At 37.4% G+C, this 144179-nt stretch overlaps 1 protein-coding gene across 1 annotated transcript; it reads left to right on the forward strand.

The window, feature by feature from the left end:
- The first annotated feature begins 24225 nt into the window (after window positions 1-24225).
- On the forward strand, window positions 24226-84926 carry LGSN (lengsin, lens protein with glutamine synthetase domain). The gene is made up of 8 exons (XM_027694468.1): window positions 24226-24481; window positions 27204-27317; window positions 52229-52327; window positions 62456-62524; window positions 68196-68255; window positions 69261-70248; window positions 79941-80119; window positions 82271-84926. Exons 4-8 carry the CDS (start codon window positions 62495-62497, stop codon window positions 83468-83470), a joined length of 2457 nt encoding a protein of 818 aa, XP_027550269.1. The 5' UTR covers window positions 24226-24481; window positions 27204-27317; window positions 52229-52327; window positions 62456-62494; the 3' UTR covers window positions 83471-84926.
- Window positions 84927-144179: the final 59253 nt, after the last annotated feature.

Consider the following 144179-nt stretch of genomic DNA (forward strand, 5'->3'; position numbering starts at 1 on the left):
AAGAAGGATTTTTCATGACTGAAGAAGTGGTGATCTTTTACAGGCACATGCTGAAATTGTCACTTGGCAGGTTTAACATTCATAATTGGCCCTTAGGCAACATATAATCCAAATTGATGATATTTAAATATTACAGAAGTAATTATAAAAACCAATAGCTTTAGAAAATATTTGCACAATATTGCTCACAAGTAAGTTTTCTGTTGTTAGGCTCTTTTACAACATCTGCTAATTTATTCCTATTGAAGTAAGTTAAGACTATACATTAGGGAAGCTGGACCTTTCCGATTTCATTTAAGTTAGATTTTCTCTGAACACTTTTTGGAACAGTCCAATGCTCTGACATTCTGGATGTATCACAGAGTTTATCTCAGAAAGCTGTTCGAGCTGACAGCCTGGAAGTATTTTCTCCAGATGTGCTAGAGGCCATAGGGACAATAAACAGGGTCTTTGGTGCTGATAGTGCTTTCCGTATTTGCTATGATTTTTTAGGAAATTTTTGAATAAAGATTCTATACAGCTGCTGTTAAAATACTGCAATATTTTTTTGTGTTACTGTTTTTCAACAATGCTACCCATGAAGACTGATAAACTGGTACTCTTAGTAGTAATATCAGACACTTTAATGGCAATTACAGGAACATACAGCAATTGCAAGGACTCATAGCTTTTCCTTTTTGAAAAGTTTTTTTGGATGAGTGTGAATTTTTTTTTCTAAAATGAAATCCACAGATTTTATTGCCTTGTACTATTAGTGCTGCAGCCAAAACTAAACAGTAATCTCTTTGCTCAGTCTGTTCAGATTACTGCAGCTATCACTCACTTACTGCCTGTTCAGCATCCTCTTCACACTGCTCCTGATTTTTTTCCCTGTGTTGCTAGGCAGGAATGTTCATTGATTTTTCTGTGTTTTTTTTTTTGTTGTTGTTGTTTTGTTTTGTGCAGCAAAATAACAATTTATTGAGATAGGAAAACTTTGCATGTCCACTTGTATAACTCACTATATTTTTTTTGTCAGCTGATATGCTGTACTGTCACTAGACTCAAAGTTTATCTTGTCATTTACTGGTGGAATTCCATTATTGTTAAAAATCATTGCCTTTCATCTTATTTATGAGATTTGAATTAAAAATTGAAAAATAGACACTAAAGTTGGTAATAGAAGCTCTACCACAGTTCTATTCCATGCTCAAATATGACCTTAAATTAAATGACAAAATTATTATACAAGAAGGAAATTTAGAACATAACATAGAAGGTCTAAATTATTATATTTTCCTGGAAGGCATACACCTTTTGTCCTTTTTTGTTTCTTTGATTAGTGAACATTTCTCTTTTGTATAGTACTGTAGTATTTATTAATATAATAAATAATAAGCCCACACGACCCAGTTGGTTGAGGGTTCAAACAACCAAATCTGTTTATTGGAAGCAAACAGCAGCTTTTATATGCACTTTAAAACAACACGTGATTCTCTTAACCAATCACCATGTGGTACCCCAATGCCCATGTGTGCAGGAGTACATTTAGGGCTTTGTCTCCCAGGATGCCCCTTCCAGCATCCCTAAAACATGCCCCCTACATAGTACTGTAATTGTCAGTGTGTTAGGAAAGAGATACCTGTATTCAATTTAACAGGAAAAACAAATCACTCGGAAGCCAAAATATGTGTAATCTCACAAACACAGGGAGTTTAACTAGTATTAGTCTAAATGGAGAAAATCACATATATTTAAAAATCAAGATGGAAGCTGTAAGCTAATACAAGGAAAAGATTAGTAATTCTGTACGTGTCCTAAAGAAAATGTAGTGTCTTTTCTATTTGGACTTCAACAAGAAAGCATCTGAGAAGTGTTGGCCTCCTTTGGATCCCTAATTTCTCTTGCCTTTTACTTGAGTAAACTGGTCCAGCAAAACAAAAATATGCTAAGTCTTTGTTATAAAAAAGGACTTTTGTTGGTCTTACAGCATAGACTGTGTCAGGCCACCAACAAACGTACTTTTTGCAATATAAGTGACATTCAAATGGTATTCTAGGTCTTCAGCTATTTTGCTTTCGGTCTGCCACATGAACTCTGTACCAGCCTTTGTTATGTGTGTAATTAAGTTGCGTTTTCCCAGAGTATTACTTTGGTCAGCAGTCAGAATGTTGTCCAAAATAATACATACCAAATTAATGGTATGGCCCTGAATCCCACTGAGAATGTGATTGAATACATTGCCATATGCTTGCACAAATTTCTTTATGCAGAACACTCTCCTTTGTACCACTAGAGCCATGCACCTTTTTAAATTCTTCAAACTAATATTACTGAACCTAACCATCAACCCCAAAACCAGAGGGTGTAATATTCCTGCACTTCACATACGTGTATGTTCTCTCAGCAGTGCAAACTGTAGGCATATGCATTTCAGCAATAATCTTGTTCTCTGAAACTATTACTTCAACATATTTCTGATACTGCATGGGTAACTTTTTTTAATAATGAGAGTTAGCATCTCCTCACCAAGAGGAGTGGGACAGATTTGTTTCTACATCTGTTCAGATGCAAAATTCTGGAGCCTCTGCAACTGTTCCCTCTCTGTCTAAATGTTCCCATTGTAGAATTCCACGATTCCTGTACACTACTGTGTACTTGGGGATAGAGTAACAATTCCAGCAGTTTCCATGGCTGTCCAGTTTGTCGTGAAAATATTATGGTAGTAATTTCTTTGATTTTCAGCATCTTCTCACATTCCAGTATTGTCCAAAAGGCATGAAACATCACATGGGTGTCTCCATCATAACATAAACACTTAGAATTGGGGCAGCATGTTTAATTTGTCTGTGATGCAAGTGAAGCTATAGGGGCCAGAAGTACCCCAGGTGTATGTGGTAGCAAGCTAAAATAACTACTGCCCTTCGAGTCATAAAGGAAAAGTAATCTCACTGCTTTCTTCCTAGAGACACACCACTCAGAAGGGCAATATGTAAACTGGGAAATACCATCAGAGCCATTGGAGTAAGCAAGTGCACCCGTGTGTATTCAGTATGTACTTGGTTTATGGAATTGTAGATAATCGGTGATAGTTTGGTTTAAGGTTGCCTGAGTAGAAATGAAAATACTGTCTTGTGACACACCCATGGTGGATAATTGTGCGTAGTGAAACTCATGTCCTTGAAGCTGACCTTTGGAAGGGAGGGAAAAGGAGCAGAAAGATATGGAGCTAAGTGCTTAGTCTTACTGAATAGGTCACAACAAGTATTTCAGTCTAACAATATTTGCAATGACAGAAAAAAGTAAAGTAGCTCTCCAAGATGTCCATAGAGCTACTATTTCCTGCAGACTATCTGTCAGATACAGAAAGATTTCAGTATAACAAAAGAAACTTGATGCAAAGCCCTCCTATTTATTAGAAGAAAATTCTTAGGATACAGACAAGATAATTGAAAAACTGATGATAATTTTTTTCTGCAGGAATTTAAGATTATTGAGGAAGCTTAGAAGCAGACTCTCATATTTTCTTTACATAAAGTATAATTTTTAAAGAAACCAGATTCCAGAATTTACTGATGTCTTTTTTGTAGCTTGTAATTTTATTAGAAATCCCAGTATTTAAATAAAGTCCATTGTAGAAAACCTAATAAAATTCTGAGGTACATTTCAAGATCTAATTTAATCATTTGCATGCAAGCAAGAAGCAGTCTGGAGACATTTTTAAATGTCTAGGCAATGAACTCTGCAGACACCATTCCTAAGGATTAAGACTACAAACTTTAGAGACAACCTCTGGAAACAAGCACAATATGCTGCTCAGTGGATGCTCTGCTGTCTTTATTGTTAGGCTCATAAGACAGCTCTGATCCATACATTTTCTGAAGCCTCTAATCTTGTTAGTGACTTAGTAAGCCTGGACTTGAACAGAAGCTTTCATAACCAAGGATTGCTTGTACAAGATAAAGGCTACTAGCCTTTCTCCAATTTGAATAAAATACATTTTAAGGTAATGCAGGAATCCTTACTTTTTTTCAAGGGTACCATTGTGAATACAACTGGCCATAAATACTTTTCCACTGCTCATATTTTGGGGCTTTTTACTATACTGTTTTCCAGTTTTTAACTATCCTTATTTAGGGAAGAGAAAAATGCTATTTTAGTCTTCTTTCAGAAAATAACCTGAGGTCTTTTGTTAGATTTTACTCTGTTTTATTCAGGCACATTCTCACATATGAAATCAATTTCGGAAACAAATATGACTTCATCTGTGATCAAAGAGCTGAACGAAAGGTAAATTTTGCCTTTGGAAGTTGCCCTCTAGTTTAAAAGATTACTTTTCAAAAGCATCTAGATTATCTCAGAGCATAAGTCAAGGCAATAGTCACTTGGGGATGCCCAGCTTTAGACAGTTCCATCATGAGGGAATTCACACTCTTAATTAGATGTTACAGATTCCTGTTCAAAACATGAGAAAGACTAGGAGACTAAAAACAGAATCAGTAGGAGTCAGCACGGCTCACATAGCAGACAAAAACCGTAGAGGAATAAAACTTAAATTAACTCAGACAACTCTTGGGGAATTAAGCTGACTTTCTTTAGTCAGGATGCAATCAAAAGGAAGGAAGAAAATAGGCAGACATGGGGGTTATTGAACATAACCATGACATTAATATTTTTTAAAAAGAGAAACATTGTAAAAACATACTATGGTTTCTAAGAAAAAAATCACTAAAATGCTGAATAATTACAAAAAAGGAAGAGGTATCATCATAGCCAAGTAAGTGACTCCTCCAGTCAATTCATAAATACATTTCAGCATGTGAACATCATCAGGATAATACTGCTTGAAACAAGTTAATGTTTTAAATTATCTCCTTATCCATCATAGTCATGAAAAGAAAAAAGAACGTTTCTAAATATTCCTACTTACAATTTTCTTGTTCACACACTGCTTCACTCAAATCCATCAATTCTCCAGAAACTAAATCAGCACGCATTCTTCATTATTATAATTATGAGTCATCTTAACTGCTTTTGTGTACTGTTTTCTCTACTTGCAGCACAAGTTATTTATTTTTAAGATTTTCGCTTCCCTTGTTTGACAACCCTTCCTTCTGCCTTTTCTCTGCTGGCATTATAGGGACCAACGATATAGTTTTCTTCATCTTATATGCCACAAGACTGCATATTTAGTTTTTATTTATTCCTGTGATCTCAATCCTGCATCTTGTGCATCAAGCTACTTCAGTCTTCTTTTAGAACATTCTTTGAGGATTGCAGTTTTCAACCTCAGAAGCAAAGTTGAAAATTTATTACTCTATTTTCCCCTGCTGAATGTTCAAGAATGCAGTTTTACTTTTAGTCTTGGGGATCAGTTGGCTTTCCTCTCCCTTATACTCTATATTTCCCTTATTTTGTCTTTATCAAGATCCCCTGACCTGAGCCGTCAGTTTCTTATGTTTTGTCTTCTGCCATGTTATTATGTGGTAAAAAATAGTGTAAAATGTCTTCAAAATAACTGTCATTGCTTTAAGAGACTGAATTACAAGGAAACTCGTTAATCTAAAGCTGCATTATATAAGATATAATGTAAAACAGGAAACAAAATGATAAACACAGAATGCCCCAATCAAAGGTGAATTTATGAACTGGTATTCACACAAAATGAGACATTTAACTCAAGCTAAATCAGAATAATTTCCGTTCAAGTGGAAAAAGAGACACCTAACTGACATGGTTTGTTAGTTCTAACATGGCTTCACACCATGTAGAAACCGACTGTAGTAGGATACATCACACTTAGCTTTTGCCACCATGAGTTAGGTGTCCAATGTGAGATAGTGGTCTAGGCGTCCTTTATAATTCAGAAAGAGAGAGAGAGAAAGTCCTTCCAGAGGGTGATAAATCCAGTTTTGAAATAAGTGTTAAAGATGGGATAAACGGCTTTTCAGCAGTATTTCTTATGACTGCAGAGAAAGAATGAACAATTAGAATAAGCACCTATATTTCAAACTGGTCACATCAGGTAACGTGAACCTTGCCAATCTAGAGTGACACGGACTCTCCTTACCAGTGGCTCTGGTATATCACTCATCTGAAAAAATTATCCCATCGGTATCTAAAACCATGCTAGGTGTCCAGCTTAGGTCTGAACAGTATCTGTTCCCATACTCTGTCTGATGTTTTGAGTTGTCCTACATACCAAGTAGACCTTAATCCCCTGGGTTGTGAAAACCAATAGAATTGCAGCAAAATCAAGTATTACTATTGATCAATATATTCATCCAGTTGAAACAAGGCATCTACTATTCCACAAGACATTGTTTTCTACCTTTCATCTGCAAGATTTCAATATATTCCCTTAACTCTTCACCCTGAAGTTGAACAGTGATACTGTATTTAGGGTGTCAAGTTAAAATCACAGGTGAAGTACTTGCAAGCCCTAAGAACATATGTTCATATGTCAAATTATGCAGTGGAATCTAAATTTCTTGTATTTTAAATGAACTTGTAATCTTCAAGTTGTGGGAGAAATTTCTGCTTTTTCTAAGGTTAAACCCAGTCTAATCCCTTCTGAAGGACAGAAGATAACACAAAAACTGATCCTAGCTAATAAGCTCAGCAAGTCACCTAGCCCGTTTTCCTGTCCCAAAGAGTTACAAATCAGTACATGCCACTCCTCACAGTTGCTTTTCTAATCTGCCCTGACTGTGCTCCAATATTTGGGATGCTACAATCTCTTAGAGATCTGGTTTAGTTCTTTGTTATCCTTACCTTGAGAACACTTAGAAACCATGAAGAACAGAATCCATCATAATTTCATTTTTAGAGCATTAAAAGGTGCGTTTGAAAATAAGGGCCTCACATGGTTTTCAAATACAACCATGTCCCAGTGTTGGCCAAATACTGCAGGGTCAGGGCACCTGTTAGGACTGCAAGACCTTAAATTTAATTTAATTTAGAATTACTTTTAAGACCTTCTGTCTTCTGAGATTTGAGTCTGCATCTCTCAGAAGATTCCCTTAATCCTCAGATTGTACCACATCTTCAGGATATAATGAGTGACTATTGCCTCTCTAACAAAATATAAAAACCTTGGCTGAAACACATGTGCTGTACCTATTAAAGTGTCTACCTTCTTATTTTTTGGCCTCTGACTCACTGTTTATTTGTCTTTTATATTCATAATGAAATAGTATCACTGGTGGTCCAGCGTGGTCCAGGATAGAGCAGTGATTAAAGAAGCAGGATTTTAGGTTAGGTCTATTTGTTTGTGGATAAAGATTTAAACAGAGGTCTCAAACATTCCAGGAAAGTGCATTAACAACTAGTAATTTATTTTGTATTGCAGCATTTGAAAGGACAAGGAGGTCTAATATATTATGCTGGATTCTGCTGAAGTAACAGTGTAAGGAAGACTTTGCTAATGCCCTGCTTCCTGCTGGTAGCAGTTAGCCATCTGTTTAAAAACAGAGACTACTACATTAAGTGACTTGGTTTTCAGTAAATATTCCACTAACTTACAAAGGCTAAAACTGATCTTTTAAAATATATTTACCAATATAGTTAAATATTTTAAATATGAGTTCAATAAGTGTTTAGACAGTACTCTCAGGCACGTGGTGTGACTCTTGGTAATAGTCCTGTGTAGGGCTGGGAGTTAGGCTTGATGATCCTTGTGGGTCCCTCCGACCTTGGCATATTTTATGATTCTGTGATTCTGTGAAATAAACAATTTTTTTCTCTAGTTTGCATTTCATTTTAAATGTACTACATTTTTTTTCCAGGTCTGTTTTCATTTTTGCACTTACTGTTTTGAGGTCTGGGATATCTGCTTCAGCCCTGTGTTCTTCTGTGTATTTTGTGATGATTTTGCATTGCTAATAATGGGGCTATTTATGAAAGTAAGCCAGATATTGTAGATAGGAAAAAAAACCAATAGCAATAATTTTCTTTTAGTCCTAGGTATGGATGACATGGTCCCCCCAAACCAAATCTTTTTAATTTGGGTTTTCTCACTCAGAGGAAGCACAGTGGAAGGAACCTAATACTTCAAAGCACTTCAGACGCACCTTTGGGCTTTTTATGGAGCAACTAATGGACCATCTACGTAAATAATTGCTGGAGTTCTATAGGTGTATGTTTCTTCTGAAATTAAGCAAACTCAGTTCCTTCAGTCTTTTGCTCCAGAGAATATATTTTGCCTCTTACCCTGACTCCTTTCTTGAAGCCCAGTAGCCAATTCAAGCACCTATCCATGTCTGTAGGAGTAGAAATTCTACTTTATATTTAGCATCTGCAGTGCTGTTGTTTATGCATCTCATTATGACTTATTTTTTCACAGTGGTAAGACAGCCACTGGTTCACTTTGGCTTATAAACCACAGTGACTGGCAGGTTCTGTTTTGAAGAAATTTTGCAAAGTCATCTTGAAGTTGTACTTTTGGTAAACCCAAAACAGAATAATACTTTGCACTTCTCTTCTTTTTAAAATTTTTTTATTGCATTGATCTATTCTCCAATTTGTTCTAATTCTAATTCTGCCATTTAATCTTCTTGTGTACCCTCCAAAGCCTAATATTAAGTACAATTGTAATAAATTGCTCTTTTATTTGCTAATCTAATGTACTGATTCACATTATTGAGTAGCACCAGGTATAAAGAAAATTTCTATGTTCTGTACTCAATCATCCCTCCTTTTGGACAATGAACTATTAATTTTAATTTTTTAAAAAGATACTTAATAGTTAAAATGTTTTCCCAAGTGCTTTTGCACCCATCTTCCTTTAGTTTCATCAAGATATTTTTATTTGATTGCTTGTAATAAAGTCTCATGCAAGTATCAAAAACTTTTTGTAAATTAATACATATGATCTTTTCCACTTCTAATCCACAAGGCCTATTGCCTGGTTTAGAAGGAGATGAAATTGGTTTAATGCCAGGTATTCCCTACAAAACTTTTAGGCTGTCCTTTAAAGACCTTCAAATGATCTGCTTGTTTATTGCAGTACTTTTCTGAGAATTGCAGTTGGCTGACTGGTTTGTAAGTTCTTAATTCCCTCCATACCCCCTTTTAAAAGGTGTTAGAATTCTTTCTGGAACCTTATTTACCACCTACAATTAGCATGAGAATTAGGAAATTTTCCAGAAAACAGAAAACTTGGATTTGAGACTGAAGACAAATTTTAAACCTAAGACATTCCCTTCCTTAGCAATGTGTTAACCTTGAGACAGTTCTGCAGAAACTATTTTATTGCATCTTGAAGGAAAGGAATAAATCTAGGTCCTGCCTCCTCTCAAGAAAGAATTCATGACTCTGGACCACAGGGAGGCAGGAATGCCTGTCTGGCATGTTGTCTGGCATGATATGTAACATTTCTGGAGGGGATGGATTTCAGACATGTCACTATCCTAGGATTTTTTATTACCTGGGCAGCAGGGTATCACATTTCTGTGTTGTCATTCTAAGCCACTTACATTCTGCTATGTGCTATATATGTCATATGGATGCCAAATCCTCGATTTGGAAAGATACTTCTGGGGCCAACTGTTTGAATATTTCTGTTTGTTCTCTTGTCAGATATTCTTGGAATAGAGGATGCAATGTGATTTTAGGCTAAGGGTTTCCAGCTGAAAATACGAGAGGCAGGGAGGGCACAAGAGCAAACTATTAGAAAAACAGGTGCTATTCAGTCTTGGGAGCAGAACTGATAGACACTATGCTGAGCTTTCTGAGGGAAGAACTGTCTGACTATTGGCTTACTGGATTTTTGCTGGGTTAATAGCATCTTTGTAAAACATAAAAGTCAAGGAGTACATGTGCAGGGCACTTCCCTTGCAAGGGGAAACATATGTCTTTAGAAGCTCCCAACACTCCCAATATGCTGTTTGGCAGAAGTTCAGCAATTTTCTATTAGGATTTTTAAGATTATTGCTCAAATTGTACAAATTGCTCTTTGTCCCACAGATCTTGACCAGATAAAGTCTAGTTTGACAGTGCCTTTCCTCAGGCAGGCCAAACGACATGGTCTGTGGGCCAGCGCCTGTAGCTGGCTGGTCCTCTTTGTACTACTGCTGCCATTGGGGGTATTGGGTACCTCCTAATAGTTATAGTGACATTAGGTACTCCTTTGCCCTCATCCCACCAAACTTTCACTTCCCACCTTTGTGCCAGGCAGAAATGTTGCCTGAAGAAATATGAAGGAGTGGTAGTGCAGAAAAAAAATAAGAAAAATTATTTTTAATCTCAACTGCTCTTTTGATCAACCTACCATTACTGGATGCCAATTTAATGTTGTTTTATGAATCATTTGCACAAAATCCTGAAGAAGAGGAAAAGGACATGGTTCATTTATAAAGCACACAGGACACACAAGTGCTTTGGCTCTGGTCATTGCAGCAGTACAAACAGTAATTAGACCCCAGCAAAAAGACAGATTGTTTCCCACTACTGGTTCCTTTCAACTTGTTTGCGGCCTGTTTTTGCACAGAGCACCACAGCTATTTATAAACTGCAAGTAGGAGCTGAGAATAGGAAGAGCTTTGTGTTCATGGGATGACAGTGTCAGGAGAGCAATACTATAGCTAAATTGGGATGGCCTTTACAGAGTCCTATTTTTATGATTGTAATACTACTGGTATTCTGGGGACTGAAATCTCACAGATATGGGCTCAGCTTCATGTAATTTATCTCTTCTTATATATAAAAATAAAAAAGTCATGTTAAAAAGCTGCCGCTTTTTTTTTTATTTGAGTAAGGCAAAGATGAGTAAATTTTTTTGGCCTCTAATTTTAGCTATATTAAATTAATCAGGCCAGAAAATACAGTTAGGGGTGTGGGTGAGACAGGTAGATGCATCAAGGGAAAAAACATGTCTTCCAAAAACCATGCAATGGTAGAAAATTCAGAATAGTCCTAGCAAGTCTACCTGTGCCTGCAAATGAGCATCTTGGACATTATTTTTCTGTTTCTCCTTTGTTTTGTTCTAGATTAAAAGAAGACAATGCACAAGGGAGTGGGGAACCTAAAATTTCCAGTCTGTCTGGCTCTTTTTAAAGGGAGATATCATTCCAAAACTTTGGATACACTGGGATAAAATACTGTAGAAATACCAACTAGAAGCAGCTTGACTTAGCATCAGTTTGAGGTCCTACCAAAATATTAGATTCTATTACTAGAACAGGCAACTGCAATCCAGTGCACCACCTGCTTTTGCTAAATAGATGTTACAGAACCATATACTAAAAGACATACTTTTAAGTTTTCTAAAGAAATAGTTTGAATCTGTCAAAACTCTTATTCAAATTTGGCAAGATACTTGCTTCTCATTTCAACATAGCAACAAAATAACAGTACAACATGTCTGATTCTCTTCTTAAAATTATGGAAAAGGAGTTTGCAGTTTTCATTTGCAATCTTTTTGAACTGGAATTAAAATTAATGCATTATGCTCTGTTCATGGTGAAAATAAATTTCAAACCTACTATTTGTACTCATTCAACACAATTATCTTCAGAGGCAATGATGAGTGAGTCAGCACCAGAGTAATTACTGGTTTTAACTCTTCGTGATTGTGACTAGGAAAGTATAGCTCAGATTAGGATAGATTCTCAATTTCTACAAAATGCCATTTAAGAATAATGTAACTTATACAGCACTTGTAAAATATAAATCAAGTGCAGACAACTCCCAGTTAATAATTGCCCATTGCCTTTTGTCACTGTCTAGTGAGTTGGAGATCTGAGATGAGAAACGCAAAGAGAAATACTCAATTTAGCTGTCCAGATTGTCAAAAAAAATAATTGGAAATGTAGAACAAAGACCTGAAGACAAAGGAAAAGCGAGTAAATTTCCTTTTTGATATATGTGAGGATTAAGTAAACTTGTACTCATAAAATTACAAAACAAAAATCAATGGTGTTACAATCTGGTAATTGCAAGTAAGTTATACAAATTTACAAATGTTGATATTCACAGAGAGCTGGTTTTGTTCCAGTAAGTATTTAAAGAAATATTTTTATTTGTTAATATTTTTAATTTGTCATTAATAGTGGAAAGTGCTAGATTAACTAGAAAGTTAGCAAACTTTCATATTGAAATTTTTTTAAATCATTGTGGTTGTACGAGAAGAAACAACTGTTTGTGTGTGTAAAAATGCCTTGTTGAAACTGACTATCTTTCTTCTGTGATAAAAGGAAATCAAGTCCCTTATTTAACATTCTGAAACTACAAATACAGAAAGTATTCTAAAAGCTGAGCAATTTTTTTTGCATGTAGCTCTTTACCTGCTTAAAAGCTAATGTAGGTCAGCAATCTGCAACAAAGACTTCCTAAACCTTTGTTAGTGGCTGGAAAAGCCCAGAATTCACCTATAGCTGTTCTTTTAACCCTATGTCCATAATCAAATGCAAGTCTTACTACTGACCTTCAGGGGCACTGAAGTGAAGTGCTGACAGCTTATGAACTTCTTGCCCAAGTTAGCTTAAGCATTGCTTTCATGTGCCAGTGCTTGCACATGTGTTATATTTCTCTTCCTTACTCCTAAGTAAGGTCTCTATGCTTCTGGATAAGGCTGAATCATTTGTATTTTGAGAGAAAAAAATACTGACATATTTTAAGACCAGCATAATTTTAATAAATTGTTGAGTAACTGAAAGAGTAGACTAGCAATGTTATGTCCCTGAACTAATTTTGAAGACTCAAAGGAGACTTCGTGTAGTGAAGGTTTTCTCTTGTGGTCAGAGCTTAGTGAGACAGGACCTTAGTATTTCAGTTAGTAAGATGTAAATAGAAAATTATTATAAAAAAAAGAGAAGAATGGGGCAGCAACCTCTTAGGAAATCTGTTTCTGAAGTTTGCGTTAGAACCAGATCCTACAAGTATTTGTTAGTCCATGAGCTGAGTTGGTCCAGTGCTCTTTCCAATAATTTTCACTTTACCTTACTGTTAGTTCTGTACTACGTTTAGTTACCTTCTCATTAATTAAAGTCATAAGATAGTAGCTATTTGGAGTTGCAAACATTATTACTTGATGGAATCACAATCATTATCTGATTCAGATATCAAATAGAAAAATGTACAGGAGGAACAGATTTTGGATAATATTCTGACAAAATGAAACAGTTTGTATCTCTGGAGGAAGGTTTGTATAGACAGATGAGAAATAAGATCAAGTCAGGTCTGCAACAGCACATCTAGCTGGTTGGTCTTTACAGGGAATTTATAGAGAATGATGCTGATGGCATGGTTCTGCTATTTTTTAATATATTTTTAAAGCTCCTTTTATCTTTTGGAAGTTCTGATGAAGCACTTAGAAGGAGACAAGACAGAACACTTTTTTTTATGATGCTGGTAATGTTGGATTCAAACTCTTTTCTAACTATAATACAGATTGGTCTCTATGTATTTTGCAGGAAAGCTTACAACATTGCCATTACTGATATAACATGGGAACCACAATGCAGCACACTGCATTTAACTGAATTCAGTTAACTGAATTTTAACATCTCTTAAGTTTAGGCTGTAATGTTTAAAAGGTGTTCTTTTATTGTGATGTTGTATTTGGTCCCTAGCAACTTGCTATGTCTAATTAATGCTTACACATGTATTTGAATGCTATCATAACACTCAAAATTTATATGACCTTCATTATGGATAAATTTGCAGCAGGAAAACAAATCTGTTGAAAAAAACCCATCATTTTTGTCTTGGAAAAGTTCCAGGAAATAAAACAAGTTCAGTCTGTATCTTGTTCATACTCCCTTGCTTAGAATAATTTTTTTTGCACATGGGACTCTGTTTCTATCTGGCATTTCGGAACATTTCTAACATGCAGGATTCATCAGAAGTTTTATGTTCTCTTTATATTTGTGATCTGTAAAGTTACTAAAATATAATGGTATTCCAGGCTTAACTTTGATATATTGCACCAAAAATTGCAGTTATTTTTTGTATAATTTTCTCCTGCATGTTTTTAGTTTGTCTCTAATTTAACGCTGAGATAAAGGACTTCTGCTTTGTAAAATTGATTTGCTATGATGAACTTCTCCTGCTGCTATTTTAATCTTTGTTGATCTGGATTTATAGTGATTTTGTATAACCTGTTTTTGGTTTTTTTTTCATTAGGATTTAAATGATTGTTTCAACTATATCCCTGAGGGTTTTTTTTTTGTGTGTAGTTTTCATCCTCAGGATTATTTCTGGTTTACATTAGTTGTGTTGCTGTTTTCTTGGTGACCTACTTGGCTGTCACATTGTCCAGACAGTCTTTTTGGCTATGTTCTTTTTAATAGACTGTTTCTAGAAATCTGCTTGCTTGAACAGCATACAAATAAAACAACAGTTCAGGTCATCTTTCTGGGAATGTGCAGAATTTACCACAGCATCTGTTATTTTGGTGTCTTTCTATGTTGGCTTTAGCCATGATATTGAAGTGAATGTATGGTTTTCTTTTCTATCAACTCTAAGCTATTGAATACTACAATTTCCAGTTTATTCAAATTCTAATTAAAACATCAAGGTGTCACTTTCCTTGGACATTATTTATGTACATATGGCACTTTATTACAAAGCAAATCTATTCCTTTATTAATTGAGAGCCCCTCCTGTAAAAGTAAGCCATTGACAAAACAAAGTTGAAAATATATTCCTGATGACCCCATTAATATCCTAGATTTAACCTCAAGGACATTTTTATATGACCGTCTTTAGCTGGCAACAGTTAAAAATCTTATAAAGTGTATGGACATGAAGTGATGCTAAAACAAACTGGGCAGAAAAATGTCCCTTATAGGTGAAACAGGGCAAGAAATGATAAATTGTTATCTGTTCTGCTGTTCATTTTTGTGATTTCGTAATCTGTAGGCAAAAATCTGGGAGTGAATCCTTTGTCCATTAGTGTATTGATAATTTATTTTTCCTTATGGTCAGCAACTGAAAGATTAAGACCCTTGTGCTCAGGTAGTACAACTACACAGCAGTGAGCAAGTTGCAAAACAGTGAGGGACATTGTCTCTTCAGTGATTCTTCAGCTCACTCAAGGGTTGCAAACATGCAAGGCAGGTCATACAGTGAGAAAAGACCGTAAATGCAAACTACTGTCAGTAGTGATTAATAACAATTACAAGGAGAGACGATTGTGGTAGATAGAAATAAGTCCTTTTCTATTCAGTCTGTAGAATTTACCATTAACTACAGACTTAAAGTACTTCTGCAGCAAATTCACTGCTTTAAAGACTACAGACATATGCACAAACATAAAAATGTAAGGTTGAGGAACCAAGCACTAAAAGGTTTGTGAGTTCCAGAATGAACATATGACATAGAAGCACATATTTAAAATATGTATAATTCATTACAGCTGACAGTGCGCACTATTGAAAGTCTTTTCTGAATCATTGCCTTTCTCACAGATTTTGCTATGAGACGTATCACTTGCATCTGGAATCACCACAAAAATTCGTTGATTTATTACTCTATGCCATGTGAAACAATGGAATATTTTATCCCTGTCCGATTTGTAGGAAGGTGAAGTATGGAGAGGTTAAGGTCAAAGGGATCCCTTAATTTCATATATCTAACTGAGAAGACTGAGGCCTCATTTTTCAAATAAGGTAGTATTTTTAGTAAGCTGTATGTCTAGAGCAGAGATTCCTCTGACAACTGTTACAGTCTGAGAACTTAATACTTCTAAAAACAGATTATGTGGTTGCAGTTTTCACTTTTTGTCCCAAGCAGAGCAGCTAGGACAGCCAGGAAAGGGAAAAAAATTCCTAAACTCATGTATGAGCTCAGTCATCCACTTTATGGAAATGGTGCAGAAACAGGTTACTCATCACTGTAAAGCTTTAATGTGTTAAGTGAGTACAGAATTTCTAAGGATTTTGATTGTCTTTCATGGGCCTCTCAGGGTATGTGTAAGTGGCATTTTAAAGCTTTAAAATGTGGCCATATAAGATGGTATTTCCCAGGGACAATGGCAGGTTCATCTTTAAAACATCTGTATCTTGCTCAAGTTCAAAACTGTGGCCCAAAGTAAGAAGTGGAAGATAGGGGAAGAGTGAGATGGGTATAAAATATCGCTGAGAAAAGATCTCAAATTTTTTTTAATATGTAGAAAACAACCTATTTTACTTATTCTATTCTATATTTCCTTATTCTATTCCTTATTCTATAAATAACCAAAGTGTTATTGCTAATGTTTTCTAAAAGTTTCCAGGCTCAGCCAGATTTCCAGTATGGAAACTGCCATCTTAAACAGCTGTTGTTGGGCATATTTAAAATAACTGATGCAACTTTTACTGGAAAGTATTGGCTATGGTTATCTCAGCCACCTACCCTTCCAGTAATTCTAAGGGCCTCATTTTGCTCTAAATTACACCAGTACAAGACCAAAATATTTTCATTTTTTGTAAAAGAAGTAACATCAGTGTAAAAGTGATATAAAATTATAAAAATAATATCATATAAGAAAAAGTTTTTATAATTTATTTAGATAAGAAACACATGGTGCCTAATATAAATGTAGTGAATGCTGAACACATAAAAATGAGGTAATAAAGTATAGCTTTTTTGCCTCATTAAGTATTTAACAAATATTTTTAAGTCCTGTTGCTTTTCCAGACACATTCTGGCAGTTTTTTTAGGAGAAAGCCTAGTTTGTTTTCCAACTTGTTTTCAGTTATCAGCATCCTGACAATCAGAAGTCTCAGATAAGCAATTTAATTTACATCAAGTCTTTTTTATTTTCCAAAATGAGATCAATACCTCAGGTAAAGCACATGGAGAAGTGCCTATATATCTTCTAGAATGATCATCAGGTCAGGTCAGGGCATGGCTAGGCTTCGCGAACGAAGATTTGGGAAGGGCTCTACCCACGTTTGTTACAAGCGTGCTGGTGACTAAAAAGGCCAATACGAGATGAAATCTTATGACAAAGGATGAGAGATCTCTTGCACTTTTATTGTGTAGATCACGAGTTATTTCACTGACATAGAAGAAAATACCTAGTTTTAAAACTGGAGCAAATCAGAGAAGTGAAATAATTTTAATGAAGTTACATGGAATGAACACTGTTAGACAGTTTCTATTTGTATTTGCAACTGTATGTCAGATAAGAAGATAATATTTAAGTGTATGTCAAAAAGAAAAAAGAACAGTCATGAGTTTGAACTCAAAAAAACATAAGAATTATGATAAACTAAGCATATCTTTCCTCTTTCTTTTTGCCTTTTGCACACTAAAGAAGCTAATTATCTATTTGTGTCTTCTCTCTATAGTGAAAATTCCATTGTCCAGAAAAATCTATTTTGATGAAAAGTTTTAGTCAGAAATCTGACTTTTGCCTTACTTCTACTGTAGCAAGCACGACAATGTCTTACCAAGACTAGGATAACTCTTATTTTTTTGTTGCCTTTATTTTCTCACTAAACCAAAAAGTAAAAGTCTCAGATGGCATGTTGGACTTTGTATGTATCTGGAGCTAAGTTGCATCTTTCATAGAATCACAGAATAATAGAATATGCTGAGTTGTAAGGGACCCATAAGGATCATCGAGTCCAACCCTTAGCCCCCAAGAGTCACACCATACACTGAGGTGGCTTTTCTTCAGAGCAGAGGTGTCTTACTTTTTCTATAATCTTTCTTTTAATTGTGACTTATTAGTTTCTCACAGAAAAATCCAGTATCTTTTCTTTGCTAATAACATTATTAGTCCACTTCAAGTCTCATGCAATAATTATATGTATTATTTTAAAATCCTGTTACTTTAACAATAGGAAAAGTGCACAGAAAATATATGATATTCTATTCCTGTGAAATTATTCATTTCAGGAACTGGTAAAAATCTTAGGCATATGGTGAAATGCTTGGCTTTGCAGGTATTACTGTCAGGTAATTTGTCAAGGCTTCTGTGAACTGTGCACTGAGACTTGGGTGGAGCATGCTTCTTTTTATGAAGGAATATATAAATATAAGAAGCCTTAGCTCCCCTTCTGCCTCACCCATATATATTCTTCTGAAAATGGTTAATGTTTTGAAATAGCATAGTCACTTCATGAAATAATGTTGGTAGAATATTGAGAAGTGATACACGCTACTGTATGGCTGGGCTGGTTTTGGCTGGGATAGGGCTAAGTTTCTCCACAGTAGCTAAAATGGGGCTGTGTTTGGGATTTGTGCTGAAAACAGTGCTGATAAAACGTTAGTGTTTTACTCTACTGCTGAGCAGGAATTCCACAGCATCAAGACCTTTTCTGCTTTTCATCCCACCCCACCAGCAAGAAGGCTGGGGATGTACAAAGAGTTGGGAGGGGACACAGCTGGGACAGCTGATCCCAACTGACCTAAGGGATGTTCCAGACCATATGACGTCATGTTCAGTATATAAAGTGGAGGGAAGGAGGAGAAAGGGGAGAATATTCAGATTGAGAGTGTTTGTCTTCCCAAGTCACCATTACATGTGATGAAGCCCTGCTTTCCTGGGGATTGCTGAACACCTGCCCATGGGAAGTGGTGAGTGAATTCCTTGTTTTGCTTTGTTTGCATGTGTGGCTTTTGCTTTACCTGATGAATTGTCTTTATCTCAAACCATGGGTTTCCTCGGGTTTAGTCTTCTGATTCTCTCTCCCATCCCACTGGTGGGGGAGTGAGCGAGCATCTATGTAGGGCTAAGTTGTTGGCTGGGGTTAAACCACTACACTATCTATCCTGAATTCACTTCAAGTGTCCCAGAATGCAGACACATCCTGACAGAGATTTTAAAAAAAGCAAATTTTCTTTAATTTCTGGAGCTGATAAAGTGGATCAAACAAATAACCGTGTTAAAATACTCATCTGTTTTTCCTTGGTTTATTTTTAATTTATGTCAGCTTCTCAATCTGATTTATCCTTGGCCACACAAAATAATGAAGGAACAGAACAATGCAGGTAGCACACAAGCAGAAGTGAACAGCTGAGATGGAAAGAAATAGTTTAAACTATTGTGGGACGAACTGTTGTGAAATTCTCTTTAGATGGGTGACCTGTCATCCTTGAGGTTCTTGTCTTTTCCTGTTGAGTAGGGAATGAGATCTTGACTTAGGTGTTCAGCCTGATTAGGCTCAAAAAGATTAGTAACACTAATAAGTTAGTTACACTGTTGCAGGACAGGACTTACTTTTCTACATAATTACAAAAACTACTTTCATTAAAGTAGAAAGATGTTGAAATATCCAGGTTTGCCATAGGTGGAATATTTCTCAGATGCATCCATTTTCACAAATCTTCAGCAGATTTTAATATTATGATGGATCTCTGGCAGGGTTCTCTAATTACTACTAGTAATCATACTTGATTTCTTGAAATTTAAAGAGTTGTTTCAACCTGCCCATCCTTCCACATGTGCATATGTTTATGTATAGTGTACATCTAACCACATGTTTTGATACATATTCTGAACTGTATAACTTTTTTTGTGAACTACATAAACTAAGGTAGTGAAATACTGTATGATTTTCTGTCATCAATTTCTAAAAATGTATGAATGTGTTCAATTTTTTAAAAGTTGTTCCTTGTATCTTCAGAGTGCTTTATTTCTTAAATATGACTACAAAGAGTGAAGAAATAGTGTAAGTTAATTTGATCTTTTTTTATAGAAGAAAAGAAAAAGCAGAGCTAAGAGATAAGGTTGTGAAGACATGACTGGGGAAAGAGGACAGGAAGAAGAAAGGGAGAGTAATGAGAAATTTTAGTCTTTTAAGGCATTGAGTAAAAATAAAGATCTAGGCTAGGTTACAAGAAGAAAAAAATGAGAGGAAGTTAATATCATCTGTCCTGAACTCATTATGTCAGTCAGAGATAGGAAATACCACCTTCAGAAATCTGAGTACTGTTGATCCAGTGACTTGTCAATCACAGGAGGATTTCAGTACACTGATTCCAAAGCCTTATTTGCACCACTATAGGAGTTACTGAGTGAAGTTTAGAGAAACAGGAGGCTTGCTTGGGAATTTTGGGAGGGAGTTAAATGAGATAAAAAATAGAATGAGCAAAATGGAAAAGATAAACTAAATAGAGTAAAATAAGAGAACAAAAGGAAGTGAAAGAGAATCTTGCTGTAAAGTCTTTCCTATTTTAACACAGACTGTCATGTTTACTATTTTCCTGGAACAAATCTTTGTCCAAAGTGATCAGTTTATGCCCATGGATAACAAGTGCTGGATGCTCTAATGCTTCTTTAGATAATGAAAAATGATTGTGATACCTGGCAGTCAGGCTCTATGAGTAGCTGTATGTGAATATTTCATGGTATGACTTGCTTGACCTACCTTACTCCTAGTTTGGAGCATTAGAGTGAGCAATAGACAAACATTTTCAAGCTTGAATGCTCACTTAACTCCTAAAACTAAAATTAAACCTGAAATAAATAATCAGGGGCAGTCCATGTTGGTGGAGCCAACACTTCTAAGCAACTTCTTTCAAACAAGGTGCTTCTTTCACTGTGTGCATGGTTTCTGAGAATTTACGCTTGAAAATATTGGCTTCATTCCTCAGAATATTTCTGTGCCATCTGTAAGTTTTCCACCCCCTATTTTTCATTGTCCATCTGTTTAAACTTAGCATTTTCTCATAGGTCCTGAACACAGTGTGTTACCCTAGAAAGCTATATGAACAACTGTTTATCTGCTGGTCTCAGAGCCTTGAAATTTTTCAGGCATGCATTTTCCCCAAAATCCCTGCAAGGTGGGGAGATAACAGTTCTCTCCATTATCTGAGTCACTAACGTCTAAGACCAAAAGATGCTTAATGAAAAAGTCTTCACTCAAGTAGTACCAACTTCTTCAACTTTGCAGAGACATAATCCTGCAATTTATGTATTGTGTGAACTTCTGCCACTGCCCTGCTTCTGCCACCTTACACTGGATGCCACTGCATTTCTTGGGGACCTACACTAAAAACTAAAATCTCCTGCAGGATTGCCAAACCAGACATCTTGTTAGTTATCTTTTCTTAGGGGACCAATTTAGAAGATGCTCTCATACCGTTTCCAATGAATGATATGAAGAGTTTTCAATCTATGTGGTAGTGGATATATTTGTTCTTTCCAAAAAAGCAATGTTGTTTTTTTTTTCACTCATGGGAGGCAAAAAAATATATATTCAGATTTTCATTCTAATATATAAGAATCTGGAGCACTCTTCCCCTTTTATGTGAGAACACCTTAATCAACAAAATATGGGTTAGGGTAAGGAGAGAAAAATACACACTGAAACAGTTTCAGTTTTATGAAGTAATTATTTATTTGTACAGAGAGAAAAGATAACAGAGCAGTTTTAAACTGGGATATAAAAGAGTCAGACATGTTTCAAGTTTAGTATATCTTATATTTTATAACAACTTTGAAAAGTAAGCCTTTGAGCTTGGCAAAATGGAGCAAGACACTAAAATCAATTTATAGAGGATAAAATCTACAATTTAAAAAAAAAAAATCACATATTTCAAGAATCAGGGACTGGAGCATCTTCTTACAAGGACAGGCTGAAGGATTTGAGCCTGTTCAGCTTCAAGAAAAGATGACTGAAAGGGGATCTCCTCAGTGTCTACGAGTATCTGAAGGGAGGGTGTCAAGAGGATGGAGCCAGGCTCTTCTCAGTGATACCAAGCAACAGGACAAGAGGAGATGGGCAGAAACTGATGCACAGGAAGTTCCAGCTGAATATGAGGAACAACTTCTTCTCTGTGCAGGTGACTGAGCACTGGGACAGATTGGCCAGAAAGGTTGTGGAGACTCACTGGAGATATTCAAGAACCACCTGGACAGAACCTTGTGCAATTTGCTCTGGGATGATCCTGCTTGAGCAGGGAGATGGACCAGATGATTCACTGTGGTCCCTTCCAATCTTATCCATTCTGTGATTCTGTGATTTTGACTTCATTCGAAAATCAACTGGTGATTAAGACGAGTAAAACCTGAATTCTATGACATTCTGGACTATATGATGAACACCATGCACAAAGAAACACAAAAATGAAAGTTAAGGTACCACACAAGTCTAAACAGTCAGCAAAAAATAGCTAATGAAGTCCTAAAGTCTTGATTTCTACTTGTACTCCTGCAACTGTATGGTCATGATGAGCTTACAAGCAAGAATAGCATGAAAAAAAGAGAGATTTAATCTCATTCTTTGGAAACTGAGAGTATTTAGTTCAGCACTGAAAATATCATCAGCCAAATGCAGAGAGCATTTACTTTATCATTAGATATGAATGTTGCTATGTGACTAAACAAGAGATTTCAGATATCATTGTTGTCAAGACTTTCAAGAACAAGAGTTTACTCTCACTATAAAAAGTAAAATGCAATCTGATCTGTTTCAATGGAAATATCTAAACATTTTTCCATACCCCCTTATCTCTGAAAAATGGAAAATTTATGTGAGCTAAACAGTAAATAATTGCTCCAAGTATACTGAATTTCACATTACATAATCTGTCCCTTGTTAAACTTTCAGGAAACATTAACCCAGAATGCATTAACCGTCTTGCACTAAGTATAAATAACACCAAACAACTAGAGCAGTTATGAATATGCCAATTTTTAGCAGTTCTACTATACAAAATGAAACATGAATTCAAGAAATATATAATTTAAGCATGAATTAAATTTAATGCTGTTATTTGAACAAAGTCAGAAAAAATACAAATTGGTCACATTAAACATGTCTATAATGAAAAATAGAGCGACTTAAATAAAAAACCATTGCAGAAATATGATTTAGAAGCACATACAAAGAAAGACAGATGGCATCTAGAGCAAGATGTATGCAAGACAGTGATACTGGGCTAGACATTAAGACCCTTCAATTTGATATTTTTTATATTTAGATGCATACAGACATGCCTATGGCCGCATTATAGTTGATGGAAATCTAATCAACATAGTTGGAGTCAAAAGAGCAATTTAGCTCACCTTAGAGCAGACATTAAAGCTATGATCTTATTAGCAAATATAACAGCTTCACAGTTTAGGTACCTATAACACTTAAATTTAGGTTTTTAATGTAATGGTGCAGTCACATCCTTTTTCTCCTCAACTTTATGGGAAATTTATGGAGAAAAACTTACTGTGAGAACTTAGAGAAAATTATTTAAAAAACCCTGATTTCAGTCAACCCTAGATTTTCACTCACTCATACCCACTTACAAGCACAGAGATGTGTTTGTCTGAGTGGTCTGGCTAGGATCATCTGTGTGGTATGACAATGGAAAAGGGTATGGTTGTTGATTCCTCCCTGTGTCTCTTGCCTTCCTACTCACTGGTGATAACAAATGGGTTTTTGGACTGCTGTTCAATACCATTTGGAAATCAAACATTATTTCAGGGTGATTCTTCTGTTTCAGAATTTAATTTCCCTTTTCATGAATCTTAGACAATGGGTTACCCATTGTATATATTTCCTCGTTTGAGGTACTTTTAAGGTTACAATCTGCTTTCCTATGAGGATAAGAGGAACAGGAGCGATATATACAACATGGTGTTACCTTTGTTGCCATCCTTCTCTTATCAGACCACAGGTCCTCTGATCTTGACAAAACCACATTCCTCAGTGTTTGCCAGTTTAGTTGCTGTCAGTTTTGTCCTTTGCCATCAACACAAACCATTCTTTTAGCTCTTGCTTTATTGTTTCTTATGGAATCATAGAATAGTTTGGGTTGGAAGAGACCTTTAAAGGCCATATAGTCCAATCCCCCTGCAATGAGCAGGGACATCTTTAACTAGGTCAGGTTTCTCAGACCCCTATCCAGGGATGGGGAAGTGTTCAGGGGCAGTCTGAGCTCTGCATTGCCCACCTTTCTGAGCAATGCGGTTTGATAATCAACACACAGTTTGTTAGTCAGTGAAAAAGCTCGGAAGTTGTTGTTTTAAAATAGATATGAAAGCAAAAACTCTTTCTCATATTATACTTTTCAATAAGTCGTGACAAAAATTAATCTTGTATTCTATTAGCACATGACAGTCTTTATTTTCTGTCTGGTGAAATTTAGATATGAATTTATAAAACTTACTGGTTTGAGAACATAGGGTTTGTTTGATTTTAGACGTAGTTATGAAATCTAATGATAAAGCAGTTATGCTATATTGTGCAGAGCCAGATTACCTGGTAGAGCAGATTAGGACCTATTCAACATGTACTTGCAAGGTCAGGTCATGAATGGTGACTGCCTGCATTGGAAAAATCAATTATGATGATTTTGTGCTAGTTTACCTTGTGTACTTCATGTGATCTTTGTTGTCTTGTGTCTAGGTCTATCCCAGTCAAAACCAACACATTAATCTTCCCTTTACTTTCCACAAATCTGCCATATCCAGCACTTCTCTGTATCTTTTTTGCTTTAGAGCTCAGCTACTGCCCCAGGAGGCAGCAGCACTAGAAGCTGAGTCTGCCAATGTAGCCACTGCTTCTATTTGACTTCCCACCTGGGCTGAAGTGAGAACATAAACACTGCACTGGAAGGACTTTTGCAGGTGAGTACTGATGTGTCCCCAGCCTCTGAATCACTGCTGAGCTCACTGGGACACTTACAGCGAGGAAATTGTGCAGTCCAGGCTGACTGGCTGGTTGGGACCTCACCATCTCTGTTGGTTCCATCCTCCTTCCACTCAATTTCTGAGTTTTTAAAGAGAAATGTGGACGTTAGCAGACAGTTACGCTGTAATGACTGTGAATGGATGCAGAAGTTTAAAATGGTGACAGTGACATTCCCATGTATCACATGCTAAGGAGAAATGAGTGACTGCTAGCAGTTCTTTACTTGAGCCTAGGTCCTGGAGAATTGGTTTCATTTCCTGCTATACTCTGCTGTGAGCTCAGGAGAGTCTTTCTCCTTGATATTCTGTAGTACTTAAGACCATGGTCAACCCTAGCACAGCAAGGGAGGCAAGTGATCTGTTTCAGGCAAGGATATGAAAACACCTATTTGCTTAATCCAACAGAAGACTGGATTAATATGTCTAGTAGCATATCAAGAACGTGGTTCTGCAGGGACAGACAAGCAGCCAGGCAAGAAATATTATCATGTGTGTGTCACTGGAAAAGCAAAGTTTTGCAAAATGTGCATACCATGAGATGATTTGTAATACATTTTTGTCTGCTTGATATCCTTCTGCAAGGAGGGAGGTATTTTTCCCTGGAGATTAACTGAATCTGCTTGGGGAGAGAAATTTACAGAGGTGATAGGATAGGTCAAGTGGAAGAGAGTGATGATTTGTTTGAAAAAGCTTGGTGCCTCCACATGAAGGAAAGACTGCATTTAGTTTGTGAAATCAGTCCTTGAGTGGCTGTAATGTGAAAGGGGCATAGATATATGGGATATATATGAGCTTTGCGCAAACAGGCCACAGCTCCAGAGATGAAATGGAGCCGGGGGTAGGATTCTGGTCTGGACTTCATTGCTACAACCTCAGAACTATATTTCTAGAAGCAGAATAGGATTTAAGTCCAACCTATAAGATGTCTTGCTTTGCAGAACACCCAGAGCCTGGTTGTGTGCCCATAAAATGGATAACAGTTAGAATGCAACTCCTCTTGGAGGAGGAACAACAGTACTTCCCACCTGGCCTAGCTGTAGAGCTCCCTATGGACACTGAAGCTAATTTTCCTTGGTTTCTGCTGTAGCAAATAGCCTTACACAGTAGGGGATGCTTGTGCACCCTTCAGAAAAGCCATTAACAGATCCAGAAACAATGTCATTATCCCCAGAAAGGATGAAACCATCGTCACATAATTTGAAAGATTTCATAGGGTTTCCTGCAGACCTTTAAAATGCACTTTCTTTCCTGAAGTCCCTCAGGTATCTGTAGTGATCCTTCAGAGAAGGAGTGAGGCAAACAGCTAAAGTCAGTAATAGCTTCAAACATTCATTTAATCCTCCTTTGCACTCAGGATATCAGACTTAAGAGCACTGGGTTACTATTCTGAATATATCTTTAATATCTCACAGGGGATGCAGATAAAAGGCATCAGCAGAAGTGTAAACTTCCATTAGACCAAGACTATATCTCAGAGCTTATGCTATTCAGTTATCAGGGAACAGCTGCAATTTGCCTAATCCAGTTGTGCATCAGCTAAGAACTTGTTTAGAGGAAGGTGTTCTGAATGAGGTACCAGTATTTGAAAGACACCAACGTGCAGCTGTATCTTTCTGTATTTACTATATTCTCAGAATGTATTGTTACATTTGTCAGAATGCATTTATTAGCAGTTTATCAGAATGTATAGTGTAGACCTGCCTTGTCAGTGAAGTATTTCATGTCTCATAAGTTCTAATAAGATGTGTTGCCAACAGGCTGTGATTGCAAACAACTCAGTGTGAATAACCTAACAGGAAAAAAATGGGAGGAAAGGGGCTGGGAAACAGGGTTGAAAAGAGTTTGAATCAGCAATTATCACATGGCAGAGACAATAAAGCGTAACCAAATAATAAGCAGAAATATTTCTATGGTATTTACAGGATTAAATGGTTTATGTTTGTGCCTCTGAAGGAAGGTATAGAAGGCACATCAGAATAGAAATACAAAACTGGCGAACAAGCTTGTTTCAGACCAATGGGGAAGGTTCGAGGCAGCAGCATGATGGAATGTGACATGTTCATACCCTTAGACAGAGAATGAGAAATAGAATATAAACATATTATTTCATATTTTATAGATCTATCTGCATAGCAAAAATTTGCAGAACAGAATTGACCCCTTTTGCAGATGTGCTTCAGTTCTAAGTCACAAGTAAAAGTAAAACCAGAAAATAAGTGCATTAAGAAAATATGATCAAAATGTTTAGGTGTATGCTGGTCTTGCAATTTTGTGCAAAGTCAGCAGTTATCTCCTGAGAGGGCAGAAACGGATAGCTGGAGTGAAAACCTCTTACCAGATTTCAGCTAAATCTGTTCTTTTCTGTTCGAGTGCAGTATTGTTCAGTGGTATTTGAGTGCATCTACGTCTCAGAAATCCATCAATGTGCAAACACTACAAATGATGAACTTAGCACTGAAAGAGCAAATGAAAACACTATTTTCTCTCATTTGTTTGCTTTTGTTGTGAGAAAGCTGTAACTTAAAAAGAATTAATTTATAATCTGTCTGACTGTGTAGCAGGCATATTAAATTTAAATATAATTAGGTTAGAATTTGCCCTGCTGAATTGGTAAATATAGTAATTTATAGACAATTAGCTTCTTGCTGATATCTTTCAGATGCTGATCACCATGAAGTGTTATCCCTGTGCCATGTCTGTGCAAGCAGTTCCTGCCATCCTCCCACTGCTGCCTATTCTTCTGGACCTCAGATTTCATAGCCTCATTTCAGCAGTAAGTTGTTGACAAATTTACAACTTTCTGGTGCCTGAATTAAAATGATACTGTGTGGTAATCTGACTAAACCAAACTGGCAGAAAGCATAATCATATCTCAGACCATCTACAATTTAGCAGCTATCTAAGATTGTCTCTTCCCCATATATTTAGCAACTAAAACTTATCAAACTATGAGTAAACAGCCTTATTTGTTCTGTTCTCATGGAACCTTGTAGTTATGGATTTGTCAGTATTCTAACCATTTAAGCTTCATCTATGTCCTTTTATGTCAGGGATATAAAGTCCCATGCATGTCTGTATCTAGTTTATCATCTGTGGTGTCTGATCCTGTAGTGATTGCTTCTGTAGAGCACAATACGCCTGAGAGTCCACATGTCCTGCATTCTGCCTGGCTTCTAAGGAACACTCTTTAACACTGATGAAAACTAAGTATATTCCACAAAATAATTATTACAGTGTTTAAATTCCTCATAGTAGTCAAGGAAGAAGAACCTGAGTGGTATTGTCTCTTCTGAACTAATCAGGAGTTTTCAATAAATCCTCCTCTATGTTAAGGAGGCATTGTATAAACTGAAGCATTAGTAATAAAGATATGAAAGAATCTCTGCTTCTGTTTTTTTTTCCTTTTCCTGCCTATACCATCACGTGTCCTTGGCTATTCAACAGCACAATGCCTCCTTATCTATTAGGAAAACACATGTTAAATGAAGAGGCAAAACTCCAGTTCAGCTTCACCACTGAAAGTAATGAAGTCCTGTAACATGGGCTCCATTGATACTCTCTACACTAATACCTGTCTTATCACTTGCTATGTTCTAAATTGGAGCTCTTCCATGGATTCTGAAAGGAGAAATAGTCTGAAATTTTCATTCCCTAGACTACTTAAAATTAGACAAGGGCCCCGGTCTTGAAAACTGTTAGGAGCAGGGATTAATCCTGAATAGTATCAATAATGTTTGGAAAATTACTCTCCAGTTTCATTACGAAGGGTTTACAGAAGCATATCATAAGATCTTGCACACAATAATTGGTTGTCAGTGCAAGCATTGTGATGTATCCCAAACAATGTGCCTTTCTAATGAAGAGGGCTGAACTAAGGGGCTTTTTATTTGGAGTTTCATTTGTGAGTATGGTTTTAGGATGCAATCATCTAATCTCTGAGAATCAGACTGACCCCATCATACAAATCAGCCATCAAGTAACAAAAGCTTCTACTCATTGCCAGAGTTGGGGCAGCATCAAACCAGTAATTTCATCACTAGCTTGCAACCACTGTTCAACTACTGATAAAAAGTCCAACCATGACTTTTGTTTTAAAATATGCTCACTTTAGAATAGGAGTAAAGTTCATACTTCCAAAAAAAACCCCAAAAAAACCCCCAAAACCAAAAAACAGTTGAATTCTTGTGTCAAAGTGTAAGAACAACTTTGATAGATCTGTCTAAGTCACTGATCTGTCTCTGACAATGGCTACTAGTAGATATTTTGGGAAAGACAAGCACAGAATTATTTTTTCCCATGGTTATAGCATTATAAATTTTAGCAATCTGAGGCTTTGGGACTTTCAGAATGGAGATCTTGCATTTATTCCTCTATTAATTTTGTCTAATTGCTTTTTGAACCCATTTATACTTTCGGCATCTACAATGTCCTACAGCAGAGTGCTACAGTTTTATTATGTGTCACATGAAAAGATACTTCCTTTTATTTGTTCTAAACTGGCTGCCTTGTAATTTCACTGTGTTGCACCTTGTCCTTATGTTATGGGAAAGCGTATTCACCCTCTCTATGGTTTTCATAGTTTCTGTATACTTCTCTTCAATTTCCCAGTATTTTTTTTCCATACTGAAGAATCTTAGTTTGTTTAATTCCAAATCTCCAATTATACCTATTTTCTGATTTTACTGTGTCTCTTTGGGGTAGAATCACAGTACCTTATTTCCATTTCATTCTTTACTGTTTTCATAATAGTTCTGGCTAATCTATTTGCTGCTTTGATCACTTCTTAAAATTGAAAATATTTCTTCAGAGAACTTTCCGTAAGACCTACCTTCCTCGTGGTCATTTGAAATTTAGTATTTAAAAGTTTGTAAGTTTGTCACCTTATGGTTTATTCTCCTTCACAATGATAGATATGAATTTACTTTCATGAATGATAAATTTAATTTGCCCCTCTATCATTCAGATATTCTATATCATAAGACCATTCTGCAACTTGTCCTTATCATTTCCAGTGCTGACTCTTGTAATTCATCTTGTACCATTTGGAGACTTTTTTTTCCTCACTATTTACCTCTTAATCAGATAATTTAAGACTATGTTTAGTATCATGTGTCTAAATGCAGATATCTGAGGGATTCTGCTGGTGCCTTCCTTCTGTGAGAAAAATCTACCATTTGTTTCTAGTATTACTTGATTAGCAACTTTGATCAGTTGCTAATCCATGAAAGGAATTTCCTTCTTCCTCTCTTGACGCCGAGCTCTTTTAAAAGAGCCTTTGTGACAGAGTCTTTTCAAAAGGTTCTTGAAAATCTAAATTCATTGAGGAGATTAAGTAATAATTCCTTAAGATAATTATCATTCATGATAATAGAAATAATTTATAGTTCTAGATCAGGGAGTAGAATTCAGCCATGCTTACACTGCTGAAAAGTCCAGACTTGACACCTGCCAGTCTCTAATCTATCATGAAGAAAAGCTCAAGGAAGTAGCAGAAAGCTGTTTTTTGAGTAACTCCAAGCAATGTTTTCAGTTGGTCACCTTTCTGTGGTTCAGTGGGCTAAGCAACCATGTAGGTGATTGACATGGGAGGATGAAAAATGGGAGCTATGTTTTTTAAAGTCATGATTCAGATGGCTAGTGTCTAGAGATTTATAGTAACTACCAATTTAGAGGACTTGCATATCACTGTAACCAGAGGTAATCTCAGTATGAATTTCACTGCAAATCTTCAGTAATATGTCTTGATTATGAAGACAGAAGTAGTTTCCTAGGATTGAATAGCTTCATGGAAGATTCAATAGCTCTATAAAGGTCTCAGCAAACTTATGGGAAGCTGGGCTGAATGAGATTCTGATGAATCTCTTCCCATTGTCTTGGACACCAAAACTACAGTTTTTATATTTTATATTCTTGTCTCCACAAGATGTTGTGTTTACCCAACAGAGATATTTCTTCTCCTGCAGACCCCTTTTGGTCTCTTTTATTTCTCTTTAACCTTATAGGCTAGACATACTAGTATACATTGATAACAGTGATCCATTTGGGATTGTGGGATAACAGAGAAGCAGAGATGTCACAAAATGTGAATGTATATGGTATTAACTGCAGGAAATAGTTACCAATTTTATCTTGCCTTCACTGTGTGAAGTCAAGGAAAATCTAAATTTAATCAGAGAGGCAGATGCAATTTTGCCAAACCTTCCAGTATTTTTCTTTGCCATTTTACTGGCTGATAGCCATTCCTAATTGGAAATAAGACAGAATTTAATCTCTGAGCAGTAGACAAAATTTGCTATGACCCATCTTTGTTGTGGAAACTGAATTATCTTTGTCTAGGAAAAGATGCCAGAATATTGCACATGACGTCTGTCAAATATCAGCTGGTTATAAGAAGAAATTTTTATGCTTGGGTGAAAAATACCAAACTCAAGGAAGGTTTAGATGGGGAATGGGAATTGGAGATTGATCCATAAGAAATTACATCTTAGAAGTACAAAGCAGTTTTAAATATCCATAACTGGCATTTTCTTAAAGTCTGCTAAAATATACACAAATATATATAATATATGTACATAAATAAAAAAGGAGAATTTCAAGGGGCTGAAATTCAATATGATTTATAGAAGACAATATGTGGTAAAACCGTACTGCTTCTTAAGCTACCATTCAACATAAAAGAAACATTAACAAGTCTAGATGTTTTTTCTTCATTGACTCTATCGAACCTCTGGAGCCTCACAATGGTTGTGTTTCACCTCTTGGACTTCAGTTATGCACCTAAACTTGGACATACGTGATTCAAAGTCACTACGCAAGATAGAAATTCATTACAGGAATAGAGTGGAATTGTTGACTTCAACACTGATTTTTTAGATTAGAAAAATAAAATAAAAATTCATGAGGCACATTTGTTAGCTTTTTCCTCAGATAAGGACTTGCTGACAGAGTAATATCCTTGTTAAATAAGGTCTCTGACAAAATGTAGTCTGTTCCTGTTGCTAGAGTAATACTAATTTATCCAAACATATTTAAGGTTCCTATATTTTGCAAATAATGCCAAAAAATAATATGTAAGCTAAACTGCTCTCTTTGATGCAGCATCCAGTATTTTTCTAGGCACTGTGTTTGGCAACCAAAAAATTACCACTTAGAAATCCTACCAGTTTGTTGTTCAACCAGTATTTGGAGCAATTCCCAATTTTGCCTTATTCCCTTAACAGCCTTGGCCAATAAGCACAGAATCCTACTTTTTCTATCAGTATAGATGAGAATGTGTAGAGGTTGCAGTCATGAGGTATTGTTTCAGCTGTCTGGTTGGAAGACATACGTATGAACAGTATAGTGAAGGGAAAGACTAAATTACATACTCTCAATAAAACTTTAATCATAATTCAATCTAAAATTTATTAAACTTTCAAAATTCGCAAGTTTTTTGATTTAGCAATCTATAGTCCTTTACATATATGTGAAGAGCAATACAAACAGAGGAAAAATATAGATTCCATGTTATTAAACACTGCATGTACATCTGGCTCTTCCTGAAATGAGAGTAAAGAAAGAAGAAGAAGGAAAACGTAAGTAAGATGATGAAGAAACACTAGGAAATGACATGATTTGCTGAAAGCTTCATGGTATGTCAGGCACAGATTCTTGAGCTCATATGTAGAATCCCACATTTAGAAAACCAGCTGAACCTCCTATTAGAAGCAATTATTGTTCTACCTTGCAGCTGTACCTTGTATTATTATTTGCATGAGGATTATGAAGAAGGGCTATTTGTTTGAGAAAAGCTAGACCAAGCTATAATCAACTCAGTTTAATTTCTTGACTTTCAATGCAGTTTCTGAAAGGATTAGCTGACATAAAAGAACTCAGCCATGATTGAAACAAGCCATGTTCATTTAAGAAAGGCTTAAGTCACTAGCCATGCACCATGGCTTGTTTGCTTCTCCTTTACCACAGGCTGCCTTGCACAATTTTTGGAGAGGCAGCAAATAGGTGTGTATATTGCATTCAGAACCAACTAGGGAAAAAATGTATGCTTGATTCATACCAGGAAACAACTTTGGAGACCAGTAAGTAATCACATATATTTTTCCCCAGAAAAGCATACACAATTCCAGAAGTTTATACAGTGGAATGTTTTCTAACCCAATTACATGCTCAAACAGCTCAACAGTTCAGTCTGCAATAATTTGGATCTAAAACTGAGTCACTTTTGTCCTTGTACTTGTTACTGGTGTTCTGGAGAATATAAACTGACTTTAGGGATACCTGGTTTCTGCAATGTCATCTGGCATCCATGATTTTGCTGGCCTGGACTCTGTAGTACTACTCCTTTGGCCTACTTATATTTATTTCTGGGACTGGTATTCAGTCCCAAGATTTAAACTGTACTTTATCTTCCTCCTGCCTAAAGTAAATATAATAGAGCCTAAGGTATTAAGGGTCAAAAAACCCTTGCTTTTGCCTGGGATTTTTCCCCTGCTGTGAGAGGCAGTGCAGTAAGCTCCCTGACCTTCAGTTGGGTACAGCTGCTATGGATGGATCAGACCAACTAAGCATGTGGATGATGTGGGGCATAAGGCCAACACATACAGGAGTACAAAAACATAAAGTAAGTAGAGGTCTCAACAAAAATAGTCAGAATGGCTTTATTTCAGATTTTATGGTATTTATTATTATTATTACCTTTCCAGTTATTGTAGGGCTGATGCTATACTATGTCTAAACGATGTGCAAATCCCAGAAAAGCGTAATTCCTACCTGTTCTGCTGCAGTCTGCTTTCAGCCCAGTGGGGATAAGCAACAAGTCATTCTCCTCATGCCCTTTTTGGAAATAAAGCATTTGGACTTCAGCTGGGGAAAATCTGATGTTCTATTTTATACTTGTACAGCACCCACAAAGTAGAGCTTAACTGACACACCTATAAGAAATAAATTGTAATGGTTTAATACATGGCAAGATAAGAAATTATGTCCAGTGTTGATCCATATATCTGGTACTAAGACTAATAATCCTTTAGGAGATTTTCAGAATAGATAAAAGAAATGTAACATCAGTAAAACTTTCTACTGTCAGACCTGTAAGAAACATTTTTGATACCACTGATACTGGTATAACCCTTGGACTGAAATGTTTTTTCTTGTAGGAAAGCTGTAATAAAGAAAGACTTGTGATAAATATTGCTGCTGCTTCATGGTGAGATGTGTCAGGGCCCTGAGAGCACCAACTGGAGCCCCAGGGCTCCCTGTCTTTCATTTCTCTGCTGAAGCCTGAGCTGTGGTGTTGGCGTGCCTGTCTCTTGGATGGACCTTAGACCTCTGCTGCAGGTGGCTGGTCTTCTGGATGGATCCCTCAGATGTCTATCTGAGCCTATCTCCTTCACTCCCAACTGAGCACCCTGGATGGACCCTGAACCTGGTACATCTCTTGCTGTGTCTGTGTCTGTTGGGGAACCCTGCTGCCAGCTCCCATGGGGCTGCGTCCTACTGATGGGATGCTACCTACGTTGGGATCACCCTTGGCTCCCAGTTCACTTTTCTGTGTTGGCTGCCTCTCAATAAACCTGAGCATAGGTTTTGTCTCTGTTTGTAGTTAGAACTGGTAATTTGAAGGGCAAATTTTTGCCAGAATTGCAAAATAAAACCGCAGCCTTGAAGAGATGATAGTTTTCTGATAGTTAAAAAAAGAAGCATAATTTATTCACAGAAAGCTTAAGTGCCACTTTTTATTGACTAATTGTTTGCTTTGCATAACCTAATACTGTCATGTTGAAACATTAGATGAAAAAAGAAGATATTTCTATCTGAAAGGAAATAGTAATAGAAATAGTAATAAAATGTGTCAAGTAGTGTTTCTTGCAGAGTTCAGTATAGGCTGTCCAGGGATGTGGCTATGGCAGAAGCATTTATGAACAACTCAATATTCAGGTCTGGACAATGAGGAAAGCTGCTCTAAAGTAATTTCTTTGACCATAAGAACGAGTGGTGTTTCTTTAGCACATTGTTTTGCTTTTTGCAATCTGTTTCTGCATCAGTAACGCTGGCTGCTTTGTTCTGCCATAAATCCTGAAATGCACTGTGCCTGATGTTGTCATGTGTGTGTGTGCAGGTGACTTAGAAAATGATACCCCAAATTTTCACCATTTAATTCCTGGAAAGGAAGCTCATTGTACCACGTACTGTTGTATGAATATGACCACGTGTGCTCCTATTTGCTTTAATAAAACAAAAAAAATATTTAGAAAGCTTACAGGAAAGGGAGATGATTGTTTAGCAAAAAAACTGGTTTTTTTTACTGACCTCAGAAAGGTACTCAAAACACATTCTGATACAAATCTTTTGCCTTCAGAAGACAGACTCTTTGGATGAGGAACATAAACTACATGAAAGGAATCAATCAGGCTATGGGAAAACATCCCTTCTGAATCTACCTGTCTCAGCTGAAGCCATTAATGGCCTTAAACGTGACTTGGCTGCCAGAATGCTTGTGCTCTCAATTTCTAACTTATTTTCAGGCAAGATTGACAAGATGGTCAGTTACAAAGGTGAACCGACCCAAATACCTTTGCCTGAAGTCAGTTGGGGATTGCTCACAGGTTTCACCAGTGGCCTCCTACAGACAGACAGATGACTAACCTGGGACTGCCAATATTTTCACTCATCTAACAAAAGTTTACCACTGCCTAATTTTTTAGATTTGTAATGCTACCTTTTCATTTTTGTGTACTTTGTGACCTAAGCTACAATATGTTTGTTTCAGACGTGGTACAAATGTAGTGGAAATCAAATGTACTTTCCCTGTTTTAGCTTTTCAGTGTTAGTGAGCACTAACAAATTAGGTGGTGATGAGTAATCTCTGCTTTCAGAATCTCAGAACTGAAAACAGTTCTGAATTTACAGCTTAACAGATGTGTCAAACAGAAAATAAGCTACATCAAAGTGGAATATTAAACAATAATTATCTTGCAATTTGATTTAAATAAATTTCAACTGCCAATTGCTCATCCTCCAGATTTCTCAATATCACATCTGCGTTAAAATGTATGAGGCTGTCTCCTAATTTAGGATGGCTATATTGAGAGAACAGGCATTATTTTATCTCCTTTTTCCTTATGTTTATATGAATACTTGATATGTATAAATACATATCAGATGCTTTTATGTACAAAAGTGGACTATTTGCTTGTCTCTGTTGTGTGTCAGTCACGTTTATAAAGAATAAAGTATCAGGTCAGATATCAAATCTTCTATACATTTCACTGAAATACCAGTGAAAATTTAATCTATCACCTGCTGGAGGGTAGGAAGGCTCTACAGAGGGATCTGCATAGGCTGGATTGATGAACTGAGGTCAACAGTACGAGGTTCATTAAGACCAAGTGCTGGGTCCTGCACTTTTGGTCACAACAACCCCAGACAGTGCTACGGGCTGGGGGCAGAGTGGATGGGTAACTGCCCAGCAGAAAAGGACCTGAGTGTGCTGGTCAGCAGCAGCTGAACACAAGCCAGCAGTGTGTGTGGGTGGCCAAGAAGGCCAATGGCATCCTGAGCTGTATAAGAAATAGTGTGGCCAGCAGGAACAGGGAAGTGACTGTCCCTCTGTACTCAGCACTGGTGAGTCTACACCTCAAATCCTGTCTCTGGTTCTGGGCCCCTCACTTCAAGGAAGACATTGAGGTGCTGGGGTGTGTCCAGAGAAAGGCAACAGAGCTGGTGAAGGGCCTGTAGCACAAATCTTCTGAGAAGCCTCTGTGGAAGCTGGGGTTGTTTAGCCTGGAGAAAAGAAAGTTCAGGGGAGACCTTATCACTCCCTACAACTACCTGAAAGGAGGTTGTAGCCATTTGGGGGTCATCCTCTTCTCCCAGGCAACTAGTGACAAGGCAAGAGAAAATGGCCTCAAGGTATGCCAGGAGAAGTTCAAGTAGGACATTAGGAAGAATGTCTTTGCTGAGGGTGTTTAATCATTGGAATGAGAGGTGGGCACCATCCCTGGGTGTATTCAAGAAATGACTGGACATGGCAATTAGGGCTATGGCTTAGCTGACATGGTGGTGTTTGATCAAAGGTTGTATTAATGATCTTGGAGGTCTTTGATCCTACGATTTTAAGATTCTATGATCTCTTAAAAATTCTTCCTTCAGCTAAGTTACATTAACACTTTATGTTGACAGAAACTATCATACAACAATTTAGTGTGCAGTCTTACAGATATCAAAGATGGCATGTGCTACCATGAGTAGATAACATTTGTAATGATGCAGTAGTATTATTTTTAGTGACTATAGAAGTTCAGAATCCACTATCCACCCTTCCCCCACCATGTTACCACATATCTTCAGGCGCACTGCTCACCTGCGACATTACATACAGGGTTGCCCCGCTCTCCCTCCCACCAGTCGGAGGACCCCCACGGCCCGCTCAACACCATTCCCCTCTCCTCCCCCCTCCTCCCCTTCCCCCCGCCAAACCTGGAACGGCAAACCTCTGTGTGCTCCAAAGGACTGTGCCCCTCTTCCACGGGGGCACAGTACCTGCCGGCAAGGCTCCCCTCTCTCTCCTTTCTCCTGCCGTGGCCAGGGTGGGGGCCAACCACAGCCGTGCCCGGGGGCCAAACTGAATGCTGTCTCCACACAATCCTAAACATCCACTGGTCAGATTATGTGACCAATACATCTGTTCTTGAACAGGCAGCAATCACAAGTATTGAGACCATGTTGCTGAGAACACAGCTGCGTTGGGCAGGGCACATCTCAAGGATGAAAGATCATCGCCTCCCTAAGATCCTGCTTTATGGTGAACTTGCCACCGGCTGCTGCAAGAGAGGAGCCCCGAAGAGAAGATACAAGGACTTCCTGAAACAACATCTCAGCCATGGTAATATTGATCTACATAACTGGTCTACTCTGGCCTCCAGTCGGGAGGTCTGGAGACACACCATCTATAACGCTGCTGATGCCTTTGAGAACGCACGCAGGATCACTCTTGAGGAGAAAAGACAACGCAGAAAGAATCGTGTCTTGACGATACCACCTAAGGAGTCCTTCTGCTGTGCCTTTTGCAATTGGATGTGTCTATCTCGTATTGGCCTTTTTAGCCACCAACGTGCTTGCAACAAACGTGGGTAGAGCCCTTCCCAAATCTTCGTTTGCGAAGCCTAGCCATGATAGAAGTTCAAAATGAATTACACAGAGAAAAAGAAATTCAGAAAGTTAGCTAAATGCAGTGAATTCGCATAAGGGTCTATTTGGACTCCGTTTTGGGTTTGTTTGTCATTTCACATAGAAAGAAAAGTTCTTTTTAGAGCTAAGTAAGTCAGATGGCACATCCTACAAGATACCATTCACATTCCTGCCAGTCAGCAACCTACACAAATTAAGCCTCAAAAAATAAGCTATAGAACTCCAATCAATCAACAAAGACCAATTTTCCCTATTGTCTGATTTAGAATTGATTGGTGTTCTAGAATATTTTGCAATGGTCAGAAAAGACCACTCTTGATTTGTCGCCACATCTTACTATTTCTAAATATCTTAGGTGGGAGGTTTTTACTTTGCCACTGTAGCAGGCCTGTCACTGAGGAGCGAAGTTCTGGCAATTTTCCATTGTGTTTGTTCTGTGAGCCAGAGCTGCTTTTGACCTCTGAAGGAAAGGTAGAGGTTTCCTAAGATTCAAAAAAGTATTTTCAGGAAGATGGACACTGAGTTCATGGCTGAAACTCTGACATAGAGGGACTCAATGCAGGCACATACATCTCCTGGCAGTTTCCCAGCCCTGAGTTTCCTTTGAAGGAATAGCTGCCTTTGTTCAATAACCTGGGAATTAGTGTACTTGCCCAAGAAATGCAGGACCTTGGCCATCACCCTTGTTCTGGGAGATGCTGAAACCACATCTTCCTTGTCTCAGAGTCTGGGGAAGCATCAGGCTGCTCCATAATCAACAGTGTAGATGAAGCTGGACCACTGTGCCAAAAAGACTGCAAAAAGTCTTGGAACCAGGAAGAGAAAAACTCATGTGAAATGAGGAAATATATATTCCCAATACTGTTTGTACTTTTAATCCCATGTCTTTTAAATGGGTATTGCAGAGCTCAGATCAGGAACCAGGATAACACTGTCTCAAAAAGGCTGTAGACAGATGTGCCCTCTTGTTTGCCCTCTCTGGCTAGTGCACACTGTAAGGCCCCAAATGTGGACAAACTTGGTATAGATAAGCTCTAAGGGTCCTGTTCAAGTCCAGCAGCAACAAAATTGCTTTCAGGTGAGGGAATCTCAGCAGCATGAGAGATCGCTTCTGGTCTAGTCACATTTAGCCTCCAAATCCAAACCATAGGTAGGATGGAATCAATTTGGCCATCAAGACTCTAGTCTGCTTGAATTTGTCCATGAAATGTTGCATTTCACAAACTATGTGTAATAGTGTTGGACTTCATTGAAGCCCATGGGGAAAATGTTGTGAAAACAGATGTTAATAAAGTAGTTTATTACAGATAGGGGCCTATTAAATGAAGGATATTAAGTGGTGAAATAAATTATTAAGAAAAACAGACAATTGCAGGCATTGTCTTGGGGAGAAATCTGTTTTATGCTCAGCCACAAGCTCAGCAACGGTGAAATATGATCCATTTAATGCAGTTTGAAATGTAAAAGCACTCATACTTGATCACATTGTATTAACATTATGCTCCGACATTGTGTTCAAAAATAAATATTGCAGAGCTGTACAAGAAACACATACACAACCTTTTATCCTCTGGGAAAATTCACCACCTCTTTGTTTAAAGAACTGATTTTATTGCCTCAGAAAATTCTTCTAAAGCTAGTCACAGTTGTATTAATGTTGTATTTGTCCTCATTACCAAGCTAAGAGGTGCTCCTCCTTAGCATTCAGAATCAACTCCAACGCTTCAGTGAATAGATAATAATGAAGAGAAAATGGGAGATAGATAGTTTATATATGAAGAGATTAATAGCAGTCACTGGGGAATCTGAACCAAGAATCAGTCTTTAAAAACTTAACAGGTGATAATGACATAAAGAAGTCAAAGCCAGCTTTAAATAAAAATTTTGTAGATTCCTATGAGCATCTCCAGGTTCTAAGGTGCAGGAGCCCTTGCATTTTAAATCCAGTTCTGCATCTTTTACAGTGCAGACACAGTCTAATTTAGCAACCTTCAGGTTAATGCAGTCAAAACCCTCTTGGAATCAACATTTAAATTATTTCTTTTTGGTTTGGACCTTTTTGTTTGTTTGTTTGTCAAACAGAAATGAGGTTTATACAACTGCATGTGCTGAGGTAATTCTGCACGTATGGTGATTTTCTGAATCCCCCCTAATAACTGGAAAGTTCTGTCTGATTTCTACTACGTTTAGCAAAGTGGTAGAGATTTCAAAAATAATTAAGCTCCAGGATTTATGCAAATAAATGAACAATTAGATGAGAGGAATTCTGTTAATTAAAGCCTGCAGTAGAAATGTATAGTCTATTAGAATGTGCATGAAAAAGAAGCCTGGAGCCTGGAATGAAAAACTTCATTTGGGCAACACAGTTTGTGAAAAGCAGTTGCATGGGCCCATGTCTGGCCAAAGTCAATCAAGTATAAGGCACAGATTTATAAGGAAACTAAGCTTTATCAGCTTTAATGTTCAGAATATAATTGTTTTACTTAATAAATAATTTATTCCTTCATTTTCTTAGTCTGAGGTACTTCTGCCTTTGGCTGGGTTTGTGAACAGAAATGTAGCAATACTGTGAGAAAGGCCAAGGCATTTCTGAGCCAGTCTAAAGCAGAAAGTCTGGGCAGTCATGTGTAAATAAATTTGTGATGAGATTTACAGGCTAGCTACTAAATCAAATGGGTTTTGATAATATGCATCCATTATAGTGTGTCTTGTTCCAGTCTTTCTTCGGGTTGTTTTCAGATGGCTGTCACCCTAGCATAAGATCTATTGATTCTAATTATCTAGTCTAAGACTTTTCTCTTTCTATGATTCATCATTTACAATGAAAGCCCCCATGGCTGGGGCTTCAACCACTTTGTTCCTTCTTTACATCTCTGATTGAGGAAAAACCTTTTCCTGATTGCTAAATCAGAATCTCTACTAACTGTGCAACTATGTGTGAAGGTGCAAGGACACTGTACAGATGTGCATATACATTTAGGTTTCATGAAACAAAATCTATTAAATTATTGAGTTATTTCAAAATTCTTTAGTCCAAGGAAGTCAACATCACTGAAGCCCTGCCAAGAGATTGATCAAAGTGTAGTTTATGATTGTGCCAGTATTGCAAATGTACGACTGAGTCAAACAATTTTTTTCTCCATTCTTGGTTTTTCTAAAATGCACAGTAAATCAAATTTAATGTTTCTAGCAAGCAAATGGTATCCTAAGTAGCTACCTTTTAAGCTTAAGAATATTTGCAGTGGGATTTCCTAAAGAGCTTCATAGAAAAAAAGGCTCCTTGTTTGAAGGTAAATTCAGCTTTTGGTTAAGACTGATCAAAATAGTTTATACAGATTTTCATAAGCTTTTTGCTCACACTGTGTATTATTTGGCTTAGCGATCACAGCTGAAAAGCATGATTTTAATAAAGAAGTTGAATAAGCAGATTAAAGTAAGTCACAGGGCCTGCCTCATTTCAATGGTAAACAAAGTAAACTACTTTAATTAAGGCAAGATAGGTAATATATACAGCTTGTGTATTATCATTACTTCATTTACTTATTTCTTTATATTCATGTTTAAAGTAGCTAGCATATCACAGATGATAAGAAAGATTACTTTTTAATTACCAGCTGAGCTCCTTGATATATTTCTACAATTTCTTCTGACGAAGTAAGTACAGCTGTTGCTGTAAACTCTAATTCTAATCAACATCCCTCTAACACTCAAGAATCAATAATTTGTTTACAAGACCTTACAGGGAATGACTGAGCGAATCACTTTGATTATACCATTTGTGCAAGGGCAAATCCATGCTCCTGTGAATGCCTATACTAACTACAGATTGATTTTATTGACTCAACTATTTAGTATTAGGTGAAAAAAGTGGTAGGAAAGAAACTGGTAATACTGGTATCTCAGATGATGTGTGCAGTGAGACACATAAATGTAGGGTGTAATAGTTTCCCAGGCTTGGAATTAGGAGGGAATTTTGCTCACGGCATAGTGGCCATGGACTGCCAAGGATTTTGGAGATTTTCTGGCTTTGTTAAAATCTTGCATGTGTATTTACACATTCACGTTCCTGCAAGAGCTGAATGGAAGGTGCTGGTTACCCTGGTTTCTCTTTGACCCTCCTGCTGTAGCCTCCAGGATGCTGTTTTCTCTGAGCTGCCTTTGCTAATTGGAAATCTCCAGCACATGAAAGATGACATGTGGGAGAGCATTAGTTGTGGGCATATGATTACTTGGAACTTTGGTATTAATCAGCAAGCAATCATACATACCAACTGAACACCAATGTCACCTTTCTGGGGAAGGGACAGTGAATCTCACTGGGCACTTTGTATGTAAAGGAACTCTACTGCTTTTTTTTGCAGCAATTAAAGCTCTGTGGTATTTCCCTAATGAAGGGCTTTAAAACATGTGACCCTTGGCCAAAGGTCTGGTTGTGTCACTAATGCTACAGCCTGAAATATTTGAAAATGAGCAACCATGCCCCATCCCTGGAAGTGCTCAAGGCCAGGTTGGATGGGTCTTTGAGTAACCTGGTCCAGCGAAAGGTTCCCATGGCAGGAGTCATGGAATTAGATGATCCTTAAGGCCTCTTCTAATCCAAAATATTCTGCGATTCTATGATTCTATCACCTAGAGTTCTCCAAGTCTTGAGGTGGAGCAAACAGGTTCCAGTAAAGTAAGGTCTATTAAATTGCATCTCGTCATTACAACAACATTTGTGCAGAGACAGTGTTGTATTGTAACACATTAATTTTTATTTATTTTTTTAAAGTGTTTTTCCAGATGAATGACTAATCTCAGAAACCCAAGGGCCGCCGAGGATGCAGGTATCCATGGTTACCTTCGTTGCCTAGCAACACCTCCTTACGCTGCTGAGCGTGCTCCTGCTCCTGCCTGCCGATCTACACAGCGCAGCTCCATACAGACGCCACCTCAGGCCAGCTACCTTGACATAGGAGAAGTTGTTTTGGGGTTATCCTGCAGACTAGATTAGAATTAGAGTTGATGTTTTTATAAGGAAAAAAAAAAAAGAGGGAAGGGGCCAAACTCTGGTCTCTCATACAGCAACATAAACTCAGTTGTGGTTTCAGGCAGGATCTGAGTCAGTGTGTTGATGTAAATCCTCAGTTGTGCTGTAAGACACAACTTTGCACAAAAGTTCATTTGGGACAAGATTTAAGGGTGTCAATTTGTTTCTCTCTCAGACACAGACCAAGTACTAACAAATAAGAGTTTGGTTCCTTTACTGGGTGAAATGAAGCATTGCTTCATTTAGAAAAAAGTAGTACCCATTTATGTCATTTCAGAAACAGAAGATGCATTTATTTGATAAATAAGATTTAAAAATACACTTACAAATAGGCTAAGAGTCAGATTCTCCTTATTATGTCAAGTTAGGCTGAGTTAATTGCAAATTAAGAACAATAAATTTTACTGGATTGGTTATGAAGGTCTTCTCAAATACTGCTGCTTTATGCATGCCATGACTCACCAGCATCCAGTCCTGGTATACTGAGATCTGTGGTTGATGTCACAGCCTTGGGCTCTGCTTTTCAGAGCATATTCTCAGAATGATGACTTGCAAGTACTTTTCACGAGAGCACTCAGGATGGTATTTGTGGTCTAGCTAGATTGCTTACAGGAACAAGAGAACAAATTTTTTATGTAAATCAGGCACTTCTGGAGCAATCTTGTCTGTAAATAGGGATGCCCTTGTCTTCCTCCTCAGCCTTTCACCCTGCAGCACTCAACTGCCTTGCTATAGAAACAGACAAAAGAAGATAATTTCTGTGTTTACAGTCCTGAATTGGCCTGTCCAAGCAGTGTCCTGCTGAACAAGAGTCCCTTCAGGAGGTTTCTTTCTGAGATATTGATCTGTTTCCTGCCTTGGGTACCTACAGGGATGCAGTCCAATTAATGTGCTTTTGCAGTAAATCCTTGAAAGCACTATTGTTCTCTGATTAATTCTTGCTCATGACTTCCCTGTGGTTAGTGCCACAGAAGGTGTCTCTTACACTAGATCTTCTGAAGCAATAAACTCAGTCATCTGTAGTGCTAGATCATTAACTTTGTCCCAGGTTTAGGCTGAATAAGCTCAGACTCCTCCCAGCAGTTCTTGGACACTACTTGGGAGTTAGTACAGAACCGACGCTGTTCCTTCTAGGCAGTTTGAAAGCAGTCTACCATGCTTTGGAGAGAAAGAGTGATCACTAGTGCTGACATTCTGGATATTCTGGTAAATTCTAGGACATTCTGGTCTCGCCAGTTTCAGTATCAGAGAAGTTCTGTGAACGTTTAATCTTCTGTAAAGTGGTGTAGTACTTTAACTGGTTTATTCTAGCAAGTTGTTTACTTGGCACCTCTGGAGCAGGTTCAGCCTGATCAGTTTTTGCAGAGATACAGATAAGTACAGGGCTCTCATTCTGCTACATTTACTGAGACCCACTCAGAAAAACAGAAACTGGCAAAAACTGCATTTAGGGTGCAGATGTTGGTGGTTAGGATGCAGGTGTTTTTCAAACAGTGTCTATCATGGTGAACAAGAAAGTTTCAGTGTGTTTTCCTGTTTTTATGGAGAGGCTAGGCTAGAAAGGACCACCTAGATTCACTGAATGATGTTCATCTGTGTTTATCTGTTAATTCTTGTGTTGTAACTGGATTGTTAGCAGTAGGGGCTAGTAAAGCAAATAGAAAATAGAGTTATGATTCAAGACTTCAAATGAGCTCTACAGTTCAGTGATTAAGGCTATAGCAATGGCCTTAGCAAAGCAAGGGACCCTTGTTACCAAGTATGATGCTAGTGTCCTTGTACAGTCAGAAAAGAAGGGACTTCTTGCTCACTTGGAATGTTGTCCAGAATCCTTGTAATAAGTATATTTCTCCTTTTTTCAGAGGGTATTGCAATTTTCATTGGTTTTCTTCTTCTCCTTATTTTCCATTGTAATTGTGTGTCAGGACTACTCTCAAATTACACCCTTCCTCTCTTTTTATCTGTATATCCTATCTCCTATGCTTAGAATTAAAGTTGTATTTTTTTCCTTACTACATGCTCTTCCTCGTAAAAGACTTCCTGGTTGAATATAATTTGTTTTTCAGTGTTAATTTAGGCTAATAGTTCCTCTTGCCTCATTTGCAGACCACATAGTGATGCAACTTCCCCTTATTTTGTTCCCAGAAAGTATTGCCACAGTACTTAAATAAAATGATGTAGGACTCTGTTTACAAAAGAGTGCTTCTGTGGTATCTTACTGCTTTCACAGGAAGCTTAACAGCTTGCAGAACAGTAAGTGGCAAATGTTTAATGCAACATTGTGCCAACTTGAGGACAAACTGTTCCTCTCAGGAATGTTTTAAGGCTTAAATGAGAGGAAAATCCCCGTTGCAGAATGTGAATTCTTGGAGGCAGCAGGGAGTGACTACCACTTCTTTGCCTTGCCAGCAGCTCCAATTCTCAAGAACCTTCCAACGCTTTTTTAGATCAGTTGAGTGTATGCTCAGCAGCAGGGAGTGATAAAGCTGTGACTGGCTTTTCCAGAGGAGCAAGAATTCCTCTTTCATGAAAGAGGCAGTAAGTCTTCCAGCCTGCTTCAGACAGAAAACATTGGCTTGTGCCCACAGATGCTGGGAAGGTACTGAGGAGGGAGACATGAGGCCATGGCAAAGCTACTGTGAGTAAGCAAAAACTAGTAGTGTTGCTGCAAAAACTGTGAGACAGAACAATTCAGAACTTAAACAGTGATGAGTCAGACTGAAATATGTGGCACTTCAGCTGTGGATACGAATCACCCATTAAGAAGGTAAGTGGATATTACTGAACTAATGATTAGTTTGACTAAAGAGTGAAAAGCGTTGGATTTCACAGAATCAATAAGGTTGAAAAGACCTCCAAGATCATCAAGTCTAACCTTTGACCAAACATCACCACGTTAACTACAATATGGCACTAATTGCCATGTCCAGTCATTCCTTGAACGTCTCCAAGGATGGTGACTCCACCACCTCCCTGGGTAGCCCATTCCATTGTTTAACAACCCTTTCTGTTTTTTCTGAATTTCTGAAGAAATTCCTCCTGATGTCCAACCTGAGCCTCCCCTGGTGAAGCTTGAGACTAGGTTATTTTGTCCTGCTGCTAGTTTCCTGGAAGAAGAGGCCAATCCCCACCTGGCTACAACCTCCTTTCAGGTAGCTGTAGAGAGAGAAAAGGTCTCCCCCGAGCCTCCTTTTCTCCAGGCTAAACAATCCCAGCTCCCTCAGACACGCCCCATCAGACTTGTGCTCCAGACCCTTCTCCAGCTTCATTGCCCTTCTCTGGACACGCTCCAGAACGTCCTTCTCCTTCCTGAATTGAGGGGCCCAAAATTGAACAGATGTTCACTGTTCAGGTGTGGCCTCATCAGAGCCAAGTACAGGGGAAGAATCACTTCCCTAGTCCTGCTGGCCACATTATTGCTGATACAGGCCAGGATGGCCTTGGCCTTCTTGGCCACTTGGGCACCCTGCTGTCTCATGTTCAGCCAGCTCTTGCCAGAATCACAGAATATTCTGAGCTGGAAGGGCCCACAAGGATCACAGAGTCCAACTCTTAAGTGGATGGCCCATACAGGGATCAAACCCACAACCATGGTGTTATTAGCACCATGCTCTAACCAACTGCGCTAATCTCAGGGGGACCAGCACCTCCAGGTCCTTTTCCACTGGGTAGCTTTCCAGCCACTCTTCCCCAGTCCTGTAGTGCTGCCTGTGATTACTGTGGCCAAAGAGCAGGACCTGGCACTTGGCCTCGTTGAACCTCATTCTGTTGGTCTTGGCCCATCTATCTAGCCCATCCAAATTTGATATCATTCTCTGCATTAATCCTCTTAAGCAGTAAAAATGGCAGGTGGGCTCCTCCCATCAGAGGTATTCTTAATCTTTTTTTACCTCAACTGCAGGTCAAAATATTCTGCTGGCTTTCTGTGGCTGCTGGGTCCTGAATTCTTTAAAGTAGGGGGAACTGTGTGGCTGCTATCATAGAATCATAGAATCAACCAGGCTGAAAAGACCTCCGAGATCATCAAGTTCAACCCTTGATCCAACACCGCCATGATAACTAGACCATAGCACTAAGTGCCACATCCAGTCTTATCTTAAAAACCTCCAGGGATGGAGAATCCACCACTCCCCTGGGCAGCCCATTCCAATGTCTGATTACTCTCTCTAATATCCAGCCTTACTCTTCCTAATATCCAACCTTACTCTTCCTAATATCCAACCTTACTCTTCCTAATATCCAACCTAAACTTCCCCTGGCACGGCTTAAGACCATGCCCTCTTGTCTTACTGATAGCTGCCTGGGAGAAGAGACCAACCCCCACCTGGCTACGACCTCCTTTCAGGGAGTTGTAGAGTGATGAGGTCTCCCCTGAGCCTCCTCTTCTCCAGGCTGAACAACCCCAGTTCCCTCAGCCTCTCCTCATAGGACTTGTGCTCAAGTCTCTTCACCAGCCTCATTGGTCTTCTCTGGATCTGCTCCAGCACCTCAATGTCCTTCCTGAACTGAGGGCCCAGAACTGGACATAATACTCCAGGTGTGGCCTCACCAGTGCTGAGTAAAGGAGAAGAATCACTTCCCTGGTCCTGTTGGCCACACTGTTCCTGATCCAGGCCAGGATGCCATTGTCCTTCTTGGCCACCTGGGCACACTGCTGGCTCATGTTCAGCTTCCTGTCAATCCAAACTCCCAGCTCCCTTTCTGCCTGGCTGCTCTCCAGCCACTCTGTCCCCAGCCTGTAGCGCTGCATGGGGTTGTTGTGGCCAAAGTGCAGGACCCGGCACTTGGCCTTGTTGAACCTCATCCCGTTGGAATCAGACCATCTCTCCAGCTTGTCCAGGTCCCTCTGAAGAGCCCTCCTGCCTTCCAGCTGACCAACACTCCCCTCCAGCTTGGGGTCATCTGCAAATTTGCTGATAGTGGACTCAATCCCCTCATCCAGATCATCAAGAAAGATCTTAAATAGAACAGGGCCCAACACTGATCCCTGGGGAACACCACTAGTAACCGGCCGCCAGCTGGATGCAGCATCGTTCACCACCACTCTCTGGGCCCTCCAGCCAGTTCCTAACCCAGCACAGAGTGCCCCTGTCCAAGCCATGGGCTGCCAGCTGTTTCAGGAGTTTGCTATGGAAGGCAGTGTCAGAGGCTTTGCTGAAGTCCAGATAGATCACATCCACAGCCTTCCCCTCATCCACCTGGCAGGTCACCTGGTCATAAAAGGAGATTAGGTTGGTCAGGCAGGACCTGCCCTTCCTAAATCTGTGCTGCCTGGGTCTGATCCCTTGTCCATCCTGTAGCTGTTGTGTGATTGCACTTAAGATGATCTGCTCCATAACCTTTCCGGGCACTGAGGTCAGGCTGATGGGCCTGTAGTTTCCTGGGTCCTCCTTGCAGCCCTTTTTGTGGATTGGTGTGACATTCACCAATTTCCAATCATCTGGGACCTCCCCAGTGAGCCAGGACTGTTGGTAGATGATGGAGAGTGGCTTGGCAAGCTCTTCTGCCAGCTCCCTCATCCCCCTAGGATGGATACCATCTGGTCCCATAGACTTGTGAGGATCCAGGTGGCTCAGCAGGTCATTAACTGTTTCCTCCTGGATTACAGGGGGGCTATTCAGCTTCCCGTCTCTGTCTACCAGCTCTGGAGGCCAGTTGTTCTGAGGACAACCTGTCTTACTGTTGAAAACTGAGGCAAAGAAGGTGTTAAGTACCTCAGCCTTTTCCTCATCTTTGGTGACTATGTTCCCTCCCATGTCCAACAAAGAATGGAGGTTTTCCTTGCCCTTCCTTTTGCTATTGATGTATTTGTAGAAGCACTTCTTGTTATCCCTAACAGAAGTGGCTAGATTGAGTTCAAATTGTACCTTTGTCTCTCTAATTTTCTTTCTACATGACATAACTATATTCCTAAACTCTTCATGAGTAGCCAGCCCTTTTTTCCATAGTCAGGAAGCTCTCTTTTTCCCCCCTAATTTCCTTTAAAATCTCCTTGTTCAGCCAGGCTGTCTGTCTTCCCCGCCGGCTCACCTTTCAACACATTGGGACAGCCTGCTGCTGTGCGTTCAAGACTTGCTTCTTGAAACATGTCCATCCCTCCTGGACCCCTTTGTTTTCAAGGGCTGTTTCCCAAGGTACCCTCTGAACCAGTCTTCTGAGTAAGCTGAAATCTGCCCTGCGGAAGTCCAGGGTAGAAGTTTTATTGATGGCCCTCTTTGCATCCTTGAGTATTGAAAACTGTATTATTTCATGGTCACTGTGCCCCAGATGGCCTCCGATCACCACATCTGTAAGCAGATCCAGGACTTTCCAATGGATGGTGTGCTGAAACCTGAAGGCACAGAAAATGTGTTGTATGCTTTCTAATTTATGTCCGGGCTTTAGGGTTAAGGCAGCACTTCGGTCTTTAAAGCTGACAGGGTGCTCAATTGATGCTGTGAATTTGATGTAGGAAAGGTACATAGATCTGCAACTCATAGCTCTCGAGTCCCAACAATGCCTGAAGACTTCACAAAGTCTGCATGAATTTCAGCCCTGGATGTCTCAGTCCTCCACATCAGAAATATGGTCTATTAAGGAGAGAAAAGAGGAATAGAATTAAAAACTCATCAGATAAAATCTATGTTCTGATAAAGAACTGCCATTCTTCATTCTAGTAAAGGATGTCTCCAGTAATCACGGGAAATGGAGTCTATCCAGGAAGCTTCATAGGAGACAAGGGGGAATAACAGCTTCTAGATCACAAGGCTCCTGAAGACATCGTTAGGGTTCATTATGTAGCAAAGAACAACTTTATGTTCACTATAAAAGAAATATCATGTTTCAGTGTCTTTCATTAAAAGATAATTTTTTTTATGGAACATGCAGATTTTGCAAAAATTGTGTTTGCCATGAAAAGCTGTTTTAACAAAATTCCTTCTTCATATGTATGCATAGGCTTCAGCTATGTCTGATAAAGTGGGTAGAAGCACTCCCTGGGAGGACCCACAGCACAAGCTGGGGTGCTGCAGGTGTCCAGAGGGACCATGTTCTGGATCAGGTGCCCAGGTTACCTTCAGGTGGAGGCTGGTGGGAGCTGAGGTATTCCCAGGTTTCAACTGGATAAAGATTTAGATAAGGTGCTTTCAGACCTGCTCACTGGAAACTATCCCACAGCTTAAACAGCCAGAAAACACAATTTGGTGATTTGCCTATGACCTTCAAACTTGGTAGGCAAGTTACCTTTACAAAACACCAGCAGCAGAGGACTTTCTAGAGAAGGTACATTGATCAGAGACAGGCCAAGAAGATTTAATTTACATGACAATAAAAACATTCAGAAGCAGACAGTACAGTGCTTCAAAATTTTTACATTCCCATAGGACCAAATATAAGTTTGGGTTTGGGGTTTTTTTTGTTTGTTTGTTTGGTTTTTGTTTGGTTTGGTTTGGGGGTTTTTGTTTGTTTGTTTGTTTTGTTTTTTTCCTTGAAAAAGAACTGTTTTTCTGCAGTAATTTTATCCTCTATCTTCAAAACTGACAGGCAGAATTGTTAGGCAGGTGAATTTCAGAGGGCCAGTACAAAAAGAAGTTGTAGCTTTTTAGAAAAAGGATTTTAGTTTTTCAGGCCCATAGAAGCATTTTGGGGAAGGAAGAACTAACTGGAAGATCCTTTTGATATCTCTGAAACTAGACTTGTGGATGTGGAGTTTGGTAAGCTTTTGAGGAATTGTTTGAAAACTCTGAAAAATATTTTAAATCACATGGAAATTCTTCAAATGGAAATCCTGCCTTAGTAAAGAAAAAGGAAAGACCATGAATGAAGAAAAATTTGCTTTATATATAAGGGGATGTACTGATAAATGTAAAGAAAATACTATTTTGTAACATATGATCTATTTTTCCTGTGGATTTCAAGCATCTATAATTGGGGTTTTTTTAAGGTGATTAAGTTATGCCTCTGCTGAGAGATAGTAAACATCATACTGAGGACATATGATATGGCCCTACTTCCTCTTATATCCTTAGTAGCAATTAGTCTGTATTAACAAGAAGAAAAGACTGTATTTGAAAATTAAATACTGGGTTCAAGACCTTGATTATGAGAAAATGAAGATTAAAGGGGTGGTAGCTTTGATTACAATATTATGCCTCTGTAAATTAATAATAAGTGTCTGAAGCTTCATTAGGCACAAAAATGTCAAAGATAGAGGCATTTTCATTATGTTATTTTGGTCACTAAAAACTAACAATATGATTTATTCTCATAGAAAATTAATTTCTAAAAATGCTTCTTTCTTTATGGCAGTTTTGCAATGGCTGCCCCGACTTGTGCAACAAAATGAAAACAAGTTAGTAAAATATTTTTTTCCTTTGGTTTCTTCTATGAGCAGTATCCATATTTCTACACCCTAGATTCACTTACACAGGACATTAAAACTCCAAAGTGGGACTGTAGGAAACAACAATAGTCCAAAAGCAGCAAAGGTCAGTAAGTTTTTGTGATGTGCTGGTTTTTCCTCAGTTTTATTAGAAACAGCTGTGTGAAGTTCAACTGCTAACACTCATTTATCTCCCATATAAAATTATCATAAACCTGTGTGTGACAATAGTATTTTTCATGACAGTCTACTGCAGCATCACATATATCTCTATGATGTTCATGGAGAAACAAGTCATTTGTTCTGTAGTATTATGGTAGATAGTAACTAGTTAGTAGTAAATAACAGATTGTCCTTCAAATATAAAAATCATTAAATGCAAAAACCTGGTGACATTATGAATAATTCTCAAAGAATAAAAATCCTGTTTTAGTGCATATGTTTATTTTCATAAAAATGAGAGCCATAATAAAAACCGTAAAAAAAAGAATGTTTTTCTCAATAAATTTTTCCACAAAGCAACATAGATTTTCTGAAAGAGTCATTTCAATGTACAGTAGTGGATTTGATTCAGATGAGCAAAACAACTATTAATTGCCAGTTCTTGAACAGCTTAGTTAGAGGTGCCTCTTGTGTGCTGTGGGTTCCCTATCCCATAAACTAATACAGCACTGAGATAGTATAGATAACAAGCCACTTCTGGTAAAACTTCTGATTTTAGTGGAGCAAAAGGCATTTCAGTATCATGAAGGGGTTTTGGAAAGGAAGACTCCCATAGGAATCTACAGTATTGCTTTTTAAATTTTGCTGTTGCAGCTATTTATTAGCTCCAGGCACAGGATGTCTGGTGCAAGCCATAACAAGGTCTCAGAGCTGTACAGTGAAAAATCTGTTCTCCTAAATATTCATAAAAGAATTTCATGAAAAAGGCCATCAGCCAAAAGTTTATATCATAATAAAACTTTATAAGTCTAAAATATTTCCCATGTTCCATGGTAGCATCGACTCTTCTTGACTGATTAAAGAGGTTCACAGGTTAATGACCTCTAAGAAAGCTTTGTTTTTCATCACAGTCCTCAAGTATTTTGTTTCTTTTGTGTTCTTGCTTTAGACTTAGTTATGAGACTGAAAAGAGAAGCCAAAATGAAGAACATCCTCCTGAATGCAGCCAACCACACACTATAGACAAACCTAGAAACACAGGCTGAAGGTATGGACAGACCAGAACAGAAGTAGCCATGACAGCTGAGCCACACAGTTCAGTAAGGTGCAAACCTGAGATCTGGATTGTATTAGTTATCTGTAGATTAAACCAGAATGAATGAACTTCCTCAGGACAATGCAAAAAAACTTTCAGGTATGATCAGTGACATGTCGGAAAAGATGCTTTTGAATAGGCATTAAACATGAACAGCAAATATCAAGGTTTCTTGGATTGCCAAGAGAAAAAAGAAAGATGTATTTACAGTAGTTGGAGCCATTGACTGGTAGGGACAGAAACACAGTGTTCTTCAGGGAGGTCATCCCACCTCTAAAAGTTCATTATAACTATAAAGAAAGGAGGTGATACAGGCTAAGTAAGCAAAACTAGAAACAGTTTCTTCTCCTAGAATTCATATGCAAGTTAAAGTACACTGAAAAGAGATTTTTGTTTCAATTGTTCTCTGTTGTTCTGTCATTGCCTAGTACCATTTTCAAATAAAGCAGGCTACCACTTGGAAGCAGAATTAGTAGGAGGATTGATTTTCTTCCCTTGAAGAAAGTATTGGCTTTTCAGTGAAAAACTGAATGCTGCAGGTGTGACCTTGACCTCATCAATTTTCAGCCTCAAACTTTTATGTTTAAAACTCTGGGGGTTTTATGTGGAATGCTACTTTCATGCCTTGTGGGAACTGCAGCTCAGCTGCTCATATCTCATGATTTTTTTTCATGATTTTCAGTAAAAATGCAACATCCTACATAAAAGATTATCACATGTTAGTGTTTAGTAGAAAAAAATTTCTTCTGGAAACAAATCAATCAAGCACTAAAACTTTTCACATGGCATTGCATATTGTTGTTCAAGCCTGTGATGCACAAAAAGCAGAGTGCCTCTGCCAGCCACCTGCAAAGCTGTGGTAAAAGACACTCAAAATACGAACTTAAAAAAGACACTCAAAACCAGATAACTTTGATGTTATCTCCTTATATAAAATCACATATTAAACCAAATCTATGCAAAAATATAGTTTACAATGAAAGATTAGGCTGCACAGAAGTTGGGGATCACCACAAACAATAGTTGCCTCAGACTTTATTTTAACTACCATGGGAATTAATTTTCTACATAAATGTTACAGGCAAAAAAAAAAGGAAGAATAGGATATGATTACATGATTAAAGACTGTACTGAAATGCAGTTGTGCAAGGAACAGAGTAAAGGTCACCAGGAAATAATTTATCTGATATTTCCTAACTTCCAGTGTCAGACCTCAGTTCTTCAGCCTGCATTTCCCAATGGATGGTCACATACCAGCTGCAGTCCCATAGTTGTATGGCTGAAATAGTAAATGACAGCAAAAGAACTTGCAACTTAAGTAATATTATTTTCAAACATTAGTTTTGAAGTTAGTTCCTTATCTGTTGGTTTGAAAAGGTGACTGAAAGCTTTTGTTATGTAAGAGCTTAGGAACCTCAGATTTGAACCTGCATTTGTTTTTCACATCACTGATGTCAAAGCTTCATGTAGGTGACCTTTGGACAGTAAGGGTCTGTTATTTTTTGTGGCAATATTAGTCCATGTGCTTTCTCCTTATGAAGGAGAAAGAATAACAGTGATTCCTCTATGGAATGAATTTGTGCTCTGTATGGGACTTCTTGGCTGAGGATGGGTAGCTGTGGCCTCCTTTCAAAGCAGGGGTGAAGAGATCTTGTACATTTTAGCATGCGTTTTTAATTTCAACTCCTCAATCAGAGCAAGGAGGTCCTTCAACCTGCTGTGTGGTTGGGCTAGGAAGTGTGGGGTTGCTGACGTGCTGAAGGCAGGCTGTTCACTGGGTGAAGTGTGATTTGCTTCTTGATCTGCAGGCATATAAAATGCCCAGGCCTGTAGGATATGGCTCAGTTTGCTTTCACCACAATTAAGTGATGACCTCTCCATTACAATATTTGTGTATTAGTTATTTTAGTGTTGCCAAATATCAAAGATTTAGTGGAAAAATGGTGCCATAAGAACTTCTAAGAGGAGATGAAGTGCTGTTTTGTAAGAGTTGTGGAGTCATAACTGCAGCTGCATCTCATGGTTGAAACAATCACAAAGAGGTTACTGCAATAACTAAAAAAGTTATAAGAAAAAGGATACCTTGGAAACTACAGTTATTTATCCTAAATTCTTTTAAAGATGCTCTGGTGCAGTTGTGCAAATGACTACTCGACTCTCCATATGGACAATGAGTCATTCTAATGTCAAATGCCCAAAGCCTGCAGGAAATTACAGGTTTGTTGTTGCTGAATCATACTGGCATGTACATGTTAGCTTCAGCTGGCATACAGGAAGGACTGATATGCATCTCTTACTCCTCAAATCTTTTCTTGTGTCTCAGGGGTTGGGAGGACTGTGTTCTACTCTGGAGATGTTCTAGATGTCTAGAGAATAATGACAGGAATACCCTCAGATGATGTTTATTTCTTGGTTGCTTCTTGAGCTCCTAATTAAAATGGAATGCTAGGTGGAGAATAAATGAATATTGTATAGAATGAGTCATTAATGACCTTTTAAACTGTTTTGGTATTTCTATTAAAAGATCATTTTCCCTGCTGCAATAATGGAATGAGAAGTTGTAGGGTAAGAACTGTGTGTCTTACATATGGTGCAAGCAGCACCATTTATTATGCACCACTGAAGACACCAGGGAAAACAGCCTCTGTTCCGATTATACAATACTGATTTTAATTGTTTATACATTTTTGAAGCACCAAGTTTAAGCCAAACTCTTTCATATCTTTCCTGTGCCCCTGGTTGAATTCCATAATATTTCAACCAAATAATTCAGCTCCTTCCGTAAATGAACCTAGGAACAAAGTGCTGCTTTGCTCACATTAATACTTTGAGGTCTATTCTGTAAAATTCCCCAGCACAACCCTGCAGGTGTTTTAAGTTTGTCAGAGGTATAGCTCTCATGTAAAAAATAAGGCTTCCTTCATGCATGTGAAAATCGTCCCGATTTTAATAATTATGCCAACTGCAATTCATACAGGTTCAGGACAGTTGTGAGAAAGCTGTGGCTTTAGACTTTTTAGATATCTTCTACAGAAACTACATTATTACTTTAAGTTGTTGCTTTACTCTTAGCTGGCCATGTGTATTATGTGTACTTTTCTCACAGAGTAAATATGCTTCTGTCACTGACTTTGGGGGAACACAGAAAATTTTTCCATGTCCTGGAACACTTCTAACCCTATATTGGCTTTCTCTACCTAGAAGGGGAAGCAACATAGAATAGTGCTTGGCTGACAAAAGAAAGAATTGCGGAGCACTTCCGTTCATGCCGTTTGCCTTAGTCTTTGCCGAAATGCGGGTCAGGTTCCTCTTTGCTCTTTTTGTAATGACTTTTGCCTTGGGCTCCTACATCTGGAGTTCTTATGCTTGACTAGATCAATGCAAAAAAACCCTTTTCTTCTGAATTACACTGAATCAGTAGCAAAGAAGTGGGGATTTGGTACCTCTTCATCTAAGCAGATAGGGAGTCTTTCCTCATACCCTTTCTGCACTATATTTGGAAGGATGGTCAGGTATTTGTTGAAGATATGTCTACAAAAAGTATTCATTCATCATTAAAAATAGCTACAGGGTAGCTATTGTGAGTGGAAGTTTGGACCTCTGGACTGGATATGGGAAAGAAGAGCTTGCCTATGACACTATGACTAATTAGCTTGGAGAAGAGAGAAGCATGTTAGGTGTGAACCGGCCTGATAAGGCAGTGAGGAAGGTCAGTCAGGAATTAAATCTCCACAATGCCTTTATTTACTAGTCTATGTCAATGTTGTTCAGCTTATTAAAAAAAAGCTTACAGGGATTGAAAGTGTGCTAACTGATGACCTCTGGACTATGGCACAGAGCCGTGAGTCCCTCACTGCTCTTATCAGAGTTGCAGGAAATGATCCGGCAACTGAATTCTTTCAAAAGGTCATGGCAGAGATCAAAGGAGCCACACATTTGATAGCCTCCTATGTGCTATACCATCTCTACCTCTTTTTCCCACATTAGACTGTCAGACTAAATGTAAATCAGTACATAAATATGGTCAAGAACAGCTCTTGGATTCTGAGGCTGACTGGAACTGCTTGACTCATGCTTTTATGTCTAATAGTTTGTGCCTTCCAAAATGGGTCTGGTATATATAAACCACTTATTAGAAATTATTCAGGGCTGATACTGACCCCTGTGCCCAGGCACTGCACAGTGGAATGCCACCTGGCACGTGAGCATGTACAAAATGCAGTCCACTATGGGTAAGGAAGGGAAATGGGCTGCAAGTGCACTATTAGAGAGGCTCCCAGACCAGTTCTGTGATATGCCTTCAATCCACTGATCTGTTGTGCACATGGAAGTTTCCATACCGTTGTCAGGACATCTGTCATGGTTTAAATTATCCTCATGGATTAAAGGAATAGTAATGACAATATATAAATCTATCTGTATAGCCTTGACCCAGTGGTCTTTCAGTGGTTAGGGTAGAAACACTAATTATGTATATTAGAAGGCATCAGAGGCAGCACACTTAGCTTCAGTTTGTCCAGTTCCTTCCCTCCTATAGATAATGAGTATTTAATTTAGTGGCTCAACCTCAAGGATGTTTGCTGGAAGCACTGTGACAAATGATAAATGACATTTGTGAAATCCACTGTTATTACCTGGCTCAAGTAAATGTGGAAATTGCAGCAAGAAGAAACATTCACTATATTCTGTACTGCAGTATGTGCTGCTGTACATATTAACTACTTTTAACTTTTTTTCACAGTTGCAGATACAGTCCCAGTAACATACTCTACAGAACAAGTCTCTGATTCTTTCCTTTGCCTTCTAGGTATGGACAGTACTGTTACCTCAGTAAGTATTTAAGATATACACAAATGTGTAGGGGTAAATCTGTTTTCCAAGACTACTGTGGTTTGCTCTATTGAAAACATACCCAGACTACTTGTAACTTTTATAAATAACATGCATTAGACAGCTATGTGTTTTCATTCTCCAATTGACTGAAAATCTCAATATATCTGCTCTGTAAAGGTTCTTACAGACAGTAGGAAGGAACTCAGAAAGGCACTTTGAGTGACCTGATAACCCTTACTGTCTAAAAGTATTTTCAACAAGATTTTGCTACGCATCTTTGAAAACACTTTAACCGATATAGTTTCCTTGAGAGCAATAGAAAAAGCATATTCAGTTCCTTTGAAATGTTTTCTAACTTTTGTTGCTGTTATTTGAGACAAGTTTTTGGTTTGTTTTTTGTTTTTTTTTTTCCTAATAACTAGATCAGTCATCCTTAATTCAGCTCTGAAGCAGCAATAAGAGCAAGAAAATAGTGTTCACGTCCTGTAATCAGTCCAGTGTTGCTTGGTACAGAAATACTATGCTGCGTTTAATACTACATGTGTGGCTATTACATAATGTCATCCAAAAACACAGTTAGGGCTAGGTATTTAGGGCCTTCCATACTTTAACATACTTTTTACCTAAACCACCTACCCTGAGTCATAGCTTTGAATTGTCATAGATTTTTTATATTGATGTAAACAGAGTGGAAGGATATTTATCATTACTGGGTCTAATCTTAAGTTTATGAAAAGCTCTCTATCACCAACCAGCACCAGTTGTAATAGGATTCAGAGGCTTTTTTAATCTGATATCTGAAATTGCGTGTTTGGTTCACAGAAGATTTAAAAAACCTCAACTTTTTTATCTAACTCCCATTTGAGTCACAGGCTGTTTGGGTCTCATGTCTTTGTGAGCATTGGCAGAGGGTATGAGTTCACACTGAGGTGAAATTTGGTATTGGAGGATCACCAGCAATAAGAGCTGTAAGACATCATGATGAAAATTTCAAATAGCATCTACTTGTCTTTGCAAATTTGACCTAACTACACAGGCCATGACAAAGAGGTTACTTAAACTGATTTAGTGAGCTCCTAGTGTTTTAAACTAGAGATGGAGCAATGAAAAAGAAATACACATCTCCTAGTGTGTTGAACTGGAGATGGAGTAGTGAAAAAGGAATACACATCTTTTTTGGGGTCCTGTTTGACTGTATGTAATTTTCCAAATCTAGTAAAACTAAACCCTGAGCTTTCAAGATTAGCTCTTCCAAAAGTTCTCATCAAGACCAGGAGTACTAGTGTCATGAGTCTTGTAAGAATTTCTTTCTAATGAGATTTTCAACAGTGATGGCAAATTAACCACGTGGAAACAGGACTATAGCCAGCTGGAACACCATTTCAAAGGATTGAAGTACATCAGAGTGAAAACATTTAGCAGAAATGTGCTTAAGATATATGAAGGGGTTTTTTTTCCCTTCAGAGACAGGGAAAAACATATTTCCATTGGGTTTTGGGCACCACCTAGAGACAATGAACATCCATGCCTAAGTCCATACCTGACATGTAGATGCTTTGAGAAGAGGCTGATCTGAATTGAATTTGATGTTGGTTGCTGTCGCCACTCACCTCCCACTCCCCTTCATTCCATTTCTAAAAGTGTTAAAAAAGTTCTAACTTCATTTTAACGCAAGAAGAACTACACTGTGAAATAGTGATAAATACTGCAAAGCTGAATTGGCAACCTCAGTCCATTTTTTTGAGAAATTCCTCCATTAATAAGAGAAGAATGAAAGGGTCATGGCAAACTATCATAACTCAGCTAAATAAATTGAATTATAAGTGGGTTTTAGCTGTTATTTTTCTGAGAACAGAACTTGTTTAGAGATGGAGAGTACATTGCAGGTTTCATAATAAGCCTATTACAGAGCAAGGTTTACTAGTAAATCCCTTGGCATTTCTACCTTCCTGCTAGCTACTCCCTGCAGCTTTTCTTCAGCAATGGAGATGTCTTTTACATTGAAACTGAGTACACTCTCTTGTCTAAATAATGTAGGATGTTTCTGTTAGTTGCAGATCAAGCACTTACTTTTATCAAGGTATTTCATACTTGATCTCGGAGTGAATCTTTTGCAGATTTTTTACATAAACAATAAATCTGTGAGGATGGTGCCACCTAAAGTAACTAGAGAACATGGCAACTATTTTCTGTTTGACGTTGTTAAATTACCAGCTGGGATTGAAAGGTTAGGAATTTAGTACTCTTTTATCCCTTCTGTTTCCTCTGGCACTGGCTAGCTTTCAAGGTTTCCTTCAAAATAAGGTAGAAATATATATTTTTGAATGAAAGCAGAGATTCTTAAGTTGTCTTTTCCAGGCATACTGGGGCTCCAAGAAAAGGCAAAAGCTTTTGTGACAGTTGTCATAATATTGTTGAGTGCTGTTCATAATATGTCTTTATGCTGTTCCCTATGGGAATTCAGGAAAACATGACAATTTCTTCATACTATTGATTCTCTATAATTTAATCAGAACTGTATTCTGATTCCAGTGATCCCTAGGAAAAACAAATGGATTTTTGAGGTTAATTTTGGTTAAACTCATATAATTAGGCTTACATTTTTACAGCTGTGATCAGTTTGCCCCTGTGTTCTTATGATTGGTTTACATTTCTTGCTAGTAATTAAGAAAGTATTTGAAGACTTTCAGTCAAAGTACAACTAAACATAGGATGACTTTTTGCTTTTCCTTTACTTCTCACAGGCCAGAGCTTATGGGGACTAGAAGAGAAAGGCCTTTGATGCACCTCTTTCATGTAAGTATTTAAGATAGAGAAATGTTGGGTTTGGGATATAGTTACTAATGTCATCCCAATAATTTTGGTGAAATCCTGTAACTGTTGTTGGGTTCCCCTTGGTGTGAATGAGATCATGATGTAAACCACCTGGATTGAAAGAATATCATCCAAAGGGAAGGGACCCCACCACATCTATTCTATGCTAGTAGAATCCAAAACCTGACTGGCAGAAAAACTAGATAGAAAAAAACCTCTTGTTTGTTGTCACCAGCCAGCTGGCACCCGTTTGAAAATCTCCACGTTATGAGAATACTATAGGACTTTAAAAGGCCTCTAATTTTGACGGTTTCTGAACGTGGAAGAAACATTTTTGATTTAACAGCTAAAGGTAACTAGATCGGAAAAACAATTCCTAGTGGGTACCCTGAAGCCTGATTCTTTCCTGCTTAAAGTGATGTTAATTCAGAGTATATAGAAATTTCCCCCTTGGAAGAACCAGACTGAATGGGAGGAGAGTACAAGCAGTGAAAAAACCCACCCTAACACCAGTAGCTGGAATCAGAAGTAGTTCTAAGCCATGATAATGGTAAAGTTGTGTGCCTGAAGGTTGCCCTCAGCTCACCAGCCAGGTGCTTCCCTAAGTTGGTTGCCACAGTAGCTGTCCTCAGACAAGCTGTCTCTATTGTAGCTGATGAAGAGAGCCACTAATGGGATAACGAGCAGTTTTCACTTTCTCATTACCACTTATGCATCATAGTGCATACAAAGTATCTGTAGTTTAAGTGTTAAGTAATCGCTTTCGTGATGTTTGTTCTGTATGATATTTTTGAAGTGTCTAGATTTTTAGATCAGTGTTTGATAAATGGTGGTTGAAGCCCAGGATATTTAAATTAAATAATTATGCAAACTCATGATATCAGTTCTACACTCTAAAATAAGGGGATCATTTCATGTGAATCTCTGTTTCTTCTCTGGAAAACACTGTTCTGGGTTGTTCTTCTGAGGCTCCCTTTCCTGTGATGCCACAAAGAACATATTGCTATGAAAATACTAGTCTACATGACACATGCTTGAGGAACTGTGTTTACTAATAGTGATGTTAAATACAGCTTTTTAGCCAGCATAAGCTGGAAAAAAACCCATTTTTTAGCACATTTATGGTAATGTTAAGTTTGAAAGGAACTGTGCAGTTGTGCTAACTTGTATGATGACAGTCTGAGGCCAAGATTTTTGGAAAAAGTATTCTGAAAGCAAAATGCTGACTCGCATCCCATCTATCTTGCAGGAGCCTGGTCTTATTGAGTGTTGGGTGTTGATTTTTTTAATGTCTGGTTGACAAAATGTCAAGTCTTATGAGTAAACCTGTTTCTTGAATAAACTTTCAGTTGTTACCTGCTCTTCTCTGTGACAAGTGGAGCAGTTCAGAAAGGGGCAGTTACAGAAATTGCACAGATAGAGTCACAAATGTCAGATTTCTGACCTTTCAGTATCTCCAAGAAAAGGAAGGATTTTCAGAATCACAGTTTGGGGCTTGAGCAATTATATTTATGCATTTGACTGTCGATGCCTAAGATTTTTGTGAATTATAGCTCCTAATGCAGAGTCATTATTTTTATTTTGATATTTTAACAAACTTTTTTTTATTTTTATTTTTTATTTTTGTTGTTTTGAATTATTAAAAAATGCCAAACCCAAGTTTTCACATAGATAAAAACCAATCTGAATTTCATGTTTACTTGAATATATTGAGTGATGGGTTGTCAAGAAGGATTGCTAAGGACACACAATATGGCCATCCTGTAATGTTATGTCAGCTAAAGGAACTTGAATGAATGAAATGATAGTTAAACACAGTCGTTTGAATTCATATTAAACCTGATAAATAAAAAAACTTAAGAAAGATAAGCTTCACTATCTAATATTTGAAATATTTTTAGAGATCTAGTGCAAAAAAGACCCCTCTCCAGTTATAATACAACCAGATGCACCAATATTAATTAGCAATATGCAAGCATCTAGAATAACAGGCTGGTGCCGCCTGCTGTTCTTGCAGTGTGCTGTGGCTTTCAAATCTCTGTTCATGTGCCTCAAAAAACATACTGCTGTTATAATGCCCAGTATAGGTTTTACCTCTAAGGAGCCTAACAATAGCTTCTATTCCAGAACAGAAATGGCTTGTTACAGGACAAAAGCCTTTTGTGAGGAGAAAAGTTGAGCAAAACGGTTTTATACCCAGTTGTCTTTGTTTCCAGGCAGGCAGGCAGCTAATAATGTGTGTTTGTCAGTGTACTACTTTAACTCTGTTCCAGAAAGCAGTGCTCTTGATCATGACATGTTGGGGTTGCTCTTCATAGCTCATTATCGGCATGGCCTTCTGGGAAAAGAACTTTACAGCAATTCTGTTTGAACTAACCTTTATTGTATCTGTGCCTATAAATATGGGATGTCCTTCTACTAGATTTTTACTAGGCCATTTCTAATGGTGAACTGAACTAGAATGAAGTGGACATGAACAAAAAGGAAGACCTTACTCAGCAGGTAAGAGACTGATCATGGATGATTTCCAAGCAGTTATACTGATATAAAATACTTCTTCCATGCACCTCAAGATTCCAAGTGAGTGCATACTTAATTGTGAATTATGCACGAGGCTCTTCATGCATGTATGTTGAGCATGGTTTAATTCTGAAGGAAATGCAGGTCAAAGAAAGGCTTCTTGTTTAAGCTAAAAAAATCCCATTTGTCTTAGGAAGCAACTCTAACACATTTTTAGTTCCTATGGATTTAATTTCTAACTTTATCAAGAGTAACAGAAATAGATGTCCAAAATCTGATTCTATTAACGTTACTGGGAAAACAGATTGGCTTTGACTTCATTAATGTAAATGAAAGCACTACAGTTTGTGGACCAGGATCTGACTTGGATTAGAAAGTGACACTCCTGAGTTAGACTACTTACTTAAGTGGAGATGCTCAGTTTCTATGAGTTTGAGACAGATTCTAGTCCTGAATTTGTACTTCTGTGGTCCCAAATCACTGTGAAGGCAGGATCAGCTTATGCATTTTCAGGTTCTACCTTACTTGAGGGACTTTTTTTAAACACAGTGCAGATGGCGTAGTCCAAGGGAAAGTAATCGCAAAAAATTTTGTCATAAGGACAAGTCTGCTGCTTTGAGGCAGCAAGAGAATCAACGACCTTGAGAAGCTCATCTGAAAATGGTGTATGTAGTGTGAAGGCTTTGAATGGGTGTAGTGGATAAAGGCAAATGTTGGATTTGCAAATAAGTAGCACAATATTGTGAACTAATCTCACTCCATCCATTTTCACATGAAGGATATTAGTACTCTTGACTATATTTAAAAGTTTTAAAGAAGGAAGGAGACTTTTCTTCTGCTCCTCACCTTGCCACACATCTCCTTTGACCTATGGCAAATTTATGCTTCAGCTTCTCCAACTGCAAAATAATCAGATGTATCTAATATTTATGCCACTTTCAGGTCCTTCACTAGGAGGTTTTCATAGCAGTAAATCACTCTCAAAGAAACACTTCATCAAACAAGGTCACTGAGGGAGAAATTAGTCACAGCAATATCTTGACAACGTGCTGTGATCCTCATGTCTCTAGCTTGCAAGCCACCAGTGTCTGTTTATCATCACATGCATTCTTGTAACATTGTGCCCAAGAGCCAAAATCCCTCTCTATACCTGGAGATACTCCTTGTGTAAATATCTGTGTTGTCCTTGGTACAATTCCATGGCCAAATTCTCCCCTGGTTTAAATCTTTGTGGCTCCAGTGACTCCAGTGGAGCTGCATTAATTCTCACAAGTACATAATTTGTTTCTGCATCCTTTGCTTCTTTGCTGTGTGGTTGCTGGGGGAGCAGCTGAGCAATGCTTTCCACATGCCAGGGGAAGGGGCAAGGAAAGCACTTGGACGTAGGGCTACTTGCTTTATAGGTGCTGTTGTGTGAGGTCTTAAACAGCTTCTCCTGCTGACTTGGCTTCAAGTTTTTGAAATTCATTACTGCATATAAAGTTTAAATAAATTTGATGTACCAACCTGGGGGAGCTGTAAAGGGTAACCCAGTAACAGCCAGAGTGGGACAGAAAAGGTTCCTCAGCATTTAGAGTTTCACAGCATTTGCAATACTTTGGGAAACTGTGACTTTTGAATTAGAACTGGAAAAAAGTTCAAACAATGTGAATAATATCACATGTCAGCATTACTTGAACAGTAGTTTTAGATTTTTTTAGACTGGAAACATTTAATTTCAACAGTGTTTTATATGATAGAAAAAAAAGATCAAACTGAAGTGAAACAGTTAACTTTTCATAAACAAAAATTTAGCCAACCAAACCTTATATATTTTGACTTTTTTTTTTGTTTTAGTTTCCCATGCTTTCTTACTTCTTAGTTATACCAAATTTTGACATTTTGATGTTCTTTGCAAAATGTTCTTGAAAAATCTATAGCACCAGCTCAGGGTGATCATCACAATTTGACCTCTTATTGGTCAAATGGCTATAATCAGTTAATGATCTGAAACAAAAAACAAGAATGTGACTGAGACCCCAGTGCATTTTAATGAATGCTTGCTTCACTTTATTGGGTAGCTAGTAGCAGGAACATTGGGTTATTTTGTTGTTTAGCTATGCTAAAGCTCCTGATAGAGTTGCACCTTGTCTCTCACCTTTTCCTGTGATAGAAATCCTCCTGCAGCTATTCATCTACAGTTACTCAGAGCATCTTTTAAACTAACTCCCTTTCTCTCTTTTTTCCCCTTTCAAAAGCTTTACTGTGAGTTTCTTTTTCTCATTTCCCTGTCTCTTTTTGTCAGTATGTTTTTGAGAGATGTTTATAAACCACAATAGTGTTTGCAGTGTTGCCTGAAGTCATGACACAAACAAAAAGTAGGAAAATAGATGGTCTCATCTGCAGCCTCATAGAACACCATAGATACATTTTCAGTCACCTGTAAAATCTTTTTAAGGCAAAAGTTCAAGAATTGCCCTGGATTTTCACCTCTGCTTCACACACCAAAAACCTTAGCATTTGTTACTCCTCCCAAAGGCAACACTTTACATTTCCAATACTCTCAGCTTGTGGATTGGCAGGTTTGGAGACGAACTGCCTTTTGGCAGTACTGTATTTCATGGTATAGTTAATGTTCCACTCCAGAGATGTACAAAGCCTAAAAGTGAACACAAACTGGTTAAGAAAAATTGCTTTAGATTCATGTTTTCTGTGTTGCCACAAGGTATGAAATATCCCTCAAATGTAGAATCCTGATCACATGCCAGAAGTGGCACGTAATTAAGTAGAACAAGCAATTCCACCTGCACAGTGCAGAAATATTTGCTTGCTGCTATTGTCCTCTATTCTCTTCCTACCTGCATGGTGCCTTAATATGTTGCTGTAATGCATAAGTGTAGCCCTTATGCTCTGTTGATAGTCAGAGATGTCCAGACTCTTGTGTATTCAAAGTGACACAGCAGGTGCACAGTGAAGACTAGCAAAGCTGTTATTTGTGTGAGTTGAGATTATCCATAAAGAGAAATGTAGTCTGATCCACCGCCACTCTTCCTGCCTCTTGCAGGATTTGAGCTGGCCCACCTCTACCTAAGATCCTGCCAGGCGCAAATTCCAGTGCAGAGGGGATCGATGTACCAACGCAAGTAGCAGCACTGGGACAAGTAGTCCTAACAGAAATCAGACCTTGGGAGAGTAACAAACCCTATCAATGGCAAATAACGTCAGATAAAACTTTAGAAAGAAAAATCTAAATCTCAGATTTGTTGCATAATGTGACCCACACTGTTTATATTTTGGACCTAATTCTTCTGGCAGGAATATCTGAATCCCTGCCCAAGCATTCACTTGCTAAGACAGAGAAGCAAATTGCAAAATTATCAAGACCTCTGACTTAAGGTGCCAGCAAATATTTGAAAATAAGCACCCAAAAATTAAATGCTGATGAAACAAATATTGGGTAAAATAACTTTTGAGTAGTTTGGGTATCTCCTGGTACTGTTGCCAAAGAGCAACAAAAATGTAGGAACATCCAGGAAGGAAATTGAAAGTAGTCAGAACTTTTGTCATATTAAACCATGACTGTTTTGCTTTCCTTTCAGCATAGCAGGATACAGGGTTCAATGAAATTAAGTAATGATTTGTATCCAGCTCTCGTGCACTGTATCTCTTTCAAGGTGCTATTTCACTTAACCACCCCTGTCTTCTGTATAAAAAAAACTTTTCAAGAAATAAAAAGTTAAATAGATAATTCATAAGTCCTGTTCCTGGGTGGTCTCCCCCCTGTGCCCAGGTAGTAAGCCTTTTCTGACGGTAGACACCACGTAAAGCTGTGTTATAGCTCGTCCATATGACTGTCTTTAATATGAAGAGATGCTGTATTGGTACCTTGCAACAAACTCAAATAAACAGGTCTGTTTATTTCACTGCAGAAAACATGGTGAATGATTTCTAAATGTCTGCAAATGCCTGAGTTTATTTAGAAACAAAGAGTCATTTTCCTGCACAAAGTTACAGTGTGCCTTGTGCTGAGGACCTAAAGTAATGCATAGGTTGTTCTCTGTATAATTGCAAGAGTTTTGTTTATTTGAAGGTAAAAATTATCACTGTTTTTGTTTAAGAGCAATGGGCACAGTATATCTTTGGGTCTATAATCAAAATGAAGTACCATAGTCTATCTCTTCATGGAAAATAAACTCTTTGTAAACTACTATAGATACATCAGTTATTAGATATCTGTTTCAAACGGATTAACAAACTTTCCAGTGATCAGTCCTTATCCTGCTCATCTCTATTCAGAAGGAATTTATTTTGGTAAGGATTATAATGTGGGAATGACACCTTGTGTTCACGAAATCCTTTAGAATATCTAATTATGTGAATAGACAGGTTTCTGACATTTTGCTTTTGATACATGATCTTTTATCTGACTTCAGTACACAGGTGTTAAAAAAAAGGATGTGCGTAACTTTCCTCCAGTCATTTTACTGAATATTTTTCAAAGATATACCATAGGGACAACAGGCAAAAACTTCATCTAACTTCAAAATTTTCAGTGGTTATCAGGACAGAGAGCAGAAATACATTATAAAGCAGAAATGCATATGGTGTTATGGTTATCTTATTAGTTTCAAGTTATTCAAAGAAAACAAAAGAATTCTGAAAACTTCATAAGTTGTAAATCAATATATATTAGTGATGGCAGCCTCTGCCATAAAAGATATTTAAATAAATATTTTTCATAAATTAATTACAAGATAAAATATTTTTATGACTATAGCTTTTATAGCAGGAACTCTTATCTAAGTTATCTCAAAAAAAAGTATATATCTAGAAATTTAACATGAGGAATATTTTAAGATGATTTGTGTTTTTCCATTTAGCAGATACTGATCCTCCATTCCTACTTTTTCTTCCCCAGCTTCATTCCCTTTCTTGTATTACTAAGAGAGGTATTAAAATTCTTCATTATAATTCAGAATAATAATCAGCTTTTGTCTGTTTTGCTGTTCAGAAGAGTTCTTTTGTTATATTTCTATTCCATAATGATGCAGAGCTGTAGGAATTAGCTCTATTCTGCATGAGTGAATGTGTAGGGGTATCGGCAAACACCCAGAATAATTTTATGGGTTATCGTGGGGTTTGTTATGGAAATAAACCAAACCTCTTCGACGAAGAAATGGGTTCATTAAAAACTGAGTGCTAAAACTGGGGTAAGCATGGATTTCTGTTGTGAATGTGTCAATAATTGTGTTTGATTGCAAGTGGGTATCATGAGCACATCACTGCCAAGATATGTGCATGGGAGTTACAGGCACAGAGTGGCTCATCTCCCCTACAGAGCTGGTGGCCAACTGCCTTCTGCGCTATCAGCAATGTCCCAGCAAGCTCCCATAGTAACTGCACACACAGCATGTCATGGAAAATTGGGGCAAGGGGAGCAAGGAAGGAAATATTTCTGTGAGTTCTGTGTTAGGACAGAAGTCATAAACCTTTTTGAATAGATAATGATGGAAAATAGCACATGAAAATAGGGAGGAATAATGTAGAGAAAGACCTCAATGGGGGCCATGCAACTGTTTCCTTCCATATGCACATTAGCTGCTACGTGCTTTTGTCTGCCAACAGGAATCTGTTTTGCCTTACCCAGACTGGCATTCACTTTGCTTTTGTGCAGATCCCTTCTTCTGGAAATTCAGAAATTGGAGAGAGTACAGATTATTCCTTTGTGGAAAAGGTAAAGAATGGTCTCATTCAGAGGATATCCCTTCATTCCCTTACAGGTGTTAATTCCAGCTCAATCCAAGCAAACCAAGGGCTGTTAATATGCCTTAAACGCATGCTTGAGTAGATGCATAGACAATGAGTCTACAATTGAGTAGATTCATAAACAATACACAATTGAGTAGATTCATAAACAATATAACAGTTTGTGATTGGCTATGGAGTGATTTATATTTTGGTTAAACTGTGTTAGGGAGTCTTTTTTTAAGGTATGAGGTAGAGAATTCAATCGCTACTTTGACAGTGTGTGAAATAATTAGGCATCCACAATATTAAAATGTGTGGTAATTTTTTTAATTCAAATGTGTCTGGTTTTGATTTTTTGGTTTTGATTTTTTTGATCTATTTTAAAATCTGCTCTCATCACTACAATATAAACTATATCTATGTCATATATAAAGGTAAACATCATCTTCAGGTTCTTTCCTGTTTATACATCCAAATATAAGATTTCCTTTTTGACCACTGCTCTGCAAGTTCAGTTATTTGTCCAAATTAGATCCTGAAATTAAACGCCATTTATTTTCAGGTTTCAATCTTCATAATTATAAGGATTGCCACTGTTCTGTGTTTCAGGGTAATACATTTCCTTTATAAATACAAACACTTTTAATATGAACAGGAATATACTTAAATGTAATTATTAAAATACATTTTTTTCACATTTAAAGGGCATATGTTTGGCAAATGATGTCACACAGTGTACTATGTCTTATATTACAATCTACTAAATCTGCCTAAAAACTATATTATGAAAGCATTTTCACTGATTTTTTTCTAAAATGTAAGAAAAAGAATTCTGTAAGAACTTTTAAGAATCAAAATAAGTGCCCACAGAGACCTGCATCAGCAAGTACTAATGGAAGTGCTACAAGGTTAATGCAGCTGGTGGTAGTGCTCCATTGCCATGTTTCATTCATGCATATTATTTGGTTGTATATTTTATTGCTGGTTACAGAACACATCTGAAAATGACAGTGATGAAGTTGATGGCAACAATATATGTGGTTTCAGAAAGAAAAAGGGAATCAAAGGTCCTACAAAGTATGCTCCTCCTTTAGAAAATGAGAAGATGGAGCTGTCCCGCACCTCAAAAATCCCAGATCCTTGTCCCCTTAAAGGAATCACTGGTTGCTCAGAACCACCATCAGACCAGTCTCTCCAAAACCCCACTACCTTTCCTCCAGTACAAAAGGACAGAGGGGGTGACGACAGTTCCAATTCTGGCAGTGCTGTGAAAGAAGACACATCTGGAGAAACACAAGAAACCCAAGAAAATGCCGACACTGGGAAAAAAACAGTGGGAAAAATGCAGGAGGAAATAGATACAGCAGCTCAGATGAAGCAGCCCACGGGCATACAACCTGCAAGGAGTGCAGGGAAAGGTGGCTGCACAGAGGCAGTGCAGAGGGAAAAGGACAGTGAGCAGGTGGGGGCTAAGCCAGAAGAACAGAGTGGTATGGAAGAAAAAGTTGTAAAGTTTCATGTGACAAAGATGGGCTCCCTGGGCGGTGCTGTATCCACACAAGGGAACAATATTGCTGAGTCCTTCACAGGGGCACCTGGCATTTCTAAACAAAGTCTACAAGAGTTGAAAAACCTGCTGAGTGAAGGTCCTCGTGGGCCCAATTTCTGTGGCAAGGCAGGTGGCGCTTTTGCTCAGAAAAACTTGAAACCCTGGGAGAAAGCAGCTGACAAGCAGGGCCGACCCTTTGGTACTTTTAGTCCCCATTTTGGAGAGGAGAAGCAAAAGTATTACAGCTTCCACAAGCAGGGAGTGGGGCAGCAGAGAAAAAGTCTCCTGATCCTCAGCTCTGCTGGCTCTGATCAGCAGCAACCAGTGGGAAGCGACGTGGATCAACTTATTCTGGGACTACCGGCAGCTTCTACACCTGCAGAAAACTCAACACCTGAGATTCAGTTTGACTCCTCTACAGGCAACGCCGGTAAGGATATTTAAACATCACCTACTCTCCTGCTAAAGAAAATGCTCCTGTTGTTTTGTGGTGTTTTGTTAATCTGCAAAATTAAGTCAGAGCTAGTGCATGAGAGAACTGACACCTGTGGTTTCTGTGTGATCAGAATGGATTGGAAGTTGTGCCCTACATCTATGATGCTTTTTTTTTTTAAAGTGAGGTATTTATAAAGCCCAGCTGCCTGCCAAAAACTGCCATGCAGAAGTGGTCATGTATTTTTTCACTAAAACTAAAAAATTTCCTCATCTAAACTGAGTGCAGGCAGCATTTCCCAAAAGTCTGCTAGACACTGCAAAACTCTGATGGCATCTGGGTTCTTAAAATTACCTTTTTTGTTAACATTTCCAGCAGCAGAAATTGCTCCCATATAGCGATGATGTTTTCAATTATTTGTCCTGTTAGAGAACTGGAGTGCAAAAACATCTCATATAAATTATAGGGGAAGAAAAGCAAATGAGGCAGAGAACTCCCCCTTATTTTCAAGTGGTTCAATAAGTTCATTTTGGAAGTGTTTATAGAGACAATTGCTACTAATAAACTGTGATTTCTTTGAAAGTGTAAAAGCTATGCTTTTGGGCTAGCTGGATCAGCAAACTGAAAGCTATTATTAGCTGTGATGATGTAATGGGCTTGAGCAGTTTGTTGTTCTGTTTCCAGGAAGCTCACAAAAAATAGTTTGCCAGTTGAATAGATATCAGATGAATACATTTCCATAAGCATCAGTCTAAGATCATACTATCATCTTTCCAGAACGGATATCTTACCTTCTGACTTATCTCACTAATACAAGAAATACTAATCTCTTCATTGATAAATTGCTTCATCCATAATTAACTATGTAATAAAAGATAGTAGTAAAAATTAAATGTTTACAATGATGTTAATTTATTCTGATTTTTCTCAAGTCCCCTGTCAGATGGGTAGAAACATTGCTGTACATACTCTGAAAACAGACAATTTGAACATATCAGTTGTTCTTGCTACAGCGGGATTTCTCAGTAGACATTCTGTGTAACCCAGTTTGAACAAGTCTAAATAAGATACACGTGAACATTATTAGTTGTAACTCAGGGCACTGCATGAGAAATATAAAGCTTTGAAAAAATATTTCACACTCGAACCACTCTTTATTCATACCTATTAGAATAAAGAGGTTAGAGGATTATTGTTCAGCCTACACTTGATGCTGTTCCCTTTCCGGACTACATTGGTTTTTACATTGCTGAAAGGTTAGCAAAATGCATTGTCACAGCAATTCTTTGTCATAGCATCATTTACAAGATACAGGGAACTGATGAGATTAATTGTAGATTCCACTGGAGATTTCAGCCCAGCTTTAGCCACTTAACATGAAGTAGCTAATCCAAATTTATCACCTAGTCAGTAAAGTCAGGCATTTTGTCTTCAAAGACGTATTAGAAGTTGATGAGAAATTGACCTCTGGAGGTGGGGGTATCTTTCCACTCAGGGAAAGAAGTCCTATGATGATTAATTAAAATCATTTGTCTAACTCTGAGATGCCTAAAGCTACCTGGGGTTAATCCTACTCTGTATCACTGTAGCAACAGTATCTACTCTGTATCACTTATAGCAACGACTGTAAGGGAACTACAGATGAGAACTAAATATGAAGGGAAATGGGAGAAAACGGTTTTTTCTCATCAAAAGCGCATTAAAAATAAAAAAGTTGTGGATTCTCATGAGGTTTGGGTTCCATTTGACTTTGACCAAACAAGTTGTAGGGCTCACTGTGCCTTTTCCACTCATAAATGGAATGCACAGAAATAGTTTCTTACTTAATAAGAAATGTATGTGTTCAAAATTTAATTTTCATTGAATAGATTCAGTAACTTAATTGAAGAGAAGAAAGTTTTAGATAAAATTTTGCACTCTTTAATGAGCCTTTGCATAAACAGTATTTCATTGCTGCCAGCGATAATTCATTAAGATTGATAAGATCAAGTCCTAAATATTTTATTTTTATAACTAAAACATTATGTTAAATATTTCAGTTAACAAAGTGCCTGAAGTCTTGAATCTAAAGATATCTTAACACTGAGTAGATATGAAATACAACCTCTTACAATTTTCAAGTTTTCAAATATTTGAACTTGCTTAAATCAGAAGACTTAATCCAAATTGTTTGGAAAAATTACAAGAGGTTGTATTTGAGATCCACTCAGTGTTGAAATATGGAATATACTATGGTTGTAAAAGTACACAGCTAAGGACAATCTGTAGAGATCAGCAGCAGAGAGGTTGAAACCTAGCTGAGCGTCAATGATTGAGAGTACTTCAGAGAATTGATATACAGCCATGCTGGTTACAGAGTTAACATCTCTCTAAAATAATAAATCCCTACATTTTTCCCAAAATTCTAATTGAAGGATGTGGAAATATTGCTGCATGTGCATTTTGTTCATTTCTTGTCAGCTCTTTCATAAAATAAGTGCATGGATGTGGGAAAAATATTAGAAAAGAGGCAGATGGGTCAGATATTTGGGTCAGTATGAAAAATGTTACTTGAGAGTGTCAGAGAAATAGGAGCTGAAGCTAAAGATAAAATTCTTTTAATCTAAAGCTGTTTTCCATGGAAACATAGAAGCTAACACATGTAGCTAATTAGGTGAATATACTGACAGCCCTAACATGGATTTAGGAATTTTATTTGCCTAAGTGTCTATATATGATAATAATATGCACTTCTGCAAATTGGTATGTAGTTATTAATGACCAGGTGCTTCTTAAGCTGTTCTGTGTTTGCATTCTTGGGAGACAAACAGGAAGGATTCCAAACAGTATAGAATAATATGAAATTTAATTAATATAATATTATATAACACTTCATAGTAACTACATGCACATGGACATGAATGTATGCGTGTGCTATATGTAGAGCAGATATAGCACATAAGGTAACTGTATACTGACCTCTCTGAACTCAGATCTTATTGCATGCTACTCTGCATGCTACTAAATTAGAATATTAATACCATGGTAGCCAGAGAGGAAGCAAAAGGAAATAACTCTGTTTGAGCAATGTGAAGCATCCAAGGATCACGATACACCATAGTCTTGGTGTGTCATCCCCCTCTGTCACAGTGATATATGGGTTCCCACAGCCAGGGACTGCAGATGGCTTTGGCAACCATATGCGCTAGGTATGGTCGGAGTGACCTACAGATACTGGTGTCATCACACAGGATGAGGAGAAAATATGACCAACATGGGATCAGAAACTGTTTGAGAGAGAGAGAAATTTCTGAAGAAAGAAGATACGTCTTAGCTGTGGCTGCAGGCACCAGTTGCTACCTAGTGACTGTTGACATTTCAAGTGCACAATAAAAGAAGGTTTGAATGCTTCAAGAATCACATGAAGTGTTATGTGGTTGCTGACCCCAAACACTAAGTTTCTTTGCTAACTTGTCTTTTTAAAGAAAAGCATATCAAGAAGACACAGACTGTATTTCACACTTAAGAGTGGATTTAATTAGTCCTACAAACTTTTAGAGCAGCTCTTTTTCTGTAGAGCAAACCAAAACTCTTAAGTTCTTTATCTTCCATACCAACAGTTGAAATCTTCCTGTTCTCTGACTCCGTATGATTTTCCATTTTTCCTCTTAACTCATACAAAGGAAAAATGCTCGGACAGGACTTCCATCCAAACTTTCTGATCTATTTTGTCGCCTTTCAGGTGAGATTCAACTCATCTATCTCTAGTATCTGGAGTAAGCTAGTCGTCCCATGATTCTGTGTGAGAAAAGTTTATTCAGACAGTAATTCTTCCCACCCTTTGGAGATGCTTGCTTTCTTTATAGTAATAGCGAAAGGTTACAAAAACAGTTAGATCAGACCTAATATAAGTGAAATGCATCTTCTGCTTGATTTCTCTGCCAGCTGCCTCTCCTTCTACAACATATTCAAAAAGAGTTTAGTTCTTACCTTCAATACTATTCAAAATATCTCCCCTAAATAACCTTACTTCACATTTAGCAAATTTTTCTCTTTCATTCTGGAAGTGTTTAAGGCCAGGTGAGATGGGGCTTTGAGTATCCTGCTCTAGTGGAATGTTTTCCTGCCCATGGAAGGAAAATTGGAACTAAATGATCTTTAAGGTTCCTTTCAACCCAAACTATTCTATGATTCTGTATTTCTCACTTGATTTGTTTAAATTAGGTCAACTATTCTTAGGCCAAAGTGGGTTTCCTAGTTTGCATTATTTTAGACCTCAGTTCATGCAATTTTGCTCAATGATTCCTTCCTCAAATCTAAAATTTCTATTTGAGTTTGAAGACAGATATGCCAGTGTAGATTCATCATATTCAGGATTATTAGTTAGGTAGTTCCATTGGGTATTACCTTAATTTTCTTTCGCCTGCACATTTTGCTTTCAACTAATCCTGCCTAAGTAAAATATTTTCTAACTTTTCTATAAAATTGTGATAATTTCCTTATTCAGTACAGAAGAGCCATTACTGCAAAAGACCCTAGAATATAAAAAAATGTAGTTTATTTATTTTATCTTTCATCTATTGAGAAGTAAAAACTTACTTTGCATTTGATTCTTGACAATGTTTTCCCTCTGAGAAGCTGTGTCATTTTGTTGTCATTTAGATTGGAAAGAATAATTCATGGATGATTGAAGCTGCATGTTGGTCTGTAAATTAGCTATAAAACTCAGGAAAAACCTAAGCTTCTCCATGGTCAAATGAGTAAAAACTCTGCTTTGCAGTTAAGTTTAAAAAAGAAAGCAGACTCATAAGACAAAGAAACAGATGGAAAAACATTGAAAGTATCACTATTAAAAGAGATCAGGGACACATTTTTAGTGTCTCCCATGCTTTAGGAATTTCTGATATGCTTATGTATTTATTTCGCCGTTAAGGGTTTTTAGGGGAGTAAAATACGAGGTAGGAAACAATTTTTTATGTACTTTACTACAGAAATCAAATCAGTAAATATTTTCAGTGAAACTTCTTTTAGGTGAAAAAGAAATAAGAATTGCATAATGTTTTCAGCTGAGAATGCTTCTGATCACTATTCACATCAATAGTGCATTCAAATGCAACCCAGTACTCGTGTCTACTTGCCATGTCAAAAAACAGATGGGAATAGAAAAGTAGCAGTAAAAAAGATACCTAGTATAGGAAAAGCTGTCATATAAGGTTTGGAATATAGAAGTGGTTAATGTTTGAAGGCAAAGGTGAGAACAGTAAGTAACACACTGTACAAACCAAGAAAACTGGCTATTCTTAAAAATACAAACCATGAGTCCTATAAGGAAGAGCAGATGTATTTAAATTAGTTCTGACAGGAATTTCCATAGAATTTAGAAGAGTGTAGATATGTGATTACCCTGTGGGGCTCATTGCTAGTGAATACTATCCACTATATCATGAATGAATATCATCATGTCTATTTTTATAAAGGAGTTCGATACAGATCTTCAGAGCACTCTGTTAGATTTCTGAGGATGTAGAAGAAATTAAAACAAATTTAGATATTAAACCTCCTGCTTCTAACCACAAGACCACTTTTTTAGTAAGGAACTGCAAACCTCATTTTCTTTAGACAGAGTATTTTGCAAAGAATACTGTGCCTTTCCTGTTAACAGCTGGTGCCAAAGTCAGCTCTAGGATGATGAAACGCTGCCTTGACTGGCATAGCAATTTCAACACTTGCAAATGTTTCTGTTTCCCTGCCTCTCTGAGACAGTAACAGGTGCCACAAGGTGCCACAGAGCACAGGGAGGGCACTCTGACACTGTGTAGGACTCTGGCCTACCCAATCTGTGTCATGGGGCAGGAGAAGGCTGCAAAGCAGCTGCGTGGCTGCAGCAGAGTTGTATCAGGAGGAAGCACATCTGGCACAACTGGTGCTGCTAGAGAGGCAGTAGGAGGAAGAGACTGGGGGAGAACTGATAGAAACATGTCTTCTTCACCAATGCATGATTTTTATCTGGAGTCTACTTGCTGGTATCTGCTGTTATTGCCTTATGCTCCTTTGGTGGTCTTGTTTCTCAGTGAAGAGTTTACAGTATCACTACATTTGTTAGGACAGCCTGTGCCTGTGGTTGTCCAGTCCCCTGGCAACGTGCAGCACATTCGTTTTATTTCATTTTCAATTTGACACAGTCACCTCTTCTAGAGCTGAGAAATTGTTTGGTTTTGTTGTGGTATGATTTAATAGGGGACCATGGGAAAGGGATTGATCTGGGATGTGCTTTCTTCTGTTGTGGCATTTTTATGTTGCTGAGAAGGGAACGCTATGTCAACTATTTGCCCTATTCCCATGTCAGCTGCTCTCAGCAATCTGAGTGATTTCAACATTAATAATATAAGAATGGCACCACTCCTCTGCTAGAAATAATAATAATTTTAATATTTTTTAGAATGTTTGGTAATATTTTTAGTTTTGTGTTATTAATATGTTTTAAATAAGTGAAGATATGTTGTTTGCATTTGTAGATATTTTGTACTAATTACAATAGAAACAGGAATAACACTAATTATTTCTCAGTGGTAACCTAAATGGAAAATACAGATAGAACCATAGCCAAACAAACATCAAGTTCTTTTCTGTGTCCTGAAGATTTGATGTGGATATCTAAGGATCTGCTTAAATGGTCTGTCTGGATTTTTATTTGATTTTTAAAATGAAAATTTGAACAAAAATCTGAGCATCTTGTTGAATTAAATGTTTCCATAAGTAGATTTTCTGAAATTAAAAGGAAGATGCTGTTATTTCTAGAGGTTCAGAAAGCTAGGGAAGCAGTTCTACTTATGAAGAAAATTCTCACTCATAACAATATAAGACTTCAAGACTGTGATTCTAAATCAGCTAGGCCTGCCAAATACTTGCTTATTACTTGCTACCTTATCTACCAGTAATTAATGCTCTGGATAATAATTATATGAACTGGATAAAGACGGAGTACTCAGTTCCCTACTCTACCTTTCCAAACTTTAATAATAATTGGCTTCATGGATGTAGTTTGACAGCGATTTATTTGGTGGCTACCAAAAAATTTTGGGTCCTGTGCTGGAGAAAAGTAAATAGTCAGTAGTTATTCACTAATTATTACTTAAGAAACAAATCTCCTTTCATATTTCCAAAATCAATCAGAGACATTAAGTGATATTTTTAGCTATCTTACAATTTACAGAAACTTATTATTTCAATGGGAAAGGTAATCTGCAAATAATATAAAAGATGAACTCTAAAAAGTACATGAAGGCTGCATGACTGTTTCTATTGATTCTAAAAGATTTTGGATAAAGGCTCTTGTAAATGAATTAGCATGTCTCTTTTGACGAGTGGGGTGTCTAGACTTGTATACAGACTTATTTTAGACTAATACTAGACCAATATATACAATTTAGACTCATCATTTAAAAATATACATCTATAATCATAACGAGTCCAACTGAAAAAGACAAATTCTTGCTTCTTCAGTTAAAAATTTTTGCTTTCTTCACGTTCTTTAAAAACATTACTTTATAGGAATTTTCTGTTAATTTTTGTTAGTTCATATAATGTAATTATGTATTTAGTCAAATAACTTTATTCTGAGGACAACATATATATATAAAATTTGGAAAATCACCTACAATTGGTAGATGTTTAAATTAAGTACATTTGTAGCTTTATTTTTTAAATAAATGTATGCATCATTAATATGAACGCACATCACATTTATGTTTTTCTTGAATATTGATTTATATAATTTATATCTCTTAGGAATATTGATTTACATAATTAATTGGATCAGAATTTAAGTTGCTGTTTTTCGTGATTTATGAGTTTTTACTTGAAAAATGTTTGTTCAGTAGATGGAAATTTAACAGTCAACATTTCAAGATATTTTAAGAAATACTTGCAAAATTTACATCAAAAATTGACTGATTTCAAGTGTTGCCAGCCAAATTTTATTTTGAATAACACAAAGACATAAAAATCTCAGTGTGATAGGTGGTAGGCAGAAAATGTCTACCGTCTTTGCAGAGGAAATTAAACATATATAGAATAAGGGATTGAGCACTGCTTTTCCGAAGGCAAAAGCCTCAGATTTTTGTCTCCGGAGTTGAAGAAAACTCCTCTTGATATAAACTGTAGAAAGATTTTCAGAATCTTTAAAAATTCTGTTAATCTATTAAACAGCCACAGTTTATTAGCTGTTAATAAACTTCTAGATAATGTTCATGGTCATAAAGAGGTCAATCTAGTAAATCTTTCCAAAGTGAAAGATGTCATAAAGAGAAATGGATGTGACAAAATTCTTTCCTTGCTTTTACCTATTCAATTTTTACTTTGTTTTCCTATTTACTTAAAATTTTGTTCTGTGCTTTCACCTGCCATTTGTCAGGGAGCACTGTTCTTGCTTAACCTCTTCTTACTTTACTGGCCTAAAGTATCCTCCTTGCCATCTGCAGCTGGAGGATGCTCCAGTGATATTTAAAGTCTGAAAAGTCTACGACTGTGGATGAGTTTACTGCCTTCTCGGGGAATAATCTAACAGCCTTGTTTTGGGCCAGCTAGGGAGCCTTCTTACAGCCTCCCAGCTGTCAGTCCCACTTGCCCCAAAGGAGAGGTCAAAAAGATGTGATTGTGCCTGCTGGCCAGTACTAAAGGAGATTTTCTCTAGTTCAGGTAATTTTCTATTGGAGAGATTAGGATTGCTCCCACCAACCTTCAGAGTGCCTCGTCATGAAGCTTTAAACTTCTGCTTGAAGGGTGGTGATGAATGACTGCTGATGGTGATCTTCCACTGTGGGTTTGAAAGATCTGCAAAAATTCTTCTGATCATATCCTCAGGAAGAATGGAGGACTTTTCTTCCAGATATGTAGAGAGAAATATTTCTTTTTACATTTTTTTATGTCTTATGTAAAATTTTACATTTGGTCTGTTTAGTTTATTGTATCGAGTGAAAATTAATACCTTATGGAGTTTAACTTGAGTAATAACAATACATAGATACTGAAAAGAGAAACAGGCTAAGAAATAGAGAGGTTGGTGAAAGGAAGTTGCAGTGCCCAGTTCTCTGTTCCATTATGGAAGTTATACTCAGATGTTACTGCTTTCATGTCAAGAAGTTTATGTAGTCCTACAGCTGCTGTAATGCAGTTAAGAAGACAACTCCATACTAGAAAATTCATAAGTGCATAAACTTCCCTTAAAAGTTGCTGTCTGCGGTGAAGGAGACTACGGTCCTCCTCAGGAGGTCTCGAGAAGGGTTTAGTAGAAGACAGGTGCCCTTTTTATCATGCTTTTGTAACCATAGAGTTTACAAAGTCATTGAAGAAATGTAGCATCTGTATTCTGTCATTTTTCAGTGGGAAATAGGTATCCAGTTGCTATTTGTGCTCCTAAAAACACTCAACAAACCAGTTGAGGTATCCCTCAGAAATTCCTGGCTTTACCACGTGTTCTCTTCTTAGCTTGAAAAAAAGTTCAAGTTATAGGCCATTCCAAAAAATAAGGGATTTTATACAGGATGTCAGGGAAAAATACGTGTTTATTTACAAAACTGTTTCATCATCCATACTTTTTCTAGTTTTTGCTTTTACACTCCATGCCACAATTTCCCACTATTTTCAGGAGAACAACCTGTATTCCAGTGTTCATTATTTTGTTTGATGTGAACATTCCTCTTCACTTATAGCATCCAACAGAGACCCTGATGTAAACGGCCTTGGAAGTTCGACTCTCCTTCACCTGTTCTCTCATATTGAATTTATTAAGCAGCAGATGGCCAGGGACAACGTGCAGTTTGTCAGATTTGAATCAATAGACCTCCACGGTGTGTCAAGATCAAAGAATGTTCCTTCTCGATTTTTTCATGTAAGTTTTTTGGTTTCTTGCTGTACATTTTTGTGTTTTCATGCCCTCATGCTTTAATTATATTTTTTCCATAGGGCAGGCAGCAGCTCAAACTTAGAATGAATTATCTGTTCCCTCCACCTGCTCATGTTCCCAAAGGATCTAGACTTCTTTCATCATTACAATAATCTATTCCTCTGTTCCACCAAATAGTAATCTAATTAAATAAGGCCGGTAATTTCAGTTCTTTGGAGTTCTAATAATCTCTTCCCTCAGAATCATCTTCTCAGGTTCAATGCATTATAAAAGGTTTGGTTTGCTGAACATCAGTAAATTGCAAAAAGAAAGTAAACACTGAAAGAAAGAAAACGACTGAATGAAAATCATTTACATGTATGAGAAATTTTATAGCTGTCATGAACATAGGAAAATAGCACTGAGTTGCATGACGACTCAGCAGCAATATTTGCCATAGTAATGATTCAGGAAATAAGAATCAAATTAGGAAGCAATCCTCACCATGTGTGTCCTTGATCGATCAGGCTTTTCACTATATTGCTTCTGTGGTACTTCATGTACATAACTGCATTATACTTTCACTCACATATCACTATGAATATTTTAAACTTTACTGAGTGATTGTAAAAAAAATATGAACAAGAAGAGATGAAGAACACTCTTGTTTCAAGTTCCTTCTGAAGCCTAAGCTGTGTTTTTATTGTTTCCCTTTTAGGTATTACCAAACTGCAATTGTGTCATCTAGATATCACTTGCTCTCTCTGATGCAATTTGGATTTTATCAAAATAAACTTTTTCTCAGCCATTTTAGTTCTTGTGAAGGGTTGTACATTAATTGCTGCTTCTCTTTCAGTTGCTATGTCAAAATGCAAATGTCTAGATCAGCTTGTTCGAAGACAGCTTTTGTGTTGACCTTACTTATGGTCTGAACAAATTGGAGCTGTGACCATATAAATTTTTTTACACTGAAAAAGTGTGTATGTGTACACACATACACACATATGCATATGTAAAGAGCAACTCTTGGGGTATCAGGGTTGGAGGAGGGAGAGGTGCTACTACAGTGTAATCAGCTTCAACACATTTTCACTGCCAAATGGACAGCTTAGACATCTTGGAGCAGAATTCACCAGAGTGTGCAGTTTTGGTTATGGGTGTCCCACAGGGAGAATTGATACTGTTGACTGCCACCTACTTAAGAGATGACAGACTTCATTCAGTCATTCATTAATACTAAAAGAAGCTACCATATGCAGTTAGAACTATTTCAACAATTTTCCATCTGGATAGGCAAAATGTGACTTTTTTCAGTTCTGACCTTGACCCTTTCTATGTTTATTCTCATCTGTTCATTCAAATGGCAATCCTTTCACTCAGAAGAATAAAGGTAAGATGTAAACATGAGGAAATTTCACTTGATAGAACCTGGCATAACTGCAGTTTTCATCAGATAAATATTTGAATGTAAGGTAAGTTGTAAAGGTGCTTGTTTGAAAATAGATGATCCTTCACTGGGGTTCTATCTGCATTTCATTTGCATCAGTTGAAGCTTTCTGTTCAAATGGAGAAGAAAATATGAGTTTTTCTCACTTGGAAATGCTTTCTTTGCATTTTATCCCAAACTTTTAAAGTCCAGAAAGTAAGATTTTCCTGTTAAATGTTGCAGCTGGAAAACACTGAGGTACATGTTACGGCATTTAAAGAGAAGTTACAGTCTGAATTCATATTGCCATGAATCTTGTGTGGTGACTTGGGTCTACGTGAATGAGATGCTCAGAGGATGTAGAAGCAAAACAGACTAACTATAGATAGAAGTTTGACTTGCAAAATTTGCACCTAAGTGATGAAGCCCATAATTACATAAAGACTATGCAAGATAGGTATTTAACATGTTTTAGTACTTTATGGAAATTTAAAAAATTATCATTAGGGTAATTGATGCCACAGTTTTTGTACTAATCTTGCAGAAACTTGTTCTGCTTTATAATGATGTAGTGACTGGCTCTTACCTTCCACTTGAGTGATCGCTGCATTTTAGTGTTCTTTTAGGAAAAATACTGTTGTTCTTGCTGAGAATCTGAGTTTTACATATTTTACATATATAAAAATACCACTGAGATCTTTTGATAATATGTCATTCTGCTCTGTGTTTAGGACAAAGCAATTCATGGTGTTGCCATGCCCAGAAGTTATCTTGAGCTGACGCTGAATCCTAAAGATAATGAATTAGATTACATAAATGCAACCAATTTTAATTGTGACATAATTCTGAATCCTGATTTATCAACGTTTCGAATACTACCCTGGACTGAGCAGACTGCAAGAGTGATATGTGATTCCTTCACTGTGCTGGGCAACCCACTAATGACCTCACCGAGGCACATTGCCAAGAAACAGCTGAGCCAGCTTCAGGACAATGGTTTTTCTCTGCACTCTGCATTCACTTATGAATTTTGTATTTATGGCATTACTGAGGTTGTAAATTCAAAGACAATATCCTTTCCTGCAGCTACAATACTAAATAACCATGACCAGACTTTCATTCAGGAGCTCATTGAAGGAATGTATTATGCTGGTGCCAACATTGAAAGCTTTTCTTCTTCCAGTGGGCCTGGGCAAATGGAGATCACTTTTCATCCAGCGTTTGGCATAGATGCTGCTGACAGTGCCTTCACATTTAGAACAGGCATTAAAGAGGTGGCTAAGAAGTATAACTACGTGGCTAGCTTTTTCTCAGAATCAGGATTCTACAATTCAGGGGCTCTGTCACATAGCCTATGGGATTTGAATGGCCAGAAGAATTTGTTTTCTGCTGGTTATGGAGTTGAGGAGCTAACAGAGCTTGGAAAAAATTGGTTATCAGGTCTCTTGGCACACACAGCAGCTATCAGCTGCTTGATGGCTCCTACCACCAGTTGCCGTAAGCCTTATTCCAAATATAGTAAAGAATCAAAAGAGACTGTAAATGCAAAATGGGCATATAATGATAACAGCTGTGCCTTTAATGTCAAATGTCATGGTGGAAAAGGCACTCACATAGAGAATAAATTAAGTTCTGCTGCAGCAAACCCGTACCTGGTCCTTGCTGCTACTATTGCTGCGGGTCTAGATGGAGTAAAGAGGGGACTTAGGTATGATGATATGCTCGAAGAAGAAAATCACACTGGTGATCTGAAACATTCCTCAGTCCCTCTGAAACTAGAAGATGCTCTTGTTGCACTCGAGAAAGATTCCTGCATTAAGGAGGCATTAGGTGAAACTTTTATCCGATACTTTGTTGCCATGAAACATTATGAGTTAGAAACTGAAGAAATGGATAGTGAAAGGAATAAATGCCTGGGGTATTTTATTTAGAAGGAGCATTCTTTTGTAGTGATGCTGTGTAAATGCATACAGTGAATGGCTAAGATTCCTGAAATTATTAAATATATTTAAAAATGGGGGTTTTAATGATTTGGTATTTTTTTTCCCCCTCCTTTGTATATTACATGGTGATTACACTTTATTGTCCTTGTACATTCATGGCAGTGCAAAGCTGATATATTAATGAAATAACATTAACAGGCTTTTAAAAAACAGGTGGGTTTTTTTGAACAGACCTGCTGTTGGAAGGAAGAAAAGAGAAGGTGAAATGGAGAATAGCAACTATATAGCTATAATAGGACTCCATACCGTGCAGAAAAGTAGAAGTAACGGAGATAGTGAAGGAAGTGAGGTTTATAACTGAGGAAGGAGGAGAATTTCTTGTTCAGCATGGTTGTGGGATTTATCCCAGCCTATTCAGTAGCTGATGGGTTGCTAAACCAGAAGAATTTGAGTTTCATTTAAAACATAGGCTAGAACAATGAATGTAGTAGAGAGAAGGGCAAAGAACTGAAACTGCAGAACCTGAGAGCCAGTAATCAGTATCTTAGTGGGCATAAACAAAAAAGGCACAAGGGATTATAAAATAATCTATACATCATGAATTCTGCTGCTGAATGAAGTTTGCAAGAATTATAGTTAATAAAAGTACCAAAAGAATTCAAATGGTGGCTTGAAGAGGGAATGATTCATAGAAAGGCAGCAGTATCACGCCACTGTGCAATAAAAAATGGTATTTTGTTTGTTTTGATAGTTAATGGGTTAATTCAGAGTTGAATGGCAAATGAGGAAAAAAAGGGCAGAGAAGGCAGAGAATTTAGAGCTTAAACTGTGCTTTATTGGAAAACTTGATTTTATCAGGCATAAAGAAGATGACTGTGAAGAATGGAACAGAAAGAGGTTAAAACCAGAAAGAAAGAGTGAAGATGCAGATTCAGAGACTGACAAACTGTGGTTAAAACAGAGGAAGAGAAGATCCACCCTAAAACTAGAAATGACAGCTGGTGTAGAGAAAAATAATTTATTTGGAATGGCAAGAGGTGGGATTTAGATTTAATCTTTGTTTTTGTTACTGTTGCTGCTGTCTTCCTTTATTATTAAAGATAAACCTTGTTTCATACCTCACCTCCACATTAACAGTGATTTCTGATGTTCTTTATCTTGTCACAGTATTTTGATCTATGTGTAGGAATTTGCAAGTAAAAAGGTTTGGTCATCAATGGAACGAAAAAAAAGATTCAGTCAATCCCTCTGTCAACTTGCAGAACTAGGAAAGTCTGAACAGAAATGTGGTAGTTGCCTACTAATGGATCTTCCACTTTTCCCCTACATAGTATTGTACTTGAAATGTAGCACGTGGTATGCTAAAGCTTTTTGTGTGATTCCAAAGAAGAACTCATTTTATACTCAGGTAGCAAGAGGAAATAAATAATCTAAGGAAACACGATGAATAAATTCCCTTGTCTCAATCTGTGATTGGTTGATGGATTTGATTGTCTCTCTTACCTGACACCTTTTTTTGCATGCCCCAGATTGGGACTGTTTTTCTTTGATACATGCTGATTTGCATTGGCCAGGTCTAGTCAAACAGAACTTCCCATTCTGAAAAAAATGCTTCTCTTTTGCAGCCTTGACACTTCTTCAGGGGATCTGGAAATCTGTCTTCTGTCTTCTCTTTCTGTTTACTTCCCACGTTCATTTTCACAAGCTTTTGGTAGAAGACAAACATAAAAATTATTTCCTTGTTCAAACAGCTTACTTACCATATTCATTATTTAGTCCCAGCAGTCACACAGATTAATAGCTATTCCTTGGTTTGGGTTTATAAGACATTTTGTCATTGATTTATAATTATCTGTCACTGTGTATAGTCATTTTAAAGAGATAATATATAATGAACTTCTACAACTGAATTTAATTAACATGAAGTTTATTACATACACTACATGTATTATCCATACTGTTTTCTTATCACAGCATTGAAGAAATAACATCAGACCTAAACCTCTTGCTGTATACATCCAACTACCTGATTAGATTCATAGAAAGCCATTATTCGTAAATAAAAAAAATCCAGTTCTCTAGACCGGATTTTTACATGTTATTTTATAGCAAGATAAGGTTAATCAATAAGATAAGTCTACATGTATTTTCTGAGTAGTACTCAATGACATAGACTCTGAAAAGACAGTGACTGTATGATTAAATGGAAGCATTTCATGTTTCTGGAAAAAAAATGCTTTTTTTTTTTTAACCAGAAAGTTCACAAGTGCAGCTTGAAGCTGGTGTATCCCAAATTTTTGTCAATATGTTGTTCAATACTCTTTCCTAAATATATTCTATATAATAAAAATAAAATAACTCCAACTCTGTGGGAAAACAAAAAAACCATTTATTTCGATATAAGCAGTTATGAAATTTTAAAGTTGCGTGCATCCCCAACCAAATTTTTATACATATTCCTTAGAAAGGCAACAAGAAAAAGACAACTACTTGATACTGCTTTATTGAAGTTAATTACTATTGACTGTCGTATCACTAACATTTCATCCTCAAGTGTTGTCTGAAAACTCAAGTGTTGTCTGAAAATACTCTTCACTGTTCTACAGGTCTGAGATCAGTGTCTAGAGCATTGCTAATTAGACAGTGAAAACATGTGCAGTGTCATAATTTAAAAAAAAAAAAAGACATTTCAGATCTGTACTTTTGCATAAGATCCTGATGATTTTCCGGGATCATAGAATCATAGAACCATAGAATGGTTTGAGTTGAAAGGGATCTTAATCATCGTCTAATTCCAAACATCTTGCTATGGGCAGAGGTACCTTCCACTAGACCGGGTTTTCTTGGAGCCCTATCCAACCTGACCTTGAACACTTCCAGCATTCATGTTTCTCTGGGCAACCTGTTCCAGTGCCTCACCACCCTCACAGAAAAGAATTCCTTTATAATATCTACTCTAACCTGCCCTCTCTCAGTTTGATGCACTCCACCATGCCCTTGTAAAAGGTCCCTCTCCAGCCTTCGTGTAAGCCCCGTTCAGGTACTAGAAGGGGCTATAAGGTCAGTCCAGAGCTTTCTCTTCTCCAGGCTGAACAGTCCCAACTCTCTCAGCCTATCTGCATAGGAGAGACACTCCATCCCTCTGATCATCTTCATGGCCTCTTCTGGACTTGCTCTAAGAGATCCATGCCTATGGGCAATGAAGAAATGAGGCTGCACGCACCATGATTCTGTTTTCAATATTCTCCCCAGATCTCTTTCTGCACTTCCCTTTTATTCATATTCTTTTTAAACAGCACCGGGTGGTATCTTTTAGTTAACCAGAATTCTGAGGATCTTTCTAAACTGGTGTTTTGATCCCACACGTTCACGCTCATATCATGTTGTGACTGTTTTCAGCCATGAGAAAACCATGCAGACCATGCAGACCGCTAAGCAGCGTTCAGCTTTGAGAACACAACACTCTCTTTGTCATAACATCAGTCAAGGTCGACCCTCCTTTTTTGGTTCTCATTAGCTAAATGCAGGTGGGGCTGACTCAGCTTGTTCCCACACATGCCCTTCTTCCGTTGGAGGCCCCAGAGCTAGACACAACACTCCAGGTGGGGTCTCATGAAAGCTAAATAGAGGGAGAGAATCACCTCCCTTGACCACTGGCCATGCTTCTTTTGATGCAGCCCAGGATGCAGTTGGCTTTCTGCACTGCAAGTTGTGCTGGTTTAAAAGTTAACCAGCAAGGCAAAATGAACTCAATTCAAAAGAGAGATTTATAAGTCAGAATAACAATTTATTAAAATAATGCAATAAGTACAAGTATACAGACAGACAATTGGTTTTAACCCACAAAACCCAAATGTACAAACCCAGCACCCTGGGGTATGAACAAAAGTGGTGTACCTTGGCCCACCCCCCGAGTCCAAAGCAAAGGGAGAGGGGATAAAACCTGCTGGTGGGAGAGCTGCTGCAGTCTGGTCAGAAGTGGTGATTGCAGTCCAGTTGAGGGTGGTGGTCTCAGCCTGGTTGGGAGCAGCGGTGGTCTGCTGTCTTCCTCTGGGTCCCACGAGAGAGAGCTCCAAGGCTCTGAAACTCCCAGTTATATACTCTCCAGTTCAGGCGGGAGTGCTCAGTCCCTCCCTCAGAGTAGGGAATTCCATAAAAGGGCATGCGGATGCTCAGTCCCTCTTATCAGAGCGGGGAATTCCATATAAGGATATCAGAGCAGGGAATTCCATAAAAGGGTACAGGAACATCTTCCCACCTTGCAGGCCTCTACTGACAGCAGTTTTTGGGAAATGGCATGGAGGCTATAGAATACACAGTTTTGGGTTACACCCATCCAGGGATGAATTGGTCCCAGCCGTTCTAACCAGGACACAAGTGTAGGGTCATGTTGAGCTTCTCTTCAGCAAACAGCCCCAAGTCCTTCTTGTGATGCTTTTGCACACAAAGGTTTTTGTATGTAATTCAGCCAATACCAATCATACTATTTCTGTTACAAAAGTCATAGGAACCATCCTACCATATCTCTGTGATACCAGTAAAGTCATAGCCCTACAGGCATATGCACAACCCTAACTCCTCTTGTTTATTGCCCAGGCTATGAAGCAGACTTAATGGTTGTATATTACAGTCAGATATTGAAAAGATTTATATAAGAAATTTCTGATATTAATAAAGCATCCTTTAATCTTTTCAGCTTTAAGTATATATATATATAACATATATATATATTTATATGTAACAACTGGAAGTGGCCATCAGTTCTCTGATCTAATGACTAGACAAAGGTTGGACTTGATGATCTCAGAGGTCTTTTCCAACCTAAAAGCTCTTGTGATCCTGATATATTTATATCTTTGTTGACAAACAGGTACTACTTTTGACATTGAACTACACCATAACTGCTTTTTCTACATGTTTTTCAGTGCCAGACTTTGGTTCCATAACACAGAAGAATTGCAAGGAACATTTCTATAAACTCATAAGCCATTTAACATTCTGGAAGGTAGCTTTTGCAATGCCAGCATGTTAAAGGCATTATGGAAGTTTGCAATTCAATATATGCAGGTAAATAAACAGTTGCTAGGCTAGCTAATGTTTTTGATCAATACCATTAATAATCATTAAATAAACATTCCCTCAAAATATTGAGATAACTTTTTTTTCTAGAAAGGAATACTGTCCTTGAAAACACCCGACTTAGGTGGTGGTGGTTGTTGTTGTTTTCACTACTTATGTCAGAGAACAAGATAAAAAGAAAAAAATGGTGTTAACAACTTTCAGAAATGTTCTGGAAAAAATATGTACTTGAACAAGAGTAAGTGCAAGATAATACACTAAGATAAGGATGTGAATTGCCTCAGTACATGCTTGTTCAGAGAGGCATCTGGATTGAGTACATTTCACTAGCTCAGCAATTTCTAAGAAGAGGCAGATCAGTAAATGGTTTTCAGGCATGTAAAAGATGTAGCTAAGGAGCAGAATATTATCTTGTCTTCCTGCCCCTTGCAGTTAGAACACAACAGCAGGTTTTTATTAAGGAAGTTGAGATTAGACAGTCTGAATTACTTCATAGTGTTAAGGAGAATGAAACCAGTACCTACATCAGGTAGATGTCTTAGGAAAGTGGCAGTATTTTGATAGGAGACTCCAAAGTGTATTTTATGATATACCGAGACAGTACATCCTGATTGGTACCTGCATGATGTTAACAGGTATAATAGGGTGGCTAATTTTCCTTGTTTGCTGAGGTCTCATGTTTCTGCACGATCATGAAACAGAGTGCTAGACTTTGCTCACGAGTTTGTAGGAAAAGAAAATACTTTATCTATTTTGGAAGATTAAAAAATAACTAAATCATATTATTTTTAACGGGAGAAATCCATCAGTAATGACTGTATGCAGGAAGACAGATCAGAAGATACAGACTAGCAAAGCCAACAGAAAAATTGGCTTACAGCTACAGTTAGACACATCATGTAATGAAAAAGTTAAAATGTATTGAAACACTATACTATCATTGCTCAGGTAAATTTGATGTTGAATGTATGCAGTGAACAGTACCTCACACTCCTTGTACACAACATGTCTTGATCTATTAAGTGATATGGGATGAGAAAAATAACACAAAGACTACAGAGCCCTCCATACAATAGCTTATTTTCAGTTTGGAAACATCATGCTCCTAATCAGGCTTCAGGTTTTGAGAGATATTAAAAGAGAATTTGATTTATTAATTAACATTTCTCCAGCATGTCAAGCTGCTGATACCACATACACAAGTGAATATTCAGATTCTCTTCTTTCAGGTTCCAGCCAGAGGGCAGCAGTGCACTGCGCAATGCTCCTCTGGGATCTCAAGCTCTCATGTTGTGCTGAAAAACATCCCATTAAAATATACCCATGTATTTTATATAGGTACTTACAATATTTTTTAACAAAGATAGTGTGGTGGCTGAAATTTAATGCACATCTTTGTCATTTGCTTAGTTAAGCTTAATTAACTGTTACATTTGCATGGCATTTTCAAGTAAAGGATGCAGTGTAAGACTCAAAATATTGTCATCATTCTTGCTAACACCATCTAAATCTTAATGTAGTAAAAGGCTTGTATCTATATTAGTGTGTATGTGTGTCATCATTATGTATTCTTTAATAACATTGCAACAAAAGCACAAATCATTTAATGGAAGTGTTCAGTTTTTGTAATTTAATGAAGGCCATTACTGAAATATTTTTCATATTTCCATCTTATTTCAGTGCTTTGGGAAGTCTGCTTGCTTATAGGGATTCCTAATTCACCTATACTGCTGTGTCATTTTTTTCATATCTGCTGCAAGAAAATCATAAATACATAGTGAATAAACACACCCTAGACACACCTATTCCAACCACCTTTTTATTTCTGAGTAGAAACATAACTTTACCCAGACTTTGAATTAATGGAATTTAGATACACCTTCTACATATCAGTCATCACATGGGATGGCCATTTTTCAGTTATTCTGATTACATAAATCTATGTGCCTTTGCTCTGCAAGTCTTCTACTGCAACTCACATTTTTCTCACACTGAATTTCTTCCCAAAGTTGCAATATTCGAGTCTTAACAATCCTTGTCCTCCAACCCTTTCTTTGCAACATCCTCATGGAGGTTGTTGTTGTTGTTGGTTTGGTTTTTTTTAACTAAAAGGCTTAAATATGTTCTATTGTGTATTATTGTAATACATAAATTAATCACGCGGACCTGGCCAGCTCCTTGGGGGGTGCTGAGGCAAAATCCTTTATTCAAATCTAAACACCACCTTATATATGCATGGTTCAAAGTAACACGTGACTCGCTTGACCAATCACCATGGGTTATCTTACTGCCCATGTGCTTGGGAGTACACAGGACTACACCTCCCAGAGTGCTGTACGGCACCTATTCTGAAACCCCACTCCTACAATGTTCAAAATTCTTCAAATGCTTGAAATAAGGTTGTTCATGCAAGGTTGTTAAAGAGCATTAATTTAGCTGCTCTGGAACTCTGCTGTTTTGACAGATTTTAATAACACCATCTGTGGAAAACATACAAATGTGGTCTCAGGGTATGGCAGTAAATGAAGTAGAGGACAGGAACTATTTGCAAGGAATTCCACTAAACATATGTGTTAGTTTTGAGCAATGGTAGAAAGATGTGAAGAGGGCCGACCAGGTGAGAGCACTTTGTGCTAATTCATCACCTGAGAAAAACAGACCAGATCCTGGATGAAGAATGACTGGTTGAAAGTGACAAATCACTCGGATGAGTTTGCAACTACAAAGCAATTTTTTTGATTGAAGGTATACAATAACAATTGCTCAATTTAATCGGTAATTTCAGAGTGCTTTTTGATTTCTTTGCTGACACTAAGCTCTCATCATAACAACATCCATAAGTAGAGCCTTATACCCTCTCACACTGGCTATGATATTCCATCGTGGTAAATGTTATGTCCTGAGTTTTTCCCTCTTTTTTTTTTTTTGTTTTGTTTTGGTTTGGGTTTTTGTTTGGCTTACAGTATACCTGAAATGTAACCTGTCACCACTTACAGAATTGCAGTTAATACATTACGCTTTTTTTGTGTCTTTTTCATGCACACTCTACATGGTGTAGAGTATGTAGATTTTTCTGTAAAATATTAAATTGAATTCAAAGCTATTGGGCACAGACTCACCCCACTGAATTTTGGGCATTAAATGGCACACCCCAGTTAGTATCTTAGCTCCTACAGCACCACTGGCTACTCAGTGGCAAGAGATAAAAATCTCCAAAGAGTAAATAAAAGATTACATTCTTTTCTATACTGTATTGTTTAAGTTCTCGAAGTTAAGGCTAAGGACAACCTTAGTGAAACCTGTTTTCTTAGACACTATTCAACAGTTGGGATGGAGTTGATTTTCTTCACAGAAGCCCATATAGTGCTGTGTTTTGGATTTGTGAGTAAAATGGTGTTGGTAACTCACCAGTGTTTTAGCTATTGCTGAGCAGGACTTACACAGCATCAAGGTTTTCTCTGTTTCTCACTCTGTGTCTCCACCAAGTAGGCTGAGGTGAGCAAGAAATTGGGAGCAGACAGAGCTGCAACATCTGGCCTAAACTGACCAAAGCAATATCACGTACAATACAATATGATGTTGTGCTCAGCAATAAATCTGGGAGGTAGTCTTTCAAAGTAGCGATTGCTTGGAGATTGGCTGTACATGGATCTGCTTGTGGGAATTGATGAGTGATTGTCTTTACATCACCTGGAGGTTTATTTCCTCTTTCCTTCACTTGTTAAACTCTTTATCTCTACTCATGAGTTTTTCTTGCGTTTACTCTTCCAATTCTCTCCACCATCCTGATGGAAGGGTCAGTGAGTGAGTGGCTGTGGGGTGCTTAGTTGCCGGCCATAGTCAACCCACCATAAACTGCTATTTGAATACTTATGCTCCTGGAACAAGACAAACCTAGGTGAAAGACAGTGCATAAGCTAAAAATCTTGGAGTTTTTGGAGGGGGAGCTAATGGTGTGTAGTGTTGTTATATTTAGATATTTCATTGGTTGAACATACTTTGGCATATGGCAACATCAGTGGGTTGTTAAAGTCCAACCTATTCTCCAGCAAGACTCAGTGAGCATATCATGAAAGGTTCACAGCAGAGTCACACAGCGAAGTTGCCTGTGCCCCCTGTATAATCAGAGCATTTCACACTGGAGCCACAGTCACAGCTGCACGATACTGGAAGTGAGAAAGAAAAATCTCACAATGAAGCTACACCATAAGGTTCTGTATATTGTACAGCAGATCAATATAAATTTACAACTGAATTACATGCTAAGCTTCTCTGTAATATGTGCTAAATCATGGAGATTCATAATAGGGTTCACCTTTAAGCTCCCATGTAATATACAATAAATCATTAAGTTATAGCAAGGCCCATCAAGCACCTTACTTTATTTGGGCTATCATTATTATTGCTGTAGTGATATGGGGGTATCTGTCATTGACTGGTAAAGTTAAGGAAAATGGTAAATCAGTTTGACTTTGAGGATGTACAAGGAATGTGGGCACGTTTTGCTGATTCAAATTTGTGCTTGCTTTGGGATGCTCACAATTCTGCTTGGAAACCTGGTAGTTTTGCAACACACATATTAACAAAACAATTTTAAACATCAAAAGGCAGTGAGGTGGTCTCTTTAGCATAGGTATTCTGCACATTGCTTCATCACTGCTGGCCTACTGACCTTGCTTGACAGTAAGGATGAACTAATCCCGAGGCTCTGTATGTTGCCTTAGCAGCATATGCATTCATTAAGTAAATAGCTGAAAGTAACTTTCACTTCTCTTTTGGGCTACTTTCCTATTCAGTGTAGCCTTCAGTAGACACTAAACAAAATAGCATTCAGAGGAAACTCAGCAAAACCATCCGTTTAAAACTTACTTTAGTTTTGTTTTGATGAGTAGCTTCAGATCATAGTAGCATTTTCTTTTCCTAATATTTTCACTGAAAACTGTGGTGAGTGCTGTTAAGGATATATGTATACAGAACTGTTTGCACTCTACATATGGTGTGCTGAGGGTTAGGAGGGGAAAGGGAACATTCATGCAGACGTACAGGCATCAGTAAACCCAGAAGAACATGAAAGAAAAGTTGTTGTTCATCATGGGAAAACAAAAGTAAACAAAGAGATCATATGGCTGCTTCAGGCAAAGGGCTTCATCCTTCATCCAACTGAATACCTGGCACATGAACCACCATGAATAAATGGTTATGAAGGATGCCTCTAGAGGCAGTTTCCAAGTAGAAGTTATTTTGGAGATGTCTTATGAAGCTTTGGGAAGGTCAGCATGTTAATGGAGCTTCCCTACTCAGAGAATGTTTTTGACCTTGAAGTGCACATGACCAACAGTGCCAAATGATATCATTGCATTGAGACATAGAATATTAGTTATAGAAGCCACATAGAGACCAGCGGTCACTCAGTCTAACTGTTGGCTTCTCTGGAGGTACTGTAGGCTTAAGTGATAAATTAATCTGTCATTTTAAAAAAGGTCTGACTCTAAGCCCTGGAAGAGTCACTGCATGCTATAGGACCAATGTATGACCTATCTTAACTCATCAAAAACCAAAAACGGCTGGTACTACAATGGCATCTGGCAGATGGCAGTTTTCCATCTGCTCAGCTGCTGCTTCGACTGAGTCCTGATGGATCTGAGAAGTCTGAAGATCCTTGCTCTGTCCCATGGGTGTTGCCTTGCAGTTGAAATGCTGCTGTAATCCTCCTGCCTCTGTGCTTGACTCCAGAAGAGAGAGCACAGCCTGTCATTTGGATCAGGGCTCAGCAAAAGTCACTTGCAGTATCAACGGATCTATAGGTTGTTTAGTTTAGTTCTTTCTCATGTAGGAATAAAAAGGATTAATATATTGTTAAAATCTAGAAACCATACAGGCTGTTTCTTGGAGCCTATGGGTAGTCTTCGGTATGCCCAGAATTTTGGATACCAGCCACATCTCTGTCATTTTTCCTGTTGTACCACTCAAACCAAATGCTCAGTGCTGATTTTAGAAGGAGTTGTGTGGAATCACAAAGGAAATACCAATGTCATCTTGTATCATTTTTGTTAAGTCTTGGGATGCCACAAAGTATTAGTGGGTTGCTTTTGTGGATCTGGGTTACTTGCTCAGAGGGAAGCATATGGTTGAAAGGTCTGCACTACCCACCTTGATGCTTTAACGAAGAGAAATGGATGTTACTACTGGTTGCTTACCCTGCTTATCCTGATAGCAGGGCAACATTGATCCTGTCAACACCGACCATGCAGCTCATACTGCTTGTATGAGATATACTCTCCATTTATGCACTGCATTGGGCACCTTCAAAAATGGTAGCACGCAAAGCAAAATCTCTTTTGTCTTGTTGAAACCAGTTGATTATTCACACAATATCTGCCTTACATTTTACCTGCTCTTTGAAACCACAAATCTTGGGAAAAGACAAAGGTCAACTATTGGTCTTCTGTGATAGCAGAGGGTGCTGTGTCTCTCTGGGTGAGCTGGAAACCTATTGCTTCATAAAATCATGACCTTATGGAAACAAAATGGAAAGAGGTATTGAAACATCAGCTTTGACAAAGATAATCCCAAAGGCAAACTCTTCTAACATTTTCTGTCTTTCCGCACATCCTCAGTATGGTATTTCCTGAAGCTGATCAATTACTAGACACAAAATTAGTTTGTGTGAGCACCAGCATCTGTATGTTATGTCACAAGAGCTTGTCTGTACACACAGAAACACAGAGAAGTAATAGTACATAGAGGGAACCCCAAATAATACCCTCTTCTGGGTAATCTCAGGATCCATCAGTTTACCATGAGTCTCCACAACCCCAGAAAAGAACAGACCCCCTCGGCATGTGGGAGCACAAATTAAGGATTCAGAGGAAGGAACACTCTGACTGGGCCCCTCTCAGGACTGTTTCAGGAGTACCTATGAGGTGTATATGTGTCTTCTGTGTGCATGTTGGACTTATGGCATGAAGCTGTGACAGCCTTTCCTCTCTCGAGCTGCTGCATCCAGCACAGTGTGGATTCCCCATACATCATAATTTATATTAAAAAAGAGGTTGGACAGATTCTTCCCACAGAGCCTTACACAGGATAAATGCCCATAAACTCAGAGCAAAATAAATGGGAGTAAAGTCCACATAGTTTGCTTCTGCCACATCACATCCTTTTTACAGGGCAAAAAATATTTAGATAATCAAATTTAAATTTGACCAGGAAACTCCAAAACACACACATCCAAGTTGACAGTAAAACACTGCCACCATCTTAATTTTGTCTCATTAAGTAGATGACTATCCCAGCAGTTCTGTGCAACCTGACATTGTGCAAAGATGCTTATCCACCAAATTTCAGAATACAGCATACAATTTCTGAAGCAACTGTTTCCCAAAAGCTCCCACAAAATTTACTTCTTAGTTGAGAGATCTAATAGAAAGACAGTACAGTTGGTATTTTGCCATTTTTACTGGCCATATTTCAGAGGTTAGGGGAGAAGACTCACATATTTGATGGCATTCACATTTGTATCCAGCTTAGTTTTTCTGGTGGCTATGAGTATACTTCCAACAGTCTTGAACACAGACAAGACTTTTATTTTAAATATTCTTGGCTAACAGAAGGAATTAGTCCGAAGTTTAACTTTGCAGTGTTTCTTGCTGACTTGCAAAACTTGAAATACTACTAATATCTATGTACTTTTTTTTTTTTAGTAAGACCAAATTATTCAAGTGAGACTGTTTGGAACAGAATCATAAAAATATTTTTTCCTACAGCAATGTTATGAGTGGAGATGGGATCATGAAGAAATGGATAATTAGACAGCATAGTACCAAGCCTAAAAAAATCATAAAATTTAATTGCCACCTACTAAGAGAGAAAAAAATTCAACATTATTTTTATTCTTATTAATTTCCTTCTGTTTTGCTGTATCCTTGTCTTGGAAAGAAGAAAAATAAAATTAGTATTTTCTTAGTCTTCTGTCTGTGAATCACTGTGTAGTAAACCTGCTTTATTTCTCCCATACAAGAATAGAACTTTTTAATATTTATGTATTCTCTTATACCAACCAAAATCAGAGCTATTAATTACCACAATTGTAATTAATTATTCTGTTACGAGTTATGTAAAATTAAAAAGTCTTGAAATATCCTTTTTTCATCACTCTTGTGTATCATTTCTTCTGCTAAGAGCTGTTCTGCCAACTAAATACATAATAATTGACTGCATTTTTTATCTTTGCTAAGGATTTTGGATGAGTTACTACATAGCCATTTCTCTCTACAGCATGCAGACAAAGATATCTTTTAGTTCTGTCTGACACAAATGCAGTTTTGTTAAAAAAACCCCACCATTTCTTTCACCTGTTATAGTGTAGACACAATCTATGTGTATTTAATTCTGAACCCAATTTGAACAGACACTAAGATTAAGAATTTAAACGTGGAGAAAAGAAAAAAATAAGATTCTTACAGAAACCAAATCTTACATTCAGTGAGATATCTATAACCTTATTTATATTAGTGCAATGACCCCAAATAATCACAGCATTCAGTTACTAGATACCTTTTAACCTCTTTAAACTGTTGCCCTGTAAGATTTTACATTTTTAAAGATAGAACTGGAAAAAACCCCTCTCATTCTGCTTTTTCAAAATCAATACATTATTTTGCTGAGTAAATAATAACAATGAAAGAAATTATTAGCTTTAATAAGATTTATTTTAGCTCATCTGATGCTTTAAACACGATTCCTAGTATAGTAGGCTACAATCTCAGCTTTTGCATATTGGACCTTATACTGTGAAAATCTAAAGGCACTCTTTTTTCAGACCCCTTCATTTCAAAATCCTCTCCTGAATGCCTTCATTTTACATAATACTATCCTAAGGAGTGGGAAGACTCCTTAGTGTTTGGAGACTTGTCCCTTGTTGTACTTACCCTCATTTTATGTCAGTTTAAATCCATCAACGAGTAGAGCTGCTCTGTAAGTACAGGTGATAACAAAATTTAATCCAACGGTTCAGCCCTTAATTTGATCTTCATATATGATCTACTTAGTTGTTCTCCTCTGCACAGCAAACAGGATACACAATCAGATGAGTCTACTGAAACTGATGGCTCTCAGGAAGGACAGACTTTGTCATACTCACCCTTTGTGGTATAGACTCTTGTCTTTTATGCTGTTCACCATTGAGGGGAAGCCCCATGTCTCCAAAAATAGCATGTAACAAATACCATCTGTAATCTTAGCATTACTGACACAGTGATGCTGTCAGAGGTGTGATGAGGAATGATTTTTCTGTTTACTGACAGAGTAGATTATATTTTTCCTGTTAAAAGGTAAGTGAATATGAGCCATGACTCATATATATGTTTGTGTTTACAAGAATTAAGAGGAAAAGAGTCTTGCTCCCTGATCATCCAGAAAGGGAAAAGATTATTATGTGCTTTGGCTCATTTCTGGCAGAGGATGCCCAGGTTTCCATCTCACGGAGACTAAGATGAAGCACGATGAGAGGAAGCTGGTGTACATCAATGTAACGGTAATGGTTTAAAACTGGAGAAGGGTCAATTTAGATTAGATATAAGGAAGAAGTTTCTTACAGTGAGGATGGCAAAACATTGGAACAGGTTGCCAAGAGTGGTTGTAGATGCCCCATTCCTACAGACATTCAAGATCAGGTTGGACAGGGCTCTGAACAACCTGATCTAGTTGCAGATGTTGCTGTTCATTGCAGGAGGGTTTGACTACATGACCTTTAAAGGTCTCTTCCAACCCAAACTAATCTATGATCAGTATTCATCCCAGTAAAGGACAACAAAGGGTGTGGCCTAGGTACCAGTGGCTAGAAGATATCTTGCAATTTCCAGTTTACACATATCCCTAAAGACCATGTCTATGCCTGAGGCATATTGGTAGCTCTTCCTTCACTATCACATCTGTCTTAGGGAGAGGGAGGAATCAAACATACTAGTTTTTCCATATAAATTGCAACTGAAAAGTGTGCCAATACAAAATATCAACTTCCATGTGTATACTGAGCCTTAAGAAGAGAGTTTTGTTCTTTCTTTTCCCTTCTCGCTTTGGAATTGTTTCTTTTTGAATTCAAGGGATTCAGTCCCTAGCATGCACTTGCTCCCTTCATTTAGCATATTTTGGACAGGGACCCCTTGCCTGATCTCCCTTTAGCAGTCTGTTCTTGCTGATTTGTTGTTACAGCCCTCTTGGGATGACCTGGGCTCCCATCACAAATTCTATCTTTGTCAGCTGTGCTATGACTAGGTGAGAGAGAAAAGGCTTATGTCTTCAGCTATGCCTCAGATATATGGCCACTGTCTACAGTCTACATATTGCCTTCCTGGCTGCAGCACTCTTGAGCATGTAACTGATTTCCCCTGTTTGCCTAGACACTTTGTACTACTCTGCATGACTCATTACTTGCATTGAGGGACTGCCTGTAGCAGTAGTCTACAAATCAGGAATTACAACTGGAAGCAGAGCGATAGTAAGAGATATAAGGGAGTGTTGTATAGAAATGCAGTTGTTTTTTACTGTATCTGCAGCTGTGTATCTGGAGGCAAGCAAGAGAATCTGCAGACACAAACAATTTGGAAATGAAGCTCATGATCTCTAGTAATGACTAAATCCTAATAGGCAAGGCACGATAGAGATACCATTTAGAGGCAGAAATATATGGTTTATAATCTATGTAGCTATTTATATAATTTAACATGGTGGGGGTGAAATGATATGCCTTCAGCAACATAAAGAATAGTCACATAAAGGTCCAAGAAATAAATGCTGAAAACACTTCAGACAAAGACTGGAAGCATTTCATTTCCCTGGGAGTTTTCCAGTGAGTATTTTCACAATGCGCAAATAAAATTTGTCTATAAGGACACATCATATTTGAGCCTCTATTCAGGAGGCTGATGCATTGCAAACTGTTAGGTAGCAGTGTTTCAGTATATCAAATAAATGCCTAATCAGTATCTATGCAATATGCACAGCTACTTCATGTTGTCAACAAAAAGACTCAGAATTTGTAGAGGCTTTTAGACTCTTTTTTTTTCCTCATGAAGAAGAAATAATCTGATGGGTTCATTCATCATTTTAAATGGTGGAGCTGCAACTATGCAAGTTACAATTCAATTAAGTGGCAGTCTATGCAGAATAAATTACTGTTATCTACTTATGAGTTTTTAGATTTTCTGCAGAACTTCACCAAAGGACAAAAAGTCTTGGGAATTTTGAAAATTTTCATCAAAGTAGGTTTCTAAGGTGTCCAGTTTTACAGTCCTTCCTCATTTTGTAGAGTTTTGACTGTGAAATTTTTGAATTGCAAAATGCTTATAATATTCCTATTTTTATTCTGGCTTTTAAAATTAACTAGTTGCTTATATAATATCAACTGTGTAAATGGGTATATTTTTTTTGATTTAGACAACAAACTAAATCAACAACATCTGAATACATGTGCAATATTAATAGGAGAGATCAATATTAGAATTTATTAAAATATTACCATATGTCGGAATCGATATGATTCTGATGGACCACTGTCTTGCACCAAAGAAAACAGAGATGTTCCTACCCCCAGCATAATAACATCTTCATTGTAGTATATTTTTTTCTAAGCATTCCCTCCCAAGACAATACTGCGCTCTCCCCAGACTTCCTCTAACATTCTCTTCAGCTTCAGGCAAAAACAGAAATAAATGGTAAAACTCAGGTGGTGTACAGCTAAACACTAAACCAAACTGCCTCTTCTCATCTTTGACAGTTGTTTCATCTCTGATCTTCAGCAATTATTCAGATTGATTGTAGGTAGAATTACATGTTATGAAAACTGATGCATATATCTACTGTTTCAAAATAAATTAATTTAATCAAAATATGCTGTTCCATGGGACTACTAAGATCTTTGGTTTAAACCAAGATCTGCTAAAGCTGATTAAGGATATTAAGGTAAAATTTGCTTTAGTGGAACCACTATCTCTACCAGAAGACCTTTCAAAGTGTCTATACTTTGAAAAATGCTAGGAAAAGAAGATTTAAAAGGTACTGATTTAAGGCTAGGTCCATACTAGAATCTTTTTGTGTTATGGTGATACTAGTTGCAGGCTGTGAGAGCACGAAGCCTGGGAGGAGAAGGAGTATTTTTGTTAGAAAAACTTTTATGTTAAAAAAAATGATATATATTTTTAATATATAAAGCTTGCCTATTTTTGTAAAGCCATGTCAGTTCATCTAAAAAATTACTATATTAACTAAAAGAATCAAAATACTTAGCAGTACAGTTTTCTATAATATTTGTTGTTGTAAATATTAGTGTAAACACAATTATGATGGGGAAAAAGACTTTTGCTGGTGCATTTTAGTTTGTTGCAGTGAAGATGGACATGTTATATAACCTAAAAATGTATGTAACTTAGGAATGTCTCTTCTTACAGCTGTAAAATATATCTTTTTCTAATCCCTCTAGAGCAATGATCTTTCATTTTCTTTCACTTCTCTTTTCCTTTCCTGAGATCATCCCAATTTATTTAGATTTGAGTAGTTATGCTTCCAAGACTTTTATAGTCCTGGTCCTTTGCTGAAATGACAATACATCAAGAAGTTGATGGCTTCTCAAACAAACTTTTTCTAGATTGGAAGACGTTCTGTGGAGAAGTTAAAGGAAGTTATTGAAAATGTTTCAGCAGATCAATGCTGTGGTAGTGCAGAAAGTTTCATCTATAGAGGGATTTACTGATCAAAAGTAAAAGCCAGACTTTGTGCAGAGTTAAACAAGAGTTCTTGGAAGAGAAAGACTTATTTCTCACTTCAGTAAACAAGTTACCAGCTACATTCAGCACAAGTATAAATTTCCTGTAGTCCTTAAAAAGTAGCTCGTGGCAAATATCAGTTCATTTTGGAGACCCTAAATATGCATTAAACTTGTGCAATGTGTGACAACGACAAAGAAATGGTAAAGAAACCCCAACAATACCCTTTCACATCCTTCAGTCTGACAGATATCTTAAGAAATGAGTGAGTATACTGCTCAGGGAGGTATAGAGGGACCTCACCTGAAATCTCATTGGACTCCTCTTGCTTTTCTGAGGGGACATGACAATTAATTTTAACCTCTTTCTTAAATTTAATGAAAAAAGCGATTTTTCCCTTAGGGTTTGAAGGGATTCCTTACCTTTACCAAAGTCTTTCCCCCTTACCCCATGCCAGGCCTTTGGCCATCTGTTGAGCCCAGAGTGAGGGCTACGCTGTGCTGCCCAACTTTGCTGTGCTCCCAACTTGACAATCCACACGCAAGTCTTCTTCCTTGCACAAGGCTTTGCAGGATCAGATGGAAGCCTGGGCTGAATTTACAGGAAAGTTTCAAGAGGGAATGCTGTTATTAGTTAATAGACACATGCAAACATTTTCCTCTCCTACTGCATTTAATTTTGTTTTAATAGGTATAATATATAAAAATTATGAAAAAAACATATTAAGTTGCCATAAGAAAATTTAAAAATATTATTTATTGTATTGGTGTTATTGTCATTATGATAGTTACGCAAGACTGAGTAAAGAGGGGGCAAACAGTATCTTTGACAAAGATTCATAACCATAACTAGTAATGCAAGGAAAAAAGAGGGGAAAAATGAAGAAAAAAATATTTTTGGGTGAAGAGTTAGTTTCATCGAAAACATAAAAAATTCTTGTATAACTCCACAGAAGAACTTGTGTGACTAAAAAAAAGTCCTGTTTTTGTCCAATAATATGTTACTTACAAAAATACTATTTCTCTCTATACACCCACCTCACTATTATTTTTACATGGGGAGCAAAACAGAAGTATTCTAAAATAATACAGCTAGTTTTGCTGTTTCTTGAATCAATTTATAGAAGGTATAACTGCACTCAAAATGAAAAGGGAAGGTATTTATATTGCAGTCAAATATGCAAAGAAAAAGTACTAAGCAGCTCTTATGTGGAAAGCAGGATGCTCCTTTCCATCCACTAGATAGAGCTAGGGGACTTTGGGTATCGGCAAAGCTCTTGGCATGACACACCTGTCATATCTGCCAGGAGACCTGGTGCTTCTATGCACTAGTGGGAAACTGTAAACAAACACAAATTCAGACCCGGGTAGGTTATGCTGTTTGAAAGTTCATTTTGTGTCATATGTTGAATACCATGTTGAGGACAGGGAAACAAAAAGTGGTAGTTTTCTTTTATCCTTTTAATTTTTTTAAATTTTTTTTTTTTTTTTTAGGATATGGCTTATATGTGTTAGCTTTCTTCATATCAATAAGGGTATTTCCAACTCAAATCTTACGTCTGATGTACCTTCTTGCCTTGCCTGACAAAACAACTAAGAAAAAAAGTAATTTAACCATTGAAAAATATACCTTTTGAAATTTGACCTCTCCCATTATTAGAGTTTATTGCTTTGGCAGTAAGATAATATTTTACAAAAAATTGAAACTAAACATTATATTCTGAGACTCTATATTTTTGTAAAATGTGATTATTGGACCTTATAGCAGTGGTTTGTCTTTTTTTTTCCTTTGTCAGTGTTCTTGTTTTCCTTAAGAAAGAATGGTATAAGATTAAATTAGGATCAAACCAATAAGGCCCCATAGATATGAATGCAAAAAGTGTAACTTCTCTAATGATGCAACTGAGCTAGGGAAATAGATTTTCATTGATTTTTTTATACCATCTTAAGAAGGTTATTTTAAAATACCATTTGCCATTACATTTTATTGAATTAAATAGAATGCTTCAAACAGCTCTATTTTGAAATTGTAATTGTCTCTTATATTCGACAGTGCTTTCCCAAAAGATACTGCACTTGCAAAGGAAAAAGCTGGCACAATATAAATGTAATTAAGTAATCCATCTCTCTTAGGGAGGGCTGAGGCTGCAGGAGGCAGATGGAGACGAGGCTCTGCCTGGTCAGCTGGCCTGCTCTTTGGCTCCAACTTATAAAGCTTGCAACAAGGCCTTGAAAGCAACTAGGGACAGGGAACAAAATGTAGGCATTTGCGGGAAAATGATTAGTGGAATGCTTGGGAAAGATTGAATATTCCTGTGTAACTATGTTTCTTTTTTTCCCTCTCCTTTGAGTTTATTTTTTGTGTTTTACAAAAGAACTGCCTGCTTGGGCGAGGAGGAAAGGGTAGGCATGAGAAGGCAAGGGGGCTAAACCCTTTATCTGTGGGTAAGAAGAGGGGCAAAAAAGGGATAGATGAGAAACTTTCCCCCTGAGAAACAATACTGAGTTATTAAGGAATCCAAGTTCTCTCCATAGAACAGCATCAATGTACATTTGAGGGTTTTTTCTTCCTTGTCTTTTGAACTGGTTGGCTTTGGCTATCTTGTTTGGTCTAGGGATGATGCTTCTGTAAACAAGCTTGACAGGCTTTAAAGCAAGAGTCACAGCACACGGAGTGCAAAATGTTGAGGAAGACAAAAGCAGGTTCTAAATTAGGATCAATTTCCATCTCTTTCCCATTTCTTCAGTGAAGAAGGGGAATGAACATTTCGTGTTTCCTATGGTAGGTTCTACACATTGTACACTATTTTTGACTATCATAAAAGAAAATCTATATGTGGCTGCCATGTAGTAGAAGTATGGTCTCTTGCTGATAAAAGGAGAGAGCTTAATTGTGTTGTTTCATAAAAAGAACATGTTTTTTAAGTGTTTTCAAGTACAGTCTCACTCCTTGCATGTGGTTAACTGGGAGATCGAGCAAGATAACTACAAATGACTGCTAAAGTTTTTATTCTCAGGTCAGTGTCTATCATATTCAAGTTTTTGCAAGAATCACACTAATGAGTATGTCAGAAAAGTTGAATCTCATATATACTTCTGTTCCTGGTGATATCACATTATGCTTTCAACCCAGGGACTTTATGTAGCACTTTATCAATGACTTTATTCACTAAAGTACACCCACAAACCCCAGCACAGGAATGGACCTAATGTTAGTGTTATGTAAACACTTACCCCCTCACATTCCTCCAGAGAGTTTGCCAGCAAAAATTTCCTTTACAGCTTTCTTAGCAAAATAGTTCTCTTGAAATAACCATGTGTACAAACACACACACACACACATTAACTTCTGACACATAACAGAAATTGCTTGAACCAAAAAGCATAGTATTTAACACAGTGTTAAGAATTTCAGTCACTAACCTTTAGATTGGCAAGTAGAACAGTGATGCAGGATTTCTGCCTAAGGAAATTTACATCAAATCTTCTGCTAACACATATCTTTCTCACGTGAGATTGGCAATGGTTTCCTGTGTCAATTTACTGACATAACATAACCTTCTAGGAGCCAAAGTGTACTTATGTGTATTTTGGTCCTCAATATTTCATGAATGTGCTAACTGCAAACTGAATTGCTACTGCCAAGATCAGAGACATTCATGCCCCTCCTCAGTGGCTGAGATAGAGATGCCCTTTTCAGTGAATGAGTTCAGTATTTAATTGTATCATTTCCATCCAGCTTTTTCATAGACTTAGCCCAGAACCTGATGCTACCTATCCTAGTAAGCCTCAGTGACCCTGCTGAACACACGAGCTCTTTCCTCCATCATAATTTCTCCATGTCTAGCCAGACATAAAAGACTTTGCTCATTAGTTCTAAGCGAGAAAAGGGGTTCCTATATCCTGTCAGGCTTGCCATTATATAGACACACTGGAAATTTTACTTTTTTTTTTTCATAAATGTTCCAAGATACCTTCAGACATTTTTCCATGTTTTTCCAATTTTCTAATTTGCAGATCAGTATAATCCCAGTTGATTAAACTGTGTAACTCAGATGGAAGAAAGCAACAATGAAATGAGTATTATGGGAATCAATAACTCTGGGAATTCAAACTGAGCTAGTTTGAGTAATTTCTTTTCTCCATTGAACTAGTTCTGTTGGGCATCAGCTTCACTGAAGTTGAGACGTGGCTGGACTGTATCAGTCTTGGTCCTTCCAGTATGAAGTGGACATCAGTCATCTCATCTTAGATGTACGCAGTGTGCATGTTTACCTCTAACCTAGTTGTCCTGGTTCCTAATCCTTGATTTTCATGCATCTGACTTGCTTTGAACCTTCTGATTTCAGGTTCAGCATTAAATGAATTGTACTCTAGTGTACCTATTTTCTCTCCTTTCAATATAAAGAGATCCCACGAAGTCTAGCTGACATTCAGACATTCATACTGTAGTCATCTTCATTTGGACAGATTAATCCTGCTCATCTAATCTACCTGTATATTTTATGTGGACATGACAAGAATAATACCATTACAGTCAATTGCTGAAACCAATATGTAAAAACTCAGCCAGTACTATTTTAGCTCCAGAGAATTCTATTTAGCACTTATTCATTACTGAATTATCCAGTACACATGTAAGATACCATAACTTTCCTTACAAAGCCAAATATATTCAGACTGGAGACCTGATATTGCGATCAATAATGGCAATTCAAATAAAAAGTGTGTTTCTTTTTAGATTATACATGTCCTGTTAAATTATTCTCTACTGCACATTGCTGGAAAAATGTCAGACAAGACATTAACAAAACAATAAGGCTCAAAATCACCCTGTTTTCCAAATACTCAGATTTTCAACTACAGAAGGCACTTCATGGCACTTTTCTCCTTATTCTTAATATTTATAATGATTTGCAACATCATACAATCGATTGATCTTCAACAAAGAGTGCTTTGTTTTGCTTATGTATGTCTTTTCTGTGGTAGTTAATCTAGGCTTTTGCAGACAGTGAAAAAGTTACTGTGTAGAAAAAATGTGAAAGAAGTAAGTATTTTTGTCTTCCACCGCATCTTCTTTTAATTTTTGTTAATACTGTTATGATTTTATTATTAAAATTATTAGAGAAACGCCTTTGCCCAAATTAAGGTGTAAACAAGACCACGTACTAAAGTCAATAGTATGGATTTTATTTAACAGGGGTTCAAGGAAGGAGAGACAGATAGGGGAAAGGGGGTTGGGCAGGGAGAGAAAGAGAGTGACAGAGAAACAGATTAAGCAGAAAAAAGATGTCACCACTCTAGATTCCAACGATGTCCCATTGGTCCTCTTCTTCTGGTATTCTCAGTGGTTGCAGGCTGTAGTTGCCAAGTGGTGGGGGGAAAGAGTCCACAAAACTTTCATGGGGTTTTTATAGTGTGGAGGCTACATGGAAACACCCCCTGTACCTCTCCTCGATGATGTAATACTGGATCATGGGACATTTCACGAGTCTTTGGCACCTTCTAATATGTTTCAGCTGTCACTTATGTCAGTGTAGTTGAATCAGTCAAGGCTTATGGTCCATCATCCCAGATGAACAGCTCAGGCTACATGTGAATGTCTTCAGTGCTCACCAGAGGGATTTTCACAGTTAAATCATCATGTAAGGGAGGACATTGGCATGACAAGGACTATCCCACCTTGCAGGATTTGCCTCTTATCAGCCTCTTCTCTTATCTTGAAGTCTGGGAAGGTCAATAAGCTATCACGATCCCAGTTTGGAGGCAGGAATTGGAATGCTTTATTGGGTTCACAACTACATATTTAAAGGGTTCAGAGTCTACATATTTAACAGGGGACTTGCATATTCATTCTATTACAATTGAGGACTTTCCAGGGATGAGGTAAAGGGGAAATCCCAAATTACGAACTTTGGGTCTTAGCACTTAACATCATACGAAAAACCCTATTTTATCTTGGGGGATTTTACAGGAAGATTAGGTATTGGATATACATAAGCAACAGGTTACGAAGTATACACATGCAAAAGGGGAGAACACAATGGGTTTATGCAGAAGTCTGATAACATCAGAGCACCATCCCCCCGTTCCTTGGCAGAGCATTCCAAACAAGTGACATCTGGTCTGTCCCTCAAACAGAGGTTTTTCCCCTGCTTCTGTGACTCAAGGTTTTCTGTTTAAACCTAGCAGTTTCTTTTCTCATATCTAAAATTTGGAATACAACAGAAGTCCAGTTTGTAGCTGCAGTTTATGTACGCTCTTCTGCACCTGGGAGGCCACTCTGTGCATCACGAGCAAAGCAGCCATCCAAGTGTGTGAGCCATCAGCACCAGTCTCTTACAGCACCTGGCAGTTACTGCAGGTGGTCAAATGTTAGCAGTTCAATCTCTTACTTGGTGGATAGATCCTTCTCCTTTGACCTGAGGTAGTTGGACAATGGCACTAGCTTATCTCAAGGTCCTTTTGCAGTCCAAATTAGTAGGCATATTCAGGGAGGGGTGGGCATCAGTAGGTGAGCAGCTATTTCTTTGCAATTTGCTACAGTGGACAAAAGTGTTTCGGTGATCTTAACAATGTATAAGCCATTAACCATTTCAGCCTCTGGCAAATACTTCGTACACTGATAAACACATTTGAAGGTCTGTATTTACTTTGAAAGGTCTAGAACATGAAACAAACTGCCAAAATCTAGTGTGGAATTCAGCCTTTTTTTCTTTAAAACAAAACTTGTCAGAGGTATCCAAATAACTGTGCAATATGCAAGTTGCTGTTTTGAATTCCCTGTTAAAATTACCACAATATGTGCTTACCATGTTTTGGCTCTGGTTTTCTTAATTGCTAGGGGTAAAAGTAATCCAGTCACCCCTGCCACTCCAGAATTCTTGAGTATGGCTTAATGAATCATTATAAATATTCAATATTTCACCCATGAAGCATGAGTGTAATGTTTCTCTCACAGGTATGAAAGGTGTATTAAAGGTTTTGAAGGGGTTTTTTTTAAGATGACTGAAATGTACACTTCATAGAGATGACCTGTTTTATTTGTTCTCTCAGGATTCATTGCAATTTTTAAATTCAAACAAATGAACTTTCAGAAGTTGGCATTCTGTTGTGCCTGGGTGAAGCAACGATGAGGAAGGTAGATGGTTCAGAGGATAGGCTGAGGCCAATGTGAACTAGGATTTGTGCATCCAAGTGTTCAAACATCACTGTCATAAAACAGACAGTAAATTAACTGTCCACATTTATTAAGACAATGAGAAAGTGCTTTGAAAATGTCTTCCAAATGTGCAATGCTCTGCTTCCAAATAGGGAAATACAGAATATCTCAGAACTGTGAAACTCATCTGTAAATCATTCTTCGACCTCAGAAGAAAGTAAATAAAACTCATTCTTTTAAAATGCCATGAAAATGTTTTCTGTTTTAACTTTCCCTGTGTTTTTTGTTCCAAGAAGCTGCAAAGCGAGACATGAGCTGTACTGTGTTTTGGGTGAACCAACAACAGCTAGTACTATGAATAACAAATCAAAAGCCTTAGAAGAACTCACTTTAGTGGCTGGCTTGATTGCAAATAGAAGAGAGAGGTGTAGGATCCAGGAAGATTAACATCCATTTTTTCTTCTGACAAAGACTATTTCTCATTTAATGTGTACAGGTTTTACCTTCTATTCCTGAGTAATTCTGGGACATTGGTTTCGAAATATACACTTTACAGAGTAGCAAGGGGTATTGCACAATGTAGCAGCAATGCCACTATTACACAATATTATATTAAAGTAGCATTTGCTTTATAAATAATTTCTGTTATATTAAAATGAGATTACTAGTTATATTTTTGAAAATTTTAAGAATTTTTTTTGGTGTATGTTTCTTTTATTTGCTACATTGAAAAGTCTAGCGAGGAGTGGGTTTTGTTGACTTTTGTATAGTTCTGGGCTGTTTTAAATTTTATTCTATTTGCTGATAATTAAGGACTTTTCAGTATAACAGACAACTTGAAACATTTTGCATACATATAGTGATGTATAGCATACATGAATTTCCTTATTTTCCTTTTCCCTTTTTTGTAAACACATTTGTGCTGGACTTGCAAGCAGTTTAAAGGTTTCAGAGAATAAATTGTTATGTTTTATTTAAATAATTGATTATATGATTGATTAAATAAAATAGATCAAATTATTTAATATTATGTACTACTATTTCTGTTGATATTGAAACACAATCAGTGAAAGGATAATCACGATAATAAATTTTGGTTAAGCCATACTTCCTGTTGACTTCAAGAAAAGTTACTTGCACAATTCTTTATTTTTCTCATATTGAAATGCTTATCTGAGTCTGAGAAAGTTAAGAGAAGATTTCTTTGAAAATCTTCTAAATCTGCTTCTAAAACTATAATTTGCAAAGCTATTGTTGAACAACCTGCTTATAACCTGATGCCATATTCTTATTTGATGGGAGACTAAAGTCAGTATGTATTATGAACATCACATACTTAATGAATTCCAGTTTGATTTTATGAAAAAACACTGAAGTTGAGATTCTGGAAGAGCTTGAGTAAATTATGAGAGAAATGTAGCTTGTTCAAGAAACAGAAACACCGAAGAGCTATTTTTACCTACAGAACCTGTAGGGAAGAATAAGAATGGCAGCATGAGAGACCTTACCATGATTTGGAAGAGGAAATGAGGATTCTTTTTCTGACATTTAAAAATAATACTTTAGAACTGTGTGGAGGTATTCAGTTGTTTTGTCTACTAGTAGCTAACGCTGAAAGCTGGGTTAAAACTCTCCTTATAGAAGTATTGGGGACAAGAAAACTAAAAAATTTATTGAAAAATTTGAGCCTAATGGACTCTGAAAGTAATTGGGTAAGATAGGTGTCTGCAATGTTGAGGAACTGACTGAGAGAATAAAGGAGAACTCGTTCCATCGTATGATCCTTAAAGCAGATGCATGTGTCAATGACACTAGAAAAATGAAAATACAAAATTTCGTCCTGTTGCAAAGTTCCTTTCTTAACAAGGTTAGTGCTAATCTAAGTTTTCATCAACCATTTTCGAAAGCAACTCTTTTTACAACACAAAATAAACCTCTGCCTTTCCAGACCTATTTTTATATCGTACACACTGTTCAGTTCTTATGCAGAGCACGACAGAGCATAATAGATTTATTCTACTTGTCCATATTATTTATCACACTATCACAGGACTTATATGTTATGGATGATATGACAGTCTATATAGTTCAGAAAAGAGCTGATTTAAAAAACAGAGTTGGTTCCAGTTGGTCTAGTTGGCTGGGATTTCACAATGGACTTTCCTCAGCATACTCTCCATGGTGTGTTTTTGTCATGCACTTCTGCCAGCATGACTTGCATAGCTTTCCAGCCAGCCAGCCAACTCAGACCATTCATTCTGCTAAAAACTAATGCAGAAAATAATTTTTTTAGCAGGACCAGTAGGATGTAGCTGTGGGCCTGGTTGCATAAGGGCTTGTACACAAGAAAAAGACTGGGAACTCACAGCCAAGAATAAGGTGAGAATAAGTTGGTTTAAACTAGTTTAAGATTTCTGCAAAACAGCCAACTGATCTTAAAGGGACAAATTTTTTAGACATAGTACTTCATTATTATTCTGTCACTTTATTTTCACCTTTCTTTTGCTACAATATGCTGAATTAGTTTGTATCATTTTTAGTACTGAATATACCAGAATGCTTGATATGCCACAGAAGATACTGATCATAGTTCCAATAGCACTGACAGTTACTCAGCTTTCTTTCTTTGAGTGGGAGCTATATTAAAATTCATCAGCAGTTCTTATGTTTTTAAAGAACAATAATAAATTTGGCATTGAAATGTCATTTTATTTTTTTACTTTTTTTTCCTGCTGTAATCTGAATACAAATTTCAGGTAGAGGGGTGAAACTATGAATATCTCTTATACGTATTAATGCCAGTAATTCTACAATTCTCACTCTGTAGTAAGCATTATTGTAGAATTCAGGTGTCAAAGTCCAACAGAACTGGTTATTTAACTCAACCACTAGCCATAAGTATTATAATTACATGCAGAAGCCCCTTTACAGAAGAATTTTGTCTAGTTGTGCATTTTCCAGTTGTTTGAATTTATAAGTCAAAACAGAATTAAACACTTAACTCTTTTCTCATCTGAATTCAACCAGAATACAAAGAATTTTTATTTTGCTCTATTATTAATTAATTAATTATAATATTTTAGATTGTAGGGGAGGATAGCATTTATAACTGAGATTTTCAGCACATCAGGCAATGAATAGGTCTTTTATCTAGGGTTGAAGTGCAGCACAACTAAACTGGTAAGAGAGAAAATCTTAATTACGGATACATTTTTTCTCTATGACTGACTATCAAAACCAGACTGTGTCCAAAATAAAAGCAACTATGCTTATTAATTATTTAATAGAAACGTTAGGTGCTATTGATTAAAAAAAATCTCAAGTTTGAATGTTTATTTTGCATTTTTTAAGGATCAAATTTGTGAAATTAAATAATTTCTAGATTGAAATGCCTTATATTCTTATATTCATGTAGAATACTCTGGGTTGCGACTGCTAGGAGATATATACATAGGAAGCAAACCTAATGCATGATTGTGTTTGGTCTCTCTAGATTTAAAGTATCACCTGGGTTGCAGAGACAGTCTAAATTATGGTTTCACTTTTTTTGTTTTACAAAGGAATCACAGAAAATATTTGTTTTTCATGCAAACATTTCTCGTAAAGCCTACTGTAGGAGACAAGATCTAATTATCTATTAACTACCAAAATTCCCTGCAAACCTTATTTAGGATCTGGGATGTCAATAGGAATCTATTTGTTTCTGTGTTCTGAAAGCACTGGGAAATTCTGTTCACATGAAAGTTTGTTCTATTTGGGATGATTCAAGGCAGATGTTTTCTGTATAAATTTTGATCCTTCTTAAGTATTTAATTTTCTAAAATTTAGTTATCTTACTTATCTTTTTGATTCTTCGGTCTAATAAATATTCTGACAATTTTTCATAAACATTCAATTTCCAAGTGAGAAGCATGTTTCAGATTTTCCTTCTAACTAATGTCTCTGTTGGGCTGACTCTGTGCCCTGTTGTAGGACTGGTTTGACCGTGGATACGCTGAAGATTTTGCTGTAATATCTTCTCTGTGGTGGAACCTGTTTGTTCTATATGGTGGTTACCATTGCATATTCATGTTGCATTGGATAACCAAGCCCGAAGAAAAGATACAAGGACTCCCTGAAACAACATCTCAGGCTCAACCATATTGATCACCATAACTGGTCTACTCTGGCCTCCAGTCGGGAGGTCTGGAGACAAACTGTCTATAACGCTGCTGATGCTTTTGAGAAAGCACGCAGGATCACCCTTGAGGAGAAAAGACAACGCAGAAAGAATCGAGCCTTGCAGAATATACCATCTAAGGAGTCTTTCTGCTGTGTCTTTTGCAACCGGACATGCCTTTCTCGTATTGGCCTTTTTAGCCACCAACGCGCTTGCAAGAAACGTGGGTAGAGCCCTTCCCAAATCTTCGTTCGCGAAGCCTAGCCATGATGATGGATAACCAAACTTGCCAGTTTGAAATCACACTTGGTGACAAAGCACTGACATTCAAAACTAACTGACTAAAAGCACTGACTCGCAAAACATACAGTATAATTTTCTCAAATTGCTCTCCCCATCAATGGTGTTATAACAAGAGGTTCTGTTTCCTAGAGTTTAATACTGTACGTATTCCACTATTTTTAACCTTGCCACTGCTGGACTGTTTGAGCGACAAGTCTTTATTTATTTATGGATGTAAACAGGGTCCTGTATCCTCCTCTGTGGGATTCAGCCTCTGAATCAGTAGATAGATCATATATGTCATGGGGAAAAACTGCTCAAGTCACATGGTTTAAATCAAATAGGGATCAAAGTGGTCTATTGATTAATTAATGACACAGTAAACTGACAATCAGTGAACTATATATTCAGGATCAATATTGGTGACAGAACAGATAGACCACTGTCCCAGATGCTTGAAATATGTTAATATAACCCTACAGATTTCCAAACCCCCTTCTGTAGGTGCTCTTACATGTGCCCTTGCACCCTCTGGCAGTTCAGGCAACTTCCCTCCCCTCTGTGTGGCTGCAGGTACCCTGCTTGGGCTCCAGGACCGGTGCCCCAGCATGGTTCATGCTGAGCAGGAGTGCCCCCACCCCCCCTGTGCTGTGGGTCCCTGGTAGGTGCAGGCTGCTCCTGCACGCCATGGAGGCCTGCTCAGCCTGGCCAAGGGATGGGGATGCTGTGGGGTGATGGCAGTGCTAGCAGGGTTTTCCAGCTCCAAGACCTCTCCCAACACATTATAGAAATTGCCATTTCTTTTACACTACTTTTCGGGCAGTTTAAGTAATCTCTTCCTAGTTTCATGGTTACTGTTCGATCTGATCAATGGTTGTCCTGAAGTTCCTCCCTAGTGTTATCAGTTTGAGGCAAAGGCTCTCCCAGGGAGATTTGGTTGTCCCATCACACACACGGATCCACGCTCACATACTGTGTCAAGGTGTTGGTAGCAGGGGGGCTGCTTAGCAACCTCCCTGTCTTTACCTCCCCCAGAAGCTTTTCCGTCTTACTTCCTCACCCTGACCTCTCGAGGAGAGTGAGTGTTTTGGTCACATGTTTGTCCAATAACATATTAGACACATTTATTTCTGATATGCATGGCCATTTATACCTTCTCTGAGTTTCTTGGGTATTTTAAAAAAATTTGGAAAAACAAATACATCTGTGGTTCCCATTGTGGGGAAAATTACTGGTGTCCACTTCCCTGGACATGCTAATTGGCTTGTCACTTGTAAAGACTGAAGAAATTATATATAAAAGAATCATACATATATATCACACACATATAGAGAACATATTTTTAAAATGTTGGTTTACAAAGTTTTATATTAAGAGGTGAGGCCTGGATATGCTTCCCTTATGCCTTTATTTTTGAGTCTGTAACTTGATATATATTTAATTTTCTGTGGATTTGGACTTCCTTGTGCAGTGTGTTTTGTGGATATTGATTCTGAGAAACAGTGAATAGACATGATTCTCCCATGAAAAGATATTAAGATGTAAGGTAAACTACAAGAAAGCATACAGTTGGTCTTGAATGACTATTCAGTTGGTCTGAGAACAAGCTGAGAAATAAGTTGTTAATCTGTCTGTGTGTTTGTGGAGGCAGGTGTAAAAGAAAAAGGAAGAACAGAGATTTTCATGTTCTGCATGTCCAGCTTTGCTGTCAGCTGGACATGAGACACTTCTTTTTGTCTGCATTTTAAACAAATTACATTTCCCTATTATCCTACAACTACCAAAGTTGGATGTGTTGGAGGTGAGACACATCTATGAAGCACTTGGGTAGAAATCCAAACACATGCTGCATATGTTTCTGCAAAATGGAAATTAGGTGACTCTGTGTGTTCTGTTCTGTACAATTTTCAAGCAATATAAAAACTTTAGAAAGATTTTTGCATTTGGAGAACTGGAGGAAAAGACTGGAAAGACAAAGGGGTATATAATTTCATTGAGAGTCTCCCTCTTAATTTTTAAATATATTGACAAATTAATCATGTTGAAAAAGTGATCTTTGTTACTAATTCAGTTTTAGAAAAATCAGCTAAATTTAACTAATTGTTAGAATTAAATGTGTTTCATGCCAACTGTGTTAAAAAAATCACATATGCAATTCTTCCAATTGTTATTTTAACTCTAATTTATATTTTAGATTTTAATAGACTCTAATGAATATTTCCCAGAATTCTGTGGAAGGCTCTGATGAGATTAGAAAAGTCTTTTGACTGACACAGTAAAATTTTCTGCTTTGGGCAAAAGACCCAACACTAAGGAAATGCTTCTGATTATTTATTGGCTGTCTAAATGGAAGGAAATTTTAGCAGGATCTCCATGAGACATTTACTTTCAGTAGTTGCACCAAATGTGAGGGTTTTCCTTGGATCAAGGGCTCATTCTCAGGTTATTCAGGGCTGACAAGATTTCTGCTAGTTATGGGAACTGCTAAGTCTTCTCAGTCTTGGACAGACTTACCATTTCTCTTTGATTTGAGCCATGACCTTACCTACTTGCCAGTCTTTTCCAAAACCCTTTGAGACCTGCTGTGTCCTTTAACATCTGGATCACTCACTCCAGAGGTCTGGGAAAGCCTGGAGTGCCACTGTGAAAATTAAAAGCTCCTTTTTCTTAGCTGATGGCAGAAGGTAGTCAAAAAGTCCTTGTAGTCTATGGAAATAAATCAAAGTGCTTCACCTGGAAACAAGAGCTTTAATTTAGCTGAAGCACTTAGAACATTTTATCATTTATTTTCCTTAACCCGTTTATAAAACATGTTCTGTTTTAATTTAAAAAGGTAGATTGTCATTACTAGCCAGAACATTTGTCATCGCAAGCTTTCCTTTAGTTCACTGAGAAAAAGCAGTTGAGTGCAAAATGCAATATTTTTTAACACATTGGAGTGTGGCGTCATTTTCCAGCTAACAGTAAAAGTCATATGGTCCCATTAGCACAAGTAAATAAAAAGAGTGGTTCTATACTCCTGTAAAGACACTTTGCTGCCACAGAAGGACACCAATGCAAACAACAAGAAGTACTTTTCCACCAGTTGAAAATGTATTAAATGAAATAAATGGCCAGAGACATTATGTTCTAAGGCTGTAAAAGAAGGTGTAACTTATCAAAGCCAACCACCTCATTGCACAATGTCTTAATGTGACATTCTCAAAGCAAATATAAGAGTAAATATTGCATGGATCCACTGATATGTGAGTGGGCATGTTTAGTAATCCGTGATGTCATTTTGAAAGTGGGCATGACTACAGTATTATAATTCCAGGAGAACTCCCACTGAAAACTTGTGTAATCAGACATGCATTGTTAGGTCAATAGAAGGTCAGGCAGGGCTACACAGGAACAATTTATAGCAAGAATTGTGGAAAGTTTTTGATGAAATTGATGTGAAGTAAAGCACACAGGCAAAAGAGGGAATAGCTCTCTTGTCCTAATGATAGCATTGGACTTTGAAATTAGGCACAGCAGGTAGAGAGGTCCCACATAGATTTTAAAAGAGGATGCATGTCCTCGTACTAACACACACTTCAAGTTGCCATAAGGTTGAAAAATCACTATTTTTAACATTAACTGTAGCTTATCACAGACAAAGCTACCAGGCAGCACAGTTATTAATGCTGAGCTGCTATGCAGCATTTAACAAACCTAAAGCACACAAACATCAGTAATCACTGCATTTTCATCTAGTTGTTGTCAATACAAAGGAACTTCCATTTTGCCGATACACATCCACCAGACCAGGCCTCTCATTTAAATTAAAAATTGGGTGTCTCATTTAAATTATCTTTTCAAATTAACAAACTCTAATTTCTTGCTTAAATTTTAAAGAAAAATGAGAAGCAAGCCCAAATAAACCCTTCTAAAGTTACAAGGAAATGTTAGACCTTCCATGTTACTGGTGTTGCTTTAGCTGAAGATCCTAGCAAAAGACTAGCAGGGAGACAGCCCATCATCATGCCTTTGATTGTCTTTAATTTTCCTTGGAAGACTTACATCTTTCTACATGTGCAAATCCTTTTTTTTAAGTAGTATGATACACTGAAATCTCTTTAGTTTTATACAAGAAAATTTTACTGAAGCCCGCAGTTCTCTAGCAAGACAGAACAATTTATGGAGATGGACAAGGATAATGAAAAAGAAGATCGTGCACATAAATCATTGTTGTTAGGGGTTAAACAGGATGTGTAATGACCTGTGCAGGTATTAAAAATGCTAGTTGATGCTGTGCGTCTCGACTTGGTTAATCCTTGCAGACACAAATGTTCAAGTTTAGAAAAATATTAATTTTCAGTAAGATTTGAGACACAAATTCTAATGGAAGTTTGAAAGGTTAATCTACATAGACTAGAATTAAAGCTTAAAAATGTATTTTAAGTATTTGTCAGAAGAAAATGCAGATGTATGAACTGTAAAAAGGGTTTCTTTAACTTTTTTTTACCACAAGTGAAAGGAGCAGAAGGATGCCAGGAGAAACTGGGTTGATATTTATTCATGATGCTTTCTTGTTGAAAGCATATGAAAGAAAGGAAATGGAAGTAGTTACAGTAAGTTGGAGGAAAGAAAAGAAACCCCATATAAATGTGGAAATAAATGTAAGCATAATTTTATAACAAACTGAATAAAAACAATTTTTCATACTAAAGATACAATAGGAAACTCAACCTTTTAAATCTTCACATAAAGTTAGTTTATATACTACCCATTCCACCATTTTCCATTTTTAAGAATTTATTTAAAAATCTGATATTCTGAATAAAAAAAAAGAAAAGAGGGAGGATTCTTTTGATTTTTAGTCTAAATAACTGTATGTTACCCCACCACCAACCATTAAAATTGTGCTTATTTATTCTGTTTGCATTCGAAATGCTAGAATAAAAGACACTTACGTTTTTTTGTCAGTAGACTATCCGAAGAGAAGGAGCTCAGAAGTTTGAGCCTGCTGTAGTGTTGTTGCATAATTTGAGACAAACACCTGGAAATGGCAAGCAGTGTTATTAGATCAAAAATAATTGAAGGAAAGACCAAGCAGTTTGGTTTCTGATGAAAAAATTTAGCAACGTGTTGAAGTTTCAGCTTACCTAGAGGACAGCAGTGCATTCAGCCTGTGGAGAAAACCTTTTTGCTAAGTGTGTTCCCAAAGCATTATCACCATCACCTTTAGTTACTTCAGTGCCTGAGATTGTTCAAGAGTCCCTTATCCAGGCCAGTGGGAAATGTGCCAGGTTTCTGAAAAATCAAATTTGTTCCTGAAGTAATTTGAGAAGCTGACAGGGTGTGAACAACAGAAGCTACTCTTTTTTTTTCTTTGCAAAACAGAATTTAAGTAATGTCAGCAAAGGTCATTTGCTGGAATTAGGTCAGTTAAATGCCTTAAATGTTTTTTAATCTTCTACTCGTAATGCCATGTGCTGACATGATAATACTATAAAATGTCATTGTGGATTTTGTTAAATATATTGTAAAGAACAAAATCTGACACTCATTCACACCTGATCTGGAACCAACTATTCACTTTTGCTGGCTATAGGAAATGTGAATTTTGCAGCTGGTGTGCGCTTTTACATGATGTTCATTGAAATATTCTGGAATTCAAAGGTGTTTGAAATCTGGGACTACTTCTTTTGATATTTTTTCCGGCTCTCCTTTCCACAGATCATGTTGGCAGAATAATTTACTTGCTTTTACAGATGAATTATTTTCTGTATTCAAATATATCTTGGAAGGCAAGTATTCAGTTTGCTTCCTAGGCTAAGAAGAAAGAGAATGTTAAAATCATACTCTGAGAGGAAGAACTGTATTTCCATGTCTCTGTACCATGTCTAACATTATGATGGTCTTATGTTGTGGGAAGAAGACTGAGGGTAAAATCATAGAAAGCTGGGCAGTTATGTTCACTTTCTACCAGAAGTTATAAGAGTACAGAAACTATAGGGTGAAATGCAGTAACTACTTCCTGTAGCAGTACAGGGACAGGGTGCTTAATTGGGGTAATGGCCTGCATGTCAAATATATAGACTTCAAACTCTCAATATTTAAACATGTCAAGTTAATTTCAGCTCAGAAAAGCATGGATCACCAGCATGAAAGTTATGTTTGACTTGACTAGTTAGTCAGCTTTATTTCTTCTTTTTCTTACCTATATGTCATCTCCTTAGGATATTCCTAAATCAGGGACTGGGTCTTCTTTTTTCCTAGTTAATTGCCTACTCATTTGAGATTATGCATATACTTTACATGTGTATGGTGTTTTATATATATATATATATCTCAAAACCTTAAATTCAAGAATGATGTGGGAGATGGAAATGATCACACCTACTTTAGACAATTATATATAACCTTTTTTAAAGAAAAATATGGGTCTTGAAAGAGTTATTCATCTATTCTAGGACAGTCAATTCAGAATGAAACCTACTGTCCTCTAGGAGTGCCAGTTTCTTTCCAGTGTCTATAAAGAGTAGACTTAAGATACCTCGTGTAAGGGCAAAAGTTGTTTGAGTGGGCAAAAAGGATAAATACTTACTTACAATAACTAATATATTAGTTTCACAGCACAAAGCGTCTTCCTTGGTCTCGTGTTTGTATCATGCTAACATCTTGGTGTGCCTCTGGTCCAGGACCTGGTGTGCAGCCTGACCTTACAAATTATTTTCTGGCAAAGTGAAGAGAACAGGTGAGAATGACTGAGAGGTGGGAAGAAGTGGCAGGAGACAATGGAAGACTGAAACATTTTAAGCTAATATTTTCTCCAAATAATTTGATTCATGAAACTTTATCCCAGGGTGAAACAATTAACATGAAACAGCTTTCATTATCATGAGTCTTATCAAATGCTGCTGAGATGTTCTTCAAGAAATACAAGAAAAAAAACAAGTTTAATTGAAAGAAAAAATTACTGAAAAGTATTTGTTCTCACAATATTTCTCTTTTCTATATATGATGAAGGAATTCTGAAAACATATGTTGCTAACAATAATAGGATAATTTTATTCCTAATATTTTCAAATTTCCCTTTTCTTCCTTCTTCCCACTATAGAAAGCCTGGGACACCTGTAACTAAGGAGAAAAGTAGATTTCACTTACATTTTTTCTTTCTTTTTCTGTGAAAATGTTTCAAACAATGCAAAATAAGTTTAAATAATTGTCATATTTTTTCTAACTTGCATTCTATACTTTTCCAGGAAGAGTAGTACAAAAAATGAGACAATGTCCAAACCCAAACTTTTAAAATTTCATACTCCAAAGCAAATGAAGTGTAGAATTGTCTAAATTGATTTTTCTTTTGTGTAATTTAAAGATGAAACATTTAAAATTAAGATTTCTAATTTTCCTCTATGGTACTTTATCTCTCATTTTCTGTTGAATTACACTATTTAGGATTTCACCATGTCAACACCATGCAGACTTGCATGCAGTACAGACATGCACTAAGGTCACATTATGTTAGACCGTATGTATGACTCAGAAAAAGAAAAAAAAAGAATGACAAATCCCAAGAGACTGTAGTCTAAACAGTAAAAAACAGAAGGGCCATGAGAAAGTCCCTATTTCTGTGTGACCTTAGGAAGGTCACTTTAACCTCTCCATAACTCAGTTCCTTACTTGCTTAATATGGAGAATTACTTTCATTTATCACTGACATGTACATATAAGATCAGTATATTACAGTTTTGATTTTTTTTTGAGTTTATAGTTATGACAGCTTAATAAGGACTTATTGTCTAAACAGGTCAGCAACTGAACTGTGGCTCTTGAAGCTTTCTATCCCTTGACTACTTAAATTCCTGTTAATTTATGTCTCAAACATCTTTATTAAAGCTTCCTTTTCATATGAAACTTAAAGTAGGAATTTTTCCAGGGAAAAAACATTTGTTGTCTTCACACTCAGGTGGAGAATGAAATAAAAATAATGTAAATGAACCTCAGATGCCTTCCACTTTCAGGCATCTTTTACCTTTGATTCTTCCAAAGGGGGAAAAGCTACAAGTATATTTTCCATGTCCTGCAGAGCTCTGCACACAGTCATCCAGTTTCTCAAATAATATTCAAATCAATTTTAAGCCTCGCAATTACATTTTTCCCAGAAGTAAAGTAACGACATTTTAATCTTCATTTTACTTTCCCTTCTATGAGCTTCATGCTATATCCCTCACATTAAACTTTGGGATGTGAGGAAATTATGTAAGTCCAGAGTTATGATTGAGGAAATGTACTTTGCTGCATCACACAGTCCAATTTAGATTAGGAGAATGAAAACAGTGTTTTGCAGAAATGAAGAGAGTAATCTAGTTTTAAGAGTTAACATACTAAATGAAAGTTGGATGAATAATTCTGAAACATCTGTAAAGACGTTTTAAATGCAATCACCAATTTCCACACCCTCTCCTACCATATTGAGAATGTGTTATCAGATCTTTCACTCAACTCCTGACTTGTAGCTGGACTTATAGAAAGTAGTACTGTCAGAATTGCCAAGTTTTCAGCAAGTTCTTTGGGTTTCAGTGGGAACTTCTGAATCGTCAGTCTTCTGAAAAGCAGCTCAGTGAGTCTCCACTTCCATGTATGGACTGCTTGGAAACTCTGCCTCAGTTCAGTGACTTCATGGGATTGTAGGAGTTAGGACACAAGGTCTAAGACCTTTATTCAGCATGCATATATATATATATATACGTGTGTGTGTGTATATATATATGTATATATATATATAATCTCAGAACTAGACCTCTGTAACTCTTCTTTGAAAACCTTGATCTGTGGATTTGTTCAGCTTCTGAAGGAATAAATCACACTGAACTCTTTTATATTCAGTCACATCTGATGTGACCTCTGGAGTTATTATTTCATAACAGATAGAATTAGTGTCGTCCTCCTGTGCCAAAGTGTCAAAAGGGTAGTATTTCACCAAGATTTTTTTAAGGTTTTTTTTAAATATTGGGCTCTTTCTTTATCATATTCCTGACCATTTGCATATTATATTTTCACAGGGTGAAAAAAACTGTAACTAAAAATGTATCATAACATTGCAGCAACAGTAAGAACTGTAGCAGAATCAATGTCAGAAACTCTGCAAAGTTCCTCTGAAAGGCTAAATCTGTAAAGCTCTTTACCTCATTTTTTTCCAGTATCTATTTTAATTGCAGTTTGATGAAAATTTTATATCTAATTCTATAAAAAAAAGAGATGGAAACAACTATGATAGTCTCTATTTAAAAAGAAACAAAAAATACTGAATTTGGTCCTTATGGGAAAATTTGTCAAAAACAACAGATGAGACAGAAAACAACTCATTTATAGAAGTAGCACAGAAGCAGCAAAAAGAATAACATTGGTTGGTCACACTGACATGCAAAGAGATGAGAGACGCAATCTAATCAGCTGCCTGAAGAATTCCATGAAGCAAAGAAATGTATATGAATGTTGACCAGAATAATATGGGACAGACAGTTAATAGTGGTGAATAACAGCTCTTCCAGTACATATTTGTTTAGAGGTTTTCAAGAAATATCACTTTGTCTCAACCAATGGCACCAAAATTTGTCCAAGGCTTAAAAGATTTTATGTAACTAATTATCCTCTCCACAATAATAGAAGTCACAATTGTTCTAATTCAATTATAAAGGCAAACTTTTGTTTCATTCTGTTAATTTGTTTCTAGCATTCTCAGACTTGTAAGTGTGCCTATAATGTATCAAATACATTTGCAAGAACTTGCAATTGTAAGGTCATTCATCACCAGAACCTGGGATGAAGGTTCCTCTCGAGCAGTCTGCTAAGTATATTTGCTTCTCATGTGCTGACTTTATCTAGAAACAAACAAAAATAACTATAAGAAAAGACAGCAAGAGGTGATGGCAGAGTGTGTTGCTAGGAAGTGACTTGGAAAGCACTGGCTTAGGAACCTACTCCCTCCTAACATGTCATACCACCTTGGGTAGAGGAAGCCTGGACGTGTCTAGGAAATGATGTTGCATTTTAGTGATCTACAGAGCAGAGTGTGAAGTGAGAAAAGAAAGTCTATTGGTAATCTGTAATTATTTAAGGTAAAGGACAGGTTGTGAAGAATTACAAAGGGCTTTATGAAATATTATGATTAGGCAGTCAAATAAGAGACGGAATCTAGTTTTATGCAAAATAATGTATTTGGTCAAAATGTGTTTGAGATGGCTGTTAGCACTCAGAAGGGATATCTGAGGTTCCGTCCTCTAGTTCCTGGAAAACAACAAGCTCATTTATGCCACTGGAATTAATTTATTTACTTCTCCACTCTCCTCTGGCCCATGGTGTGCAGTTTTGATCCCTTCATTCCAATGAAAGACACATTAAAAGATTCAGGGAAAGCTGATGGGAATAATCAGAAGTAGGAAACAGTCTCTATGTGAGGCAGGACTCACTCAATAAGTCTAATGTAGCCCAGACAGAGCTGATGTAAAGTGGATATGAGAGAGATCAGTAGAATGGTGGGAGCCACAGAAAGCTTGGTTAGAAGCTGTTCATTACCTCTTTCAGTAGAAGATCAAGGGCAGTGCAAAGGGTATTGCTCCCATGGAAGTCCTTTGCAAAGAATTTTGTGGAAGGTAAAATTTATATGGATTCACAGGTTATTGAAAAAGTTCTTGGAAGAGAGGTCAGGTGTGGAGAACTAAATAAAAATCCACATCAGTTTCACTAATCCCTCTGAGCATAAAACAGGCAAAGGCTGAAGGGGAGATATCAAAAAATGTTTACTTGCTCTATTTTTGTTTTTCCCTTGACTTGTGCTCACAGCTACAGCTGGGGATAGGTCAGTGAGAGGTCATTTATCTCATCCAGTATAGTCATTTGTAGGTGACCAGGATTTGATGTAATGCTGTAAATCGTATTTCTGGAAACATTATTTGTAATCACAGTTTCACAAAATGGAAATGATACGTGAACGTAGCCAAGTTTTCTTTTTTCTCTGAGACTAGTAGTGTGTATATTTACATTTCACAAGCAGACGACTCTTTGGAAAAAAATCTATCCAAATATAAAAAGAAATGAATTATTTAAGGTGCTGCTCAAGCACCTGAAAAGTAAAGCATTTCAAGTGGAAGTGAATTTTCCCATCTTTGAATACCCAGATTTACAGATGTTTCCAAACTGTGCATGGAAATAAATTTTTGGACCTGTAAACCATCACTCCAGACTAAATGACAATCTCACAAATATTGTGCAATGTGCTTTCCTTGCCTGTCTGATTTTAATTCAGCTCTGGCTATTTCTGATGAATAAATAAACAGATATATTTGTACATCATATATTACTGCATATAAAGATATTATTACTACTTATAGTATGAGTAAACAAAAATTGAGAGCTTGAAGTTGCAAAATGTTTAATTCATTAAGTTCCTTGAATTATTTTAAACAAGTGGTGTGTTCTACTAAAGAGTGTAAAATGACTTCTATCAGTAAATTATTGAAAGTCCTACATTTAACATCTGTGGTATTAAGTTTGGGGCATAAAAATGCAAAGAAAGATATAAAGTCAGATTCCTGAAGTATACTTTAATTTCTTGTTGCCTGGAACATCTGTCTTTTACCATAAGCTGAGTTGTATACCCTCTGTTTCCACAGCACATCATCTAAAAGTGAGTCAGTAAAAAAACACTACTTGGTAACTTTAGACATAACTTTGCCATATGCTGTCCAATTACAGCATCTTTCTTGTTATTCTCAACTCCATGAATTAATTGAGTAAAAGTTTATTGGCAAGCTACCAGATCACTAGCAATTTCATTTGTTTAGAGATATTTATAATTTCAATTATTTACATGCAGTACACTTTAACTGCCAGAGGTATTTAGACTTCTAAATAAAACCCAGAAGGATCATTTTGATAACACTCAGATGATCAGCTGAACAAGGGCTGTTTGTCCTTTAATTGGTTGAAGGCACAGGATGTAATTAAGTCCCCTTGCGAGCTTGTCACTGAATTGGGTACAAATGATGTAGCAACATTACACAAATTAGCTGGAACTAAAACCCCCAGTACAGGATTTTTCTCTTTCTTTCTCTTCTTAGTAGAGTGTCTTAGTAATATACCCTACCTAAGCATAAAGGCAAAGACCATTAAAAACCAAACCTCTTAGGAAGCTGGGAAAGCCACAGGTGACAGCTCTGCATTTATGTTGTTTCCTGGTTTTAGTTCATATCTATTTAATTATTTTCTTTACATAACATCACTGCACCTGTCTGAGAATAAGCCTTCATCGGTAGTTTGCCAAAGTAGCTATGAATGATTATTGTGCTCTAGGTGACAAATCTGAGTAACATACAAAAATGTCTTGTGTTTTCATGTCTATGGCCAGCGTAACTCTTCACCAATAGAAAAAATAGAAAATTTTGCCCCAAAATTTATTTTCCTATGAAAGGTGTAGACTCAGCAACACTGATTGAAGTGCTTTCCCAACAGTGCTTTCTGATTGCAGCAGTACAGAGAAAACCTGATTAACAGAAATGATTGGGGTGTTAATGCAGGTGAATAAACGTATCTTTTGAGTGTAGAATAGCCAGCTGCTGTTGATTAATAGTGTGGTAAAAAAAGGTACTTAAGGAACTGAAGGATATGATCAAATTTTCTTTATGTAGGGAATAATTTCTGCCTTAACATCAGGTTGTCAGTGGTAAAGTCCCCATGGAAGTACAGAAAAATCACATAGAGCCAGTGCAGATACAATATGAGGCTGCAGGTCTACAGAAGAAGAACTTGTCTCCCAGAGTGAGGGGAACAGAACCCTCTCCTGCAGCCCTGCAGGAGTACCCTGTCCCTCCCCAGCTTTCATATGAAAGTCTGACATCAGTGGCAAGGTGTAGTGGTTTGAGCCAGGTTTTCCCCCTGAAACTAGGAAAGTAGTAAACCCCAGGGGGTGGTGACCCTTGGGGTTTGACCCAATCAGTGCTCCTGCAAAATATAAACATATCTCTCTGGACTGGAAAAGAAGCAGTGGTACTGGTTGTTAGAAGAAGGGTGGCCATGTTGTAGAGGCCACGAGCAAGGGGCTCCGGCCCCTTGGGGGGCTCTGCCGCCCCCCCAGCCCCCGGTTGGGGGGCTGCAGGGACTCAAAACGGTGTTAAGCTGGACTGAGTGCCTGTGGCTAAGAGCTGGGGGAGTTTCTCCCTGGTAAGCAACAGTGGGAGACGCTGGGAGCAGCAGCAGAACAACAGCGTCCGAAGAGCAGTGGCAAAGAGCCAACTGATAAGAACCGAGGAAGCAGACAAAAAATCTTCTGCGAGCCCAGTAAAAAGAGGAAAAGAGCCAGCAGCAGAAAGCAGGACAAGAGAACCGAGCCACTGCAAGGACAGAGTTTCAGGGGGTAAGAACTGAATAACCAAAACCCCCAAACTCCCTTGGAGACTCCTCTGAGAGAGAGGAGGATGATTGGACTCACTTGAAAGAGTCTTGGAGTGCAGTATGCACTACAGAGAGGAGCTAAGAAGCTCCGGCCTCCTGAGAGATAAGCCAGGACGGCCAAAGGAATGTGTGTGTGTGGGGTGACCTTGGCCCCCTTGCTGCCAGGCTTCAGAGAAGCTGGCAGCCATCTTTGAGTCAGAGCATGGGAGCTCTGCACAGGGGCTTGATTTCCCCTGAGGATACCAGACCTTCACGAAGACCCCGGTGCTTCGTGATATGACTGTGGTGGAGCAACCTTGTCTGGGGTGAAGCAGCCCACGGAAAGACCCTTCGTTTGGCGTCGAGGGGCCGAGAGGGGCTTGGAGACCCCCCTCGTGCATTGGCAAGGATCCAGCTGCAACTGCTTCATGAAAAACACCGAGAGCCTGCTGCCTAGAGAGACCTGCTGCTGAGAGACTGGAAGGGGTCTTTTCTTCTTCTTCTCTCCTGGACTTTTATTTGGAGGGAGAAGAGATTTGGCCCATTGTAAATATTATTGTCATGGTAGAGATAGAGTTAAGATTGTTTGTAGTGTATTATAGTATTTATTTATGTGTACAGTCTTGTAATATATTCCTTCCCCCCATATTGAGTCTTGTGTTTTTGTCTGGAAAACCCATCTCACACGGGGTTATGTGGGAGGGGGGCTAGGAATCAGAATTGGATTTTGGGCCTTTTCAAACCATGACACAAGGACTTACCTCTGACCGCATATTTGGTGGAAGTGTAGCACTGAATGCCACTAACTCTCATGACCTGTCTGCTACTTGAAGCAAAAGCCTACTGTCTTTTTATTGGTGGGTACTAACAATAGTGAGTTAGTCGTGGTGCATACGCTGCAGAAATGGTCATCATGGAGACAAATTAACTTTTACTACAAAAAGGAATTTGAGAAAAAGCAGATTTTCCTATTAAATCAAGAATTACACCATCTCCCAGCAGAGACTGGTTTAATAGAAAGAATGTGATGAAAAAATATACCTAATTTTTTCTCTTTAACAGTAGAGAAATAATTTTTTTATTTTAATCTTCAATCTCAGATTTGTTGCATACTAGAATATCCAAGGGAAAACAAAACAAAAAAAAATCAGTCAGATTTTATTTGAGGATATAAAACAAGTTTTCCTGGAAATTTAAAGATTTTTGAAGTTGCAATAATCAGTTTTTCTTTTCTGATATGATATACTTTGAAGTATAAATGGTGTATCTAATGATATTTTTGAGGCTTATACAAAAGTCGATCACAACATTCCTAATATTTTCGTGCAACTAGGACACAATTCCATCTTTCTTTTCAGCATGCATAATTCAAATGATATTTCTCCCCTTTTTATGCAATTCTTTTGCCAAGACTGATAGACTGTAGTCTTTTCAAATTCAATACCAAAATCCTCTATTGAATTTGTTTCCCATTTGCTCTTATTCATTAAGGATATGGTTGATCTTGTTGAAGACTGAAAGAAATGCTGCTACAGCCAGAGCCTCATGAATAATGCTCTGGGTTTACACAGCAGTAACTCAGTCAGCTCTTTGAAAACCAGAGATTAATAATCATGAGGACCTGGAAGTTTTCTGTGAGTTAATTGGTGCTTTAACACTGCATAATGCAATAATATAAATGAATGGGAAAAAAGGAGAAATAGATTAATAGCCTTGCTAATGTCTTCAGAAACAATGTTTTCCTTTTGTCTTCAGCCTGAAATCCAGCCAGAAGTTGTAATAATGCTGCAACGATGCAGTGTCTTATTTAACAAGTAGGCAAAATATCAGGGTTCTTTGAATAAATAGCAGTGCTGTTGTACCTTGACAAGTGATAAATCTTGTGGTACCGGATAAAAATTGATCCTGGCACATCATCATTTGCAGCTGACACATATTTCAATGATGGGATGAAGAGGCAGAAATACATCCTCAGATGTTTCCTCACACCACCTTGCAGGGTGGGAGGGGTAGTGGGAGGTGGTCACCACAAACTGCTTTTTGGTAGCATGTGAGGGGTTCTCAGCCTGTTCCCAGTCCCTGCACATCTTGGCTGTTGAGGGGAGAGCACCAGGAGAGGACAAGGTGCCCAGTTGCCTAAACAGTCAGGTCTCTGTCAAGTTGCAAACAAGAAGTCAGTGTCTTGTATTTGCCTCACAGAAAAGTATTGGTGTCAGCCCACTGTGTTACCCCACACAAATGTCATGAACCCCTCATTCATTAGATACTGGTTTGTTGAGCTGTGCAAAAGCATAGGGGCTTTGATGGTTGTTACCTGGCACCAGTTTCAGATTTGAGCTTCATGGGAAACACAAGGTAAGTACTCTTCTCCTAGTCCTGCTTGTTTTATTGTTTGTGTCGCCTGCTCTAATACTTGTACTATGAATGTACCAAAGTCAGTGAGGTAATAAAGCATTAATTTCTGTCCAAAAAAGGTCAGATTTTATTGTCTGGAGACCTGGATTTAGGACTTCTCACCCTGGTTAAATTTTAAAGGCACGTCTCCCATTTCCATGAGAGTGTTCAAGCTGCAAGAATATAGGACATTTTGAAATAAGGCCTACTATTTTGTCTGTTGAAGCTGTGTGGTTTTAAACAAATATTTAAGTAAGTAAAAAAATGAATGAAGAAGTCTGCTAAGGTTGTACTTAGTGTGCTCTTGCATGAGACCGGGATGCAAACACAAAAGGCACTGGGAGGTCTTGGTTTTCTCTTCCTCACATGACCCTCGTGTCTCAAAAAAGCAACAGGGGAAGGAAACAGAGTAGGCGCTCCCTAGCATCACCTCTGGCACCCAAACCCAGAAGATTATTCACATTTGTGAAATTTCCTACTTAGAAAGATTCTTTTCTAAATGGTAATAATTAGAGTGAACTTGGACTCTTCCCTGAGGATCGTGGCCATGCTCTGTAAAGATGTAACATCCTTCTTAGTAATGATGAGGCCGAAGTAGAAGAGCAAGAATAATGGATTAAAATGCTGCCTGAAATTCTAGATTCTGTTCCCTGAGATTCATTAGATCAGTGAGTACCGTGAATTACTTTCTGAGAGAAACTCATTGTCAAAATGATGATTTTCAAAACAGGAGCTAATAAAACAATTTCATAGTTGCAAGCTCCAAGTTTTGGGGAGATTTCAGAGTTTTTGCCCAAAAGTAACTTAATTTTAGTTTCCACTTGATCAGAAAAAAGAGAAAAATATTAAAATGCTAATTTTATTCTAAAAATTATTTTGATCCAAAATCAGGCTCCTTTAAAATAGTCTAAAGAACACATCTGCATACCTAATAATCTGCATACCCAATATTTCATCTGCATGATCTAATCTTTGAAGAAATGTATTCCACTGCCATTTTTATTGACCAAGTCAAGTATGAGTGACTTTATTTAGAAGGTGAGGCAAGTAGTTTGCAAGTACATTAATGCTGGTTTTGCCCTTGAGTACATGACCCATGTGGCAATTTGGTGGAGGAAATAGAAACTCATGTGCTTTTTATGGGTTTTATGTTTGCTTGCTTATCCTTCTAATAAAACTAAACAAACACATTCTCAATCTGATACACTACAGTTTCAGTGAACTAATTAAAAAGTGGCACAGGGTAATGCTCATAACCGTGACAATCAAAATCACAATTTAAATTGAATCAATAAATCAACACATTCAAATGAACAAACTACCAATTAATACAGCAGGTAATCAAGTCGAATTACTGTGTGTTACTCTTGCATTAGTAAACTTGAAAGAGAAGTCACTCATTTTAACAATTCACAGAATTACAAAATCACTGAATATGCTGAGTTGGAAGGGACCTACAAGGATCATTGAGTCCAACCCTTAGCCCTGCACAGGACCATTCCCAAGAGTCACACCATGTGCCTCAGAGTATCATCCAAATATTTCTTGAACTCTGCCAGGCTTGGTGCTGTGACTGAATCCCTGGGGAGCCTGTTCCAGTGCCCAACCACCCTCTGGGTGAAGAACCTTTTCCTAATATTCAGCTTAAACCTCCCCCAACACAACTTCAGGCCATTCCCTCAGGTCCTGTCACTGGTAACCACAGAGAAGAGATCAGTGCCTACCCCTCCTCTTCCCCTCATGAGGAAGTTGTAGACTGCAATGAGGTCTCCTCCAGGCTGAACAGACCAAGAGACCTCAGCTGCTCCTCAGTGCCCAGAACTGCACACAATATTCAAAGTGAGGCCACACCAGCACAGAGCAGAGCAGGACAATCCCCTCTCTCCACTGTTTTGTGATGCCCCCTGAGACATGGTTGGCCCTCCTGGCTGCCAGTGCACTGCTGACTCATATTCAGCTTGCTGTCAACCAAGTAATTAATTGGTCTGGTTAGTCAACCAAGTCAGAGAGGAAAGAAAAGGTTCCTGTTTTATTTGAATGCTTACTTTGAGAACAGAACATGTAACAATGTCTTGTTTCATCTTAGGAAGGAGCACCCAATTGAATAGTCCTCTTTATGGCCTCAACTTTGCAATTCCATGTATCTATCTACTTTTTCCCCCTATTCCCAGTATAATACAGGTTCTTCATTAGATGTCTAGAATTAGGAAAGCATGCAATACTGTTCCAAATAGTAGCAGTTTTACATGGCTTTTTTATCTTCTGTTCCCTTAGGTTACCTGGTAGAGAAGGACACATAGTTTGACATTACAGCTGCTGCAGGGAAGACAACAGCACTTCTAGAGAAGATTCTTGCTTTTCCAAGTCTGTGTGGTGTTGCTTTGTTTGAGGTATCGATAATGTGCAGTCAAACAGATAGATCCAGGCAGTAGGGCCCAGTAATTTCAGAATGGTCATTCTTTGAGCCCTAAGTAATCATGGAAGTGTCCTTAAATCATTTTGTATTTTTAATGATCTGAAAGCTCTTCCAGCTGTAGTGTAGGTATGTGTTTTTTCCAGGAACACAAACATGGGCTATAATTGAGATGCATGACAAGGAGTTTGATTATAGTATTTCTTTCTTATGTAAGACCTAGTTCAGTAATTAGCCAGCTTCTTAAAAACAAGACAAAAAAATCTAATCAGCACATATCCTTCATTACTCTTTTACAAAAATAATTTTCCTATTCTAAATAAGGGAAGTAACAGGAAAAAAGTTTAGAATATTTCAATGATTTTTAATCCAGAAAAAAAATCAGAAGCTTATATTTTGTCACTGTAAATTACATTCATAATAAAAAAAATTAATTTCCCCCCCAAATCAGGTAAGAACTAGGTCCTACCCATGATAAAATTACATTTTTTTCTGACCCACATACAAATATGCAAAATTACTTCATTTATTGAGGAACCAATCCTTATTTCCCATTACTGAAAGACATGATTAAAGGGAGGTTCCTTTTAAAAAAGCTGGAAGAAATGTGGTTTCTTTAGATTTAGTGTGCAGCTCTTTTAAGATGTGCTTAACTACTGAAAATTGTATTCCCTATATCTTTGCAGACATTGGAAAGAATGTGTGTTGACTTAAAAATCAAGGAATGCAAACTACTTAGTATTGAATATAAGGCCCATAGAACCCAAAGAAACACATGCAGAGAAATTTCAACTAGAAGGCATAAATTTGGAGGAGATAGAGCAACCTGTTTAGCAGGCAGAAGTGAAGCTGATAATTTTTATAGCTTCCATATTTTTATAGCTTCCACGGGATTCTTCAAGTTTACTATTTGGCAAGAAATATTTACATTTGGACAAAAGAATTTATCTTCCCATATTGAGTTTTAGAGCAAAGATATCAAAGTAGTATATACGTGTGCAGCTGTTAGAATATTGGTTTTACTACAAATGCTCTTTATGAGTAATTTTTGATCTGACATGACTCCTAGCACTGAGTTTAAAGCTGAGAACTGCACAGCCTGTGCAGGCAGTGGAGGACATGAAGTGTGTTCAGTAGTGTGTTCTCTGAGCAGCCAGGAGAAGAATTCCAACTTTGGTACCATCTCATTACTTTCTTGGGGTGGTGGCAATCTTGGATTTCAGGCTTAGGAAATTTCTGGTCCCCATTTCAATGAACAACCTTAGTTCAGGGTGGCCTGCCTAAAATCACTTCATTTACACATGAAATGATATGATCTGTTGGTTTTTTGTTGCTCTCACAGACAGTGGCTCTGTGGATACATAGAGGTTTTTTTTTCTTTCTAACATAATTCCTAGTGGAGCACAGTTACAGAAAAACTCTTCCTTTTCAGGACGTATTTACCTAATCTTCTGCATGCAGGAACTGTAAAAGCAGTCTCACTAGTTTTAGTCAAATATGATTACAAAAAAAGTTTCCTCTGCTATATCAATATCTTGGAGCAAAAAAATCATAATTTTTCCTCAGGGTTATTAGTCACTTTTGAACATTTGATTACATATCTTTGTATAATAACAATAATCTATGCTCTCAACTCGACAGCTCTCAATATTTTAACAGGGAGAAAGAATACATGGTTCTATTCACAGCTGAATGCTAGGTCTATAAATTGTTTAAGTCTGAATTGCTATGAGCATTAGAGTAACAAAACACTAAATCCTATTTTGGCATTGCAACAATTTAGATTAGAATTCTTCTGATAATATTTCACACATCCCATAGCCATCTATATGCTAATGTTTCCAACAAATTATCAGATGTTATTTTACATAACCTTTTTCCATAAATGACCTGTCATATTCATAATGGCATCTGCATTTGGAGACAATTTTTATTTTATCTAGCAAAAACTGCAGGTCCATAAAGAAACTAATTATATAGTTTCACGGTTGATAATATGGTTTCCAGTTTTATAACTAGTAATATGCAAAGTAATTCAGTACAAAAAGTTATCCTTAAACTCAAGGGATTTTCAGAGAGTTGGACCAGTTTTATAAATGACAGAAAGGATTTCATAGTTGTTACTCTAAGGCATCACTTTTTGAACTTTTCTGACAATTCAGAATAAGGTTTGTTCTTACATTCCAAGTTTTTGTCCAGTATTTCTATTTCATACCGCATGTACTTTTACTGCAAGCCCCCCAAAATAACTAGACCTCATACGCAAACCAAATAGTTCAAGGCTCCCAAAATGAATCCAAGTATTACATCTAAAAAAAAAAATAAAATTGAAAGGTCTGTCCTGGTCCAGAAAGGATCAGGAAACAATGTCATGGATATAGGGTGAGCATGAGCTGTAAGGTTCTCCTGAACCCTTTGCATCACTCAGATTCAGTTCAAACACAACAGCCCACGGCCAAGTAGCTCTTTTCTCAAAGGTGTAATGATACTCTCAGGCCTAAGTTTACATGATTAACATAAGTTGGCACCTGCATCTTTTTCCTTCCAGGTATTGTCAATGTCTGGATTACACTCTTGAGAAGAAAACATTTTTATTTAGCTCAAAGTTTATAGGATATACACATATCTATGTATGGATATTTTCTCTTAATCCTCTATTGATAATTTTTGACAGATTACTTTAAACAATCAAATTCTGTCTTTGGCTGGAAAAGATGGAGTGCTTGGAGAATTCTGCTTCCTTCCAAGGACTTCCACAGATTCAGCCTCTCTATCCTTGGTCAGCTTTACTACTGAACCCCAGAACCTCCTTGGTAGAATAATCTTTATCAGCTGTATCTTGGAGTATTCCCTTGTTAGAATTCTTCCTTCTCTGTCGTTAAGATATTGAAATATCTATGTCAATCCTCTTTCTTTGCTATGGTTTCATTTCTGATTGACTGCTCTGCTATAACTCTCTTTGGATATAAGATCACCCAAAATACTGTGATAGACCTGGCTTGATTTCTGTCTGTTAAGAATTGAAGTTTGGTTATTCATGGCAAAGAATAAAAATTAGAATGAAGATAGATCAATTTATAGTCACCTAGTAGTCTTTACTTAGCATATTCTGAGCTAGCCTTATGCTACATGGTAAGATAATATTGTTTGATAAATAAACATATGGAAAGTATTTGTAAGTGATACCTTAGATTTCCCACATGCTTCTCAGAAATGCAGTATGGGAATAATTCACTTTGAATTCTCCTGAATCTGGAAATGCTTAGTTATGTAGCAATCCTGAGTATATTAACAACTGATATTACAGATCCCAAATGTCTAAATATTCCTCTTTCTGATAGTTTACACACCCCAAGCCTGTCTTTTTCATTTTATCATTACAACTTTTACTCTCTGCTGAGATACTAAGATCCAAGATCACTTTTACGTGAGTGGCTGTTTATGGGTTTTGTTACTTAAATGTTGGGATAGCACATTAAAAAATACCTCTTGGTAGGAATTTATCACTTCACAACAACATCATTTTTCTTCCAAATAAAAAAATGCATAGATTGTTAATTCTCTGGTCATCCACAGCATATGAAAGTCAAACACAATATCACCTCCTTAGGGCCTCCATGTGTTACAACTGCAGATGCAAGCATTGAGTTACACAAAATCAAAGGCCACTTTAATCATAATTAAATCATAATAAAAGTAATCACTATTATTTATCATTCTTTTCCCCAGCTAAGGAATGTGCAATAATTAGACCAGGCTAAACCTATTCCATGGAAAGTTTGTGCATTTGTTTGTAAATCTGGAGTCACCCTGCTGATTTTGGGGCTAGTTCTCATGCTAAATTCTACTTTGATTTTCTGATTTGTGCAGTCATACACTTTGATGATTATCTCATATCTTACAGGCTCCAAGGCATTTTCTTTGTTATTACTATCTATGATGAAATTGATGGATGAAACTTGTGTCTCCATATAATTGAGGCATAAAAGGACTCATTGGTCTAATCTTACTCTTTAACTAGGTATGAGATTTCAGCAGATGGTCAATATGCACTGTGCATACTTCAGAGCCTTTGGAACAAAGAACGTCAATAAAATGAACCTTTCAGCAGTAATTCACAAATTCTCCTTCCTTTCTTAAGACGAATGATTTATCAATCATTTTGAGTTTCAGGGGCTTGCCCTGAGCTTTGTCATGCAAGCTAACTTGTTTCTATTGTATCTTGGGGAATAGTTTGAGCAAAACAGCTCACACCTTGCACTACCTCATGTTGTTTTCTTTTCTACTTCTCCCCAAAAGGAACTGTCAAAAATCACTTCTACTGAAAAAAAACAGTCTAGCTTTATGTCCCTTGAATACATTGACAGGGTAGATAAACCCAGGAAAATTAATCCAGCTTAATAGGAATCTGTAGGTACAAAATTATGTTTTTGAAAAATCTGTTCTAAGTTTCAATATAAAGATTTTTTTATGCATAATAATCCACATATTTATTCATTTTTCCCCCTGATTATTTAGAAGACTAAATGACGGATTTGAGAAAAAAACCTAAACACAGCAAGATGAGAAAAATGGATCTCCTACAGTGTTTGTCAGGAAGCAAGTGGGTCAAATAACAGTGTAAAAGTAACTGCATCTACATGAGCTAAAATCAGACAAAAACGTTTCAGATCATACTTAAAAATGCTGTCACATGTAATACCAGTGTATGATGGATTATTTAAATGAGGAGAGAAAAGAAGCAGAGTGAAAGAAGGATAAAGCAAGGTAAACAGAAACTGAGTGTGAAGTAAGGGAATCATCAGACAGAGAAAAAAACCCTACAAATCCCTTGAAATAGAAAAAACAATTATAGATAAAGATGTAACAAGAGGCAAAAGGACAGAATGTATTGTACTTGGAACTGAATAGAAATATAATGAGACATACAGCTTGATGGAAGTTCTCTGTTTTATATTCCTTTCATTTGAACGGTACACATAATTAATTTTCCTTTTTTTGAGATAAGGGTTTGAATGTTCTACCTGTATTTCCTGCCTGGCTTTCCCAATAATGATTATAGTTTTACTTTAAGACTCCTTCAATTCAAACTAACATCAAACACTTCCTCAGTTTTAATACATTTAAGACTTTTTTTTCAGGATCTTGAAAATTCGCCTCAGGTCACAAGCCAGTTATCCAAATATCTCATCTTCTGCAACAGACACTTGATATTTCAAGGGGGAGAAATAAAAATGCAGGCCTAGCCTCTAATTTCTGTCTTCTGTTCTCCAACCTAGAGATTCCCAAGTCAGAGGTTGCATCTACACATTTGTGTGTAATAGCAATTGACAGATTCATCTTATCCCTTTGACATCAGTAACATCTAGTAGCTTTGAGTTTCATAATTTAAAGACACATTGTGTAAAAACAGTATTTTTTCACATTGTAAATCTACCTCTCCCCATTTAATCTTGGGTTATGATAAGCGAAAATATTTCCCTAGTAATTTATCTATGAACTTCATGATTTTGTATTCTTTTATAATATTGCCTCTTGTTTGCCTGTTTCCAAGCTGAAAAGCATTAGGCCATTTTGTCTAGGCGTTTGTCTTATTTGGAGAAAAGTAGGCTGAGGAGTGACCTCATTGCTCTCTACAGCTTCCTTAGGAGGGGATGTGGAGAGGGAGGTGCTGATCTCTTCTCCTTGGTAACCAGAATCAGGATGCACAGAATGGTTCAAAGTTGCATCAAGGGAGGTTTAGACTAGATATTAGGAATCATTTCTATATCAAGAGGGTAGTCCTACAGAGGTGATTAATGCCTCAAGCCTGTCAGTGTTTAAGAGTCATGTTGACAATGCCCATAATAATGTGTTTTAAGTTTTGGTCATCCCTGGAATGGTCAGGCAATTACCTCAATGGTCATTGTAGAGTCCCTTCCAACTTCATTATTCTATTCTATTCTATTCTATTCTATTCTATTCTATTCTATTCTATTCTATTCTATTCTATTCTTTCTGATATTATCCAAGCCCTTACTTTAAGTATCTCATGTTTTTGCTGGTGGATTTGCTTCTCCACCCATGACTTTATTATACGGCAACCCTCTTGGTTCACATTTTGCATTCACTTCATTCATCATTAAACTCCAAGGTAATTGTTCTTTTGTGATATCTGCTCCTTCCACAAACAGTTTGTAAGAAATTCAAATCTCTACACAGTGAACATAGGTGTTCAAAAAATGTTAAAAAAATTATAGACATGGCACTTCATGATATGGTTTAGTGGGCATGGCAGCATTCAGGCAAAGGTTGGACTTGATGATCTTGGAGGTCTTTTCCAACCTTAATAATTCTATGGTTCTATGATAGAACATGCAATGTGCTCTAGGAAGTCCCTTGAGCAGGGAGGTTGGACCAGATGACCCTACTGGTGGTCCCTTCTATTCTATGATTTTGTGATTCTGTGATTCAATTGTCACCATATGCCAGGCTACCTCTTGCACCCCGGCTGTGCCCGGGATACTCTCTAGAGAAACCTGTAGTATTATAACAATCCAAGCCCTTGCTAGAAATTCCCCACTTCCCTTCAAAACCTGTTTTAGGTGAAGGGATTTGTCCTTCTCTCTCTTCCAGACAGTTTATAGACCAGTTTGTAATGCACAAGTTCTCATTTTTTATCTGTTTTCTTAAACATTACTGTCTAAGTTTTTATCAAAAAAAGGCTAAGTGTGGGGATTTTATCTTTTATACATCCCATACCTTTTCTCGTCTCTGGATGTTTTCTGGATGAAACCACAGGTCTCTTTTATCTTGGATTTTATTAATCATCACTCCTCTTTCCCAGATATGGTATGACTGCAATCATCCAGAGACCTGAGAAAGTACACAGGCCTTTGAAGGTCTGTGTGGACCAAACATTAATGTATGAGACAAGGTTTACTGAGTGCAAAACTACAAGATCAGCAATTGTTAGCCAAAACAGCAGTGCAAGTGCCCAAAGAGAACTGCAAGGTGAACCATTTGTTTCCATCAGCGGAAATTAAAAGGTAGGGAATAGATTTTTGCTTTTTTGCTGTTGCATGCAGAGTACCTTTTCAGGATGAGTAGTTATCCTGCATATGTATATATATATATAAGCATGGATGATAAGAAGCTGAGGGAGAGACTGTGGCAACCTGGTTCAGGACTCTTACTAAGGAGAATGGAAGTAGTAGTGATGCAATGGAGAACAGAATTTTGAATTCCAAAATGTTTTTAAACTGCTCTTATTTTATTAATCTTCACATTTTCTCTAAAACTTGTATATGTTTATTTAGCTTAAAAACTACCACATCAGAATGTATAATCTGTCCTGAAATGTGGTTCAGCTGAGGTGTTGCAAGGTGGTTACTCTGGGCAGTATACATGTTGCTAAACCCCAAATACTTCAAATAGTCATCTTATTTACACATTGATTTGAATGTATCTCAGCTGTCAGGAGAATTTATGCCAGTTTGCATTTTGCATGATTTGGCCACAGCACTTTTTAAAAGTGCTTGGCACACCACCTCCTACCTCCTCCCCCCCTCCCTACACCCCCTCCCCAAGATTGTGTCTTGCTAGGTATTAACTGGTATGAGATAGGTCAGGAGTAAAGTTATTTCACAACATTACTGAGTAGCTGCTCAGCACATTAGGAGGCAATCTCTATACAGCTACAGCAAATTTAACTGATGTTAATTTGATTCAGTGTTAATCTAGTGGTAAAATGTTGTCCTTGAAACCAAGAAACCTTTTGAGTTTTCAGGGAAACTTTCTATTGTGTGAAATATGGTGGGAATGGCAGGTTTGAAAAAACTTAGAGTTCTTGATATTTTTATCCCTCATTTGCAGATGACACTAAGTTGAGGGGGAGTGTCGATCAGCTGGAAGGCAGGAGGGCTCTGCAGAGGGATCTGGACAGGTTGGAATGTTGGGCTGATTCCAACAGGATGAGGTTCAACAAGGCCAAGTGCTGGGTCCTGAACTTTGGCCACAACAACCCCATGCAGCACTACAGCCTGGGCACAGAGTGGCTGGAGAGCAGCCAGGCAGAGAGGGACCTGGTGAAACAGAGCAAAAGCCTGAAAAGTCAGTTTATTGTAGCAAAATGAGGCCTGAAGAGTTAACTGAGAATGCATGCTCTGAGCAAAGAAATAGAAAACTGAGATCCAAGAACAAATGGAAGATAATTCACTAAAGAATGCTGACATACTGACACAACATAAAGTAAGAACACAGCATTGCTAACATAGACAAATGGAAGGAAGACACAGGGAGATAAGGGAAAGGAGAAGAGCCAGGGCCTAGACACTCTTGCCAAATATCAAAAACTCCTGCCAAATACATGTTAGAGTCAGCCGAATTAGAGAAAGTTCAAAAGTTTATCGAGGAAGAGAAGCCAGAAGACGACCACCTGAGGCCGAAGTAACAGGATGTACCCCTGAAAGCCTCCCCAAAATTATGACCACGCCCCTGACTCCACCTTGACTCCGCCTGCTATGAATATTATAACTAGATGTTGCAATAACATAAATATGTATGAGATGATGATGTAATCTTTCACAAAAATTGTATAAATAGTCCAGCTTGTCACTGACTGTTTTGGAACTCTTTGTCTAGCGCGAACTGGGAGTTCCCCAGCATTGCTTGAATAAATACCTCGCTGCTTAAAGACTAAAACTTTGTCTCTGAGCAGTTTCTCTGCGCCTTTTGGGGCATAACATTGGCATCACTGGGAGTTTGGATTGACAGGAAGCTGAACATGAGCCAGCAGTGTGTCCAGGTGGCCAAGAAGGACAATGGCATCCTGGCCTGGATCAGGAACAGTGTGGCCAACAGGTTCAGGGAAGTGATTCTTCCCCTGAACTCAGTGCTGGTGAGGCCACACCTCGAGTGCTGTGTCCAGTTCTGGGTCCTCAGTTCAGGAAGGATATTGAGGTGCTGGAGCAGGTCCAGAGAAGAGCAACAAGGCTGGTGAAGAGACTTCAGCACAAGTCCTACGAGGAGAGGCTGAGGGAGCTGGGGTTGTTCAGCCTGGAGAAGAGGAGGCTCAGGGGAGACCTCATCACTCCCTACAACTACCTGAAAGGAGGTTGTAGCCAGGTGGGGGTTGGTCTTTTCTCCCAGGCAGCTATCAGTAAGACAAGAGGGCATGGTCTTAAGCTGTGCCAGGGGAGGTTTAGGTTAGATATTAGGAGGAAATTCTTTACAGAAGGGGTAATTAGGCATTTGAATGGGCTGCCCAGGGGAGTGGTGGATTCTCCATCCCTGGAGGTTTTTAAGATAAGACTGGATTTGACACTTAGTGCCATGGTCTAGTAACCATGCTGGTGTTGGATCAAGGGTTGGACTTGATGATCTCGGAGGTCCCTTCCAACCCAGCTGATTCTATGATTCTATGATTCAATCTAGCGTAGTGCCATACCATGGAAACTGTTTGCACTCTGCCAATGTGAATCAACTTCTTTCATAAAGCAAAAGGAGTAACTATGTTTCCCATTAAAGGCAGGAAAAGAGAACACAGGTAACAAGCTACATTTCCCTGAGGATGAAGGCTGAATTGCCATGCGACAGACAAATAGAATGTTTCATTTCTTCCTAAGCCCCATACTGAAACACAGCTGTAATGCCTGCTGAGATCTGTTACCTTCACTAGTGTACATGTCATGAATGACAGTATATGGAGGCTGAGCCTGGACACATCAATACCAGGTTACTTCCCAACACGAATGTTGTTTGTTGTTAATAGAAGCTTAAGCGCACAAATTAACTTCCAGCTATATTTCTCTGTTAGTTTCTTTCTACAGAGAGGACTTTAGCATGCCTCTTTTCTGCTTGTACAAATCTCTATTTTCTTGGACAAATAAACAGATTTTCAGCTTTATCACTAAGCTTGACCCTATTTTCGCTTCTACTGAATTTCCTGTAGTTCCATAAAAACTACAATGTTTTGTATGCAGACAACTGACATACAAAAGAAATAAGTAAACACACCACACTGTCCAGCAGGTAGAGGAGTTTATATGATACATATTTAAAATTCACAAATGCCAATGAAAATTCTTGTTTGAGGAAGGATTTGTCAGTATGGTTCAATAGTCTTAATTAGAGTGTTTTTTCTTTTTACAGACAGTGTTAAAGATTTTCAGCTAAAAATATAGACTTCATGTTTCCTACCCAGCTGTCCAGCAATTCCTTCTATTTCAGAAACTGGGTGGCTGAAAGTTTTACATTTGAATTGCATGTCAGTTTACCACTTTTCTCTTGTTCTTTTTGTGTTTGCAGTGACAATGGATCAACATACTTTTCAAGTTAATAAATATTAAACAAAAATTCATGTTTGAAATGCCACTTTTCCACATCTTTTAGAAAATATTCCACAAATACAGTCCACTGACCTCACATGCTTTTCAATATTTGAATAGCCATCCCTGGTTGAACACATGATCTCATTAAGAAAAATGCAAAAACATACAAGTTGGTGGGACTAAGTTAAATGAGAAGATTACTTCTAAATGGAGAGTTTATCAACTGAATTCGCAAATAAATAGCCAGTGAAGAAGGGACTGCTTTTACAATTGTAGATGAATTCACTGTGAATGAAGGACATGACTTTTGGTTATTCAATACAGGTATGTCCCATTTCGCCATGTTCATGTTTTGCTGAGTTTCTGTAGTTTGTTCATTATCTTGCATAGGTGGAGTAACAAGCACTCATCTACCTGAATGCTTAAGGAGATTAGTCTCCATAATTACATTTGTGTCTTGCACAGGGACACCACTGGATGGGTTTATCTTTAGGCTTCCACTAAATATCTTCTTAGAATGACCAGGAAAAATCTTCACTATTTTATTAATTTACAACTTATCTCACAAATACCATAAAATATTACATATATCTTTTCCAAGAGAGCTCTGGGAATCCTTTGTGTCCAGCCAGTTTTGGCTGCAAAGTCTGATTAAACTCAAAATTAGAGATTTCAGCAAGTTAAACACATCCTGAATTAATAGCACTTCTGAACTGAAATGTTATTATTTAGCACTGTTTTTCACTCTTAAGCAATAATGTAAGTGGTAAAGTCTTAAGCTGGTCCTATCCTTAATAAGGCTATCACTTACAAAGCCAAGCTTAACAAACTTTAGAAGTAGAAACAACTGTGTGGGGTACTCTGTTGCCCTACAGTAAAAACTCATTATAATGACAGATAAAAAGTATACAGAAAATGAGTGTTGTATTATCTGAATCTTTACAGAGCTGTATACAGTGAATTCAATAAGTATTCAAAAAAATCTTTTAATATACATTTTTTCAAAAGAGCATTCTTAGAAGTGTAATACCTGATGACAAATAATTTTAAGAATATGTCAAGCCTTCACTATATCAGTGATGCTAGACGGAGTAGCACATTGCTTTCATGTACTCATTTACTGTCTTTTTTTTCTTTATTTCTGACACTTAGAAATGTTTCAGAGCTATTAGTTTAGTATTTCACCACTTAGTTTTGGAAGTCCTCATTGAGGTAGGTCCTGACTTAAAACAGATTTTTTATATAATCAAAATCAAGCTAATGCCATGTCAGAATAATGCATATTCTCATAAGCAGTGGGTTCCAATCATGTTCATTCTTTTAGTTTCATATATTAAAGCATCTATTTCAAGTGTCATTAGTACAAATAATCTTTCCAAAAGCTTCTAAAGATTTCGTTTAATGTATGTTTGTATTTGTTCTTTCTTTTTTACAGCTCGTGTACCCTCACTTTTGTCCCTCTTTTTACTAAGCCACAAAAATTTTAATACACATATCACTGAAACACAAAAACATTGTGGCTTTATCATACTGATTAATCCATAGCCTCGGAGTCTATTATACAATAAACTGACAAAAAACATATGTATCTGGAACATGGCTTGGATAATACAGAATATACAAGTACCAAACTAGTAAGTATCAGTGGTGGGATAACATTTATAGTTCAAACTTCTCCACACAAAATGAAAGAAAACCCCAAACATTAAAATCAGTTTTTAAGTGAAATCATGACTTTGTGGCGGAACCTTTCATAACCTTGTGGTTGTATTTCACATGTCATAGGTTCAAATGGACATTTCTGTTTTTTGGACCATTAAACTTCTGCATCCCTGATTTCCACAGATTTAAAGAATCCAAAATTAGGCTCTAGTGTGACATTTTGCAGCAAAAAAACCCAAAACCAAACCAAATTACCAAAAATCAAGAATTTGAGTAAACTTTAATTTCTACCAAATTCTAATAAATTTTCCAGATAGGAAAATAGAGATTATATTCAGAAGGTTTATTTTTCTTTATTATCTAGTAGAAAATATTCAAAAGGATAACTGCAGACAATCATGTCTAAAATGAATCATCTTAAATTTGGCATTAAAAGAAAATTAATCAATGGAAAAAATATCCAAAATGAAAGAAAAAACATCCAAAATGAAAGAAAAAACCTGTTATAGGTTTTTGGGACATGATCTCAGAAGGTTTAATACACTTTAATATTTATTATATCCATACAGCAGGTGAAAATTGGCAAGGCAGCTGGGGTTGATGGAATTCCACCTGAAGTCCAGGTGGAAGCATGGGGGCCAAGCACTCCATGCCAAATTTCACAAGTTAGTGGTGCGCTGTTGGGAACTAGGCAAACTACCATCAGACCTTCGTGATGCAGTCATCATCACTTTGTATAAGAAGAAAGGTACTAAATCAGATTGTTCAAATTACCGTGGTATTACTCTGCTCTCCATTGCTGGCAAAATCCTGGCAAGAATACTTTTGAACAGATTAATACCCGCTATAGCAGAAGAAATTCTACCTGAAAGCCAATGTGGTTTCAGAGCCAACAGGAGCACCACAGACATGGTATTTGTTCTCAGACAACTGCAAGAGAAGTGTAGGGAACAGAACAAAGGTCTCTATGTAACCTTTGTTAATCTCACCAAGGCTTTCGATACTGTGAGCAGAAAAGGTCTATGGTAGATTTTGGAATGTTTAGGATGTCCCCCCAAATTCCTTAAAATGATCA

Source organism: Neopelma chrysocephalum, unplaced genomic scaffold (genome assembly GCF_003984885.1).
Source record: "Neopelma chrysocephalum unplaced genomic scaffold, ASM398488v2 Primary Assembly neopelma1_23b, whole genome shotgun sequence".
Classification (NCBI taxonomy): Eukaryota; Metazoa; Chordata; class Aves; order Passeriformes; family Pipridae; genus Neopelma; species Neopelma chrysocephalum.

Bases quoted from the DNA above. Each gene is read 5' to 3' on its own strand.
- LGSN (XM_027694468.1), top strand. From the start codon at position 62,495: ATGAACAAAAAGGAAGACCTTACTCAGCAG. The intron at 70,249-79,940 runs GTAAGGATATTT...CTTCACTTATAG, and splicing joins CTCCTCTACAGGCAACGCCG to CATCCAACAGAGACCCTGAT. The intron at 80,120-82,270 runs GTAAGTTTTTTG...CTCTGTGTTTAG, and splicing joins TTCCTTCTCGATTTTTTCAT to GACAAAGCAATTCATGGTGT.